The following is a 122978-nucleotide window of genomic DNA, read 5'->3' as shown; positions in this document are numbered from 1 at the left end:
AGGTATAGATTTACCTTTTTTTAATTTTTGAGTGTTTACCTATGTCATGTAAACAAATTTATGATAAAATAAATTTGTATAAAATAATTTTATTTATTTAATTTAAAATTTATTTCCGTAATCCTGGATAATATAATATATACATATACATATGTAATTGGAAGCGAATGTGAAATTAAACACAGTTTTGGTTTTCAATGCTTAATAATTTCCGATGCTGCATCCGATGGCATCAAAACCACGACAAAAGAAAAATGATGTCAAGATTGTTCCTTTTTTAAGCTTAAAACACGTTTATTTTATTTTAATGATCTTTTTAATTGTTCATTATTTGTAGGTAGACAAAAATTGCAATGCAACAACAATGACGGCACAAGCTTCAGGGGAAAGCGCAATGCAAAACAGTAATGCAGGTAATCAAAATATATTTTCAAAACAGCATCAGCAGGAACTGGTGCTCGCTGTAAATAGTTCAGTTGCCATACCAAATTTTCCGAGTGCATTGGTCAAGTCCTCGTCGGTAGTAATTGCCAATCACGAATCAGCTGACGGCGATACCGGGACGACAATGCAAACAAACATGCAGCTTAAGTCAACGCATGCCACAAATAATATGAGACGAACCGCAATTCAGGCTCAAGAACAAGTTCAGGGAACAACATCAATTCACAACAATTCAGCGCCCGTATACGTGAGTCTTTTGTTTCGTTGAACCTGTTTTAGTTTAAAATCCAACCAAAATTCAACTTGCAGTATGCGACAGAAGAGAAACATGTTGTCTCGCATCCATTGCCACTGTTAGCAAAACTCCTTACCGATGACTCAGCACACAAAGGACGCAATAATGATCTTGTGATCAATTCAACCGAAACTGATTTCGAACGAAACAAAATAGTCATATTAATTTAGACGGTACTAATAGTCGCTCTCTAGGTAGAGACAATAGTCAACAACAGTCAGCGAACAAAAAATAATGATAGTATGATAAAAACACTGTCGAAGATGCTTATAGCAGTCCACAACAACACCAAAAATCAGCTGAATCAGTATCCGATAGCAAACGGTTATTTAGCACTACTAATGCTGCCGATCAAAAGTCAACATATGGACGATTGCGTGTTTTAAATGTACCACCGCCAATGCAAACTCAAGTCGTTGAGAGTGCAGAGAATTTGCAATTTGATGCAATTTGCGCCAATGAAATGTTAATTCCCAGATCAGCAGCGATCTCAGGAACTTCAACTACGACTATACCACCAGCTAATCGGCGATCAGTAACTTCGACCAATTTGCGACCATCATCGTCCGGAACTGGAACTGTCTCGATATCAAGCCATCGTTTGAGCAACACTGTTATTAGTTCTATTCCTGTAGAAGCAGTGCTACAGCTGGGGATCATTCTGTGACACAATTCGCCTTAATTGATGATGAGAACGTATCGGCGCTTCAACAGGTAACAAGGGGTGGCGGTGCACTTACGCTTGCTTCGCAATGGAAGAGTCAGTTTGACGATTCGGAGGATACAACAGATAACGAATGGAAGCAAGAACCACAGGTAAATCAATAAAGCATGATAGGCGGGTTCTTAATTACGAGTATGTCCGATCGAATGATCTCAAGTGAATGTTTAAAATGTCCAGAGTATATAATTATTTATCCTTGCATTTCAATGTACAAAGGTTTTATATATAGAGTACATATATTATATATATATATGTATATAAAATATTACAAAATTAAACCGCACTCTTTTGCTTTTTTCAAAATGGGTAGCGGGTATCTCACAGTCGAGCACACTCAACTGTAGCTTTCTTTCTTGTTAAAATTATTTAATGTTTTTTCACTGTAAATAGTGTCGCCCGCGACAAATTCCGCCATATATATCTAAAGATTATATGTAAATATTCCAACCTCTTGCCACCTCACAGTCACAACCAAATGTGGATAAATCGACTAAAGCGGATGCGTCCTTGGTATTATTACACGGATTGTCTAGTGTACCAGTTCCTCGAACTAATAATTCAAAATCAAAACTATTCGGAAATGATCATGTTAAAAGGTAAGTAAAATTACCAAATAGAGCCCTTATTGAAAAGAGGATCGAATTCTACTATGCTCGACTGTGAGGATTCCTGGCTCTCGATTTTCGTAGTTGACAGCGCTCTGTCCATGAGTCCATGAGAATTATCAAGTATCCTCAACTCTTTGCAATGATTGTTCATATTTTGAGAAATAGTGTAGAATTTTAGAATTATAATTTTTCATTAGATTAGATGGTTTGACGAAATTGGTAGCAAGGAGAAAAGTGGACTAGCTAAGGGATATACTGTCTCTAAGAGTGCCCTGATACACTTTTAATATCTGTCACCCCGAAACTTTCCAGCAGTGCTGACACACATGTCTAGTGTAACATCTCTCAGTCTGATTACACGGCCATATTTGTGTTTTAAATTAGTTGAAAGGTTTAAAGCTGTTAACATAAATTGACATGTTTCTTGAAGCTGCGTCCAAGGCGTACGACAACGTGACCTCATAGGAATTAATATTTATTGAAATATAGATATTCTAAAATATTTATTAAATAACTTCTAACATGGACTTAATTTGCGTGACATTCGAATATACGGCTATAGCCATACGAATACACGGCTATATCAGATCATCAGATCAGGCATTAAGACTTATCAAAAATATACATACGGTTGCCTACCATTTGGGTAACGGGCAACAATTACAAATTGGAGGAAATCAATATTATTTAAACAGCTAATTCCAAGAATCTATTAATATTCGTACCCATCATATTAGTTTCTATGAGATAATTGATTACATAAAATATCTCGAAAGTTTTACTCGCGGATAGAGCGCTGTTATATTTTCGAATAATCGCTCATAAAACATTTAAAGTCTGATTGTAATTTCATAAATTAACAATTTGTCAGACATACACTTAATATAGCTGGAATTGAGAACTATGAAATGCTGCAAATATCCCTTCCACACTGGTGGTCTGAACCTGCAATGGGTAATGTATTACGTAATAAGCTACAGCCACCTGCTGTGCAACAAGCTGCGTTTGATAACACTGTAAGCCAACAATTTGGAAAGATATATAGCTTATAATATATTTGAATTCAATATATGTACCAACTAACATTCTTTTATGTAGTATTTGTACTATATCATTTCTTAATAGTAGTTTTAGATATAAAAGAAATAATTTAAAAAGCATGATTGTTTTTCGTTCAAAAATTCTTTTTGTTGGTTATATTTACTTTCTCATGGACATTTTAAGCATTTTACCCTAATCAAGAATTCGTGCCTATTGTATATATCGTATTGACCTCTTTTCTCGGATTGACTTTTCTTTAATTTAAAACCTAATATGATCCGAAACTATTATAAAATCACTAATTCATCACCAGCAAAGTATAATATGTTGAATGTATGCGAATATATTTTAAAACTAATTTGAAACCGAAGGCAAGAATTTTTTTCTATGAGCTATGCCGAAAATAAAAAATTAATCTTTCAAAACAAATAGTAAAATGAAGAAGAAGAGCGAGATACATCAACATCCAACTTTTTTTTAAGATATTTTCGAAAAGAGTGGTCTATACATAAATAGATTTTTCATTAGTTGACATTATTTATTGAACCGAACAGATTTAATAATATGACTTCGTAAGTTGTCTTATCTAAATTTCGATTTATGTTTTTGTCGTCGAAATCTAGGTTTATCGAATGGATATCGCCAGAAACGTTTGTGTACGTGAGTCTAACTCTGAAATTGTACCAATATCAAATAAGAAAAACCATCTGACGTCAGATATGGCGGCTACAATATCATCATTTAAAGATGCAGCAGTTGATTTAGACAGTAATATGTACTCAAAAAAAACAATAGAAGAGCGCTCAATAAGTACACGGCGACATCGTAATAGCCTTCCAAATGTATGTTTTAGTGATGGTTTTGATGAAAAGCCAATAAGTTTCAGAAAAAGTACTCAATCGACTGCAACAGTGCCTTCTTGGGGTGCAAAGACTACAACAAAAACATTTCCCCAGCATCGAACCAACATTAATGATAAAAGCGCCAGCCAACTTCTATACACAATCCTTCATGTTTTCATGAAAGTGGAGCACTTGAATTTGACGATGCTGGTAATCAAGGCGAAGATGAAGGCTGTATCAGTGGACGACTGGAGTTTCGTGTCATTTCTAAAGGTAAGAATCGCATGGAACCTATGACCAATGAATTTTAATAACTCAATATTTTCAAATTGTATTGAAAATGTACTGATTAAAATACATTACTTTTTTCATTGATTCCACATTAAATTTTAGAAACATCGGTTACTATATTTCTAATTTACATTTCATTTTATTTATTGCATTAGAAACCCCACATCTGGATGAGTCTGTTTATTATAAAGCATTAGCAGCCCTTAAAACTCCTAATACAACAATAACAGATGGCATCGTTGCTGCCAAAGAAACAGCTGCGCCTGGTGATATTCGAACTTCAGGCCTAAGTGATAAAGAGGCCATTAACTGTGATGACAATGATAGAATGGAAACTAATGTAAGTGGCTCTAGTCATTTAACAACAAATTTAAAAACAAAGACCTTGGTGCGAAAGTCAAGATTAAAAGCAGTACGAATGATGGAAGTCAGCACATTGCCTCTACTGACTACCAAAGTCTAGTGGTAAGAGATATCACCTCAAATGCAGCCTTTACAATGGGTTGCGAACTTGTATTGTCAACGCCAAGTAAGATACCTATATTATCTGCTAATTTGCGACAATCCAAATGTGCATCTTGGACAGGTGTAATCAGTACAGCAACACAGCCATCTGGTGTTGGGGCAATTGGTCAACAGGAGCTTCTTCAGAACGAATCATTTAATTCACCGAATTGTAATTTTGAGCCCACTGACTCTAATCGTGTTCACAATTACTCACAAATTTCTCCAACTACTACGGATTTAACACCTGGTATGTTTTATGTATAATGTTGTATAATATTGTGCCAACCTTAAACCGACAGGATAACCTTTTAACTTCCAAATTGGATTCTGTCATATTCTCAGCAATATCGCATGATTAAGTTTGTCGCATAATTAATTTTCAGATCGCCCGTGAGAAATAAACGATACTTGGTAGCAATGAAAAACCTTTTTATTTTATATTCATATATTAAACCACTCAATAAAATTATCAGGTGTTTCCTCTTAAAGGAGAAATGTCTTTTGTTGGAGTAATAATTTAGTTCATAACACAATGAGAGCTACAGTCCAGTCTGCGCAACCATGATAAACCCCTACACACTTTCAATAAAAGTAAAATATTGCGGTTTTTAAATATACCAAATTAATGTACCCCAAAAATAGTGAAATATGCTAAAGGTTATATTTGGTATATCGATATATATATTCAAAATATATTATAGAATAGAAAATATAGCAGATTGCCAACCAAAGCAGGCACCAAAAGTACGAACACCTATATCTCAGAGACTACAAGCGATATTTTCTAGATTTCTCTTCAAATCTAATTGGTATTGCTGCACACAGATCAATGTTGTTAAAGATTGTTTAGATAACATTTAAAAATAAAACATATACTCCTACTTCTGCCTGTTAAAATAACCTTCTACCCTATGGATAGGGGTATACAAAAAGTGCTATTGAGAAGCGATATCAACAATCGTATATTAACTAGTTCAAGCTGACAGTTATTTGCACAAAGTGACACAGTTTTATTGACTCTACATATTTATGCTGATTCAAACTATATATACGCATATGTACTATATCAATTTCGAAAAACTTATAAAACCATTTTTTATTGATATTTATTTCAAAATCAACAAATAAATTTTTATATTGTTTCTGGTATCATTTTATAATTAATATAATATATATAGGACTACGTCGCCGTCGAGAGTCTACCGAAGGAAAGTATATAACTGATCCAGCCCAGTTAAATCTGCGCTTTCAACGTCCTCGATGTCGGGCTTCTAGCAGGTAAACATTTATTTGAATTTTTATGACATGATTACACTTACTGTTTAAAATTTGTAGCAATCGATGTGTACTTAACAGTTTTGAAGATCAATTAACCGACAAAAGTGAAGATAAAGATGGCAAAGAATTTAAAGTACCGTTTTGTTGCAATTCAGCAGCAGTGTCAGGTACATTAGAGACCAGCAACGCTGCATGGACTCAAAATACAATCGAGACCTCAATGAGAAATATTTCGCCACCACCAGGCGATCCAAAAATTGAAAACAGTGCGCGATTACGTCGCTACCGACATAATATAGAATAATTGCAATAATAATTATAATATTTATTATATTTTGTAATTATAATAGATCAAATAGGATAAGAAGTGAAACGGATCTAAGGCACCAAAACTAAATCTTTATAAAAAAATATTTAAAATTTCAACCACTTCATTATAATCGAAGTGATGCTGACGTCTTAATAATAAATAATTGGTTACTATGCTTAGATTAATTTATACAATTATATAATTGAAGACAAGGCTCATTAATATTCATTCTGCTGCGATTCTTACTAGATGAATATAGAAAGCTCTGCATACATTCATAAATATGTACCCTGGAACATAATATTTCAAAAATATACAAATATGTTATATATATATTTGTAGTCTTATTAAATTTTTTCTATCCAATATTATACGTGAAAATTTACAACACATTCAAACTTAGACGATTGAATTAAACATTGTGCATTAATCGCTACGAAACATTTGATATTTGAGTTAGTATGGAATTTTTTTCACTGGAACTTAATGTAAATATTAAAAATATGAATTTTAAAATCAAATTAGCATGAATTAACCGTAATAAATAATTAGATTAATTTACCCACACTTTCTGCCCAAAAGCAGTTTCATTTTTATTCTGGGACTATAAATAAATTTTCCTTTATAGATGTATTCAGATGATTACTCAATTTTATATCAAGCCTATTACATAAACAAGTAAGAAAGCTACTTTCGAGTGTGCTCGACTGTGGGATACCCGCTACCCATTTTGAATAAAAGCGAAATATTGCATTACTCTCAAAATATACATAAATAAAATACCGCAAAAATACTCAAAATATACCAGATTGTCAGCCAAAGCAACTAAGACCCCTAGTTAGTAACTTCAACAAGTTTTATCTATAATATACCAAAACTCATAAGGGCGGAAGCGTGCGTGGCAAAGATTGAAAACAAACTTGATCTGCATGCTTACATAACAAGTGATGTCAAAAAATTATAGCTGTATCTCTTATAGTCTCTGAGGTCCAGTGTTTCATACGGACAGACGGACATGGCTAGATCGTCTCGGCTGTTGATGCTGAATAAGAATACATGTACTTTATAGGATAGGAGATTCCTCCTTATGACTGTTTCATACATTTCCTGCCGGTACAAAGTTATATGTTAATACTCTTTTACCTTATGGGTAGCGGATATAAGAATATTATAAAATTATTAAAAAACAAGTAAGAAAGCTACAGTCTAGTGTATTCGATTGTGAGATACCCGCTACCCATTTTGAATAAAATAAATATATTTCGCGGTATTTTTCTCAAAATAAACTGCAAAATTACTACCGAATGATATATTTGCTATATATATTTGGTATATTTATATACTACCTCATTCAAAATATACCATAGACTGCAAAGTATACCAGATTGTCAGCCAAAGCAACTAAGACCCCTAGTAAGTAAGCGTTTTGCCCATACAAAAGTATTTATTTAATAACTTTGACAATTTTATCTGATCGCAACTCTAGCTTTAATATTACCAAGTGGGCGTGGCAAAAATTTCAAACAAACTTGATCTGCGTGCAAACATAGGTTAAGTTAGATGGGACCGGCTGCCCCTGTACGGGGCAAAGCATAGACCAGTGGAGGTCCGTAGCTGTACCGGTAGCGTATCTACGTCTCAGAACTCGCGCAGTATGGATGCATTTTTGGTAAAGCCAGCAGCATCCTAGGAGGTAGCCATGAAACGTCCCGAAGATCGTTGTGGCACTCGCCGTGCCAGGTATTTCAGTCGGAGTCGGTTGGTTAAGTTTTTGTTAGTAGAGGCACACATCAGCCTTGCAGTTTTGCATTTGTTGGCATTGCGCCAGCTCGCGTCCCACTGAAGTCTAGAGCGCACCTCAATTTCCCTGCCTAGAGTTCGCAAGGATATCGTAACATTGCACAAGTTACCGACATCGAGCCCCACTCCCTCTTTGGCGAAAGTGTCTGCGATCTCGTTGCCATCAATGCCCTGGTGGCTTGAGATCAATAGATACGCACGACCGCAGATGCGTTCAGCGACTCTATTGCTCTTCTGCTGTCCAGGACAACTTTGGACTTGACCACATCAGAGTACATTGATCTTATTGCAGCCTGGCTGTCAACAAAGATGTTAGTTGAGTTGTGATAATGCTGTAAACCCCGAGCCAATTCCGCAGCCTTGCCAATGCACAATGGTCCCAGTGCGGCATAAAATCGAAAAATTATGAAACTATTTTTTGAATATGAACAAAATTTTGATTAAAAGACATCCCAAATAAATATAAATAGACATTGTTTTAAGCTTTATTGCAACCCTGTTAACTTAGCGCGGTCATTTAACCAACTGATTCATTGTAACCCTGAAACTTGCAAATTGGCGGAAACTTTTAATTGTGTTACAATTGGCTTAAATTGAGTGAAAATACCAGATTAAATATGGAAAACAAAGGTCAAGGTATGAAAAATCAATAATAAAACTCTTTCGTGTTATCATTATATTTGTGTCTGTGTTGTCAAATGTTTTGTAAGTGTCTATTTAGCAGGAATGTGTAACAAAAGTAGTTGTGTTTTGTGGAGTGTTACTTTTTCAGCGCATATCGGCGTAAGCAAGTAACCAGGTGAAGTTACTTATAAATATATAGGAATTCAAATTTAATTGGTCTTCTTTGCTCGCTTTTGCCCCTTTTTGAAATAACAATGCATGTTGCAGGTGCTTATGAGTTCTCTCATGCAGCGCAACTCAAAGTAGTTCTTTAATAACTTCGACAATTTTTATCTGATCGCAAAATTTTCAGGGTCATAACTACTATAGTAATTATTGTATATCCCAAAATTCGAAACTCTAGATTTAAAATTTCGCTTATTATTCGCTTTTGTTGATTTGCGGGGGCGGAAGTGGGCGTGTCAAAAATTTGAAACAAACTTGATTTGCGTGCAAACATAACAAATGCTGCCGAAAAAATTATAGCTCTATCTCTTATAGTATATTTATATTATATTTATTATATTTATTTGGGATGTCTAGTAATCAAAATTTTGTTCATATTCAAAAATAGTTTCATAATTTTGTCGATTTTATGCCGCACTGGAACCATTGTGCACTGGGTAAAGGTTCATCAACTTTCAGCACGGACCAATCCCTCGTCGGAATGGCCGGGTTCTGCTTTTAAGCAGCTGAAGCGCCCGCTCGCCCTGCACAACTATGGGGAAAAGGACTTTCGCCTTCGGCATGGACGGAATATTATTCCTGTCCACCACGTCCAGCTTGGCCCCTCCCACAGTCCGTCCAGTTTGGGTACGGTCGCTTGCAGCCACTGCAATGTTGGGTCGTCCTTGCATGTCAGGATCTTGACACCATTCATCCAGCCAGTGCCTTCGAATGTAGGCATTGGACTGTCTGAGACGTTCTCCATCCTGACAAACAGTGCGTCGACCAGCTTACTATGGGTCAACCGCCACCGCTCTGCAGACATTTTCCCGTTAGGGACCCTCTGTCTATGAGAGCAACGGCGAGATGCCGCCTGGCAGTTTCAGCAACCGTTGCTCTCTGTCTCGTTCTGTTCGAGTCCGTATTAGTGGAGCCAGGTGCTCGCAGCCTCTTGCTCACTGGGGCCCCTTGCTTGGGACTCTCAGCGGACCGTTGGCGCTTGCTTGCCATGGACTCCACCTTCTTGTTGGCCGAAAGAAGAGCCTTATTTTTGACCTTCTCCTTCAGCCCCCGTGCCCCGCTGCGCAACCTTGGAGGTGCTGGCGATAGGCCGAGGTGACTGAAGAGGAAGACGTTCCCCTCCACCGTAGAGATTAACGCAGCGCTCTTTTGGTCCGTGTCGGTTAAGACCAGAGCACCCGCGCGCACCAACCTCGAGTTTTTGGTGGCAGTGTTGTTGCAACTGATTCGGCCTGCTCCCGCCGCATCAGAGGTGTGACCGCTGGCGACACGCCTGCCGGTGGTAGCAGTCACGTCTTTCACCGACATTTGAGCTGACATCCCAGCTCGAGTTGATTTATTTATATGCTCCATTACTGAGACATAATTAAGCTAATTTTATTCATGGGAGCCCACATAGCGTTTTCAGTCTGACCGCCAGACACCTCGTACTATGGATTCTGCTACTTATTTCCAGACAGATGCCCGAAAGATAGGGAACAGAGTTCTCAGCTAGGATCTGCAGTACCTGAAAAATCGACGTATAGTAGAGATCTGCTACCCGTTGACAATGAGGTAATACAGATCCTACCCAGCCAGCACCCTCGGGGAGGGTTCAGCAGAGGATTTTTGCCAGCAAACATAACAAATGCTGTCGAAAAATTATAGCTCTATCTCTTAAAGTCTCTGAGATCCAGTGTTTCATACGGACAGACGGACATGTGTAGATCGTCTCGGCTGTTGACGCTGATCAAGAATATATATACTTTATAGGGTCGGAGATGCCTCGTTCTACCTGTTAAATACATTTCCTGCCGGCACTAAGTTACAATACCCTTCTACCCTATGGGTACCGGTATAAAAATCAAGTAAGAAAACTACGGTCAAAATCTGACTGTAAGACTATTACTATTATTATTATGTTATAATTTCCTAAGTCCGCAAAAGTTGTGTAGAAATTAACGGTCCATTCAGCGACAGATCCGGTTAATCTGATTAGACCCTCAGTCTAATCATCTAACCACAACTACAATGATAAATTCACAAAGCCCGCGAGGTGGCAGTCACCTTGGCATATACATAACATACATTGTACATTATTGATGCCCAACCTGGTGCAAGTTTCGTACGTATTATGAAGTGTATGAATTATAATATGACTCTTACCCCAAATAAATAAAATGAAATAAAAAAGCAGTTAAAACATCCTTTTAATAAATTTTTATAGCAATTCGTTCAAATGATACTAATTATATCATTCGCTCGCTCTCGCATTCGCAGTCGGACGTGTTTTTTCTTCCCTCTTAAATTTGTGATTTTTCATTAAATTTCATATTTATTTACAATTAATATAACATTAATTTTACTCTCTCACTTGTGTTTAACTACAGATCGTTAAATCGCTGTGTGCTTTCGTGTATTTAGTAAATTATTATCATTCTTCTGAAAATATAACAACAAATTGTGTGGTCAAACTTTGCTTTGCTTTGTTAGCAAAACAATTCTGTTTTCGTTGCCGCTTCACTTTGTTTTGTATTTTTGTTTACTTTCACGCTCTTCTTTTTCACTTGCTATTCTTTGCGCTCAACGCTGTTACAATAGTTAACTCTGTTGTTGGCTATCGTCTATCTTGCGTCTCGCTCGACCCGCGCTTTACTCTCAGTGCTTGTGCTTTGTGCTCTCAACGCTCTTTAGAATAGTAACTCTCCCTCTCTTGGTGTTGTAGTTGCCTACCTATCTTGCGTCTCGCTCGACCTGTGCATACTCTCTGTGTTTTGTGCTCTTCGTAAGTACAGATCATATTAGTTTGCAAATAATTTATCTATTTTGATTTATTTCTTTTTGTTTTTAATTGGTTTAATAATATTTGTTTTAGCAACATGTTGGTCTGCTATAACAAGAAATGCCGGGTGCCAGTTGGTGCCAAAATGGGTTTTGTTTGTTGCTGGTTATGCGACAACGTTGCACATGAAAAATGTGCTGGCTTTAACGGCCGTATTGTTGATTTGATTTCGGCCAAGTCTGGATTGAGATGGACTTGTGAACATTGTAGGGACTCTGAACGCGATATTGCTGGGTTTATACGGCAGACGCGAACTGGGTTTAAAGATATATTGGCGGGCTTTAAAAACTCTCCGATAGCTTTTCTGCTTTGGATTCTGGGTTTAAGAGTATGAAGCTCTTGACCGAGTCTCCGAAGCGTAAAAGGCCAATACGCGTCTGTCGATTACCCCAATCGAGCTTTCTGTCCCAGTTGATGTTCCAAGCTTATCTATACCACCTGCTGGGGAATTAATGTCGTTTAGTTCTCCGTCCCCTCAACCTTCGGTAGCTTTGGATGTTCCAGATCATGACATTACGTCATTAAGATTGGAGTCTCCTGCTCCGGCTTCGATTTTGTTGTCGACTGAGATGGAGACGGTTGAAGAAATTCAACCATCACCATCCTCTGTTGAGATCGTTAGTGCTGTAACGATAGAAGAATCGCCTCCAGCTCCTACCTCAGTTGTCCGCAACACATCACTAGCAATGCGCTCAATGCGTAAGAATGCACTCAAGCTCCAGTGCTCTCAGCTTCTCTCTCCCACAACTCACCACCGCTGAGCCGCGCTCAGAATAGATCGACGAAATGCCGTCGGCATTTTTCTCTAGGGTCAGTACAAAACCACGAATCTATCTCTACGGTTATAAAACACCCCCACCTTATGCGTTCAATAAACCGAAAGTTCAAATATATTATTAGAAAGAAAACCGCGAGTGTTTTTATTTCGGGAAGGAAAAACTCTTGGAACTTTTCAGCGCCCCCACGAACACTAACGGATGGCTTAACGGACCTCGTTTTTGATTTGTACTGTTGAAGCGACAGTTTTCGCTTTTCTAATGAGCATCGAAGCTTTAGAACTCACTGTCGTCAACTCTAATTATTTTTATTGAGTAATTGATAGCGGTCTACTGCAATTGGTGTTTTCGTTGCCCCAATAATGTCGAAGACATTTCTAAGCTAAGAAAGCTGCTGTCCTAACAGTCTTCCAGTCCAAGTCTGCTCAAGACGAGCAATAGAGTGTGAACCGAGCAGTGGGATTTTGCGCAGCTTGGAATTGTGATTAGCAGATCTTATCAAGGTTGGAGGCTATAAAAAATAATTTGGGCAACTGACTTCATTGTGACTGTCAAGTCTTGATGAACTGTTGCCATCAGGAGCCCTGTATCTGGCAAAAGATGCTTTGCTTCACAGAGAACCTCTCATCCACTATTATGCGGACGCTATACATCTGGGTTGTCCGCCCCATCCTCACGTGTGGTGTGGTGGCTGGCTACAAATAAAAAACTTACACACAGATGCCAATTAAAGTTCTCGAAGTGGTTGTTGGTACGCTCCTCTGGATATATACGCATTTACCATCGGTAAGAAAGATGGTCAATGGATGTGGAGTTAATAGGCTATGGTAACAGTACCAAAGGCAAGGAAGGCAGCATGACCCCTGATTATATTATCCCACTTAGCTGCACTGAACACAATAACACTATTTTTCTGGAACCGATCTATTGTCGAAATGGACGTGGCATCCGCAATGGCTTCATCATTTTCAACAATGCCCCACGTCCCAGCTCATGTAAATATGCAATTCAAATAAGGTTCACTTAACCTTCGGCATATAGCCCAGCTAATGCTTGGCATATGAACTGCATCAAGGGTGGAGTCACGGAAATACTGAAGCACCTCCTTAGAGAATGTCCGGTGACATAATAATGCGATTTAAGTCAAATATGCGCCGTTTTGTTCGATGACGAGTTCCCAACGAGAAGCCAACTTGATAATGTCCCTATTATAGAAGCTCGCTTTCCTATTGGCAAAAACTCGGAGAGCCAATTTTCACAGGACTCTCTTGTGGCCAACTACCGACTACCAAGTTCGTTCGCCATGGACAGAAATAGGTGGTAATCACTTGGTGCGAGATCTAGACTATACGGTGGATGCAAAAGAACCGCCCATCCGAGCTCCCGGAGTTTTTGGCGCGTCTCCAAAGATGTGTGTGGCCTGGCGTTGTCCTGATCGAAGACAATTTGGCCTCTGTTGATCAAAGATGGACTCTTCTGCATGAATTCTGCATTCAAGCGGTCCAGTACAGGCCCGAATTGAGCGTTTGGCCATAGGGGAGCAGCTCATAGTGGATGATTCCCTGCTAATCCCACCAAACACACAGATGAACCTTCCTGGTCGTCAATTCAGGCTTGGCCACCGTCTGGGCAGCTTCACCGCTTTTCGACCACAACCGTTTGCGCTTCACGTTGTCGTAAGTGATCCACTTTTCATCGCCAGTCACCATCCGCTTCAAAATCGGGTCGATTTTGTTGCGATTCAGAAGCGATTCGCATGCATCCATACGGTCAAAAATGTTTTATCGCAATTTTCGATGACAGGCCTTCTGGACCGTGGCGCATCTTCGACCACCTCCGCACCAGAAAGAAAACGTTGAAACCATCGTTGTGCGGTGGAAATGGAAACTGTATCGGGTCCATAAACTGCACAAATTTTATTAGCAGCATGAGTTGCATTTTTGCCTTTATCGTTGTAGTACTGTAAAATATGCCGTATTTTCTCTTTATTTTGCTCCATCTTTGTGACGCTATAACTCACGAACGACTCAAAACAAACAATAATAAATCAAACACGTGTTAGCGCGTGGAAAGAGCTTTCAAAAAGGTATAGTTGAACCGATGCGACAAATAGAACTAGAACTACGCGCCTGCAAAGACACCTATCGGAAATACCGCAAGACTTTTTTGCCAACCTTATATTTATTTTGTTGAAAATGTCACAATAATAGGAATTCAAAATAACAGTGAATTGAATAGAGCAGCGCAAAAGAAGCGAGACCTTATCCACGTTCTTCTTTTTTTGCATTCGTTTATTGCATGTGATGCTCTCGTTTGATTTCCCTCGATCACTTTTTGACAGCAAGTGTAATGTACCCTTCCCACTACACTCCTCTAAATCTGACTTCAAATATGTACGCAAATTCTTAAGGTATTATTGTTATATAGTGGTGCGTCTCATCAGTTGGCACTTTTTTTTAACCCCATGCTTACTGAGCAAAAGACGGAGAAGCCAGCGCGTACGCCACACTGAATGACTCTTATACCAGCACCAAGCAAATACGTCATTAATGATTAAATGTTATACTACCCTTCGAAAGTGTTATTGATACTGGGTATCAGAGATGGCATAGACAGATGTCTCGACTTATTTAGTTATTTCCGACTGTCAATTTCGGCACTAATTGAACCGCGCCCTGTGCGTGCTTTTGGAATAGAAGGTTATTCCAGAAGATCTTTCAACTCGTTCCGACATTAATGCGTCAAGTACAGACAGCATTGCACCAGCACAGACTTTGGAAAGGATTCTGTACCAGATAGGCGCAATACTATAAAAAGAGAAAAGAAGAAAGAGCCGGAGCACACCAACGACGTGAAGCAGCGGATGCCAGCTGACGCGTCCTACGCTGAACAAAGAGGAGGAGAAAGTCTGAGTGAGTCGAGCTATAGTGTCACCAGGCCCGGCCTGTCCGCCGACAAATTTTCCGTGCACTCTCGTCCAACAAATTCTTAATAAAAATAGTATTAAAAACTGTAGAAATAAATATTATATATTTACATATGTATTTGAAATACGACATCACGTTACATTGAATTGAAAAGAATTGTATTTGAGTGTAAAACAAATAATGTAGAAAAGAGAACATAATTTGAAAACTCACATAAAAGTATAATTAAAACAAAAACTTAACTTTAAAGACTAGTGTGAAATTTAATTTAAGTAGAAATAAAGTCTATAAATGAAAATGATATTAAATTGACAAATTTAAATTAAAAAACAAATTAATTAAAACAATTTAAAATTCCAAAGTAAATTAAATCAAAATAAATTAAAGTAGATTCACACGACATTTATGTAAAAACTACAGAGTAGGGACGACAAAACATCTTCATTCATACATACATACATACCTACCAATTTATATATATACACATTGTCTATTATAACCCATATGATTAAGCGATATAAGTAAAGGTATGCAAATGCATACAGGGTGCGCCATTTTTCAGCCTATTTTGACAAGCCAGCCAGATTCTGAAACTTCAGCCTATGCCATTTTAGATATGAATCGACTTAAAGCAAAAATCAGGCTGAAATTGTAGCGCTGTACATCGAAAGTAATCGTTCAATTGCAGAGCAAGTTCCCGGACGCGTTGTGTCAAAAAGGGTGATTTGGAGTGGCCTCCTCGTTCGCCGGATTTGACGGCACCGGACTATTTTCTGTGGAGCTACTTGAAGAGTAAGGTGTATGTCAGCAAACCGAAGACTATTGAACAACTAAAAGTTAATATCAAAGCGGAAATTGCTGCTATTACGCCGGAAATATTGTCAAATACCATGCGAAATGCCCAAAAAGGCCGATTTTTGTGTTTCTAATGAAGGCGGTCATTTGATCGATATTGTATTCTGAGTGAATTGTCATAAAATGGCATTCTATACCTTAAATGAATCTTGTTTATTTTCCAAAATGGGCTGACAAATAGCGGAGTTATTAAACATTTAAATAGGTCCTGTCTAGATGGCGCACCCTGTACAAACGTGCGTATATAAAATTATGAATAAATATATATGTGCTAATCTCCAGAAAGTGTAACGCATTAAATAAAAGTTGTTTACGCCGTTGTGGCTATATGGTTGTTTCGCCTCGTCCCACGTCGTTTGTCACGAGCGGGCATCTATCAAAGCGCCCAACGTAGGCCACACCCACGACACTAACTCAAGCAGAGAAAGAGCAACCGATCATCAACACCTCATCCAGCAGAAGGTAAGTCAAGCCCACTTAAATTGTACATCCTTGCTGTGAAAGACTTCTAATTCATAGGCGTTGGTACACCTCGAACGATAAGTCATTTGACAAACAAGATGTTCCTTCACTTGACTCCGGATGATGGCCAATCTATCCTCGCCCAGTCATTCCCGGTGATCGTTTTCTAAATACGCTCTTATACCATCTATTACGGTTCGGTTTACGCGTTCAGCGGCATTGTTCTGGGGTGAATATACCAGCGTGCGCATGTGGGTGATTCCAAATGCTTTGATCATCGTCTCAAACGATTTGGAAAAAATTGTCGCCCGTTGTCGGAGTGTAACACAGCTTCCAACTCACCTGGGTTGTTCCATCGTCAAACATCTCTCCAGCGTATATTTTTAGTATTTTTGTAGTATTTTCGGTATATTTTGAAAATAATACCGCAATATTTTGCTTTTATTCAAAATGGGTATTTGGAATCTCACAGTCGAGCACACTCCACTGTAGTTTTCTAACTTGTTTGTGTTGGCTGGTGACCTCGCTGATCAGCTGCTTATAGTCGGTTGACTCGAGCTCTGTCGTCTCGATCCCAAGAAGATCCTCCGACGTCACACCCAACTCCTGTACGCGTGTCCGCAACGACATTCTCAGTCTCCTTTTTAATCTGGATGGTGAACGGAAAACCCTGGAGTTTCATTGACCATCTGGCCAGTTTGGTCTAAAAGAATGCTGTGGTAAATGACTTCTTTATTTAGTCCACAGCGTTGACGGCTTCCTCACTTAACTGAAACTTCCCATTATTTTACCTCGGAGCATTTGTCAGTGGTACCGAGATACCAAGAAGCTACGCAGTTCCTTGACCGTGCTTGGAGCAGGCATGTTATTGATGGCCTCCACTCTGCTCGAATCTATCCCTAAAGTGCCGCCACCTATGATGAAACCTAAATAATTCAAGTTCCGTAAACAGAATTTGGATTTGGTTTCCTCCAGCTCAATCTGTCAGAAGGCAAACTTCAAATCGACGCTTGAGATGAAGTGCGTCTCATCGATCCACGAGAGAATCCCTTGGATGCATGGAATAGGATACGCATCTTTCACCGTTACGCTATTCAGCTTCCGAGCATCTACGCAAAATCGATTTTACCGGGCTTCATGATGACCGTCGTTCTCCATGAACCGTGGCTCTCTTTATGAAGGTTCGGTTCCCTCAATTGGCTGTATCCCATGTTGTAACAAGTGAGTCTTGCCCAATCCATGAATTTCAAATTGGAGAAACTTACTTTTCATGGCCTCCAACTGATTCATCTCTTCCAAGTCCCACATTTCCGGATCAGATACGACAACATCCTCGCTCCAGTTATGGCACTGACAGATTGACTCGTCCAAGGATCGGGCGACTGGCTCCTGCAGATGTTGTGACCATGGACGTGTACGGGGGCACATTCGAATTCATCTTGCATCCTCGTCCCAGCAGACTAACGGACGCGTCAGAGTCCAGAAGGCTTTTCAGAGCATGTCCACCGATGATAATATCTGCAAAGAGTCGAGGATCGGTGGTCTCCACACTTCGAACTGCTTCATCGACTTCTCTCCTCATTAGCCACCGCCGACGAAAACGAGCGCGTGCATTTATAACGCGTTTCGTGGCCAGCGTCATCTCTCCAATCTGCCGCTCACCAAAAATTCTATTTCGGACACGACAACGTGTCGGGCTTGCCGCACCGAAAGCAAAATAAGCTCCTCGTCCCGGTCATACAGTCCCGGAAATCGTGACCAGGTTGCCTGCAATTCCAGCAGGCCCGTTTAACTGTCTCGCGGGTCTTCGCAACCGTTTCCTCCACTTCCTTTGGTTGGACTCTTTTCGCGCAGAGATTGGTTTTCAACCTCGTTAACTACTAGTTTGACTCCGTGTGGATACCGGATTTGTTGTCTCTGTGATGAGCGCCCTCGACGACTCATCTATCGCCCCACTTCGATACATTCTTTGGGTAACTCGTTCACCGTGAGTATTTCCATGGCATATATGTATCTTGGATGGGATGGCTTTCATTCGTACAGAGTAAAGTTTCTGATTGCGGTCAACTTGGTGGCCGCCAGTGCGATCTCTGTCTACGAATGTGTGCAGCAAGTCATCCGGACGGTAAATGGTTGAGCGCAGGGTTTGGAACCCGCCTCGGAAAAAAAGCCCAAGGAAAACCAAAGCGAAAGCCTCGGATAGGATCCCCTATGTTGACGACCACCGCAAAATGAAAAGGACTACGATTTAAGGATATGCACCTGGAATGTCCGAACCCTTAATTGGAAAGGTGCCTCTATCCAACTGGCGGATGCCCTCGAAAAATTAAAGGCTGACATTACCGCAATCCAGGAAATAAGATGGACAGGACAAGGTTGCTCCAAGCGAGCAAACTGCGATATTTACTACAGCTGCCATGTGGAGAGGCGCGAATTTGGATGCGGATTTGTAATAACCGGAGAATTCGCCACCACGTCTCCAATTTCACCCCAGTGAGTGAACGGCTGGCTACAATCCGCGTCAAATCTAGATTTTTCAATCTTCGCATAATTTGCGCACGCCCCGACGGAGGAGAAGGACGATACTGCTAAGGATGCATTCTACGCGAGACTCGAGGACACATACGAACCACCTCGAACAACGGTTTCAGGTTGATTGACTTCGCCGCGGCGCGAAACATGGTAGTGAGTAGCACCATCCACAAGGCCACATGGCTGTCCCTGATCCAAAAACACGCAACCATATTGATCATGTTGTGATAGACGGAAGGCATGCCTCAAGCATGATGGATGTGCGTACGTTTCGTGTAGTCAACATAGACTCGGACCACTATCTTGTCGCAGCCAAGATACGCATGCGGCTATGCCGAGCGAAAAACGTACGCCCCATCACGCAACGAAAGCTTGACGTCACTAGGCTGCGATCACAACGGACAGCAACAGCCTACTCCACTCACCTCTCGGAACTGCTCCACCAACCTACCCTGTTGACGCCGGCGGACTCTGGGCGCACATATCCCACTCCATGCGAGCTGCCGCTGAAACAGCCATTGGGTTCAAGCGCCCACCCACACGGAACCAATGGTATGACGAGGAGTGTCGCGTCGCAGCTGCGGCAAAAACGCTGCCTACAGAAGAACGCTGCAGTCTGGCGCAACGCGAGCTACGTGTGAACGTTACAGGGAGAAAAGGAAGGAAGAGAGGCGACTTTTTAGACGGAAAAACGGGAGCAAGAAAAGCGAGAGTGCGAGGAACTCGAGGTGTTGCAGGACAGAAATGATGCTCGAAAATTTTACCAATAAGTCAACCGTCTGACACAAGGTTTCAAGACCGGAGCATCTATTTGTCGAGATAAAAATGGGAATCTGGTTACAGATACGCAGTGCACGCTGAGGTTATGGAGGGCGCATTTCTCCAAGCTGCTAGCAGGCGATGACGGCACCAATCCCGCCATTGGAGGAAGCAGCCCGATACCACCAATCGACGACAATGTGGATATACCACTACCTAGCCATGACGAGGTCCGAGTTGCTATTATGCGACTCAAAACAACAAAACAGCCGGTGCTGATGGACTGCCTGCAGAGTTGTTTAAGACCGGCGACGAAGAGCTGATAAGGTGCATACAGCTCTTCTGCAAAATATGGCTAAAAGAAAGCATGTCCAACGATTGGAATCTCAGCGTCCTTTGTCCTGTGCTGAAGAAAGGCGACCCGACGATATGCACCAACTACCGGGGAATTAGCCTGATTGCCATTCTCATATAAGGTCCTATCGAGCGTAATATGTGAACGACTGAAGCCGTATACCAACACACTGATCGGACCTTATCAGTGCGGCTTCAGACCTGGTAAATCCACCATAGACCAGATCTTCACATTGCGCCAAATCCTGGAGAAAACCCACGAAAATGGAATTGACACACACCATCTCTTTGTCGATTACAAAGCTGCATTCGATAGCCCGACAAGAGAACGCCTATATGCCACCATGTCTGAGTTCGGTATTCCTGCAAAGCTGATACGTCTTTGCAGGATAACATTGAGCAGCACCATCAGCTCTGTCAAGGTAGGAACGAACCTCTCCGAACCTTTCAATACCGTTCGAGGTTTCAGACAAGGCGACCCCTGTCGTGCAACCTCTTCAACTGCCCGTTGAGTGTCCCGCGCCATTATATTTTTAAATGTTGCCTTCGCTACAAAATCGCCTAGCAAGATCTTCAGAACGACATCGCTCGCGATTCGACTCCTCGATCAAAAATTCCACATGCTAATCTCCCGTGAAAAATCTTGACGCTCCTTTTACTCTCCTTCCTACGTGAAGAGCAGTTCAAAAACCTCTATTATCGCCTTGCGATACTCCAGATTTCAATGACTTCCCACTACCAAAATATGCAATACTGCTGGCACAAACGATAAACAAAAACGTAACAGTTTTCCAAACTCTAGTACAGATAGTATTTTTGTTATGTTCATACAATTATTTGTAAGGGTCCAGCGATTCTGTGTGTTGCTCGTTTTCGCTATTTTTTATGCACATGTCTTCGATATTTATATCCTGTTTGGGCTAGGCTGCATCATTGAAAATTTCCGTTTCGTAGAATCTTCCGTCGCATCATCCACACGCGGTTATGTTACCATCGATAACACTCATTTATGTAATTCAATTTGTAGTCACACTTTTGAATAATTGAAGATGCGACTCATACTCTATTTTGCCTCGCTCATTTGCTTTAATTATGCCATTCTAAGATGAATTTGGCTACACCAAAGTCCCGTCATTCGAAGAGCTTATTAGGGGTGCATAAAAACCAAATCAGGCGGCAGCGCGCCGCATAAGTCTCGTACTCAGTTCAGTCACAGATCGCATGCGGAACGATGAGCACGGTCGTATTTCGTCGCCCTGTGCTGTCGCTTGCATGAATGCATGTATGAAACTACATTTTCGCCAATATTGGTATGCATGTAAAGTTTTTCTGCTACGCGACCTGAAAACCTGCCCAAGGTCTACGTTGGGTCTGGCAAATATATTGTGGTGTGCGAGTTTGAATATACGATGTATGACACAGCCAGAAGAAGGCTTCTCCGACCGTGTAGAGCATACTTGATCAGGGTCAAAAGCCGTCAAATCAAGTTTGTCTTATATTTTGCCACGCCCACTTCTGCCCCTGCAAATCGAATAAAACGTGTAATTTTAGTACAAACAATAATATCTATCGCCATTATGATTTCTTAAAGTTTGGTTGCGATCAGATTAAAAATATCGAAAATATTTTTATAGCCGCTACGCATAAGGGTAGAAGGGAATTATAACTTTGTGCCGGCAGGAAATTTATGTAACAGGTAGAAGGATGCATCTCTGACCCTATAAAGGATACACATTCTTGATCAGCATCAACAGCCGATACGATCTAGCCATGTCCGTCTGTCCGTATAAAAATAAAAGAGATAGAGTAATAATATTAACGCAGATTAACTCTGTTTCAAATTATTGCCAAGCCCACTTCCGCCCACAAATCAACAAAAATCAAATAATAAGCGTAATTTTAAAGCTAGAGTTTTGATGTATAACATACAATAATAACTATGGTAATTATGATTCCTAAAAATTTGGTTGCGATAAAAAAAATTGTCGATGTTATTAAAGATATACTTTTGTATGGGCAAAAACGCTTACTTGCTAGGGGTCTTAGTTGCTTTGGCCGACAATCTGGTATATTGTGCCGTCTATGGTATATTTTGAATGTGGTACTATATCGATATATCAAATATACCGTTTAATGTATTTTTAGTATTTATGTCATGTTTCGGTATATTTTGAAAATAGAACCGCAATATTTTGCTTTTATTCAAAATGGGTTACCGGTATCTCACAGTCGAGCACAATCGGCTGTAGCTTTCTTACTTGTTTAAAGATGCTTTCGATGTCGGTCTTCCACGAGGAAGGAATTATCGGCCTTTTAGCTCAATAGTCTCATGATCGCTGTGCGACAAAACGTGACGAGGTGTGTCCCTAGGACCGATATATTCGTTGATTGCCAACATGCTGCTTAGCTGATGGATGTTTTTATTTCACTTTCTTTGAATAATCTATTCTAGTTCTTTCAAAGTCTGACGCATCTGGGCTACCCGCTACTAATGTCAATATAGTACCTAGTAGGCATTGCAGTAGGCGTAATTTGTCATACAAAGGTTTTTCTTTAATAACTTCTACAATTTATCCGATCACAACAAAATTCTCAGGAATCTTACATACTAGAGTTATTATTGTCTATACCAAACCAAGAACCAAGAAATACATAGCTTTTGGTGCTGTGCAAACAGGGCATTACCCTTTCGAACGCGTCATATTCTGTTTCACTAAAGCTAAACGAGGTTTTTCTTGACATGACAAAGTTGTTTTTTTCGAACGCTGAAAGAAACTAAATAGAACAAGTAAGAAAGTTACAGTCGAGTGTGCTCGACTGTGAGATACCCGCTACCCATTTTAATAAAGGCAAAATATTGCGGTATCATTTTCAAAATATACCGAAAATACTAAAAAATACTAAAATATACCAAATGGTATGTTTGGTATATCGATACAGCACACCATTCAAAATATACCATAGACGACACAATGTACCAGATTGTCACCCAAAGCAACTCAGGAATCATAACTACTACAGTAATTATTGTATATACCAAAATTCGTAGCTCTAGCTTTAAAATTACACTTGTTATTCGATTTTTTGATTTGCGGGGGCGGAAGTGGGCGTGGCAAAATTTGAAACAAACTTGATCTGCGTGCAAACATAACAAATGCTGTCGAAAAAATTATAGCTCTATCTCTTATAGTCTCTGAGATCTAGGTGTTCATACGGACGGACGGACAGACACACAGACACACAGACGGACAGACGGACATGGCTATATCGTCTCGGCTGTTGACGCTGATCAAGAATATATATACTTTATAGGGTCGGAGATGCCTCCTTCTACCTGTTACATACATTTCCTGCCGGCACAAAGTTATAATACCCTTCTACCCTATGGGTAGCGGGTATAAAAATTATACTGTTAGAACCATGTATGTATGCTATTAACTGTAAATTGGGAGTCAACTTGTACTACTCATTTTAGATCCTTTACAAGCGGAACCAGCCCCTAAAAATAAGGCGACTCAACTTCAGCGGCTACAGCTGCCGAAGTCAGCTCTTGACAAGATTGAAAGCTTTATTCCTCTGATGATTATGATGCCTATTGCCTTCTGAAGCTGTACTCACCTTCATGGCTTTAGCATAGAAGTTCGCGAAAAACTTCTCTCAAAGCTTGCCTCGGCTTCTATGGCAAAGGCCAACGCACTTGGCAAGCCTTTGACCCTCGCTGGGAAAAACTATTGCTTTGACCTTTAGAGTTCTGAAATAAAAGCATGAAGGGCATCATTTCTGACCTCATTATTGAGCAAAGCGGCCTCGTTCATAACAATTTTTAGTTGTGTCCAGTATCAGTCTCTTTTCTACCTCATCATAGTATTGCATTAGGCTGAGGTCGCCTTGACTAACCATCTCAAAGCTCTGTTGTAAGACAGAGCTATCATGGCATCAAAATTTAATAACGTGTTATGAGATACTAGTAGCGCTCCTGCTGTTCCTCTGATCTTGTTTCGTGTGATTGTCACTGCTTCAAAATATTCTTGCTAACCAAAGCATAAAAGTATGAGGTTACAGCTGATGAACTTGTAGTTCGGTACTGACTCTACCTATTTGTTGTGTTAACGCTAAAGTCTTAGACTACGTACATATATACATATAACAGTGTTACATATAAAAGTGTTAAAGCTGAAAAAAGTGTCTTTACTCATCAACGTAACCACCAAAACATTGATCCTTTGAGCCGGATTTCTTGAACGTATACGGATTTTCACGCCCCAGCTACACTTCATTGGCAGAGGATTATGCACTTTGTTATCTACTGTACATGAGAAAAGATCAGCAATTGTTCCCGCCATTTTTCTCCTATGTGCATACAATTCAACTGATCCATTTCAATTAACACATACACTAGTAGCCGCTAACAAATTCCAAGTCCGCCAAAGGAAACAACTGCAAAAATACAATTTTCGTCAAATTAATATCTTACTTATTTATTGGCATATATATATTTTCACTTGCAGTTCCAGTTCCATTTTCCATGTTGTCTCCCTTCTCATACACTGTTGCCCTATCATTCTCTACCAAATTATTTCATCCTAAATAATGTTCGTGGTGTGCTGTGCTGGGTTGATCCTATTGCGAAACGTACTTTTCTGCAACATACATATCTACGCATATTGGTTCCGATTTATTTATATGTATATATGTAATACCACTAACACATACAATCGAAAATTAAAGTAAATTGTTCAAAATTTCACTTTAAACACACAAAATCCAACACTTACTCCTACACTAATGTACACTGGACATTAAACATACAAAAAACCGCACATTTACTCGTTCCATTCCATTCCATACAATAAAGATTCACGCTGCACAAAACTTTGGTTGGTGTTTTATTTAGCAGTTGTTAGCGTTGCTTCCTACTGCTGCTAATGTGTTTTCTTTCTTTAGGGTCCTTATTACTATTCTGTGAAATGGTCAAACTTTTCGCTACTTTGCCTATTGCGACTCTCTGGCGCAAGAAGATTCTGTCGTGATTGGGAAAACGTAGTATGTCCGAAAGCCAAAAGGTGCTGATCAAGAACCCAACTTCTCCTCGGCACGGCGGTCGTCAGCGTATGTCACTTAGGTGCTACATACTCCGTCTGTTTCAAATGATGCTTTGTCTTTATCTATAATTAATAATATTTCTAACATGCTTTCTGATCGTGATTACTTTATAGCCATTGGCGATTTCAATATTGCTGGTATCTCAAGGCATTCCGCCAAGAATTCTTATGGACTGTCCCCCTCCATATCGCATGTTTTTATTAATACACAGTCTTTTCGGAGTATCATTGTCTCAGATTAATGATATTCCAAATTATTTAAACAGGTCTCTAGACCTTATTTTTGTTTTAGACCCAGATTCATGTTCTCTATCCTCTTCTGATGATCCTTACCATCTCACTTTAGAAATTTTGCTGGAGCTCCCATATATTGCGTAAGAGTGTAGTGTACTTTGTGGTGAACGTTTTTGTGGTTTTCGAAAACCGATTTTGAGAAACTTGCCCTGCTAATATCTCAAACTGACTGGTTGCAACTTTCTTTGTCTAGGAACATAGATAAAGCGGTTGAATTTTTGTTTACTACTTTGAACTCGATATTTAATGATTGTGTTCAATCAAGAATTCCACTTTAGAAAAACTTTACAAAAATTCAAGGAAACTGGCTCCTTCCTTGATTTTCTCCGCTATTCTGTCTGCAGCTTTGCGCACTCATAACAATAAATGTTAGAATAATTATTTGAGTAGGTGCAGAATTAGATTTCAGCGTGATCCAAAATGATTTTATGACTTCGATAAATCGAAGCGTCATCGCCAGCATTAATGTCTTTAAAGAATATGAAACTATCTAATGGTCCTGGTATTGCCGATTTTTTGCTGACTTTTTCCAAAACACATATTCTGTTCCAAGTTTTCAAAATTCCTTCCTTATCCTTATCAGGTAAATTCATCTAATTGTAGTTTTGGGTCTTTAATTACTGAAACTATTGGCTATAAAACCTGTTTTTCCCAAGTTGTTAAGCCGCTTCATAAATTGTTTAAATTATCCGTTAACTCACGCTTAATTGCCTGCGATTCCGAAAGCATTTGGAAAAATTATAACTTCTCAACTGCAACATCTGTGAAAATCTATAATTTCACCTGTTCAACATGGGTTTATAAAATCTAGGTCCACATCTTATTGGAGTTCTCTTCTACTGTAATTAAATTAATTAAATGAATCAAATGCAAACGGATGTCATTTACACCGATTTTAGTAAGGCTTTTGACTTGGTAAATCATCACCTCTTACTGGATAAACTTAATCCTTTAGGAATTATAGCCTAATTGGGTGGATCGCCGCATACCTCTCCAACAAAATACAGAATGTTTATTATAACGGCTTTGTATCTAAATGAGTCCAAGTTACTTCTGGTGTGCCCCAGGTTAGTCATTTGGGTCCTCTATCGTTCACTTTGTTCATAAATGATCTTCCTTCTCTTATAGAGCATTCCCTTGTATTTATGTACGCTGATGACGTAAAGCTTGTCTGATATTTAATGATAGTCTTGCGAGTCCACTGTTGCAATGTGACCTTAATATAGAATCTTGGTGCAGAGTAAATATGTTACATCTCAATTTCAATAACTGTAAGCTTATGACCTTCTTTAGGGGTTCTCTCCAGCTAAATAACTATGTCTATATTTGATACTCGTGTAGAGCGAATAGATTCTGTAAATGATTTAAGGGTTCTGCTTGATGCAAAACCAAAATTTTATAAACACATTCTGTCTGTTGTAAATAGGGCCCTGGGTGTACTGGGACTCACGCTGGTCGAAAGAATTCAACATCCCTACATCACTAAAACTTTGTACGTCTCACTGGCTCATCCTATCCCTGATCTTCGTAGTTTAAATTGGAATCCAAATATAATACAGATTACCATCTTACCGAAGTAGACTTTTACTACTTAACCTTCCTTCTCTTACTGACCGTAGAGCCATGCAAGGTGCTCTTTTTAAGCAGAGACTAATTAATGGCGAAATAGACTTTTGGAGCTGTTAAGTCAAATTAGTTTTGCGGTTCCGGTCAGTATCACTAGGAATTTTTCTCCTCTTCTCATTCCACATAGAAATAATAACTTTGCTTGCCATAATCACTTCCATAACCTGCGTGTGAATTATAATAATCTCTATAACGTAGTTTGCTCCATTCCTCTGCTTAAAACTTTTTATTAAAATATTTATCGAGTATTTTATTGTTTTTCATCTTCTTATACATATGTATGTATATACTAGTATATTTTGCTTCCCTATTACTATAGTATTACTAGTATATTTCATTAGCTGTCCAACGTCTTTTTAATATTTATTCGCGGTTTTCGATTAATGCATACTGTTCAAAAATCTATTTTGTTTTGTCCGTGCGTAGACAAGCTCGTGCTTGGTATCGCTGGTTAGTACGTCAACGTCCATATATGCGCTAATCAGGATCCGAAGCAACGTTCATCTCTGAGCGATTACTCCAATAGACTGGGTGAGTTCTCACCGACCCCATCTTATAGAGTGTGCTAAGATCCGTTTCCACAATCTCAACGAGTCTCCATACCCTAAAAGGAGAGACTGAAACAGTTTCTTTCCGCTTTTTGGGAGGTAGAGAATACTTCAAATAAGCTGTTGAATGAATCGGACCACGTTTGTCATGAGAACTTTACCGGAACGATCATCTGAATCGAGTGTGCAGATATCGTGTGTCTCTGCCGTTCCGACATCCGATTGCACCGGACCGTCCTGACCCTGATTGACGTCAAAATAATGTACCCTGGGTACGTCAGGGTACCCCAATGTACCCTGAACTGCATCCTGTACAGTCCCAATAATTTCCATATTTTATTGATCCATATCATATTGTTCTTGCATGTTGCCGCCCCATTCAGCAGCGCAGTACGACCGCCCCAACGGAACCAACTCTTTTCTATGCACGCCCTGCGGAGAAGCGTCTGCTGGCAATACTTATTAATAAGAACTGCTTGCGGCCGTGTCTGATAAAGTAATTATTGCTTCAACAGTCTTCGAAATACAGACGAACGCAAGCGATTTCATCTCAACCCGAGCTTTCGTATATCTACATTATGTCAATCGGCACAAATGTGTCTTACGGCTGCAAAGCACTTCTGCAAAGCTGAGGGTCATATTTGGTGCTTTGTGTTGTACGTCATTACAAAAGGCATTAAATAATATGTTGAAGACACGTTGACGATATGGTGTCCCAAGCAGCGAGAAAAACAATTCAATCTGAATTATCGCAGATACTGTTAGAAGTAGGTTTCGAGCTAGCGAAAACACTACAAACCAATAACAATCTAAGAGATTGCCGCAACCAAGAATCTATGTGTTATTCAGTTGCCAAGTTAAAACATGTTTCAATTTCGGTTCGACGAATGCATGAGATTAAATTGTGAAACGAAGCACTCAAGAGCGCTCATAAGCATTCTTAGAGAAGGACTTGGGTTAGTCAACGTTCGGCTGCTTACGCAAATTATGGAAAATTTGCCAGCGAATCGACATCTGTCATTTTCGATTTGTAGCGCACATTTTGTGGCCCTTAATCGTAATTGTATTGTACTTTTTTTCAAAAGCGGTGCGAATACCGCCGAGGGCTCTTTACTTAGGAGGACTATGGAAGGCCTGCAAAACAGGGGCGGAAGTGGGCGTGGGATTTAATACCCATAGGGTCCTTCTATCCTAATCAATGTAAACACACTTTATCCACCAATCATCAAAAATTGCAACAGAATGATTTAGAAAAAAGTAGTGCCACTTTCATAGCTTTCAATGCATTTTTATTATAAATTTTTCTGTGGTCATCTTCATTTCGATTTAAAATATCCCGAAATATCGCGCGACTGAAAAAATATACCGAAATATGGTGTCCAATATATTCAGATAAATCACGAATGTGAAAAACCGGGTTTTTTCTGCTAACTACAAAATTACGTTTGCTGATAGATTTTCTTTTATTTGCGGGGCGAAAGTGTGCGTGCCAAAAATCTAAACAAACGTTGATCTGCGTGGACAAATTACAAGAGCTGTCGACCCTCATCTCCTTACGATGATTATGATGGAGGCAATATAATAAATTAAAAGACGAATGATATTATTTTACAGCGTGCTGAAAATGAACATAGCTAGGTCTAAAGCTAATTCTAAGAAATAGATCTGAAAGCTGATCTAGTTATTGAGAGAGCCAACACAACATAATTTGCGATAACAAAGATCCTTACAACATGGCTAAATGTCAATTTATCGCAGCTGATCCAGTGGTAAGGCCACTGAGACATCGAAATACATTAAATTATGTGTTAACTTATATATGCATTTCATTTAGGCTCTTCTACAAAATGTCATTGAAGCAATCAAATAAATTGAAGAAGTTATTTAAGAAATAGTTATAACAACAAAGTATTGCTGCAGTCGGGTTTTACCTGTTTTGGTTGACAATCTGGCACTTTTTGTACTCAATGGTATGATTTAAATGTAACAGTGTATTTAACAAATATAGGCTTCAGAATGTTTTAGCATTCTTATGTATATTCTATATCTTCAGAATAATACCCTACTACCATACTCTTCTATAGGTATAGTTTTCTTACTTTAATCGATAACCGCGTAGTCAAAATAAATAATAAATTTAATTTGTGGAGCTATAGTTTATTCGCATTATCTGTGCAGTGGGGAATCCAGCGGGAGACTGCAACAATAAAAGCTGATTTGAAGAAATTGTCTAGATTTCATTTATTAGCAACCAATCATATATATAGGTGTCGGTTAATTTTGGTATATTATTATTGATTTTTCATTGTATTAAGATCCATCTAGTCTACCCTGCGTCTGTACTATCGAATAATTTTTGGTTTTACTGCCGTCACATAGTTAGTTCATGTTGAACACGGTTCTAATTTGTCCATGGGTTAAAATCATTATTTGACACTATGTGCTCGAGGTGTTTTACGACCCCGTGCGTAGGACATGGAAGGCTCAAAGAATGTTCGAATCTGTGGAAGTACTGTTTTTCCCACAGCTTCAGTCATTTTTATATGCCGTCATTTATAACAAGAAAGAAAGCTACAGTCGAGTGTCCCTGGAGGTACTCCATCGACTTCAGTGAATATTTCTTCGACGATTTCCTTACGCCCATCTCTGCGTGCAATGACTGAATCACAAAGATATACTACATCGCCTATTCGCATCGGGTAGATGCTCCTGCTCTTGACGCACAAGCTTAGATACATATTCAAGGACCCATCTTCTCCAGAATTGATCCCTCATCTTGAGGGCTTCCTCGCGATGCATTTGTAGAGCTTTTGCCCATCAGCAAATCGTTTGGTGTCACTGGCGCCTCCTGATTCACCGCTTGTAGCAAATGCCTAAGCGGACGAGAGTTGATGATTTTCTCCGATGTTCTCAAAAGGCTCTGCAGCACGTGCTCTTTAGGTGCCATATCCCTTAACGTATGTCGCAGAGTTCTCTTGAACTCTTGAACTTGAAAATCCACTCAATCCCACGGCACAGTGGATCCGCTAGTATGAAAGAACGTCCAAAAATACTAATAATGGACATAGCGTGCTACAATTTTTAACAAATACAGTAGAATCCGCTTATATCGACTTTCAAGGGACCGTCGTTATATCCGAGCACCCACTAACCAAAAGTGGAAAAATAAAATTTTGTTTATTTTGTGGTTGCCATAGGTTTTAAAATACAACTAATTAATGTTTTAATCAATTTAATTTGTATGGGGACCCACCAAGTCATTGAATTTTCGTCACAAAACCGGACGAACGCTATAAGCGGCGTTGTTATAACCGGATTCTACAATACTGTATATAGAAATTTGTCTAAACATATTATATAACAACAAAAATTGGACATATCGAACGGCTATATCCTATAGCTCCCATAGGAACAATCGATACAATATTCAAAAATCATATTTGTTTATTGTAATTTATTAAAATTTTATTATTTATATACATAAAAAGTTAAGAAAGAATGGAAAATATTTTCACATTTATACATATTATCAAACAAATTTTTCTGCGTTGGTTCCATTACCTGCGCACCCCATACAAAAAATAAAGAGACGTGGAAACACACACTTTTGCCAAGTACCTCCAAAATCAAATATGATTCAAAAGGGCAAAATAAACAAAATTTTAAATATGAATTTACAAATTAATACTTTTGCCAAACCATAAACAACGAAAGACGAAGACAAAGCAACAGCACAATAGGCAAAGACTCAGCTTTAACTGCTTTGACCTTTTTACTTGTAAACACACATCTGCAAATTTCTGCAGCTAATTTTAAAACATTTCACATCTTAAATGTAAGACAAACACAATAACATACAAACCAAGATTTTCTTGGAACACAACTAAAAGTTTAACTAAACATAAAATAGACTTTCACAAAATACACAAAAAGGGATATTCGATCAAATTATTTTTACGAAAAAACTTTGACAGGAAAGTTAACTATTAATATCTCGATTTAAGGTAAATAGCTTCAATGCATGTTAAATAATTCAATTCGGAGCACTCCAGGTATCGTGTGATCTCTTTAAACTAGAGAAATAACGTCCTGAGCGCAGCTGCGTTGCCAAAATTAACGATTGCGAAGCTATTTTTAGAAAGTACCGTTAAATTTCAAGTAAAATCCGGTATGCCAAAGAAAAGTTTAGACATTTAAGAGATAATTTCTTTACATTTTGTTTAAATAATACGCCAACACATTTTTGATTTTTGGTCTCTGACGGATCCTCTGTGCACGGGAAGCCAATTCATCATGAATATTTTCTGCAACAAATACAGTCGAACTTCTCGGCTTGTGGGTTGGCCCCAATAAAATTCTGTCCATTGTCACTCCTTAGTCTCTTAACTTATCCAGGACGACACATAAAATTGCGCATTGCAATTATGCTGGCATCCGTCGACAGGCCGTATTCCATCTCCAGATGAATCGCTTTTATTGTCAGACATGTAAAAAATTCACTGGACACCTCCTCATTATCGTTGCTCATATCACTCAGTGCTTCTGCTTGTGGCCAACATCCAATATGATCTCTTGATGTTTAATTGCGCCAGCAGCATTATCAGCCGTTGGTACCCAGCGCCATTGAGGGATGTCTGTCGACTCCAAAATTTTTACCATACGGTTACCGACAAATTGCTTGCTTGTATCGACGGTTTGCACTGCTTATCCAATGCAGTAGTCTGACTTATGGCGGTACTGTGCTCCTGCTTGGCAGTGTTCATCAGTCTCGTGCCAAGAACAGCTACTTGCAACTCCAGACAGGGTATGAACATAGTGCGCATCGGAGCATATTTTATTTTTGTACATCGTCTTTTCTTACGACTCTCCTGTATGCCACAGCAGCAAAGCGAGATTGGCTCGCATCCACAAATATGCGCAATTGCGTGTCCAACATATTTCCTGGTTCAAAGGAGCATCGTGAATTGCTCCACGATATCTTGACGCCACTTCTCAAGGCGAAGCTGATTCCATCTGGTAGAAATGCATCCCAGTGAATCCCCTTCACCAATCTCTCGCAGCAGCAATTTCGCGGTAATCATAAAAATGCAAGCCAAGGGATCGAACGTTGACATAAACATGCTTCTCCTCAGCTTCACACAATTGTACGCCAAACGTCATCACAGTCATTTCAAACACATCCGTATCTCGTTGGTCATCTCCATCACGCCATACAAATCGTTGTGCACATCTATCCTGTGCTCAAATAACGTTTTGGTGAAACATCTGCTTGATATCGCCGCAGACTCCGACAGCTCCGTCTCTGAAGTTTCATTTTCCTTTCAATATTAACCAGTCTCTTTAGCATCATATCGTAGTTCCGTGACATTTGTGGCGAGTTTTCTACTTTCTATTGGTCAACCTAAAGTGCATCCAGTGCAATCGAAAGCTTCGGCGCTGAACCATCGAATGTCATAATTGGAAGACGCTAATTTGGATCAACTTCATGCATATCTCTTCAAATCGTAACGCTGGCGTTATTCTCCGCCAGGTTTCTCCTTAATTCGTCATCGAGTTAGATGAATCTTCGTCGAAGAGAGCATACGTGTTCACCCCTCGATTGCCAAATCCGAATATAGTCGGGGTTCAACGCAGCTCAAATTCCGCTCCGTGGACTCTTAGACTGCTCTTGGCGGGGTCCTGATTGACCTCGCTTATCGCTGCTCATTCTCACTTCTGTTTTCGTCCACTGGTGGTGGCGTTCTCCTAGAGGAATACCACGTCTAGTGCAGCAATCTTTGGTGTCGTTCTTGACATCCATCCACCTGTTACTTGTTGTCCGGAAACTTCTGATCATGTGGCAGGTTGCTCTAATGGATTTCTCCATTAGGTAGCGATTAAAGAGATGATGCCAGGTTACTCACGATCTAGGCACGATCTTTTCCAAGTGTTGTTCGTGAATAGCCTGCAGATCTAGCACTCTTTGCAACTGCCTTCTTATGAGCTGTTCAGGTCTTTTATACCTGAACCGTAGCTGCTGTATCACTGCGTTGCTCGGGTGGTAGCAATGACTTGACAGTGACACGCGTATCACCTTTCAGGGCCTTTAGCAGACGCAGATTGTTCTCCAGGTTTGTGCAACCAAACACACACAGCGGCCTAGCTGTGGTTTCCGTATACGCGCAAACAAATATCAGTCAATCTTCTGGTTTGCCTCCAAACACTTGATACTGCAGATCCAAGAACCATAGTCGACGGTGTCGGTAAAGAGATCTCTCTTGGGCTGTAGTATGGTGTGTAATGAGGCCTCGAATTACTGGCGGCCATGAAGCCAGATGGCACTGATGACGCGCATAAATTAGGCGGCAACAATTCACTCATAAGCACTGGGCGGTTTTCTCTCATGAGCACCGTTTGGCGGCAGATTTGCACTCAAGTGTCGACGCTGACCCGCCATTGTCGATTGGCATCGTAGCTGTTGATCGCGTCTCACTTACACTTAACTGTACGTTTCTACTCAATAATGGATCACTTAACAGCACTTGAGTCTGTTCTTCTGCAATCTTCTTTATAAAACTCGTAACCAGAGTCTCAATGATAGTGCTTCGGTAGCGCTATCTTGGCTTTGCGAACGCACAAGGACGACCAATTGCGACTTGTGCACTCATGTCTGCAGCGGCTACGACACATCAATGCAAATAACCGATTTGCGTGGATGTGGTATGCGAATAACAGAAAATATTTATCGCCAACAGAATTAGAAGATGTGTGACTAGCATGTGACCGTCACAATGATCATTAATTCTTTTAACTGTCGAATACAAAATACGAAAAACTACTAATCGAAATTCAACTTATTAAAATCGCAACAACCAGAGTAGGAGTTTTTGACCCAAAATTGTACAGTTCTGTCTCTTAAAGTCTCTGATATCTAAGTGTTCATACTGACAAACGTGACAAAATGTGGCAATGTCTCGGCTGTTGACGCTGATGAAAAATAAACAAAACCTCTCTAAGCTAGTTCGCTTGTGGTGACTTAGCAATTTGTCGATCAACTCTCTTTTAAACATTGGGTTTTATACTCGCTACTTATGGGGTGGAAGGGACTTTGTGTCGGCAGGAAATGTATGTAACAGGCAGCAGGCATCTCCGACCCTATAATGTAGATATATTCTTGATCAGTATCAACAGCCGAGTTGATATAGCCATGTCTGTCCGTATAAAAATAAAACCTATAGTATTTCTGTACAATTGTAGAAGTTATTAATGAAATACTTTTGTATGCGCAAAAACGCCAACTTACTAGGGGTCTTAGTTGCTTTGGTTGACATTGTGTTATTTTATATTTTGCACTCTATGGTATATTATGAACGTAACACTGTATTAATACATGTACCTAAAATGGCCTTTGATATAAATTTTTTTAAGTATTTTTGTGATATGCTAATTCAAACATTATAAAAATCACGCATGCACTTCAGAGATAAGCCCTAACATATATTTTTAGAGTATAAGTTTATAATAAAGATTAAGTTAATATTTGATTAATTTGTAGCCAAACAAATTTAACACCAATGAATAAAAACAAAAATACTAAACAAAGGCCACGTGCGGTACGTCAACATAAACTAAGTAATCAGCACTTTCGGACCGGCGATCACCTCTTTGCATATAACAAACCTTATTTCAACCATCTGACACCCTAACGCAGCGACAACGGCTGCAGCGAAAACTTTAGCATAATTTTCCTAAATTTTTAATCATAATTGATTAAGTTCGTTTTAATTCAGTAAATGCACAGATCTTTTTTTATATAGAAAAACTTCCTTGTTTTTATTAAGAGACACTCATTTTTTTATTTCAATCTGTAGCATTAGGAATGTTTGGATTATATAAACCAAATTTGTCACACAAAGAATAGTAGGCACAATAAAATATTGCATCCGTTTTTGCCCAGTTCGACAGGTATACACTTGAGCCATTTGAAAATGTTGTACGTCAGAGTTCGACAAAAATGGTTATATGTTATTTAAAAAAATTCCATTAATATTTAACACAGAAATCACAAAGATTGGGGATCTCCGCAGATAATTGCTTTCGAATTGGGGAGTGTGCATATATAATTTCCTGTAGTACACTCTGAAAAAATATATTGTTCAAGCTAGAAAAATTAAATGTTAATAATTTAGATAATTACCCTCATTTTATTGACTTCAGCTCGTAACATAATTATTTTGGATTCCCTGTTTCGATTATAGCTCTTAAGTTGTAAATTTACATTCTCATATTATTTAATTGTAAATCATTTGAATCTTCAAAAGTTTCCTTAAGTTGTGTGGTGTATTCTTCACGAACATTTTTGGATCGTAGACACATAGAGGTTTTACGTATCTATATTTCAAGAAACAAACTAAAATTACATTAAAATCATATCCTTAACATATAGTTTATATTTTAAATTACCTGACTTTTTAAACCATGATCAATATGAATTCTGGATGTTTTTTATCAAATCACACGATTTGCTCATATTGAGTGGTCCCAAAATTCCACTTTTACAAAAATTCCTTAGCTTTATCGATGGTTCTTGTAACATTGATATTCATATCGCTCATTTGACCGTTTTTTTTATTACAATGTTGACTTATGTCAATTTTAGATGTATATGATCGATTCGAGAACCAATCATATAATTGTGGAATTGAAATATTTTCTATTTCATTATGTTTTCCAATTGAATATGCACGCCGATATTCAAAAGAAGAAATAAAATTGATTTCTGGATGCGAAAAGATCTGACATATTTCCAATTTGTAATTGCCTCTTTCATGTCATTTTGCTGAAATATTTGGGACCCTTTTGAATCTAAACGACTCTTAGAGGGATATACTGATTGTGAATATTCAATATTTTCCATGATATTTAAATACAATTTTTAAATGAAAAATATTATATAAAATATAATTTTTTCCGAAATGAGTACCTGTAAGTAAAAGAAACTCATTAATCGATTTTTAAACCCTTTCATGTAGATTTATCGAAACCCTAATGCATAAGTTAAGGCTACACATTACCAAAGCCCACTGTCGGTGAATACTATTCACTGAATAGTTTGAGCCAAGGCAGCATATGACACTGCGGAACAACGATCAAAACTACGCCCACTCATTATTAAAATCCATAGACCATGCAGCGTCAGTCCCAACGCAACCAATGCCAGCAGCAACTTCAATAGCATTACACAAGATTCCGATTTTTTAAATTAGTCTTAATATAAACAAATAAAGCTTTTATTTGTTTTAAACTTCATTTTGTTGACTGGCGCCCAAGCAGGGAACCGTTCAAACGAGACGGAAAAAAATCCTTTAAGTAGCCAAGTTGTTAAAGTATAAGGGCCTTAAGTAATATGTAATACCTTCGCCTCAAAAAACGCCATCCGACTGATAAGTACACACACACGGTGAGGTCAGGGGAGGTAGAGGCAGATCAGACCGTTGCCACCCTGCACCTTAACCTGATGGACGAGACGGAGGAGGTGGGGGAGGAACTGTCCATGCAAAAGTCCCCGCGTGTTCGCAACCCTCTAATGAGTATGCTGCAACTCAAATTCCATAAGTCGAAATCGGCTTTGTCGGAGCTCCTCCTCTTTCTAAAGGAACGGTCCGCCTTCGCGGCTTTGGTTCAGAAACCGTGGATAGCGTAGGGTAACACAGTCGATGTTTTAAAGTCGCTAATTACAACTTATACATCCCTACAATGGTAAGTAGATCGAGAACTACCATCCTGGTAAGGAAGAGGTTACATGTCCATCTACTAAGTAATTTTAGAGCTGTGAAGGATACATGCCGCTAGCATGCTGCTACATGGCCCAGGACGGACCCGCTCCACCGGAAGAGCTGCTTCTCCAAGAAGCAAATAATAATAGGCAAGGACCTCAAAGCCCTAGAGGTGGAAAAACATCGAGTGAAATATCGTTGGTATCGATCACGATCTATACTTGGTAGATCACTATCGATGTTTATAAATACAACTCGCCACTTGACCACGAAAAGAGAATAAATTGTGAGTGATAGGCTTGTTTTATGATATTTAGTTTTAAATTATTAATTCTTTGCTAAAATTTGGGTTTTACAGTTGGTAATCGGAGGTGGTGAACGGAGGTCGACAAGAATATGGAAGATCACCATAAAAGTAAGACATAATGATTTCAACAGCCTACGCTATTGCTCGTGTATTAATTAAAGGAAGTAACGAAGAAATTTTTTGTATTACAGCATCATGCTGTGAGTCGGAGTGAGCTTTCAGTAGAGCTGGACAAATAAATTCCGACCGCAAGGCTGAACTCCAATGTAGTGAATAAGTTGCTCATTATATTGCTATTGTATTCTTTAAAGTTTTTTTTTATAAAAACAGCGATAGTCCTGATATTAATGAAACTATAAGTTGAGGCTAGCCAACAGAAGTGAGGAATCTACGCACCTATGTAGGGGAGTGGAGAGTCCTGAATAGGACTGCCCATAAGTACAGGCTAATATCTACGTGTTGCCAATCATGTAGACTCTCCAGACCAACGAGAAGATCGAAGCCACCCTGGAGGAATCTAAATCGCTCATCGCTTCGTGGTGAGCCTTCTAGCATTTTTCAAATTGCTAAGAAGGCGGACAACGTCTATGTGTGGGACGAATATTAGTTTCTCCTCAACACCTACAAGAAGATGATTCGCTCATCTAAAAGGTCAACATTAAAGACACCTTCAGACTTAGGAAGTTGCTGTCCAAACACGCTTCTAGTTCCAGTCTGCTCAAGACGGGCGATGGAGTGTCGACGGAGAGCAGTGGTGAAACTCTTGGCGTACTAAAAATTTTGAAAAGCTACTTGATATGCACTTCACTGGTTGTGAATAGCCTATTACAAAATTCACTAGACGAGCTCCCAAGTTAATTGCAATGCCGATGACATAAGCATTCTGATAACTGGGAAATGCCCTACTACCCTCAGTTCCATAATGGAACTTACTTTGCGGGAAGTTAAGGCATGGGCTGCAGCAGCCGGGCTCAGCATTAACGCGGACAAAGGGATTTTTGGCTTGGCCGAGCCAAGCAGTAAAGTACCTAGGTGTGGTCCTGGACAGCAAACTGACATGGAAGCTCAACGTGTTAGAAAGGGTGAAGGCCACCGGAGCCTTGTATATGGCGAAAAAGATGCGTAGGTGCACTTGGGGCCTCTCTATGCGTTGGACAACCTGGATCTATTAGGCTATGGCCACAGCGCCATTGGTAGGGAGGCTAGTACAGACTTGGACTATACTCTCCCCTTACCTGTACTGACCACATTAACAAGATATTTTTTTTTTGCGCTCGCTTTCGCAGTCGTAGTCGGAAGTGTTTTTTTCTTCCCTCTTAAACTTTGTGATTTTTCATTGAATTTCATATTTATTTACAATTAATATAACATTAATTTTACTCTCTCACTTGTGTTTAACTACAGATCGTTAAATCGCTGTGTGCTTTCTTGTATTTATTATATTATTATAATTTTTCTGAAAATATAACAACAAATTGTGTGGTCAAACTTTGCTTTGCTTTGTTAGCAAAACAATTCTGTTTTCGTTGCCGCTGCACTTTGTTTTGTATTTTTGTTTACTTTCGCGCTCTTCTTTTTCACTTGCTATTCTTTTGCGCTCAACGCTGTTACAATAGTTAACTCTCCCTCTCTTGGTGTTGTTGTTGGCTATCGTCTATCTTGCGTCTCGATCGACCCGCGCTTTACTCTCAGTGCTTGTGCTTTGTGCATACTCTCTGTGTTTTCTGCTCTTCGTAAATACAGATCATATTAGTTTGCAATTAATTTACCTATTTTGATTTATTTATTTTTTTTTTAATTTTTAATTGTTTTAATAATCTTTGTTTTAGCAATATGTTAGTCTGCTATATCAAAAAAAACTCTCCGATAGCTTTTCTGCCTTGGATTCTGGGTTTAAGAGTATGAAGCTCTGCAACAATAAAACTGATTTGAAGAAATTGTCTAGATTTCATTTATTAGCAACCAATCATATATATAGGTGTCGGTTAATTTTGGTATATTATTATTGATTTTTCATTGTATTAAGATCCATCTAGTCTACCCTGCGTCTGTACTATCGAATAATTTTTGGTTTTCACTGCCGTCACATAGTTAGTTCATGTTGAACACGGTTCTAATTTGTCCATGGGTTAAAATCATTATTTGACACTATGTGCTCGAGGTGTTTTACGACCCCGTGCGTAGGACATGGAAGGCTCAAAGAATGTTCGAATCTGTGGAAGTACTGTTTTTCCCACAGCTTCAGTCGTTTTTATATGCCGTCATTTATAACAAGAAAGAAAGCTACAGTCGAGTGTCCCTGGAGGTACTCCATCGACTTCAGTGAATATTTCTTCGACGATTTCCTTACGCCCATCTCTGCGTGCAATGACTGAATCACAAAGATATACTACATCGCCTATTCGCATCGGGTAGATGCTCCTGCTCTTGACGCACAAGCTTAGATACATATTCAAGGACCCATCTTCTCCAGAATTGATCCCTCATCTTGAGGGCTTCCTCGCGATGCATTTGTAGAGCTTTTGCCCATCAGCAAATCGTTTGGTGTCACTGGCGCCTCCTGATTCACCGCTTGTAGCAAATGCCTAAGCGGACGAGAGTTGATGATTTTCTCCGATGTTCTCAAAAGGCTCTGCAGCACGTGCTCTTTAGGTGCCATATCCCTTAACGTATGTCGCAGAGTTCTCTTGAACTCTTGAACTTGAAAATCCACTCAATCCCACGGCACAGTGGATCCGCTAGTATGAAAGAACGTCCAAAAATACTAATAATGGACATAGCGTGCTACAATTTTTAACAAATACAGTAGAATCCGCTTATATCGACTTTCAAGGGACCGTCGTTATATCCGGAGCACCCACTAACCAAAAGTGGAAAAATAAAATTTTGTTTATTTTGTGGTTGCCATAGGTTTTTAAAATACAACTAATTAATGTTTTAATCAATTTAATTTGTATGGGGACCCACCAAGTCATTGAATTTTCGTCACAAAACCGGACGAACGCTATAAGCGGCGTTGTTATAACCGGATTCTACAATACTGTATATAGAAATTTGTCTAAACATATTATATAACAACAAAAATTGGACATATCGAACGGCTATATCCTATAGCTCCCATAGGAACAATCGATACAATATTCAAAAATCATATTTGTTTATTGTAATTTATTAAAATTTTATTATTTATATACATAAAAAGTTAAGAAAGAATGGAAAATATTTTCACATTTATACATATTATCAAACAAATTTTTCTGCGTTGGTTCCATTACCTGCGCACCCCATACAAAAATAAAGAGACGTGGAAACACACACTTTTGCCAAGTACCTCCAAAATCAAATATGATTCAAAAGGGCAAAATAAACAAAATTTTAAATATGAATTTACAAATTAATACTTTTGCCAAACCATAAACAACGAAAGACGAAGACAAAGCAACAGCACAATAGGCAAAGACTCAACTTTAACTGCTTTGACCTTTTACTTGTAAACACACATCTGCAAATTTCTGCAGCTAATTTTAAAACATTTCACATCTTAAATGTAAGACAAACACAATAACATACAAACCAAGATTTTCTTGGAACACAACTAAAAGTTTAACTAAACATAAAATAGACTTTCACAAAATACACAAAAAGGGATATTCGATCAAATTATTTTTACGAAAAAACTTTGACAGGAAAGTTAACTATTAATATCTCGATTTAAGGTAAATAGCTTCAATGCATGTTAAATAATTCAATTCGGAGCACTCCAGCTATCGTGTGATCTCTTTAAACTAGAGAAATAACGTCCTGAGCGCAGCTGCGTTGCCAAAATTAACGATTGCGAAGCTATTTTTAGAAAGTACCGTTAGATTTCAAGTAAAATCCGGTATGCCAAAGAAAAGTTTAGACATTTAAGAGATAATTTCTTTACATTTTGTTTAAATAATACGCCAACACATTTTTTGATTTTTGGTCTCTGACGGATCCTCTGTGCACGGGAAGCCAATTCATCATGAATATTTTCTGCAACAAATACAGTCGAACTTCTCGGCTTGTGGGTTGGCCCCAATAAAATTCTGTCCATTGTCACTCCTTAGTCTCTTAACTTATCCAGGACGACACATAAAATTGCGCATTGCAATTATGCTGGCATCCGTCGACAGGCCGTATTCCATCTCCAGATGAATCGCTTTTATTGTCAGACATGTAAAAAATTCACTGGACACCTCCTCATTATCGTTGCTCATATCACTCAGTGCTTCTGCTTGTGGCCAACATCCAATATGATCTCTTGATGTTTAATTGCGCCAGCAGCATTATCAGCCATTGGTACCCAGCGCCATTGAGGGATGTCTGTCGACTCCAAAATTTTTACCATACGGTTACCGACAAATTGCTTGCTTGTATCGACGGTTTGCACTGCTTATCCAATGCAGTAGTCTGACTTATGGCGGTACTGTGCTCCTGCTTGGCAGTGTTCATCAGTCTCGTGCCAAGAACAGCTACTTGCAACTCCAGACAGGGTATGAACATAGTGCGCATCGGAGCATATTTTATTTTTGTACATCGTCTTTTCTTACGACTCTCCTGTATGCCACAGCAGCAAAGCGAGATTGGCTCGCATCCACAAATATGCGCAATTGCGTGTCCAACATATTTCCTGGTTCAAAGGAGCATCGTGAATTGCTCCACGATATCTTGACGCCACTTCTCAAGGCGAAGCTGATTCCATCTGGTAGAAATGCATCCCAGTGAATCCCCTTCACCAATCTCTCGCAGCAGCAATTTCGCGGTAATCATAAAAATGCAAGCCAAGGGATCGAACGTTGACATAAACATGCTTCTCCTCAGTTTCACACAATTGTACGCCAAACGTCGTCACAGTCATTTCAAACACATCCGTATCTCGTTGGTCATCTCCATCACGCCATACAAATCGTTGTGCACATCTATCCTGTGCTCAAATAACGTTTTGGTGAAACATCTGCTTGATATCGCCGCAGACTCCGACAGCTCCGTCTCTGAAGTTTCATTTTCCTTTCAATATTAACCAGTCTCTTTAGCATCATATCGTAGTTCCGTGACAAATGTCACGAGGCGAGTTTTCTACTTTCTATTGGTCAACCTAAAGTGCATCCAGTGCAATCGAAAGCTTCGGCGCTGAACCATCGAATGTCATAATTGGAAGACGCTAATTTGGATCAACTTCATGCATATCTCTTCAAATCGTAACGCTGGCGTTATTCTCCGCCAGGTTTCTCCTTAATTCGTCATCGAGTTAGATGAATCTTCGTCGAAGAGAGCATACGTGTTCACCCCTCGATTGCCAAATCCGAATATAGTCGGGGTTCAACGCAGCTCAAATTCCGCTCCGTGGACTCTTAGACTGCTCTTGGCGGGGTCCTGATTGTCCTCGCTTATCGCTGCTCATTCTCACTTCTGTTTTCGTCCACTGGTGGTGGCGTTCTCCTAGAGGAATACCACGTCTAGTGCAGCAATCTTTGGTGTCGTTCTTGACATCCATCCACCTGTTACTTGTTGTCCGGAAACTTCTGATCATGTGGCAGGTTGCTCTAATGGATTTCTCCATTAGGTAGCGATTAAAGAGATGATGCCAGGTTACTCACGATCTAGGCACGATCTTTTCCAAGTGTTGTTCGTGAATAGCCTGCAGATCTAGCACTCTTTGCAACTGCCTTCTTATGAGCTGTTCAGGTCTTTTATACCTGAACCGTAGCTGCTGTATCACTGCGTTGCTCGGGTGGTAGCAATGACTTGACAGTGACACGCGTATCACCTTTCAGGGCCTTTAGCAGACGCAGATTGTTCTCCAGGTTTGTGCAACCAAACACACACAGCGGCCTAGCTGTGGTTTCCGTATACGCGCAAACAAATATCAGTCAATCTTCTGGTTTGCCTCCAAACACTTGATACTGCAGATCCAAGAACCATAGTCGACGGTGTCGGTAAAGAGATCTCTCTTGGGCTGTAGTATGGTGTGTAATGAGGCCTCGAATTACTGGCGGCCATGAAGCCAGATGGCACTGATGACGCGCATAAATTAGGCGGCAACAATTCACTCATAAGCACTGGGCGGTTTTCTCTCATGAGCACCGTTTGGCGGCAGATTTGCACTCAAGTGTCGACGCTGACCCGCCATTGTCGATTGGCATCGTAGCTGTTGATCGCGTCTCACTTACACTTAACTGTACGTTTCTACTCAATAATGGATCACTTAACAGCACTTGAGTCTGTTCTTCTGCAATCTTCTTTATAAAACTCGTAACCAGAGTCTCAATGATAGTGCTTCGGTAGCGCTATCTTGGTTTTGCGAACGCACAAGGACGACCAATTGCGACTTGTGCACTCATGCCTGCAGCGGCTACGACACATCAATGCAAATAACCGATTTGCGTGGATGTGGTATGCGAATAACAGAAAATATTTATCGCCAACAGAATTAGAAGATGTGTGACTAGCATGTGACCGTCACAATGATCATTAATTCTTTTAACTGTCGAATACAAAATACGAAAAACTACTAATCGAAATTCAACTTATTAAAATCGCAACAACCAGAGTAGGAGTTTTGACCCAAAAATTGTACAGTTCTGTCTCTTAAAGTCTCTGATATCTAAGTGTTCATACTGACAAACGTGACAAAATGTGGCAATGTCTCGGCTGTTGACGCTGATGAAAAATAAACAAAACCTCTCTAAGCTAGTTCGCTTGTGGTGACTTAGCAATTTGTCGATCAACTCTCTTTTAAACATTGGGTTTTTATACTCGCTACTTATAGGGTGGAAGGGACTTTGTGTCGGCAGGAAATGTATGTAACAGGCAGCAGGCATCTCCGACCCTATAATGTAGATATATTCTTGATCAGTATCAACAGCCGAGTTGATATAGCCATGTCTGTCCGTATAAAAATAAAACCTATAGTATTTCTGTACAATTGTAGAAGTTATTAATGAAATACTTTTGTATGCGCAAAAACGCCAACTTACTAGGGGTCTTAGTTGCTTTGGTTGACATTGTGTTATTTTATATTTTGCACTCTATGGTATATTATGAACGTAACACTGTATTAATACATGTACCTAAAATGGCCTTTGATATAAATTTTTTTAAGTATTTTTGTGATATGCTAATTCAAACATTATAAAAATTACGCATGCACTTCAGAGATAAGCCCTAACATATGTTTTAGAGTATAAGTTTATAATAAAGATTAAGTTAATATTTGATTAATTTGTCGCCAAACAAATTTAACACCAATGAATAAAAACAAAAATACTAAACAAAGGCCACGTGCGGTACGTCAACATAAACTAAGTAATCAGCACTTTCGGACCGGCGATCACCTCTTTGCATATAACAAACCTTATTTCAACCATCTGACACCCTAACGCAGCGACAACGGCTGCAGCGAAAACTTTAGCATAATTTTCCTAAATTTTTAATCATAATTGATTAAGTTCGTTTTAATTCAGTAAATGCACAGATCTTTTTTTTATATAGAAAAACTTCTTTGTTTTATTAAGAGACACTCATTTTTTATTTCAATCTGTAGCATTAGGAATGTTTGGATTATATAAACCAAATTTGTCACACAAAGAATAGTAGGCACAATAAAATATTGCATCCGTTTTTGCCCAGTTCGACAGGTATACACTTGAGCCATTTGAAAATGTTGTACGTCAGAGTTCGACAAAAATGGTTATATGTTATTTAAAAAAATTCCATTAATATTTAACACAGAAATCACAAAGATTGGGGATCTCCGCAGATAATTGCTTTCGAATTGGGGAGTGTGCATATATAATTTCCTGTAGTACACTCTGAAAAAAATATATTGTTCAAGCTAGAAAAAATTAAATGTTAATAATTTAGATAATTACCCTCATTTTATTGACTTCAGCTCGTAACATAATTATTTTGGATTCCCCTGTTTCGATTATAGCTCTTAAGTTGTAAATTTGCATTCTCATATTATTTAATTGTAAATCATTTGAATCTTCAAAAGTTTCCTTAAGTTGTGTGGTGTATTCTTCACGAACATTTTTGGATCGTAGACACTTAGAGGTTTTACGTATCTATATTTCAAGAAACAAACTAAAATTACATTAAAATCATATCCTTAACATATAGTTTATATTTTAAATTACCTGACTTTTTAAACCATGATCAATATGAATTCTGGATGTTTTTTTTATCAAATCACACGATTTGCTCATATTGAGTGGTCCCAAAATTCCACTTTTTACAAAAAATTCCTTAGCTTTATCGATGGTTCTTGTAACATTGATATTCATATCGCTCATTTGACCGTTTTTTTTATTACAATGTTGACTTATGTCAATTTTAGATGTATATGATCGATTCGAGAACCAATCATATAATTGTGGAATTGAAATATTTTCTATTTCATTATGTTTTCCAATTGAATATGCACGCCGATATTCAAAAGAAGAAATAAAATTGATTTCTGGATGCGAAAAGATCTGACATATTTCCAATTTGTAATTGCCTCTTTCATGTCATTTTGCTGAAATATTTGGGACCCTTTTGAATCTAAACGACTCTTAGAGGGATATACTGATTGTGAATATTCAATATTTTCCATGATATTTAAATACAATTTTTTAAATGAAAAATATTATATAAAATATAATTTTTTTCCGAAATGAGTACCTGTAAGTAAAAGAAACTCATTAATCGATTTTTAAACCCTTTCATGTAGATTTATCGAAACCCTAATGCATAAGTTAAGGCTACACATTACCAAAGCCCACTGTCGGTGAATACTATTCACTGAATAGTTTGAGCCAAGGCAGCATATGACACTGCGGAACAACGATCAAAACTACGCCCACTCATTATTAAAATCCATAGACCATGCAGCGTCAGTCCCAACGCAACCAATGCCAGCAGCAACTTCAATAGCATTACACAAGATTCCGATTTTTAAATTAGTCTTAATATAAACAAATAAAGCTTTTATTTGTTTTAAACTTCATTTTGTTGACTGGCGCCCAAGCAGGGAACCGTTCAAACGAGACGGAAAAAATCCTTTAAGTAGCCAAGTTGTTAAAGTATAAGGGCCTTAAGTAATATGTAATACCTTCGCCTCAAAAACGCCATCCGACTGATAAGTACACACACACGGTGAGGTCAGGGAGGTAGAGGCAGATCAGACCGTTGCCACCCTGCACCTTAACCTGATGGACGAGACGGAGGAGGTGGGGAGGAACTGTCCATGCAAAAGTCCCCGCGTGTTCGCAACCCTCTAATGAGTATGCTGCAACTCAAATTCCATAAGTCGAAATCGGCTTTGTCGGAGCTCCTCCTCTTTCTAAAGGAACGGTCCGCCTTCGCGGCTTTGGTTCAGAAACCGTGGATAGCGTAGGGTAACACAGTCGATGTTTTAAAGTCGCTAATTACAACTTATACATCCCTACAATGGTAAGTAGATCGAGAACTACCATCCTGGTAAGGAAGAGGTTACATGTCCATCTACTAAGTAATTTTAGAGCTGTGAAGGATACATGCCGCTAGCATGCTGCTACATGGCCCAGGACGGACCCGCTCCACCGGAAGAGCTGCTTCTCCAAGAAGCAAATAATAATAGGCAAGGACCTCAAAGCCCTAGAGGTGGAAAAACATCGAGTGAAATATCGTTGGTATCGATCACGATCTATACTTGGTAGATCACTATCGATGTTTATAAATACAACTCGCCACTTGACCACGAAAAGAGAATAAATTGTGAGTGATAGGCTTGTTTTATGATATTTAGTTTTAAATTATTAATTCTTTGCTAAAATTTGGGTTTTACAGTTGGTAATCGGAGGTGGTGAACGGAGGTCGACAAGAATATGGAAGATCACCATAAAAGTAAGACATAATGATTTCAACAGCCTACGCTATTGCTCGTGTATTAATTAAAGGAAGTAACGAAGAAATTTTTTGTATTACAGCATCATGCTGTGAGTCGGAGTGAGCTTTCAGTAGAGCTGGACAAATAACTGAACTCCAATGTAGTGAATAAGTTGCTCATTATATTGCTATTGTATTCTTTAAAGTTTTTTTATAAAAACAGCGATAGTCCTGATATTAATGAAACTATAAGTTGAGGCTAGCCAACAGAAGTGAGGAATCTACGCACCTATGTAGGGAGTGGAGAGTCCTGAATAGGACTGCCCATAAGTACAGGCTAATATCTACGTGTTGCCAATCATGTAGACTCTCCAGACCAACGAGAAGATCGAAGCCACCCTGGAGGAATCTAAATCGCTCATCGCTTCGTGGTGAGCCTTCTAGCATTTTTCAAATTGCTAAGAAGGCGGACAACGTCTATGTGTGGGACGAATATTAGTTTCTCCTCAACACCTACAAGAAGATGATTCGCTCATCTAAAAGGTCAACATTAAAGACACCTTCAGACTTAGGAAGTTGCTGTCCAAACACGCTTCTAGTTCCAGTCTGCTCAAGACGGGCGATGGAGTGTCGACGGAGAGCAGTGGTGAAACTCTTGGCGTACTAAAAATTGTGAAAAGCTACTTGATATGCACTTCACTGGTTGTGAATAGCCTATTACAAAATTCACTAGACGAGCTCCCAAGTTAATTGCAATGCCGATGACATAAGCATTCTGATAACTGGGAAATCCCTACTACCCTCAGATCCGTAATGGAACTTACTTTGCGGGAAGTTAAGGCATGGGCTGCAGCAGCCGGGCTCAGCATTAACGCGGACAAAGGGATTTTTGGCTTGGCCGAGCCAAGCAGTAAAGTACCTAGGTGTGGTCCTGGACAGCAAACTGACATGGAAGCTCAACGTGTTAGAAAGGGTGAAGGCCACCGGAGCCTTGTATATGGCGAAAAGATGCGTAGGTGCACTTGGGGCCTCTCTCTATGCGTTGGACAACCTGGATCTATTAGGCTATGGCCACAGCGCCATTGGTAAGGAGGCTAGTACAGACTTGGACTATACTCTCCCCTTACCTGTACTGACCACATTAACAAGATATTTTTTTTTTTTGCGCTCGCTTTCGCAGTCGTAGTCGGAAGTGTTTTTTTTCTTCCCTCTTAAACTTTGTGATTTTTCATTGAATTTCATATTTATTTACAATTAATATAACATTAATTTTACTCTCTCACTTGTGTTTAACTACAGATCGTTAAATCGCTGTGTGCTTTCTTGTATTTATTATATTATTATAATTTTTCTGAAAATATAACAACAAATTGTGTGGTCAAACTTTGCTTTGCTTTGTTAGCAAAACAATTCTGTTTTCGTTGCCGCTGCACTTTGTTTTTGTATTTTTGTTTACTTTCGCGCTCTTCTTTTTCACTTGCTATTCTTTTGCGCTCAACGCTGTTACAATAGTTAACTCTCCCTCTCTTGGTGTTGTTGTTGGCTATCGTCTATCTTGCGTCTCGCTCGACCCGCGCTTTACTCTCAGTGCTTGTGCTTTGTGCATACTCTCTGTGTTTTCTGCTCTTCGTAAATACAGATCATATTAGTTTGCAATTAATTTACCTATTTTGATTTATTTATTTTTTTTTTTTTAATTTTTTAATTGTTTTAATAATCTTTGTTTTAGCAATATGTTAGTCTGCTATATCAAAAAAAACTCTCCGATAGCTTTTCTGGATTCTGGGTTTAAGAGTATGAAGCTCTTGACCGAGTCCCCGAAGCGTAAAAATGTGTACCATGTACATAAAATGTGTGTAAAATGTGTACCACCTGCTGGGGAATTAATGTCATTTAGTTTTCCATCCCTCAACCTTCGGTAGCTCTGGATGTTCCACAACATGATTACGTCATTAAGATTGGAGTCTCCTTCTCCGGCTTCGATTTTGTTGTCGACTGAGATGGAGACGGTTGAAGCAATTCACCCATCACCATCCTCTGTTGAGATCGTTAGTGCTGTAACGATAGAAGAATCGAATCCAGCTCCTACCTCAGTTGTCCGCAACACTTTAGTTGCAGTGCCACCTCTTAAGCAGATTTTCGTTTCAAGGCTTTCCCTGATACGACATCTGATCGGGCTTATATTAAGTCTAAATCTCAAGCCAGGGTTAAAGTGAATAAATTTAATTTCTCCTACGAACGGGGGTAAAATAAGTGTTCCCGCTGAACAATTTAGCATGATGTGCAGTAAAGAGTTTTGGCCGGAAAACCTATAAGTTAAAGAATATGTTGCTAAAAGAAAAATCGGTCTCCGGTTGCTCTTCCTAGTAGTGGCAAAAATTCTATTTCAAAGCCTTCTTCTAGTCTGTCAGTTCAAAAACTAACATCCTCTTTACTTCTTGGCTATCAGAATGTAAGAGGTATTTGTAGTAAACTTACTAACTTATATTTAAATAGTGTATCTTTCCCTTTCAATGTCATTGCCTTTACTGAAACATGGTTAAAAATTACATCCTTTATACGGAAATCTTTTCTAGTAGATTTTCCGTATACAGACGTGACCGCAAGGTACGTCGCGGTGGTGGGGTTTTAATTGCAGTAGATGCTCAATTAAATTCAGAATTGATTGATCACACTTCTGATATTGAGCTAGTGGCTGTTAGATTAACCTTTGGTAGTTTAAACATTTTTATTTCTTGCTCATATATCCCCTGCTTCAGATGATGCTTTATATTTAGCTCATTTTTCTACTATTAATAATATTTCTAATATGCTTTCTGATCGTGATCACTTTATAGTCCGTGGTGATTTTAATATTGCTGGGGTGTCATGGCATTCCGCCAAGAATCTAAATGGACTTTCCCATTCTTTATTCCATGTTTTTATTGATAGTCTCTTCGTGGTATCATTGTCTCAGATTAATGGTATTCCAAATTGCTTAAACAGGTCTATAGACCTTATTTTTGTTTTAGACCCAGATTCATGTTCTCTATCGAGAATATCTCCTATATCTTCTCCTGAAGACCCTTACCATCCCACTTTGGAAATTATGTTGGAGCTCCCATTTATTGCATCAGAGACGAGTGTACGTTGTGGTGAGCTTTCTCGTTGTTTTCGGAAAACCGATTTTGAGAAACTTGCTCTGCTTATATCTCAAACTGACTGGTCCCAACTTTCTTTGTCTACGAACTTGAATTTTTTTTATTCTACTTTAAACTCGCTATTTGATGCTTGTGTTCCATCAAGTATTTCACATTTGTCTGATAAACCCTTATGGTTTACTAAAAACTATCAAATTTAAAAATCGTAAGTCGAGACTTTACAAAAATTCAAGGGAACTTCTCTTCTTTTTTTCTCCGCTATTCTGTTGCTCAAGCTGGTTTTCGCAGCTAACAATAACAATGATTGTTAAAATAATTATTTGGGCAAGTGCAGAATAAGATTTCAGCGTGATCCAAAGCGATTTTACGACTTCGTTAACTCGAAGCGTAGATCTGCGTCATCACCAGCATTTGTGTCTTTGGAAAATATGACAGTATCTAATGGTCATGATGTTGCCGATTTATTTGCGGACTTTTCCCAAACGACATATTCTGTCCCAAGTTCTCAAAATTCCTTTTCTTATCCTTATCACTTAAATTCATCTAATTGTATTTTTGGTCCTTTAATTACTGAAAGCTCTATTTTAACGGAACTATTGGCTATATATATATATATATATTTCGGCAGGTCCGGATGGAGTACCTACTTGTGTGCTAAGGTATTGTGCTGGTAGTATCTGTAAACCGCTTTTAAATTGTTTGAATTATCCGCTAACTCATGTTCTTTTCCTAAAATCTGGAAAAAATCATACATTATACCTATCCTAAAAAAAGGGAGCAAATCTAAAGTTCAAAATTATCGCGGTATATCTAAATTGTCAGCAATTCCGAGAGCATTTGAAAAAATTATAACTTCTCAATTGCAACATCTGTGTAAATCCATAATTTCACCTTACCAACATGGGTTTGTTAAGCCTAGATCCACTTCTACTAACTTATTGGAGTTCTCTTCTATTGTAATTAAAGGATTCGAGAATAAAATGCAAACGGATGTCATATACACCGATTTTAGTAAGGCTTTTGACTCTGTTAATCATCACCTCTTACTGTGTAAGCTTAATGTTTTAGGGTTTCCTCATAGCCTAATTGTTTATTATAATGGTTTTGTATCTAAATGTGTCCAAGTCACTTCTGGTGTGCCCCAGGGCAGTCATTTGGGTCCTCTATTGTTCATAAATGATCTTCCTTCTGTTATTAAGCATTCCCGTGTACTTATGTATGCCGATGACGTTAAGCTTTGCCTGACATTTAATGATAGTCTTGCGAGCTCACTGTTACAATGTGACCATAATCGTCTAAAATCTTGGTGCAGAGTAAATATGTGACATCTCAACTGCAATAAGTGTAAGTTTATGACCTTTTGTAGGGGTTCTTCCTATCCTATCCTTGAGTACGGATTTCTTGTCTGGAATCCCCAGTATAGGGTTTATCAAGATAGGATTGAATCGGTGCAGAAACAATTCTTATTATTTGCTCTTCGTAGTTTAAATTGGAATCCTAATATTAGATTACCAGTAGACTTTTATTACTAAACCTTCCTTCTCTTTCTGACCGTAGAACTATGCAAGGTGCTGTTTTCATACAGAGACTAATTAATGGTGAAATAGACTCTTTGGAGCTGTTAAGTCAAATTAGTTTTGCAGTTCCTGTCAGGATCACTAGGAATTTTCTTCCTCTTCTCATTTCATCCCTTCCGTATTCTATGTGTGAACTATAATAATCTCAATAACGTAGTTTGCTTTAGTAAATCTATTCCTTTGCTTAAAACCTTATTATTAGCTTATTTATCGAGTAGTTAATTGTTAATTATCTTATTATACATATATTCTAACATATTTTTAATATTTATTCGCGGTTTTCGTGTAATGCATGCTGTTCACAAATTTATTTTGTTTTGTCCGCGCGTCAACAAGCCCGTGCTTGGTATCGCTGGACCACTTGATGGTACTGCCGTTAGTACGTCAACGTCCAAATAATAAAGTGGAACCGGGCTGCTGGCGGGAAGGGTTATGGATTCCCGAAGCCCTCAACCTCTTCATCGACAGGTCAAAGATGGACGAAAGAGTCGATGCGGCCGAATACTGCCCCTACCTGGTTTCAAAACACTCTTACAAACTCCTGATCATTGCAGCATCTTCCAGGCGAAAGTCTTTGCCATTGGTAAGGCTGCAGAAGTGGCTCGGAGTTTACGTCACAATCACAATTCGATAAATATCTTTATTGACAGTCAGGCTGCAATAAGATCAATGCACTCGTATGTGGTCAAGTCCAAAGTTGTCCTGGACAGCAGAAGAGCAATAGAGTCGCTGAACGCATCTGCGGTCGTGCGTATCTATTGGATCCCAAGCCACCAGGGCATCGATGGCAACGAGATCGCAGACACTATCGCCAAAGAGGGAGTGGGGCTCGATGTCGGTAACATGTGCAATGTTCCGATATCCTGCGAACTCTAGGCAGGAAATTAAGTGGGAGGCGAGCTGACGCAATGCCAACTCGTGCAAAACTGCAAGGCTGATGTGTGCCTCTACTAACAAAAACTTAACCAACCGACTCCGACTGAAATACCTTAATTCGCCGTGCCACAACGATCTTCGGGACGTTTCACGGCTACCTCCTAGGATGCTGCTGGCTTTTGCCAAAATGTATCCATACTGCGCGAGTTCTGAGACGTAGATACGCTACCGGTACAGCTACGGACCTCCACTGGTCTATGCTTTGCCCCGAACAGGGGCAGCCGGTCCCATCTAACTTAACCTATGTTTGCATGCAGATCAAGTTTGTTTGAAATTTTTGCCACGCCCACTTGGCCCCGCAAATCAAAAAAATTTAATAACAAGCGTAATATTAAAGCTAGAGTTGCGATCAGATAAAAATTGTCAAAGTTATTAAATAAATACTTTCGTATGGGCAAAACGCATACTTACTAGGGGTCTTAGTTGCTTTGGCTGACAATCTGGTATACTTTGCCGTCTATGGTATATTTTGAATGAGGTAATATATAAAAATATACAAAATATATATACCAAATATACCATTCGGAATTATGCGCGTCATCATCATCGTTTGAGCAACGCGAGGCTAATGGAGGAATTAGTCGCAATGCAGCCACCAGAAAGAAGAATCAAGTGGTCAAAGCATGCCAGCACTCTGCAATGTTACCCATCGGTCACGCATTTCAGTAAATGGGTCACTGAATTTGCAAATGTTGTGTGCACAATAATTGACGCCGAGATAAAGGACACGAAACGTGTGGTGCTTTTTAAGCGCTGGAGCAACGTTAGAACCAACAGTGCGTAATATATGTACGACGGACAACATGAAGTTGCAAATTGTAAAGACTTCAAGAAGGTATCTTCTTCGACTCGATAGCGACTATGTTTCTCACGCTTGAAAGGCTACATTACCATGAATTACAGTGCAGACAACAAATGTCATGTAGACATCACGGATGACAACACTTGAAATTCCTTTAGGAGAACGCCGCCACTAGTGAACCGCAACTACTGAGCTCAAGCAGGAACACGGCTCGAAAGACACCGCCGATGGCTGTCCAAGAATCCATAGAGCGAAATCTGAGATACTTCGACCCAAAGCGTCAACGTCTGCTGCCAGTCACGTTTTACGGAGTTACTAATGGTCATGCATCTTTATGATCGTTGAGAAACTAAGGAGAGAGCTAAACCTAACTGGGGAGTGACGGCAGTTGAATATACATAAGTTGGTTTGGTAGTAGATTTGCCAGAGAACCAACCATTTTAGTCAATCTGCAAATCAGCGGAGTGGCAAATCGCCAACGCTACGATTTACGGAACGTAGATGCAGTGCGAAACCAAGTTACTGACAAACTATCTGAAGACAATAAATGCGCTGGAACACCAACACACGAATCCTCGTGCGGTCAAAGCTATCACCACTACGTAGACGATTATGTAGATAGCTTTCCAACCAAGACGGAAGCTAGCGATGTAACGATACGTGTATCAGCTGGCAATTCGAAGAAAATATGAAGACAAATTTCTACTGCGAGAGTTTTGACGAAGAGAGATTTACTAGGATGAATTTCTACAGGATGGAATCAGCGACGCTTTCGAGAAGTCACGTCAAGAAATCGCAATCGTGGACCAATTTCGATGGCCACATTATTACTTTGGACCGGGAGAGGTGTTGGACAACTTATTATATTTCTGAATGCAAGTCAATCTGCCTTTGCTGCCGTGGCAAGGACTGGGTACAACGATTCGGACGACATGCCGTGGTCAGAGGATTCCTCTTGAACAACATAAACTCACTGCGTTTACTCAATGCGAATCGTTCCCGAACCATATGCAAGCTGCGTACAACAAGATGTCGGCGCCCTTGCCCGAGGATCGCCTGGTAGCCTTTTAAATATACCGGATTATACTATTTTGGACCGCTTCACTGAGGTCCAGATGTTGTTCGAATACAATTCTACTTCGATGCTCAGACGATGCTCACCTATTCTTGTCAACCAAATACAAATTTTATGTAATGCCATTGATATTAATATACTATTAATTAAAAATAATAAAAGTATCAGTTTTCAATTTTGTCAGAAGGTATAAATGAAAATTTTGGAAATGGTACTATTCATACTTTCGCCAATTTTACCGCTAAAAAATTAAACTAATAGCCTATTTCCACTGCACCAAAAAACCTCGGTTTTTTCCGTTCAGGTCGAATGTTGCGTTCGCCCCATGTAAAACCCATAAGAAAAAAATCGGTTCGAAACGTAAAAAGCTGAGTGGCAGTGGAAATATTATTACATAAAAATATCTTAAACCCTTACCAACCGTTATTTAATAAACAAAAAATATAAAAACGTGGTGCTTTTCTTAATTTTGTAACTATATTTTTTCCGCCTGAAACAGTAACAAAAGCTGAGGTCTAGGTCTAAGTTTTATGTTAAAAGTAAAAACAAGGTAAATAAATAAATATAACAAAACAAATAATATTTAAAATTATAAACAAATAATAAACAAAAAGTAATGTTGCTGATAGAGCTGGCTAGTACATACATATGTATGTATGTATGTACATATAAACATACCTAAACAATGTGCGTATGTATATAAACGTGTACATACATACATATACCCATTGTAAATGTACATACATACATACATATATGTAACTTTTGTTTTTGTATTTACGATGGTTTCAGTTTCAAAGTGTGGTTTAATAATAAAAAAAAAATAATTTTATCATACTTAAACTATTGTAATGTTTATTGTGTCACCTTGTTACACTTGCACAACTTCTTAGCGATGATGTGCGTTCGTACACGTAGTATATACATACATACATATGTATCAATGTTCATGATTTTTCAAACAGAGTTGCGAGGGTGTAATGTTAATACTTATGTTTCCATATTTCCACAACACCAAAAAACCCGATTTTTCCATTCAGTTCAAATGTTACATTTGCACCATATAAAAACCAGTAGTAAAATAATTCTCGGCTTGACTACGTCCATTAGCTTTGTAAAAATATCAATAATAAACGTAGAAATATCGAACACACTTTCTGGGTATACGCGTCATTTGATCGAGATGGAACCACAACGGAGCTCACCATAGCAAAAATTGAATACAGATATGCGTGCGAAGCTATGTATTATAGAACTGATTTATCAAAACCATTCTTTTAATTTTGATCGCTTTTTATAGATAAGTGGGTGACATGTGCATTAGAGCGAGACAACTAAAAAATTACCGTTGCCTATTTTTTTCCATTCGGAGCTGTGGAAATGTCAAAACTTGATCAAATGTGAATGAATGATCAAACTGTGGCTGTGGAAATGTACTCAAGATACATAGCTTCGCAGCTTTAGCGTCACATATCGATACAAAAACATCGGATAAAAAACTGTTTATATTCGTCCTTTTATGTTATATTTAATCTTAAATTAAAAAAGTTTAAATGCAAAACAAAAGAAAACAAAATTATCTTTCTATTAAATCCATGTTCGTCCAATTGCATGCAGTACTTATGCACTTAAATCGTGAATGAAAAATTGGGGTAGCAACATTTTTGCCAATAAGCTCCAGCAAAATGAGCACAAAAATCAATGTTGCCGATTAATGCCATAACTTTTTGACATAGTGCGCATTATGCGTTCATACATCCAACTATAAGGAAGATATGAAGCAATTTTGATTGAAATCCTTGGAGTTTTCGAGAAAATTTACCCGCAAAAACAAGTTCATTTCGCAGGTGCGTCTGGAACCAGCGTGAAACCAGTCAGGCCAGAGCCGACTCAAATTGGAAAACTTTAGTGTTAAGTAACACCCTTTGGACTTTAGCGGGATTTTAAATACTTGCAGAAAATAACTAAATGAAAGAACTATAACTATATTTACTCTATTTACATATATATTGATTTATTATAATTAATAAATATACGCAATTTTACATTCATCTTTGAATCGTAATTTTGCAGTTTATTTCACCACTGCTAGCGGCAAAACAATATGTTAACACAATCATTGAATTATTTTTCATATTTGCAAAACTTGTCGGCCATGTCGCACTATTTCGTTCTATTCGAATCAAATTGACAAATATCATATAATATCTTGCTTTTTGTTTTATTCAAATCGTTAGAGCAGTTTTCGAGAAAATTCAATTTATGTGATTGTTGCGAAAATTACAAATCAAAACCAAAAAATTAACGAATTTATATATGTATGTATTTTATCGCAAAACAAAACAAGTTCCTAAAATCAATCTTAGCTCTAAAAAGTGCTTATCCAAAGCTTTGAGAATGACCTTCAATTTTTTTTTTAATATTATTTTAGTTTATGTTTTTTGTGACTGTAAAGCTGGTCGTACGCGACATTTACCAGAGAATATACAAAATAGGAAATTATCATAGCTTCCGAGAAAATTAAAAATACATCTACATACATTTTTCGATTACACGCTCTCGTAGACTATGTCAGGAAGGCGCGCATTGTTATAATATCAATTGGACAAATATTTTGTTTTTTTATTCAAATCGGTTTAGCCGTTTTCGAGAAAATTCAATGTTTGTAATTATTGCAAAAATTACAAATCATTTGAATATGACATGGCAACGCTTAATATTTGCGAAGCTAATGGAAAGTAATAGCCTATTTGCACTGCACCCAAAACCTCGGTTTTCTTCGGTTTTCCGTTCAGGCCGAATGTTATATTCGTCCCATGTAAAACCCATAAGAAACAAAGTCGGTTTTTCTACGTTCGCGAGCTACTTAGAAATAACGAACGCACTTTTTGGTAATTACGCGATATTTTGATCGATATGACAACGAAAAAGCGGTCACCACTAAGGAAACAGCTGACATTTAAGTGCGCCAAGGTATGAAATTAGAAAAAAAAATTTTTTGCTTTTTAAAGCAAATCTTTTATATTTTAGATGAGTCAAAAACTCGCAAGCCGTCAATATCGTGGAGTGGTATCCAGGAGGCTTTGTTTTTCGAGTTATGGGAGGAGATATGTAGTGTATTTTTTAGCCAATCCACGAAGGCGCTCCACAAGGATGCCAAACTCCTTCTTATTAATTTGAAAATTATCTTTAAAAAGATTAGCTGTTTCCAGGAATATCGCGCTCCCAAAAACACCCATACCGTTGCTAAAAGTAAATGTATTTATGTAAATATTACATTGCTGCCAGCAATTCTACTTACATAAGCCCAAACTGATGGCGATTCTTTACTATTGGCAATGGCCTATACTTCCTCCATTTCTTTAAAATCCTCATCAAAATCTTGCAATTTAACAAAATTTTCCATTTTACATTTGAACAGCTGACATTTCAGAGCGACCACATTGAGAAATTTACCGTTGCCTATACTTTTCGGTTCGTGCCAATGGAAACACCAAAACGGGACTTTGACAAACGTAGATAAACTGAGTACAGTGGAAATAGGCTATAAGTTAATCTGGCATCACTGGCATGCTGTAACAACATATTGCAATATAATCGATGTATTGAGGTTTTGCTCATCCCCAGAAGTAGTTAGTTCACAGAAACAATTCAATTGCAATTCCTGCAGTTATGGCGGAGATATATTCGTCTGATATTTTACGCATTGTAATAGCAGAAATAGCCCAAACTATTGGGTACAGCAATACTCAAAATGCTTCTTTGGAGTTATTAGAAGATATATTATTACGGTTTGTGAAAGAACTGTCTCGTGATCTACACAGTCAAGTTGAACATGGTAAGTACACATAGCCAGATTGATATACTTATACATACATACATACATAACATTTTTGTAGTGATGTACATGTATTATTAATTCGCGTGTGCATATTTAATTCTCGTTCCCATAAAGCAAATCGTATTGAACCAAGTATTAAGGACGTTCAGCTGTGCTTTGGCAATCTTGCAATCGATATTCACGAATTACTCGATTATGTGGGAAATGTTGAGCCAGTACCATTCGTTAGAGAAGTCCCCGAATATCCAGTAAAGAGAAACTCAAATATGAATTTTCTTAAACCTGGTAGCGCAGAGACTCTGACACGACCAGTTCACATATTTGAATATCTTCCTGCCGTGCTGCCCTCTTCGGGACGAATTTCAGTATCCTCTTCTGCATGCCATAATCCGTCTGAAATCGATCATTTATCCCTCAATTATCAGCAAAAATGTGCAGATAATTTGTTATCAGCGGAAGGAGAGCAAGGCGCTCCGAACATGCATAATTGGTGCAGGCAAATGGAATCATCGATATCATTAAAGCAACCAACCGTAGATAACACTGATAGCATTGATGGTCATGCAGTGCGGACAATCAACAGCGTTGTAATGACAACTGGAGGTTTTATTTCACCGGCCATAGAAGGAAAGATGCCAGAAGCCTTTATTCCTCCTATTATTGGTAAGACTAAAATTTTAACTGTTTCCTTTTTTACATAATATAATATTTTTGCAGAAAAATTAAAAGGCTTAGACGCTCCGCCTATTTTGTCGCCCCTAGTTATTCTAGATACAAAAACCTATTACATTAGAAAATCAGCTTAACGAAAAGAATCAAGCAGCAAAAGACAATGCTATTGTGGAACGCAAACCCCTAACTGAAGACATATTTCTTTTACATGAAATTTCGACAGTTAAAAACTGAAAGCAAAAATCTGGATGAAGAAGCTATTGGTTCAATACAAGGCAATCAATCCAAACCCACAAAGAGCCAAAAGAAACATTTATTTGGTGCGGAATTAAATAATAGTAAAGCACAAGAAAAAGCACATCGTAAAGCATTAAAAATATATCAAAGATTATCGAAATCTCAGGTTGAAGATGAGGCTGGACTTAAAAATCCGTGAAGCATTTAAATCGCGCAGGATTTTATCGACATTATCATCAGATACCAGGACAACGGCAGCGGACCGAACTTATGTAGAAAAAATCTTAAAGAAGCAAACAAAGCGACATAAACAACTAAAAGCCAGAAACAACAGCAAAATATACAATTTATGTCTAAGCAGCTCTCATTAGCAAATACTGATGAATTTTCCAATGCCAGACTCAATCATACAGTGGTGATGGCAGCTTCTATGCCTTCTCAATCCATACCAATGCTATCCATTGAATCATCAACGGTTGGGAATATGTTTGGCAGGTCGACTGTGGAACCATTAAGCGCCGATATATTGTCATCAGATGTTGGTCAAAGTAAACAGATGCACTCACCAAATAATTTACTCTCCGATGATGTCAAACTTGGCAACGAACCAGACCGCAATAAATTAAATATTTTTAAAAATTATCAAAGTCTAAGCCAACGAAGTCTCTCTCACCAAGTGCATTAAACACAATGGGATCGCATTTATTAAGTGATACAGGCAATGGCTCACCAACCATAAATTTGCCGTCTGGTACAACTATAACCCCAGAACCGGCTTTGAATTTCACCGAAAATTATGTGACATCAAATTTAACATCAACAACAACACTGAAGGAGCAAACAATTACAACTCAATCAGTGTTGACATCTAGTCTAACTGAACTTACTATACCTAAAAACGTGGACGTAAGCCAGGTGTAAAAATATTTCTGCACGGTCAAAAATTCCCAATGAGCATGTTTTAGGCAAAAAATCAGGTCTAACAAATTGAATGCTACTACCACAGTATCATATCCACCAGCGAATTCATCCATAAACACAGCTCATCTATCAATACAAACGGAAACGACAAATTCGATTCCATCACAACACGCTGAACAATTATCAAATATATTGCCACACAATTTAGATAAGGTAATTGGCGAAGAAGATCGGGAACAATCAATTACCTTTTTACCTATTGGCAATGAGACTGCTAAAAATATGAAATTAAAAAATTTAAAGAAAAGCAAGAGAAAAAAAGCGAAAGACCAAATATAATCATCTAGTATGTAGTGAAAATTCAATTCAAAATAATGGTGAACTTGAAGGAAATAAGAAGTTTCCTTTTATGGATGTTGATATAAAAACACACAAACACTTTCGATTACAAAGGAGTCTGCTGAATTTAATCAAATTCCATCATCAAAGTCACCTACAAATGCGAATGCAATTAAACATTTCTCATCGAATTTGTTGTCACCAGCAAGTAGTGTTCATGGCTATATGACCGGTATAGGCACGTTGCCTATTCTATCTTTTCCACCTCGGCCGGGCCTTATACCTTCCGGAATCTTTTCACCCACAAGTCTCGCAAATTTTAACAAAAATAACAAAATATCGCATTCATTCATGACCTTACCGGACACAATAAGCAGGTCATCATCAGCAATTGGATACGGATCGTCATTACATGAAACGACGACAGGTAAATAATACTGTGAACGAATTTTTGGGTAGAAGAATATTATAACAATGTGCCCGCAGGAAATGTATGTAACAGGTAGAAGGAGGCATCTCCCTATGAACTCCTAGATCTCAGAGGCTATAAGAGATAGAGCTAAAATTTTTCTCGACAGCATTTGTTATGTTTGCATGTAGATCAAGTTTGTTTCAAATTATGGCCACGCCCACTTCCGCCCCGAGAATAAAAATCGAATAACACGCGTAATTTTAAAGCTAGAGTCGCAAATTTTGGTATATACAATAAGAACTATAGTAGTTGTGATTCCTAAATTTGGTTACGATCAGATAAAAATTGTCGAAGTTATTAAAGAAATACTTTTATGTGGGCAAAAACGCCTACTTACCTAGGGGTCTTAGTAGCTTTGGCTGACAAAAAGAAATTAAATCGATTAACATATTTTAACGAATTTTACATCACCTTAAAGTCAGAAGTGTCAAACAATTATCCACTTTTGCTCGCCAATGTACATGCAAACTGGTGAAGATATCTTTTCTTCTGGCTGTAAGTCGTGTTTCTTTTGGCAAAAGTTCTAAATCGTATGTTTAGGGCTCTAAATTGCGAACCCTTTTTTAAAGCAAGATTTCACATCTTGCAGAGAATGCCAACCACCCTTACTTACACTCTTACCAATATTAGTTTGTGGCTTTGGGGTTAGAGAGTGCAATGCAAATCAAACGGTCCTCCGGTTGAAACAAACTGGTAGGCAAATTATTAGTATAAGTATTTCATAAAAGAGTTAAAATGCATATAAACTTTAACAAATCATTATTTAAAAATTGTATGCATTTACATACATTAAAAAATAACTATATTTATTACATTTATAGAAAAAAATCAACCGAAATATCCATGCTTCCGCTGAGTGATTCGCATACGGAGCGCAGCTATTGCAATGTGGCTCCTTTGGTGCCAGAATCAATGAAAATGACAGTTTTATCTACTGATGGACATAAACTCAAATCGGCGATTGCTTCAATAGAGGGGAAGGTATGGAAATCAAATCTGGAAAAACATCCAGGGTTTATCAAAAGTGCGCATTTTAATCAAGGCCTTGGAATTCGATCAAAGGGCCAGCATGATAAGCTATTGATTAACAAATTGGAGAAATCGAAAACAACAAAAGTTGCCACAGGAAAACTTGGAGATCCTATAGAAGTTTCCGATGATTCAAATGATAATGATGAATCCAATATCCAACAAAAAGCGGACAAAATCAATAGTGATGGATTTTTACACAGTTCAAAAAATTTGATATCTCACATCCACACTCAGTAATCTCAAACCCATCTTCTATTGCCGCCGACTTTAAACAATTTAAAAAATTGGGCACAATTAAAGTAAATCCACTTGAATGTTCGAGTCCATTGTCTGTCATACCGCCATCCTCATCATCAGCTTTCAATATTAACTTTATGGGCAATGACAAGTTTAGCTTGCCGGCGGTGCAGATCTGATACCATTATCATGTGTCGATAGCGGCTTGGCATACTCCTCAAGAACTGTACCAGTTACTAGTCTAACGGCAGGTGCTACATCTGAGTCGTCCATACAAACTCATGGTCTGTCTTCTGAACATAGCTTTGTATGTAATATGGTTAATTCGATTAATTATGATGATATAACGATAACTCCAACAAACAATTTAAACAACAGTTTAAGTGATTTGAAGCTCCACAAACTGCACAAGAAACCAAAGAAAACGAAGGAGGGTAAGAGCAAAAAAAAAGAAAGACAAAAAGGAGAAAACTAAGAGTAAAGATAAAGGTGATGACAAGAGTATGTCAATGGTTGAGAAACCTAAAAGTGTGGATAAGAAACAAAAAAAGGACAAAAAAAGATAAATTGGTAAGTTCATTGCAAATTTTATTACATCAAACTAGAAAATTAGATACTATTTTTTATGTACTTGTTATTCACTGGATTTTCTCTTTGCTTAAGGCTAACAAATAGTCGAACCTTATAATTGACAATATCGCTTTGCATATTGTTTCATCTTTGACGGAGTTTTGACTAGATACTCTGAATGAAATCGATATTTCCCTTAACTGACAGTCATACGAGCATAAGTAGTTTAGTACAGAATTATAGTATATAGCAGGATCTTATAGTCAAGACTGAGAGAAGACCGTCCGTTGATTAGCCAATAGAGCTTTTAGTTTTAGTTTAGTTTACTTTTCGTGCCTTTGATGTGCTTGCGCCATGTGAGTTGAGGTGTACTCCAAGATAAGCTACTTCGTTTTCTTGTGCATGAGCGGTATAAGCGGAGAGTGTATGTAATACGAGAGGGTGAAAGTCTTGCTTGCTCAGGCTTGCTTGAATTTTGTTCGTTTATTTTTATTCTTCACTTGGACAAACATTTTTCTACTTTGGTAGTTAGAGAATGATATTTGTAAATTTGTTACTCAAGCTGGAAGATGTGCAGAAGCAAAATCAATGTAAAATGAATGCTTAATGCGATTTCTTTTCAGGATTCTAGTCTAAATCAAGTCACGGGTTTGGAAATTGCTACCCATAGGGTAGAAGGGTATTATAACTTTGTGCCGGCAGGAAATGTATGTAACAGATGGAACCGTAAAAAGTATATATATTCTTGATCAGTGTCAACAGCCGAGACGATCTAGCCATGTCCTTCCGTCCGTATGAAACACCGGATAGAGATAGAGCTATAATTTTCGACAGCATTTGTTATGTTTGCACGCAGATCAAGTTTGTTTCAAACGTTTGCCACGCTCACTTCCGCCCCGCAAATCAAAAAATCGAATAACAAGCGTAATTTTAAAGTTAGAGTTGCGAATTTTGGTATATACAATAATTACTATATTAGTTATGATTCCTGCAAATTTGGTTGTGATCAGATAAAAATTGTGAGTTATTAAAGAAATACTTTTGTATGGGCAAAAACGCCTACTTACTAGGGGTCTGATTTCTAGGGGTAAATTTCTTACTTGTTTTTCTTCCATTCTGGTAGCCTAATATTGTCCCGTCTGTCTTAATATTGAGTTTTGTTTCGCTTTATTAAGGGAATTATGTGAAAGTTGTCTTTTCAAATAAGATCTATATCCGTGCTCCGGTATTCACTTTTTTTTCGTTTTGGGACCAAAATCGAGATTTTCATTTTAGTGCTATTTTCACAAGTTTTTGCTATCAAACGTTTCATTTCTTACTTCTGAAACAGCTGACTTGTGTTTTGATCAGAAGTAAAAAGCGAAATAATGTCTTTCGTATGTCCAAATTTTCTGCGTGAATAAAACTCAAATAAGGATAATTTAATCACGCATGTATAATTTATGCTTTCCCTTGAAAGAAATATATATATTTTTGTCCAGTTCCCATGGTCGAACTATTTTTTGCTGCATACGCGCTGGTAAGACTTTTGGTTTTGTATGCTGGCTCAGTAAATACGTGTACTAGGGTCGATGGTATGCGTGAACGGTTGGTGATAATGTAGCAGCTACAGCTCCCAATGGTGTGTGTCGAGCTCGACATTTGGCCGAAGAGTATTGCGTTTTTGTGTTATGTTACTACAGACCCTAGGAACAGTGTTGACAAAAACTGATTTTGACTGGAAAAACGTTACAAAAACTGAAAAAAAAAAAAAAAAAAAAAAGCTATAAAAAGAGCGCACGAAGTCGGTTTTATTGAAACATATGTATAGAATTTGATCAGCAGTTGCTCTGATATTCACAATATTTTGGGAATTTCATTACTACTGTCCTCATTTTTATTTTCATATGTTCATCCTGTTCCTATCATTTTTATGAATTTATTAGGAAGCTTATATGTATAGCATTTGTCAAGTCTGCGCAAGCCATAACTGTAAATGCCTGATTTAGAATAAAATGTATTTTCATTTTAAGTAGAAAACAAAGAGTAGACAAACGAATAACAACGTCGTCTTTAAAGTGTTTAACGACTAGGTTTCCTAAATGGTTCAAAAGCCAACAATGTATGCTCGGCCACAAAAGGCATTGCTCTGCTTCTTGCTCCATCGTCTTGACCGGCAAAGTTACAAAATCTATTTTTTGTTTGCATAAAGCTGCCACTAGCACTTTTATGCTTTCTGGTGAAATCATGGGCGCGCAAATCAGAGTGCTTTGCAGTGATTGTACATTTGCTTTAACTGTCGTCCGTGGCGTCATTTTCGTTTAAAGTCTTTTGACATTTTTAAAACAATTAAAACGCACTGAACTTAAGATCAATTCACTTTTGCCTTTAGTGACGCTACGATAAGAATTAGCGTGTTCTTTGAGGTAGCTTTACAACACTATACAATCGATTTGTCACTAAAAGTGATGGCAAGCATCGACAGAACAGCTTCAGCATATATTGTTCCATAAATTTGGGCATATAGAAAAATAATGTAACACAAGTAAGAAAGTCCAGTGTGCTCGTCTGTGAGATACCCGCTACCCATTTTGAATAAAAGCAAAATATTCCGCTTTAAAATTACGCTTGTTATTCGATTTTTTTGATTTGCGGGTCTGCGTGCAAACATAACAAATACTGTCAAAAAATTATAGCTCTATCTCTCGTAGTCTCTGAGATCTAGGTGTTCATACGGACAGACGGACAGACACACAGACGGACATGGCTAGATCGTCTCGGCTGTTGACGCTGATCAAGAATATATATACTTTATAGGGTCGGAGATGCCTCCTTTTACCTGTTACATACATTTCCTGTCGGCACAAAGTTATAATACCCTTCTACCCTATGGGTAGCGAGTATAAAAGCTAGAATTCTCGCTGCCCGCAGTTTGCAATTTTTTTAAACAAATTGCATTTGAAAAGCCAGATTTGACGTGAAAAAGCGACTCTGGCAACACTAGGCTAGGAAGCAATCATAGAAATTTTATAGCAAAAGGCTCCATTATTGGCAGGATATAAATCCTAGTCCGGATGTGCTCTGAAAATTTTGTGTTGATTTGATAAAACATAGAAGAATAATAATAAGCAAAGAATAATCAACATTGTTGCAAGCAATATATCGCGCTATTCCCTACAGAGAACAAATCGGTGAGGAGAAACTGAATTCTCTGAAAAAATGCAAATTGCACCAATTATGCGGATGAGTGCATAACGAGACACTACCGCAAAAGTTTGCTAAACTTATTCAAAATGCGTTCCAAAATTGAACATTTCTCCCCAAAATCCAGCTTTTATGTTTTGACATTACATGTTAGTATAGCCACGCACAGTTTGAACAATTAATATCCTTTCGCATACAGTACAATCCGGAAAATTTAATATTCGTGATTTTTTGTTCTTAAAAACACAAATAAATGAATCACAAAGTTCACTAAAAAATATGCAAACCTAGCATTCATTCCTCATTCCACAAAAATTAATGTTTGAATTTTAAGTTCAAATGTTCGGCGTCTAGTTGTCCATAAAAAAATGCTTTAAATTTTATTATTTGTTTTGCCTCACACATTCGCGAAAAAATGACAGGTAAAGCGATAGCACAAACCGTGCAGCCAATATTAAGCGTGTGCATCGAAGTTGTAAGCCCTGCAGACATACTTTAATAAACTATACACAAGTATTAAAAGTAGCATATATGTTATGTTGATAAATTGTGTTTTTGTAATTTTTATTTGAATTGCATTGTTTGTGTGCTTTTAACAAAACTTGTGCGTGAACCCTAATTGTTCTTGTAAAACCTAAAAAAAAATCAATTTTCAGATGTAGTAAAAATTGTTTTTGCCAATGACGCCCTTCATCGAAAATGAAAATTTTTTAGTCGTTATTCTAAGTTATGAATATAAGCTGCTACAATTTGCTACACTTAATGTAATCAAGCATTTAATATCTCCATCTCGCCCTAAATTTCTATGTTTTTGTGTATAGTGTGTGAAGTTATAAATGTTACTCATAACGCACTTTCCCAATCGTCGTCAGCCAAATGTTATGTTTGCGATGCCAAACCAACCGAAGTGAATGCCATAAAAATCTGCTTAGAAAGAACAGTTTATAAAGATTGTTATGATTTTTGGGTTATCTCCGCTGCATGCTTATATTCGCTTTTTTGAATACTTCATATGTATGTATGGCTTACAGACTTCCAATAAAACAATGGCAAATAAGATCAGATGAAGCTAAAAATTGTAATTCAGAAACAATTTTGACAAAAATGGGGCTCACCGTTCACAAACCAAAAGTTGGAGGAAGCGGATCATCCAATGATGGACACAGCCCGGGAACAGCCTGGGAATTTAACAAAAACAGTACACTTGATTAGATATATGTGACACAATATTAAGAGCACTGTCATCAGGCTATCGAAATAATCCCGAAGAGTTTAGACATTCGCATTAGATACGTACCCCTATATATCTGGACAAAATATATTTAAAAGCAAAAATTTATTTTAGACAAATCAGTTTACGATTTGCTTGAGTAATGGCTCTTTGTTTGAATTAACAATTTTTTTATAAGTTAATTATAAATTGTATATTACTTTAAACTATCGTTATCGTCGTTTAAATTAATAATTCCTTTATTCTTTTGTTATTTAATGTGATGTATTATTATATTTTGAATATTTATTTTTACTTTTATCTTTTTGTATTGCATTATTAATTACAAAAATAATGTTGCATAACCTGCTTTAATTTGATATTTTAAATTGGCGCGAAAATAAAGCTTATATACTTGCCAATATTATAAATATAGCATTGGTATGGAATTAATTAGCTGCAAAAAACATTTCAAGCTGATATCTCTATTGAAAGTATTTTTGCCGCCTTCTCCATACAAGATTAGCTTTGACTTGACAAATCACACTTGCTTGCGCAAGCAACGTAGTATATATCGATATTACAAACATAGTGTAAGTCCATTGAAGCTAGTACGAAATGCTCATGGTTTTGGATTCAATTTTTCAATTAAACACTCGTGAACATGGCTTGGGTGTATAAGAAAAACAACATATACGACACTTCAAAAATTAAATAATTATTTAAAATGGTGTCAATCAGCGGGACTCCGGTTTTCACATTTATACCTGCTACCCATAGGGCAGAAGGGTATTATAATGCATGTAACAGGAGGCGTTTCCGACCCTATAAAGTATATATATTCTTGAACAGCGTCAACAGCCGAGACGATCTTGCCATGTCCGTCTGTCCGTATGAATACCTAGATCTCAGAGACTATAAGAAATAGAACTATAATTTTTTCGACAGCATTTGTAATGGTTTCCCGCAAATCGACAAAAATCGATTAACAAGCGTAATTTTAAAGCTAGATCTTAGGTGTATACAATAATAAGTATAAGTATGCGATCAGATAAAAATTGTCGAAGTTATTAAAGAAATATTTTTGTATGGGCAAAAATTAAAAAATTAAGCAACTGGAGAAGCAGCTAACGAACATTTCGGCTTTGGTCGCAAAACAAAAACGAAATGAAAATGAAATGAGTGTAATCACAGCCCTCGCGTTCCCTAGAGATGTGGCATTCTTCACTGGAAAAATAAAGTATTTAATTTTATTACATTGCTGGGAATGTGCCCATTCTCAGTCGGAAGAGCCGTGATTCCTTTCCTGCAAACAACAATTTTAGACATTACAATGTTATTTTTACGAAAATGTTTTCCAAATAAGCAGCTGAAGAAAGCAGTTCATCAAAGACTTTATAGTTTTGATTTTTTATGTATGCATAAAACTGTGTGCGATTGCGAATAGCTTCTATGATGAAGTGATATATAAATATAAAACAATTAAGAAACCTAAAGTCAAGTGTGCTCGGCTGCGAGATATCCGCTACCTATAGTAAGTAAAAGCAAAACTCTGCGGCATTAATTTTAAATATACCACAAAAATACTAAAATACACATACGGCAATATTCGGTATATTCATATAGCACTAACTTCAAAATATACCAAAGAATGCAAAATATCCCAGCTTGTCAGCCATTTAAGACCCGTAGTACGTCGGCGTTTTTGTCTATACAAAAATATTTCTTAATATATGTACTTCTAAAATTATATTTATTATTGAATGTACAATAAATTGAGACTATCGATTTGCGGGCGAAAGTAAAGAAGGAGAAATTTGAAACTAGTATTATGATCTGCGTGTAGACATAACAAGTGCTGTCGAAAAATGATGATCTCTATCTCCTAAAGTATCTAGGTGTTTATACGGACAAACAGACATCGATATATCGTCTTGGCTACTAAGGATGATCAAAAATATACAGTGACGAGCAAATGTGGACACATACTTTAAATTTTTAAAATAATCAATAATTCAAAATATAATAAACCTATTTCAGAATTTGTTCCTTTTATATATAAAAACAGTAAGTAGCAAATAATAAAGATTATTGGAAAAAAGAAATTAACATTTTCTGCGAATTTTTCAACACTTTGAAGTCAGAAGTGAGAAATTTGTATCTACATGTGTTCGGTACTGTATATTTTTATAGGGTCGGAAATGGCATATATTTCCTGGAGGTACAAATTATAATATCCTTCTGCCCTGTGGACAGCGGGTATAAATACAAATACAGCTTAAATTTAGCCATTATATTTCATTTTGGAAAACAATCATTATTATTAATTTGGTATAACCTAAATTTAGCATTAGCTTTGGCTTTTGATTTTTTTTAAATAATGGATATATTTTAAATTGAAAAATAATTCATTTTTCTTAAATTCGTTAGCAGGTGCAAACGGATGTTCTTATGCAAATATCGAAGGATAATCTAGACTGCAGTAACAAAGAAACTCCGTTAAATTCTGGTCTTTTCTCGGATCCGTTGAAGTCGCCGATTCAGGACAATTCCCCAAACAACTATCCAAGAAGTAGCGACAATAACACATCATTTGCCCTTACCCAAGTTAGATTTGTCACCCAACCAGGTGCCAAAGCTTACACTTAAGCTAGGTGGAAAATCAAATCCAACTTCTCCCAATCAATTTGATGACGGTCAGCACGATTCACAAATATCAATGATACCGACACATCCAATTGCTTTGGCTCTAATTCCAACGAAGACTACAAAAAAGGAGCATTCGCCAGAATTGGCACGGTTTTCGCCACTTGTCACTGGACCGCCGAAACCCAAGCAATGTATGAACTTCAATAAGTAACCCAATAATAATCTATATCTTAATGAATTGCCCTTAGACCGCATAATTTTATTGCACGTTTATGCACATTAGACTTGTAATTTTTGTCTCTTTATTTAATCCATGGATATCCTAAAATATCTGTTAGTGCTTTTGAATTCGAAGCCGTCTTACCTTTCACAATTGATTAATATAGAAAAAGTAATAAAACACAATTTGGCGTATTTTTGATTGACATTTTAAAGAACAAAAAAAATTGTTTTGTAATATTTTGTGTAAATTAATGTTATACGTATTTCGTCGAACGCGTGAAATTACATTAATTGTCTAAAGGTCATGGACACTTTTGGCTTAATCCATTTTATTCAATCCAATTTTAGGTGAAACACAAGCTGTAGTTTCGACTACGGCGCCTGCGCCTGTGTCTGTTTTTCTTTCATCGGATGTTATGCTGGAAAATACAAATATGATATCAAATGATCCGGCTCAAAGCAACTGGTTGATAACAGCAGCAGATACGACTGCTTCTCCAAACTGTTCGGCAACACTATCAGCAAGTTCTGTCTTATTGCCTCAGCAATTGCTGCAAGCAGTACCAAAAACGACATCATTCCCCTTTAGTCAGAAAGCAGTTTCGTCATCTATAAAGAATATCGAAGAAGAACCATCTGCATCTGTGTCTTCGCAAAGTGTTGAATCCAATAGACCTTCCTCTTATGTTGACGCAGAAGGCTATCGCATTTGGATTTGCCCAGCATGTGGCAAAAGTCGACGACGGGTCCGCAATGATTGGTTGTGATGGATGTGATGCTTGGTATCATTGGTAAGTGCTTCCAAGTTTACATTATAGAATTTCATAGTATACTGAATAGATTAATAAAAACCATATATTTAAACTCCTCAATATCAATCTATATATACATTAAATTATCATTGAATACGAATTAGAAAATTGTATAATAATTTATTTTAAACTTATATATAGGATTTGTGTAGGCATATTTGTGGCACCGAACGATAATGAGGATTGGTTTTGTCGCGTCTGCATCACTAAAAAAGGGCCAAGGATCGGAAAAGAAGAAAAGGCGTAACAAAAAAATAAAATCTAGATTAATTGAATATAATTCTTATGTTATGGTACTTTTATTACAAAAACATAATAAATAATAATCTTATACAATGTAAAGCGAGCTGAAAGCGTAACTTACAGCTGAGCTTATAAGCGATCTGACCATCTCGCAGAAACAAACGCACACTACTTGTAAAATATGAAGTGGCGCACACTAATGAGCTTAACTCATTTGTATAAAAGTAAAGTAAGTTGTGCGTTTGTTTTTGCAAGTTGCTTAGCTCGATTATAATTATTATTATTACTTTATTCGATTGAAGGTTAAACACCCAAGTATTACGACAGTGGTGTCATAAGCAAACAGTTCAGAATTATTTCAATAAATATCATTCATTTGTGTTCTGATACATAATAATTTGTTAATTTTTTTAATTTATATACATTGGAAACAATCATATTCATATTGTCAATAATTGATAAAAATATTTTATTGTGTACCTGTACATTAAACAATTTGAAAAATAATGATACATTAATTAATACTAAGGATATTATGCTACTCAAAACGGAATTCTGTCAGACCAATAAAATGTTCTAAACTAAAGCTGAAATTTTATATACGACTTAAAAACATTTAAAAATATAAATCTACTAGGTCGATGTAATCTGAACACTATTAAATGTTGAAGTTAAAAGTTATATAAGAAATGCTTTTGTATATATGACAAAACGCCTAGTGCTGCTTAGTTGCTTTTGGTGACAATCTGGTATGTTAAGTACTCTATGGTATTTGTCTAAAAATGTTGTGTGCTTTTGGTAATAGAATAGATTTTGACTGAATAATGTTTAATTTTATTGGAGCAACTCACAATTTCACCACAGTAAATGAAAATTACACACTGGTTAACTTTTTAAATTTGTTGATGGAATTATAAATTCTTGCTATCTTTATAAGGTTTCGCTAAATGCATGCTTTAGCATGCACTCAAACCAATTTTCCACTCCGATTAAGGCACCTCCAAGACAAGGTTGAACGGTTCAACAGCATCTTCTGGCGACAAAAATCGTTGACCACGCATTTTTCTTGTTCGTTTTTCGAATATCATCAAGGACTTAAGGCAAACAAATTGTGATGTACCACTCAGACTTGACCGTCCTACATCTTCAAAGAGATAGATCCATGATTCGTCACCTGTGACTATCTTATAAATTTCTTTTGAAGCACCGCGAATGTATTTTTTTTTAATTTCTTTGAGTCAGTCCACCTAACCTTTTTTTTGGACAATTGTCAAATTGTGCGGGATCCAACGAGAACAAACCTTTTTACGACCAGGTGTTAATGCAACATCGAATGTATTCTGGACGAAATGTCCAAGGATCTATCTCACGATATGTCACATGACGATCTTGCATTATCAGTTCACGCACGGGATCAATGGTTTCTGGCACAACGACTGTTTTGGATGACCTTCGTCTTCGAGCGAGCATCGGCCACGATAGAATTCATAAACTCAGTTTTTCGTCGAAAGTTGAGAAGAAATCGACCTCAATAAGAAAATATTTAGTCTATTAATATAATTTTGGCAGTAATCTTTAAAATTGGCAATTGAAATCACTACATAATTTCTAGTCAACCATTTTACAATTTTGGAACAACCATTTCGACAAAGATTTAAGAACATCATATTAATTACTCTACTCTTTATTGCTTAAATTTTTAAATATGTTCATGCCTGAAGCTTTAACTATTTATAGCGTCTTCAATCATGGACTTTCTGGATATTTCAATAAAAATTATTATTCAACGCCATTTGAATTTTATAATTTGTCAGTGCAGAGACATATAAAGATTGTCGAACGCAAATTTAATCTGTAAGATCAGTTTTAACAAACGTTGTAATAACTAGTCGTCGAGTGGACGAACTCTTTTAAATTTTTCAATGTATTTGTGTATTTTTTATTTATTAAAAAACACGATTACTTAACTTGGCCGATCACTTACCAGCACGTATTCGTAAATTTTAAAATAAGAGTTTGAGTTTTGCTGTGAAACTTGGGACCATGTGAAAATAGTTTATTGATTTACATTATTTCTGGCATAAAATAATATGTATGTATGTATGTATTAGAGAAATAATAGCATCTTCCGCACCACCATGGATTTAACTAGAATAATTACCATAAAATGTTTGTCCCTATGCTTTGATTAAAGTAGTATTTTAAAATGCGAAATCTTTTACCTCTAATTTATTTATAATAAAAATGAAAAATAATAGAAACCGCTACTTGATTTATGTCAACGTGATGTTTTAGCTATTTCGAATATGTATATTAAAAATTGTAATAACATCTAATATTTACAAATTTCAAAAGTAACATCTGTTGGTTAATTGTTTAAATAATCTAATTTACAGAAAATGTTTCATTAAGTGCTTCAAGGAAAATATCTATAATAATCAAATTGTATTAGCATAAATTCATATTCTATGTTGAAAGCCACTCACGGACTTTTATATATATTCAGTATAAAGGTCGTTTTCTTAATCCCATATTGGAGTAAGGTTTAATTAATTAATATGCCGATGGTTATTTATATATTAAAACGACTTAGCTTAATAAAAATAACATTCGATTGACATTCATAACTTTTTAATTTCGTGACCATATATTAAAAAATATTTTGGAGGGTATTCAAACAATTTTTTATTATATTTCACAATGTGTTAGAATATTTATATAGGTAGTTCAAATTTACAAATATTAAGTTGTGAAATGAATTGGAAAATGTACAATTTCAGGTTATCTAGCATTTAAATCAGAGGTGTCCCTGCCAAATTGTTGCCAATCGTTGTCATATACACAACACTGCTCACTGTAGTAAGCACTACAAAAAGAAAATACAAATCTAACAAAAAAATATAATTATGGTATTGTTTATGTGTATTGCTTATTATTCTGTCGTAATCAAAGCTTGGGCACCCGTAACTTAAACTACAATGAACATGTGCTGATTTCTGTCTCGTAAATCATTATACTAAACAAATTTTGAATAAATTAAAATTGATTTGAAAACGACGTGATAGCATTCCGATTTTAATTAATTTATAGGAGAGGTTTGTAAACAAGTCAGAATATCTTGCTATAGACGAACTTAGTTAGTTCGGTTTGGCCACGGACACTACAATTTGGCGAGATTCTTTGAAGAGGATTTTTCATGTCGCTATGGGTCTCCGATGATTATTGCGCTGATTCCTCCAAATTCAAATCGGTTGAAGTGCTTAATTGCGCTGTTTTAAAAGATGCATCTACATTACTAGGAGTCTCCTTTGCAACAGAATTTTGTTGGTTACCATTGCCAGTTATACTATTAGATGGCGTTTCATCAATTACATTAGCCGTACTACTACTTAACGCCATTCGCTGCATTTGTCGGATGACGGTGGCAGCATAATATGCTTGCTAAATAATTAAAAACAATGTCGACTGTAAGATAAGTACATATAATAATAGATTTGCTGTGGGTATTTGTATTTTTAGTATCCCTATTCACTAAAATGTTTGTATAATTAGCAATATTAGAGTTCAAATTTTAGATTATGGTTTAGAAATATTACAGCTAGCTAAAACATCGAAGCCAACATCGATACATCGATGTTGGCCTGAAAATGTTAACATCGATAGTGCGATAGTGACATCGATACATTGACTTTTGTGACATTTTGTGGCTCACACGCTCCAGAAGAGAGTGATCCTTTGGAATTTTGGAAAGTAAGCATATAAGCAAATTGAATACCATAACTTTTCCAAATTTGTATATTTTCAGTAGTCTACAGCATACGATTTTAAGTTTTTAGTACGTTTACAATTTTCACAACACATTGTGATTAGAGGTGGAGAACTATCGATAGTCTGTGGCATCGATATTGATATTGATATTGATAGTTTCCATAAACTATCGACTATATAGCAAGGAAAATCTATCGTCGATAGTGCAGTAAAAGAAAATAATTTAATTAGTTTTTAAAATAATCGATATTTGTTTAATGTATGAGATAATGAAATTGGTTTTCCAATCTTTATCTAAAAATAATAAATAATTATTATTCAAATAATATGAATTTTTATTTTTTAGGTTTACCTTAACTGCTATTTATATATTTATTTCAACAAATAATTTTGTACGCCTATTTGGAAAGATTCGTCCTGCTTTGCTGAAGACCCTCTCCGACTCTACGGAGGAAGCGGGTATACAAAGAAATTTGAAAAATATCGACCACTATCGAGAGTGCTCGCCGCTATCGAGAGCGTGTCGACAGTGGCCAACCATCGATAGTCCCGATAGTGCCATTGATAGTTCTCCACTTTTAGTAAGGAACATATTTATTTGATGTTTTCTTATTCCTTCTTCTGTTGGATTATTATTTGTCGAAACTCATGGAAAAACTTTTAATTAAAAATTATACCGTTTTTTTATTAATTTTGAGTCGGAAAATACAAATACCCCTAGCTCTGGATAACATACCTTCCAACGCGACTTAGCAAAGTTTTTCTTAAGTTGTTCCGAAACGGTGCCGTGAATGTTTTTGCTGCTGGCTTCATTACCCGAGATCCTTAAATTTTAGAAAAACTCTAGTTATTAAGAAATTAAATACAATTTTATTTCCCAAAATTTAAAGATATTAAAAAATTTAACTTCATACTGAAAAAATTTTTTTTTAATTAAAAATTAAATTTTTCAATAAAATTTAAATTTAACAATTATAAGACATGTTTATTGGTTGTTGGATCGTAAGACTTCATTTTAGACCAAGTCACTATAACGTTCAACATAATTATGCCTGAGATTAGGTATTAGGTATTACTCACCAAGGATGGCATAATGCTTGTTTGCATGTATATCGCTTTTCAACTGTAACACACATTAAGTTTTTGATGAAATGTTTCGCTGATTCACTAATTTCATCCCAGTAAGGCGAATCAAATTCAAATTCACCTAAAACAATAAATTTTCATTATATTTATTTTTAAATAGATTTTCAATTCTATAAAATTGAATAAAGGGATTATATAATGGGAATCATAAAAAATAAGAGCACTTCACTTTTATTACAATAAGTGCATAACTGAGTTACGTATGTATTTAATATTAGGTTAATATCGAATAACTTAAAATTATTAAGAAAAACCATTATTGCATATCGACATTTTGCGACACTTTTTTTTAACTTAAGATGAAATGACTATTGAACGATATTAAAATAATCGTCGATAATTTTCGATTGTGCAGTAAAAGAAAATAATTTAATTAGTTTTTAAACAATCCATATTTATTTAAAATATGAGAGTATGAAGTTGATTTTCCAATCTTTATCTGAAAACAATAAATAATTATTATTCAAATAATATGCATTTTTATTTTTAGGTTTACCTTACTTCTATTTATATATTTATTTCAACCAATAATTTTGTACGCCTATTTGAAAAGATTTGTCCTGCTTTGCTGAAAACCCTTTCCGACTCTACGGAGGAAGCGGGTATACAAAGATATTTGAAAAAATATCGACCACTATCGAGAGTGCGCGCCGCTATCGAGAGCTTATCGATAGTGGCCAACCATCGATAGTCCCGATAGTGCCATAGATAGTTCTCCACCTCTAATTCAGTATGTTCAGTATTTTATTCACAATCTTTCTCCATAAGCTGAACTAATATTCCTTAATTTAAAATAAACAAGTAAGAAAGTTATAGTCGAGTGTGCTCGAATGTGAGATACCCGCTACCCATTTGGAATAAAATCAAAATATTGCGAAATAATTTTCAAAATATACCAAAAATGCTATAAAAATAGAACCACATTCCAAATAGATTCTTAGCTAAAGCAACTAAGACCCTTAGCATGTAGGCGTTTTTGCCCATACAAAAGTATTTCTTTAATAACTTCCACAACCAAATTTTCCGGAATCATAAACACTATTGTTATTAATGTATACACCAAAATTCGCAGCTCTAGCTTTAAAATTACGCTTGTTATTCGATTTTTATACTTTATAACTTTGTGCCGGTCGGTATGAACACCTATGTAGATCTCAGAGACTATAAGAGATAGAGCTATAATTTCAACAGTATTTGTTATCAGATCAAGTTTGTTTCAAATTTTGGCCACGCCCACTTCCGCTTCCGCAAATCAATAATAACAAGAGTAATATTAAAGCTAGACGTGCGAATTTTGGTATACATATACAATAATAACAATGGTATTTGTGATTCCTGAAAATTTGGTTGCGATCAGATAAAAATTGTTTAAGTTACTAAAGAAATAGTTTTGTATGGGCAAAACCGCCTTCTATGTAAGTGTTGTATATATGCGTATACGTATATACATGTTCGCCTCTATATTTGTATCTGCATGCATAGAGGCACTGGGATCAGTGATGCCAATATTTTTCGAAAAAACGGACAGATTGAGAAAAAACAGGAAAAATAGGATGAAAATATTATTAAAAGGATAGAAAAAGAGGCAAAGAGTTTGTTTATAGTAATTTAATTTTTATTATTAAGATAATAGTTTTAAGGCAGCTTCGATTATTTTTCCTTCGTCATTATTGCTGTCCTCATAAGTAACCATAGAGCCAATTATTTGAAGATACTTTTGAGGCACAGAGTGTCTGTCAGACACTACATTTTTAATAAGGTTAGTGCACTTGGTTCTGTGCAATTTAACCTTCTTGGCGTCAAAATGTGTTTTACTAATTCACTTAGGTGGCTACATAGCTATCGCAGCTTCTTGGCGACAAGTTTCTGAAGATTTGACCGGCTCGAAACAAATTTTACTTTGTTTCAATAAACTTGATGTATTTTTCGTATGATTTTTGTCGTCATGTGCACTCTTAATAGGTCAATTTTACAGTTAATACTGCATTTGCAGTATTTTAAATAAGCCTTGTTAATGTCTGAATGTCGGCTAATCCAATCTTTAAAATCCGGCTGCAGTAGCCAACAGTCCCGAAACTTTTGCTTTTACATTTTTTGACATTTTAATTTAATAATATAAATTTTGAAATTGTGTGTTCAGTATCGAAACAGAGAGTGCAAGTAAACCGTAAATAGAGTTTTTCGATTAATTTTTACCAAACTGTCGATATAAGTATGGCAGACGTGAAAAGTTGCCACCTGTTTCATATTTTACAGCAGATAATAAAATTAAATTGGAGTGCGAAAGCAACTATTTTAGAAAAATAAAGAATTAATATTAGATTTAAAAAGGACAGATTTCCGGATGAAAAATCTAAAAATAGGACAGATTTCAGGTATGCGGATGATTTTCAATTTTTCCGGATGAAGCGTTAAAAACAGGACAGATCTGTCCGGAAAAGGACAAATTGGCATCACTGACTGGGATAGCTCTATTGGTAGCAGTGTTGCCAGAGTCGCTTTTTTCTTGAAAAATTGCAAATAGCGGGCAGCAGGAATTATGGCTTTTTACTTAAATGCTTTTTTAGATTTTTTTCTGTTTGCCCAAAATTATGGGACAATATTTGCTGTAGCTGTTCTGTCGATGCTTGCCAACATTTTTAGTGACAAATCGATTGTACAGTGCTGTTAAGAACGCTTCAATTCTCATCGTAGCGTCACTAAAGGCGAAAGTGAATTGATCTTAAGATCAGTGTGTTTTGATTGTATTAAAAAGTCAAAAGACTTTAAGCAAAAATATCGGACGACACGGAAGACAATTACTGCAAATATACTATCACCGCAAAACTTTCTGATTTGCTCGCCCATGTTTTGACCAAAAGCAAAAGTTAAATACAGTAGATTCCGGTTATAGCGACTTTCAAGGTACCGACCATTTTACGTCGTTATACCCGGAAGACGCACTAACAGAAAGGAGCTAAACTAATTTTTGTTTTGTTTTTTTTTACGGTTGCCATGTTCGTAATACTTGTAGGTTTTAAGATAAAACAAATTAATTTTTAAACAAAACAAAAATTTATAAATTTAATTTAATAGCATGGTTTTTCCACAATAAATCGTATACCTGCATGTTCCTTAGCATAAGCTAAGGCGTCAGCTAAAACTAACAGAGAGTAGTGGGAATATAAGAACCTTCCTGTCGCTCCTACGCACACAAGCAAGAGTGCCAATCACTGATAAATGCATACATTTCTAACAGCGTCGTTTGATACTTAAATTTGTTGGCATTATTTCGCTGTATTTTTTTCGTCGCAATATCCGGTTGAATTGTAAAAATTTCGTCGGTATAAGCGGTTTGTCGCTAAAAGCGTAGACGTACTAAGCGGAGACCCTTTCATATAAGGTTGTATGGGGACCAACCAAGCCATCGACTTTTCGTCGCAATAACTGGACGGACATTATAAGCGGAGTCATAATAACCGGATTCTACTGTACTTTGAAGACGACAGCGCTATTCGTTTTCTACTCGTTGTTTTCTACTTAAAATGGAAATACATTTTATTCTAAATCATGCATTTACAGTTATGGCTTGCGCAGACTTGACAAATGCTGCTATAGATATAGTATAACCTTCCTAATAAATTCCTAAAAATGATAGGAACTGGATGTAACAATAAAAATGAGGAGAATGAGGATAGTTTTAATGAAATTTTCTAAATATTGTCAATATTAGAGCAGCTGCTGTACAAATTCTATACATATGTTTCAATATAAACGATTTCGTGCTGTCACCCTGTGACTATCAGAATCGTTATTTTTGTTTTGATTACTAATTATTTTGTTCAGGTTTTAAATTCTATCATAAAGTTCAAATATATATATAATATAATTGCAATCTGACATTTTTGCCTTGCGCAAGGGTTAATATTTAGAGAAAAGATCGTCCGCATTAGTGCTGCAAAAACATCGGCACACTATCGATACTATCGATGTTTTTATTTTTAAAGAAAACATCGATGTTTTTGCGCTATCGATGTTTTGTTTGAATGGATTACCATCACAAAATTTACTAAAAGCGCGCGAAGCAGGTTTGGGTAACATTATAAATTACAGATTATTTTAAAAGCTTGGCTTAAATTGGTGTTGGCGGTCGTACGATGGCTAGTTCTGTAAATAGAAAGCGTAAGTACATGTTTCTAATCTGTTTGAAGGTGATTAATTCATGGCTTGTGTGTTTTCAGGCAAGGCAACTATCACAAAAGGCAACGACAATGCGGCAAGCAATTGCGAAATAAATGATTCAGATGAGGAGAATAGTAGCTGTATTCTGAGCAGCAATGCAGTTATTTTTGATTTGCTTACTATTCATTGAATTAAATTTATTATTTGTTTTGGTTTAGAAAAAAAAAACTCGCTTTTATTTAAGATTTTAAACTTGTATATCAAATAATTACAAAAAAATTGTTCTAAACATCGATACTATCGATGTTTTTTTTTTAAACATCGGAAACCTCGATGGTGCCAAACCTCGATGTTTTTGCAGCACTAGTCCGCATACAACCTTTCCCTTCAACAAGCACGAGCGCACTGAGGGATAACGGCTCGAAGCCGAACGAAAAGGCACACGACGAGACTACCTTGTATAATTGTATCATGACCTCTTGCGTCGAAAAACGAACACGCACTGACGAAAGCTTTTGTTCGAGCCCGCTCGGGGTACAAACTTTTTTTTTCCCCACCCGATCGATGCTCGAGTTCAAATCCGGATCAAGAATACAGGCATATTTCTTTTTAAAATTTGAGATTATTACCGCAATATTTTGCTTTTATTCAAAATGGGTAGCGGGTATCTCGCAGTCGAGCACACTCGTCTGTAGCTTTCTTGCTTGTTTTAATTTGGGGGCGGAAGTGGGCGTAGAAAAATTTGAAACAAACTTGATCTGCATGCAAACATAACAAATGCATTCGAAAAATAATTATAGCTCTATCTCTTATAGATTCTGAGATCTAGGTGTTCATATGGACAGACGGACATACAGATAGACGGACAGACGCACATGACTAGATCGTCTCGGCTATTGTTGCTGATCAAGAATATATATACTTTATAGGGTCAGAGATGCCTCCTTCTACATGTTACATATATTTCCTGCACAAAGTTATAGTACCCTTGTACCCTTGCTTAGCTGGTATACAATACATTCAATGTTTTCGTTGCGTGTTGATAAAAAAGCAAGTACTTACAGTGCTACCTCTTCACAAATATTTTTAATTATCCCTACAAATTTTGGGAGACATTCTTATTCTTTAAGCCCTTACTTGAATATTCCTCCCCTACCACAAACTAACGTAAAACTATATTATCGATTTATGTGTAAAACCAGGTATATATAAATATATATATATATATATATATATACATATATATATGTACATATATGTAATTATTATTATTTTTACGTTTACACATTTAAAAAGAGAAAATTGGTCAATCGTACCTTTAAGAATCTGTGCAAATAAATTGGCATCATTTTCATCGTAAAATGGGGGTAGCCACAGAGCAGTATATAAGATATCACCCTATACTCCAGACATCAACAGCCTTCCCATATGGCTTTTGGGCTAGAACTTCAGGTGCAACATATCCAGGAGTTCCACAAGCTGTTGCCATAATACCGGAATCTTCCATTTTCGATAATCCGAAATCGCTTATCATTATTTTACTATCATCTTGTGGACTGTAGTATAATAGATTTTCGGGCTGAAAAATAAATTCAAAAATTACTGAAACCAAAATTTTTGGGAAACTTACCTTTAGATCCCTATGTACAACGCCCTGTTCATGCATATAGTCGACAGCCTCTAAGATTTGCCTTATTAAATGTGATGCGTCTTTTTCTGTGTACGAGCCCTTCTCTACAATCCGGTCGAATAATTCTCCACCAGTTACTCTAGAAATAAATAATGTAAAAATCCTTTTATTCATTAAAAATTTAATAATAAAAATTACTTAAACTTACAATTCCATAACCAGATACACTTTTGCCTTATCTTCATAAGTTTCTAGTAGCTGCACAATATTAGGATGTGTAAGTCTGCAAAATTAAATATAAAAAAGAATAATGGATTCATATGGTAATATCTAAGATCTAACAATAATAATTTAATTTAATAAGGGTCAGCTCATTTAAATTCGTTACAATATTTATACTAATGTAACTTATTTTCATCGAGTCGGATATGTAGCAATGTTCGAGCCATACTTAAGATACTGACTATTTTGAAATCAATAAAATTATATCTCCAAAGCGGTATTGGGGATCGGGGTCATTTCTTAACTCACCGCTCTCCATTCGAACTGTTGCCATCGAAATGATTTGCACTGAACCTAGAAAAAGCCAATTTAAACGAAGATATTCAAATCAAACAAAAATGATAGAAAAAAACAAACATACATAATCCCAGAATAAGAAAAATATAACATATATCTTCGGAACACCGAAGTTTAGGTAACTAATCAGAGTCTGATCATCATCAATTTTTTACATTGCGCAAATTCGTCTGTGAAAGAGCCAATTTTACATTTACGTACATTATCGGAGTATCGATACCCTTTATTTATTTTACCGCCCCAAACATTTTTGACGGACGTTTTTGTGAAGTGAACTAACAAACATAAATTTGAATAATTTAAAAATACTAAAAAGAATGCAAGAAGAGAAAATAGCATACATATATAAAAGATATGAACGCACAGGGGTGTTAGTTCACGTTTCTTTTAATAATTGTATTTTTTTAATAGGTGAATGTGTCAGTGGAAAGTGAAAGGTTGCTAAAAACGGTCGATATAATATGTGGGGAATATACATATATGTATATATTGCTCATCGCGTTCAGCGTTGACCCACGATTAATCGATTAAGCCCTGGTGGCAGAAAAACTAAATCGCTTTATTTCTGCGGAATACTTTATTACGAACATTTTTTATTTGGAGATCAGCAAAAATGATGTGATTCAGTGTGTTTAGGCGCTTTAGTTATCCTCACTCTCGATTGTGAGTACTGGTTTAGTAGTGTACAAAAAATATAATAAATTCGATAATTATTTTCAGTTCAAATGTTATTTGCGGAACAACAAGCATTTATAGTGCACATATGTATAGATTTACTGTTCAACTACACTTAAAAAAGTCGTTGCCAAGTTTTGGAGATAAAAATAAGTTTTTAGAAGAGTATAAAAAAATATTTCAACAAAAATTTCGACATTTGTTTTACATAAATTGGACACATTGGGCACATATGGTACACAAAAACCATATCATAACATTTTTTGCCACACCAAAATAAAAATTTTTTAACATTAAAGCAATTTCCGAGAATATTGACTGAATTTGTTTGTGACTTTGCTTTTCTTTCTCTTCTCGTGCGAGGGATTTCACGATTATAAAAATATAGATTAACTAAAACTAAATTGCGTAAAACGAAAACGCAGAGCTAGGCAAATTTGTTGGCCTAGGCACAGTTCTTCAGGTTTACTTCCTATATCAGGACATTAATTTGATATTTTATTTTAGCTTATAGGATTAACCTAGATGCAACAATCAAACATGCGTACATCTAAAGTAATCGGTAAAATAATGTATTAAAAAAATAAAGTATAATAAAAGATATAAGTAAAAACTAAATAAAATTCTTTACTCTTATGCCTAACTCAAATTATGTTAATGTTTTCATTAATTATTTAACACATTTCCAATATATATATATATGTACTTATAGTTAGCCAAATATTTTGCTTAATGAGAAGCACCAGATTACCAAAATTACTAGCATATGAAACAGGAATTACAAGTGTAAGGTAAATAAAACCAGATCATTTTTGTACCCGCTACCCATAGGGTCGAAGGGTATTATAACTTTGTGCCGGCAGGAAATGTATGTAACAGGTAGAAGGAGGCATCTCCGACCCTATAAAGTATATATATTCTTGATCAGCGTCAACAGCCGAGACGACCTAGCCATGTCCGTCTGTGTGTCTGTCCGTATGAACACCTATGTAGATCTCAGAGACTATAAGAGATAGAGCTATAATTTTTTCGACAGCATTTGTTATGTAGCATGCAGATCAAGTTTATTTCAAATTTTTGCCACGCCCACTTCCGCCCCGGCAAATCAAATTCGAATAACAGGCGAAACTTTAGAGCTATAGCTGTGAATTTTCGTATGTACAATAATAGCTATAGTAATTGTGATTCTTGGTTGCGATCAGATAAAAATTGTGGAAGTTATTAAAGAATTACTTTTACATGGGCAAAATCGCCTACTTACGAGGTTTTAGTTGCATTGACTGACAATCTGGTTTTAGTTGCATTGACCATCTGGTATATTATACCGTCTATGGTATATTTTGAATGTATCGATATAACAAATATGTCATTAGGTATATTTTTAGCATCTTGGTATATTTTGAAAAAATACCACAATATTTTGCTTTTATTCAAAATGGGTAGCGGGTATCTCACAGTCGAGCACACTCGACTGTAACTTTCTTACTTGTTAAAACTGAATCGGACATTAAGTGTAGCTAATATAATATATATATATATATATATATATATACTGTATTTTTATTTTTTTCATATTTCATTTTTGTATTTTATATTTATATTTATATATGTATATTATTTCATATATACATTCAAAAAGAACAACATACCTTCGAAGTACTCGTATCTCATTTTCCAACGATTCTTCTTTACCCTTTAGAGCTTTTTTATCAATTATCTTCACGGCAAAATGATCACCAGGTGTCTCTTTACTTTCAGCCAAGCGCACCTCAGAAAAAGCTCCCCTGGGAATTATTAATTTATGTTTATAATATATATTCCTAAAGTTACTTACGTTCCTAATAGACCGTGGAGGTTATATTTCTCTTCAATCGAAATCTGCTTGTTTAACTCTTTTGTGTCTTTTGACTTGGCCTTCTTGCCCGAGTCCTTTTGCCAAACAGTGGCATAGCTGTGAAATGGCCAGATGCAATTTTCAGTAGGCAAATGTTGCTATGTACGTTTTTATATTTCTGTGGAAAGAAAAATGCATAGTTTTAAGCAGAAATAGGATAGTAAAAAAAATTGGCGAACTAACCTCTAACAAGCACAATTAATGAATGTGTCGAAACAATTCGGTTTATATTTAAATTTGCGCAGTCATATTGGATTTGTTTTAAGTAACCTATTTTAATTTTTGAAAATGAGTATATATGCACATATGTACATATATATATATATATATATAGAATGAACACAATATTTCTTGTAAGCAAACAAAAAATTTTTCCAGAAAGCCGCAAATTGAGTACTCTAGAATATGTCGAATAGCATTGAACGTGTTGCTTACATTAGTGCTACAAACATTACTAATTATTTTCCGCATTGATATACATAGATGGGATGAAGCTTTTAACCACGCCACGATCGAAGCATTAATGCAGGCAATAAATCTCAATAAATTGGATTTTGTTTTATTTATTTTGATATTTTATATGATCAGAGTGTAACCTGCTACATATGTACATTTTAGCAAATCTATAATACTCTTCTGTACACAGTGTAATCAGCTCAAGAAACCAGACGTTAAACAATTAAGGAAACTACACTCTACTTATACCAAAAATGTTCTAATCTTTTGAACAAAGTGACCTTTAGCTATGTATATATATACATATGTATATTTCAGAATATTATTTTGATGTATTATATTAAAAACTCTAGATTAAATATAAGCATACCAAAATACTTTTCATTAATATTCGATTAAAATAAAACGATTCAGAAAGGTACAGTCGAGAGTGTTTGACTGTGAAATACCCGCTACATATTTTGAATAAAAACAAAATATTGCGGTATTAATTTTAAAATTTACTAAATTAACATAATATACCTCGAAAAGACTAAAACTATACGTGTGGCTATTTTAACTATATTCAAAATACACCATAGAGTCCAAAATATACCAGATTGTCACCCAAAGCAACTAAGACCCGTAGTAAGTACGCGTGTTCCCTATACAAAAGTTGTTATACCCGCTACCCATAGGATAGAAGGGTACTACAAGTTTGATCCGCCAGGAAATGTAACATATGTAAAAGCCAGGAGGCATCTCCGACCCTATAAATTATATACATATGTACATTCTTGATCAGCGTTAACAGCCATGTTTGTCTGTCCGTATGAACCCTAGATCTTGATGTGAGTGCAAAAATAACAAGTGCAATCGAATAAAATTATATCGCTATCTCGTATAATCGGTCTTAGATATCTAGGTGTTCATACAGACGGACAGGGGTATATCATCAGCTATTGAAGATGATAAGAAATATATATTTTTATCGCTGTTGCCTCCTTCTGCCTACCAAACGGGTATAAAAATCCTTTCGACCACGACAACAAAAAATAAGAATGCTACAGTCGAGTTTTCAAATATACAGAAATCAACATTATATGTACTGATATACTACTACATTCAAAATAAACCAGATATTGTAAAACTTGCTAATCTTAACTTTGAATTTAGGCTTGCTTGGGTATATCGTCTCGGGCCTTGACGCTGATCGATAATATATACATACACATACATATGTATACATAGAATCGGAAGAGGTTCCTTCTTATTGTTAGAATTTTATTTTTCGAAGTTAATCCGTAGATTTTTACATTATTATATTATATTATTGTTGTATTGTGATCTAAGCAAATATACCGTCTTCTATTACAGCTTTATGCCAAAAAGCAAAATATAATATTCTGAAATTATACGATATTGGCATTATGCGTTTGCTAAACAGTTTTAGATTTTTTGACCAACTTATTTGAGTTTCCATTCATCGTGACTTTTTCTTAAATATTATATTATCGTATGCCGAACTATATTACATTTGAATAATTAATACACATATGCACATATATATATATGATTTGCTTACTTACGTATACAGTACTCATATACATATGTATGTACATACATACAATTACATATTAGGTCGTACTTGTTATCTATAAACTTAACATAATGGGTTTAAACTTTAAAGCCACATTGTGTACATGGGTGTTATTTAAATGATTTTGAATGGTCATATTACGCAAACTTGTAAATAATTGAAAACCATAAATTTGTATTAGCCAGCGTAAATAAAGTACATACATCTAAGCTTATTTTAAAAATATTTGTCACTTACGTAGTGAGCGCGACCTAATGTATTTTTCCCCAATTTTAAAAACGTATACATTGACAACACAGTATAATCTAAAATAGAAAGAATGTTTTGACAAGCAATTTCCGTATTCAAGTTATGAAAGATCCAAGCGATTCACTATTGCATTACAATATAAATTCTATTGATTTTCCAAGCCCGGGTCCACTTTATGCAGTATTTTGCCACTTACCGCGATTTGGTCACATTTAGAGTCGCGAGTTTCAAGTTGGGTGCTAATAAACTGAACGAAATATGTATGTACGTCGGTAAATTATTGTATGATTTCACAGTTACAATTAATTTGGTTGATAAGTGTACAAAACCTATTATTGTAAATGCTTTTTATTCATTAAATAATTTCGATTTTCCAAAGTGAATGTTGGAAAAAGTTCCAAATCAACCCAGTCAAAAAATATTTAGAAAGAAAAGTGTGGCAACGCTAACAGTTAACTTTAGAAGTGTATATATACACATACCTGTCTACTAAAGAAAAATGCAAAAATCAAACGAACATTAAAGAAATTTATTTGCTTGTGTGATAAATTATCTGCACACAAAAATTAAAATTCTAGATTAGTGTTTTTTTAACTTATAGAAATATACGGCGTTAGTTTAATGCTAACAACTGAGCCGTGGAGAATGCACATACATTTGTGTGTATATACAGTATTGTAGGTCCGTGATTGTGTGGTGGAGTACATTTGTGGAAAATGAAATACATATGTAAATACATTAACTAATTAATAACATCATAATTTAATCATTTTGTAATATGAAGTATGGTACAAAAAGACAAGTAAACTGGCCCAATGAAATTACTTTCAAAATGCTTTCGCTTATTTATTCGATATATTTATATGTATGTATGTACATATGTATGCATGTTATGTGTATGCGCGTGTGAGTGTTGGAGTACAACATATGGACATCTGTTTGAACATATATGTATATCCTATGCGTATATATGTATACATACATATATCATAAATAAATAATATATACACATTTATCACATACATATATCATAAACATTATACATTCATAAATATGTGCAAAAGGGCTGGGACTTTAACAGTATATTATTACAAAAAAATCTAAACAAGGTTTTAAAACTCAAATAAAGTGGGCAAAGCACATGGCCAAGAAATAGTTCGTTGATCAGCAGAGGAGTTCCACTCAAATTTTAAATTGACATTAAAGAAATTGTATTACGATTTTCAAATAAAGAAAAAGTGTTTCACCATAGGGCGCGGGAAGTCATACAAATTATGTATGTATGTATGTATAAGCAACAGGAAGCTGCATTTACACAATAAAAAAGCTCGTAAGCAAACAAAAAATTGTTATATTAATATTTTTTATTGTTAGTACGCAAATGTGTACTCACTCTAAGGAAACCATTAAAGTATTTATTTTTTCATATTAAGAAAATAAAATTAGAAAAAATAGGATAGTCATTGATATGAACTATCTTAGCAAAATATATCACGATCTACATATTTCAATAAATATTTTTAACGTAAAAGTATATACAGTGCTTTTAATAAAAACGTGATGCAATTGAAGCATTTGCAACGATTCGAGGACCGCAGCATTAAAAAGGATAGTTATGATACTTCTTCCAAAACACAAAATGGCTTCCACACAAATCCATACTGATGTAATACGACATAAGTTGCCAATTTTCCATTTAATTTGTTCAATAGTGATTGCAATTACGAACAACTTTAATAATACCAAAGCAGATCAAGGTAAGTTAACACTTGGACAAAAAGTGACATTTATATTTTATCCATAATTATTCACGTTATTCTCGTTTTCGGAAAACTCGTTGAGAAAATGTATTATCGAGCAGTTCATTCCAGAAATCATTAATTGTTTTGTTTTAAAGTAATTAACTTAAGACTAAGCAAAACAGCAAAATTATCAAATATTAAAATTAAATTGTTTAAAGTAGTTTTTGGTTTAATAAAAAAAGGGTTGACAGAAATAAAAAAAGGGGAAAAATCAAATTAAAAAAAAAAACAACGTTTCCAGTTGGACACTTTTGCACCATTTGGGGAAAAAGAGAACTCATGTACATATAATAAATCTAAATCCAATCTGATCTACGGGCAAACAAAAAGTGGTGTTCGGCACACGAACATGGCTATTGATGCTGATTAAAATTTTTATACTTCTCCCTTATACATTTTTCTAGTGAAAAATATAATATACCTTTATATATATTTTAATATGTGTTTAGGACAATCACTATTATATTCTTAATTCATTTTAAACATTTTTTAGTTATTTTGTTGGATACAACGAGAGAAGCCACATTGGAATGGACGAGATACCCGTATGGGCCTCAAGCGCAAACTCCAGGAGTAAGTCTATTTTATGCGAGAAAATGCATACAGGCGGCATGCTCCGGTATTCACTTTTCGTTTTGAAAACGAAAAATTGGTACTCCCGTTTTCACTTTCACAAGATTCTTGCGAATTGCAAAACGAGCAAATTTGTCTGAAATTAAAAGTAAATGTCTTTCTACATTAAATCGGATCTTATTTGCAAAAGGAATAAAAATAGTTGACTTATTGGTTTATTATCGTTCTTTTAAGACCGCCAGAAGATCAATTAGGCTTGTAATTATTTTTAAAACGACTAATTTTGACCCCTCTCCTAAGCTGCCGTACTTTTAGTGGAATGAAAAACCAAGTTAAAAATACTTGTATAATGAAACGGATGGCATTAAATTTGTTGAAGTTGGGTAAAATATGTTTTTGAAAATTAATTTATTTCATTTAAGTGCTAAAATTGAATAAAAAAAATTGTTGAAATCACTGGAATGAAATTGATTAAATAGGTGGCGTCCCCTTTTTGTGGCAAGCATCTGATTGCCGTTTCTTTAATTGCAGAAAGAACATGTATATATATATATATATATATATATATGTATATTCATAAATCTATGCAGGATAAAATTATCCTTATGTGAGTTCTATCCACGCAGGAAATTAGACATGCGAAAGTCATTTTTCGCGTTGCTTAGTTCTGAATACTAAAAGTGAATACCGGAGCATGCATAATAATTAATTTTTAAGTTGTTGAAAAATAAAAATATCAGCAACATAAAAATTTGATTTGAATTGTTCTTTAATCTTAAAATACTTGACATATCTTTCAAAATGAAAGTTAATGTTAATTTGTTATTGAATATGAAATTGTTTCTTTCATTTTGTTAAATTTAATTGGGCTTTAGTTTTCTGATTTTTTCATTTAGGTACAACAGAAAAGGCTTCTTTTTGCTTTTCTCTTTTTTATTTATACAGGGCCGAGCAGATGTGAATACATGTTTGTCTTTTCTGATAGACGTAGACACTACTATATGAGCACTTACAAAATTTTTCTAAAATAGTAAAGATATCACAAATTTTTATGTCAACCGTTATTTTAATGTAAAACAAGTTTAATTGAAGTAAAAGTGTTGCATTTTTGCATGTAGTCAAATACTAAGCAAACACCTCACAATAATTGTACGACTGAACGGACAATAGGGATTTTACCAACTTTATCGTCAATATATACTTGATTATATAATAGTAAGCAAAAGTGATGGCAAATTTTTTTGGAAGAACACTTTTGTTTAAATCAATAAAAAATAAATTTAGAAAACAATTTAGCAACTACAAAATATGTATTAATATCGCATGATGTTACGTTAACCGAATAATTGTTTGTGCTTGGTATTGAATTAATTCAAATTCTTTTGCAGTGGGTGGAAGAGTCGTTTACAGACTTCGTCAAAGGCATTAATTGGCGTAGCTATGTGGTATGCGATGTTGCCTACCACAATGTTAATAATTGGCTATGGTCGCCATTTATTGACCGTGGACCCGCGAATCGTCTTTACATCGAAATTCAATTTACAATTCGAGATTGTTCACTCTTTCCAGGTAAATAAAATATTATATATAATCAACATCGTTGATTTTTACTTATAAATATATTGGTTGTAGTTTCAAAGTGATCAGTTTTACAAAACAAAATATATTGTAGTGTGCACCAATACTCTCGAAGTGGGTATTTCAAAGCGCATAAGTATCTTTAGCAAATTACTTAACAAAAGCAAAATATATTGCCAAAAGTATTGCGAGCAATATAGCAATTAAATCCATCAGCATATAATTAAAGTTCTTTGTATTTAGTCGTGACTGATCATTATTCTCTAACTATTAATCAAACTACAGCATAACCTTTCTTCAGAATAAATTAAACTAAAATTAAACTCTTTTTAATAATTTAATCTGCAATTTTATTTTGCTTGTGCACTTTAATGATTATAAACGATTTCGACGATATATATTTTAAATACATATATTTTATTAATAATTTATCATATTATTTTAAAGGAAATGCTTTGTCGTGCAAGGAAACGTTTAGTTTGTTATTTTACGAATTTGATGCAGCTACCCGAGAGCCGCCTCCGTGGCAAACGGACAGTTACAAATTAATTGCTCGTATTGCAGCTGGTGAAGGCCGATTTAATCAAAACTCTGATGTAGATATTAATACGGAAGTGAAAAGTATAGCTGTAAACAAAAAAGGCGTTTATTTTGCATTTCGTGATCAGGGAGCTTGCATCAGTGTACTTGCTGTTAAAGTATATTATATCACCTGTCCGGCGGTTACCGAAAATTTCGCTCACTTTAATGAGACTCCTACGGGTCGTGAAATTACCATAATTGAGAAACAAAACGGAACATGCGTTGAAAACTCTGAGCCTTATGAAACCCCGACATACCTTTGTAAGGGTGACGGCAAGTGGACAATTCTAACTGGCGGATGTCGTTGTAAGGTGGGCTTTGAGCCTAATGAAATCAACAACACTTGCACTGGTAAGTTATTTTATTTTTTATATGGTATCATAAACTAACTCAGGACAGGGCGTTTTTAATCTAACTTTGTTTTGCTTAAAACTTTGAGAAAACCGAAAAATTGATTTTTCAATTTAAATTTTAATTAACAATGTGTACATTTTCAAAACTGGGACAGTCACACAGGCGTGTATTATTCCATCCCAACAATTATGGGACACCAATTAATAAAATGCAAAAATGTATTTTGTTTTATTAATGCGGGTATTATTTGAAATTTTTTTTTTTGTTAGCGAGCAAAGCAAGCAATGGATTTGGATCGTCGCATATTTATTAATTAATATCTGTAACTAATATATTTGCAGAATGCCCAGCTGGTATGTTTAGATCGGCTGAAGTGCGTAAGTGTGTGCCTTGCCCCCCAAATTCCAATAGCTCCAAAGCGGGCTCACCGTTGTGCAAATGCAAATCCGGATACTATAGACATCCAATTGATGGAGGTTACATGCCCTGCTATAAACCACCCGGCCCTCCCACGAATTTAACGCTGTTATTTATTGATCAAACTAGCGCTATCATTTCATGGAGTGCACCCGCAAAAGATTTAGATTTTATGACAAACGGAATGGATAAATTTCGAAGTGAAATTTTATACAAAATACGTTGCACAATGTGCAGCTCGAATGTAATGTTCAATCCGTCAACGGATACGTTTAATGAAACAAAAGTAACGCTTACGAATTTGGATCCAGTTACTACATATACGGTGCAAATTCATGCAGCAAATGGAATTTCGCATATAGTTGAAAGCGCTATCTTTGGCAATGAAACATTTTTAATAGTGAAAGTCAATTTAACAATGCTTCTTCAGCATTTGCAAGTATTAATATTCATCAATTTGATCTAAACGAAATCAAAACCAATTATTCTGAAATTATGTTTACTACGGAGTCTGTAATGTTTTCAACCGTATTTAATTTACGTGTCGTCGCTATTACAAATAATGATGTCGATCTTGTTTGGGAAAAACCCGTTCAGAGTGACACACCAATTGAGTTGTATGAAGTTCGCTGGTTTCCAAAATCCGATATGGATTTGATCAATAAAACTGCATTGAACACAAAGGACACCAAAGTCCATATAGATGGATTAATCGATAATACCGAATATGGATTTCAAGTGCGCTGTAAAACAAATAATGGTTTTGGTTCATACAGCAATATGGTGTATGCTCAAACGCATCTTTCAGTTGAATCAGGTATTTTTTTTAGATATTGAAGTTTTTAAGTATTTTCTTTTCATTTGCGATTATTTAATTTAGTTTACGAGGACACTATGCAAATACGATTTATTGCTGGTGCAATTGTCACGGGTGTTTTCTTCTTGGTGGTTATTATTGTGGCGACGGTTTATTTTATGCGATCCAAACATCAAGATGAACTTGACAAAAGTCCACAAATCATCTGCCATTGCCAATAGACTACACTAGTAATGAAGGTAAATATGTTTTAAAATTTATCTATATATTCAGTTTTCAGTTAAATTTATCTATATATTCAACAAGAATTGTGAAAGTGACTAAGAACTTAACGAATAATGTCTCGAGTTATTTGCTATACATTTTCAAACTAAATTTCCATAAAATTGCAACTTACATATTATTATTACTTTATCCCAGCTAATCATATTTTTAAACTACAATCACATAAATCTGTTTGTATCCCAATCCCTTTATTACTAAATCAACATCCGATATTTAAGGACTCGTTGTGACATATAGTAAGTTTTTCGATTGTATGTTTTATCGAAAGTTAAAAATTAATTGTATATACTATATAAGAGATGTTTTGTACATTTAAATGCATTAATTATTTAAGCGCAAATATTTTGAAAAATTTGCAATGAAAGGGAGTAAGACTATCAGATTGTAAAATCTAACAATCAAATAATGTCAAAACAATTGCCTGCTGAATTATCGACATATGCTGTTATCTTTTTAAAAGTTCAAATTAATTTTAATAGTCCAAATTAAGATTCAAAGTACTTTATTTTTATCTTTATTTTTAGTACATGCTATGGATACAACTCCAATTGTTAAGACTCTACATTCGAATGGTATATAATTTATTTTCTGGTGGTGGAGGGGTTTTAATGCATGTTTCACAATAAATTACAATTTAAATATACTTTGCTTTCATTTTCAATGTCATTTTGGAATAAATTAATTAATAGATATACATAAGGAAATCATTTCCAATTTTAATGATTCTATTTGTATTCAATTTGCAGTGACGACTCCTTTGTTTGGCAATAGTCGCAGCTATGTGGATCCCCATACTTACGAAGATCCAAATCAAGCAATTCGGGAATTTGCACGTGAAATCGATGCAAACTACATTACAATTGAAGCAATTATTGGTACATTTAAACATATATATAAAATTGTATTAAATTATCGGATTTTTAATTTATATAAATATCTGATGAATATTTTAGGTGGCGGCGAATTTGGAGATGTGTGTCGGGGACGTCTTAAAATTCCTCCCAACTTTGTACAGGACATTGATGTTGCAATTAAGACTTTAAAACCAGGTACATTTTATACACTTTGATAACATAACTATTACTATCTATCTCTGTTTTTTCTGTCTAAGGCTCATCGGAAAAAGCACGTTGTGACTTTTGACAGAGGCTTCAATTATGGGGCAGTTTGATCATCCAAACGTAATATACCTTCAAGGTGTTGTCACACGCTCCAATCCCGTTATGATTATCACAGAATATATGGAAAATGGCAGCTTGGATACTTTCCTTCGTGTAAATGATGGCAAATTTCAAACTTTACAATTGATAGTGATGCTGCGTGGTATCTCAAGTGGCATGTCGTATCTGAGTGATATGAATTATGTGCATCGGGACTTAGCAGCACGCAACGTTCTAGTCGATGCCCAACTCATTTGCAAAATTGCCGATTTCGGATTGTCTCGTGAAATTGAAAATGCCAGTGATGCTTATACAACTCGAGTGAGTATTATAAGTAAAGAAAAGAAAGATTTTTGTCACAAAAAATTTGTAGAAACATTGGAAGTAAGAAAGATACAGCTGTGAGAAACCCATTTGAATACTAGCAAAACAGCGCGGCTTTATTCTTAAAATGTACCATAATAATATACCTCAAAAATACTACAAATGAAACTTGCAGATTGCACTGTAGATTGTAGCTTCGAATTATAAATATGACAGTTTGTGAAACAACAGTTTTAGATACTCTTTGCAAATATAATTCTCCAAAATACTTTTGTTTTTTGTATCTCCAAAAATACTTTTTGTTTTAAAAATTAAAAATAATGTTGAACTCCTTAAATAGAAAGGTTAATATAAAGGCATGCTCCAGTATTCACTTTTAGTTTTCGTTTTGGAACCAAAACCGAGATTTTCGTTTTTAGTTGCTCCGGTTTTCACAAGTTTTTAGTCATTGTTTTGCTATTGAAACGTTTCATTTTTTACTGCTGAAACAGCTGATTTGTGTTTTGGTCAGAAGTAAATAACGTCGAAGAAATGCCTTTCGTATGTCCAATTTCCTGCGTGGAACTCACAAAGGGATAATTTTATTCTGCATAGTTGATTTATGCTTCCCTGAAAGAAATATATTTGCCTTTTGCCTTTTTGTAAATAAAGATTTGAAACTTTCTTTAAAAATAATGAGTTGAACGGCACAAAAAAGAGGATGAAAAACGGGTGACTTCAACAACTATTTTTATACAATTTTAGCACTTAAATAATTAAATTAAATAAATTAATTTTTAAAAACATATTTTAGCCAACTTCAACAAATGTAATGCCATCCGTTTCACCAAAAGTATGGCAGCTTAGGCGATAACTCATGGTGTCGGATTTATCGGTCGCTCACCAAAACGAAAATTGTTGCCGACGGCAAAATTTTATTTCCAAATTTTACAAGCCTAATTGATCTTCTGGAAGTCTTTAAATAACGACAATAAACCAACGAGTCAACTATATTTTTTCCTTTTGCAAATAGGATCCGATTTAATGTAGGAAAAGGCATTTACTTTTCATTTCGGCAAGACAAATTTGCTTGTTTTGCAATTTGAAAAAATCTTGTTCAAAACGAGAACGAAAAGTGAATACCGGAGCTTGCCTGATAAAAAGTTTATTCATTAAAGGCGTACTTATAATTTAATATTTATTTTTCTAACATGTGAAATAGTTATAAATCATGAAAATCGCATAAAAATGATAAAAATTATCTAATATCTCATTATAAATATTCTAGGGTGGAAAAATTCCTGTTCGATGGACTGCACCGGAAGCTATTGCGTTTCGTAAATTTACATCTGCATCAGATGTTTGGTCATATGGAGTCGTTTTATGGGAAGTGATGTCTTATGGTGAACGCCCTTATTGGAATTGGTCAAACCAGGTATGTTATTTAATCTTCAGCATCGATAGTAAGTGAAAATTAAAATTTGAATTGTTTAAAGGATGTTATTAAAAGCATTGAGAAGGGTTATCGCTTGCCTGCCCCTATGGATTGTCCAGAAGCTCTATACCAGCTAATGTTGGATTGCTGGCAAAAACAGAGAACACATAGACCAACATTTGCAAGCATTGTATCAACCTTAGATAATTTAGCAAGACAACCGCAGTCTCTGCTAACCACAAGAAGTTCACCAGAGAATGATTCAACACAACATATTCTGGATACACAACGTGGTCATAACATTTTTATTAGCACCGATTTATGGCTAGAGAATATCAAAATGTCTAGATATTGTCAACACTTCAAAGAGGCTAATTTAGTGAGTGCTCAACAGGTAAGTAAAGTTTGAGCAAAAGATAGCCCAATCCGTTTTTGATTATTCATACATTTTTGTATTAACAGATCTCAAGATTAACAGCTCAACAGTTATCCGATATGGGTATAACTTTAGTTGGACATCAAAAGAAGATTTTACATCAAGCTCGTCAGCTTGACACAATAATATAATAGCCGATTAGGTTTAAGATGTACAGACATGAAAACCCATATAATCAATACGTACCATTAAGTTGTTTTACACACAAGAATAAGATAAATACCCTTTGAATTAAGTAACATTTGTAGTCTATTAACTGTAAGTATTTCTGATATATACAATATATAATACTTAACCACAATATAAATTAAGAATATTTAGGCTTTTCTTATTTTATAAAAAATGTTAGTTTCGTAATTGATTTATTTTAAATTCAGTGCATAAGTTCAACGCATTCAAATCGTATTGTTCAACACATAATGTAAAGCTTTTAAATTTTACTGTATGAAATTGAGATAAGGTTTAAATTAGACGAACGAATGACGATATTTAAAATACATTTGTCGCTTTGGCAATAGTACAACAGTATTAATTATGACTAACGGCAATTAACATTTCTCTTAAAATTAATATATATATATATATCTATATATATAGATATATATATATATATTAATGAATAGATTTAACTATACGATACAATAAATTAGAGATTGGTATATTCGGAGTATACCTATCGCTATTTGAAGAATTCAATTAGAGATTTTTACCCATGTCACCCTACACATTTCATTTATTTAGGTGTTACAACTTTAAGTGCATCGATACAAATGAAAATGAAAATATGTAAATCTTAATAGAAGCAAGATCGCAATATATCTTCGAAGTACAAATTTGAATCGGGCAATTCATGAACTTTACACATTCTTATAGTAATTTCGAAACATTTATAATGCACTGATGAAGTGGACATACAGTACTGTAGATGAGGCTGAAAAATTATTTAATATCATTTATACTCATTAATAAGAGCATACATGTATATACATACATACATATCTATTGCTTCATTAAACATGCATCCATTCTTTCGGAGAAAGGTTCATTATAATAAGTACGAATAATCATTAATATTTATTAAAATATATCAGTCCAAAAGGTAAATATTTACCTTCATAAATAAAACAGAATTATGAACCTTCATATATAGCATTTACTTATAGTTTAAAGCAAATCCATTGCATTTATTGTAGGTTAATTGTATCATGAAATTTAATAAGTATTATTTATACATCGCAAATATTTTATTTCTACTATCATTGCTTTATTGTCATTCATTATCAAATGGAGTTGAACATAAAAACAGATATGCAATAAATTAAACCCTAAATAAAATTATTTTAGTTCTACCTTCCATTTGTTAACATATAAATGCAATTGGCTGTAACCTATATATATTGAATACCATGTCCTGACATTCCGAGCTTCAAGTCATTGAATACTTAAACTCTGACGGTCAAATTAATGATAACAGGAACCGGTGCAAGAACCTTTCGCGTTTGGGCAAGATAGAGGACATTCAGAAACCAAGAGAGCAAACTATAGTCGATTGTGCTCGACTCTGAGATATCGTCACCCATTTTAAATAGACGCAACAGAAGCTGTTTTGTGTAAAAGCCGGGTTGATCGTTTATGTGTGGTGCGAAACTGTGGTATACGAAATACTATATCAATATACCTAAAAAAAAACCTTTAGTATATTTTCAATATTTTTGTGAAATATTAATTTGGTCTATTTTAAAATTACTATGACAATATTTTGCTTTTACTCAAAATGGGTAGTGGGTAGCTTACTGACTCGTTTCTTTTAATGTGAAGCGTCTGTCTATTACGAATCGCAAAATTGGAATAGTTTAAACGCAGTTGTGAACGATAAATCGTTTAATACAAATTTATTAAACACTTTTTTCTGCATTTTAATAAAAAATTTGATTTACTTTTAAGGAGTTGGTTAAATTTTTGATTTTGTTTGTACAATGACCGCCTATCCTGACGGGACGGGGTGCTGCATCTACCATGCGTGAACTTACCCGGTCTTTTATCATTTATATGAAGATAAACACAAAAATTAAAAATGGATGCTCCAATCGAAACTCCGTTAATTGTTAAATTCAAATTAGAGCATAAAGAGACTAACAGGCATGCTCCGGTATTCACTTTTCGTTTTCGTTTTGAGACCAAAACCGAGATATTCGTTTTAAAGTGCTGCGATTTTCACAAGTTGTTGGCCGTTCTTTTACTATCAGAACGTTTAATTTTTTACTGCTGAAACAGCTGACTTGTGTTTTTGTCAGAAGTAAACAACACGAAAAATGCCTTTCGTATGTCAAATTTCCTGCGTGGATAGAACTCATAATTTTATCCTGCATAGATGATTTAAGCTTCCTCTGAATGAAAAATATTTGCCTTTTACCACCTTTTAATCGATTTCATTCCGGTGATTTCAACTACAGATTTCAAGGGGCCGATTTATCGGTCGCTTTTCAAAACGAAAATTGTTGTAGCTGAAGCCAAAATTTTATTTATAAATTTGAGGTGGGGTCAAAAATTAGTCGTTTTAAAAATAATTACAAGCCTAATTGATCTCCTGGCGGTCTTAAAATAACGACAATAAACCAATGAGTTAAATATTTTTTTCCAAATAAGTTCCGATTTAGAAAAAGAAACTTACTTTTCATTTCGGCAAGAAAAATTTTCTCGTTTTGCAATTCGAAAGAATCTTGTGAAAGTGAAAACGGGAGTACCAATTTTTTCGCTTTCGTTTTCAAAACGAAAAGTGAATACCGGAGCATGCCTGTAATTTTGAAGCTAGCGCTTATAAGCTGTGAGTTTCAACAGTGACGTCGCTGCGCTACTGCTCAATCTAACAAAGTTTCTTTGGTTTCGGGTTTAACCAACACATCATCAACGGAAGTCTATGCGTGTGCCAGGAGTCCCAGTGCTCTTATTAAGCCCCTTTATGCATTTCACGAGTGCACGATTCACATAAGGTTATTATCCCAAATAGAGATTCGTGATCATCAAAGGATGACTGGGCAATAACAACAAGCCAAGGTACATTAACGACCAGTACAACATTTGGAAAACCTTCACGACCATTAAGTTAGTCGGTCATAGGAACAACTCGATAAATCTCGGCAATTAAGTTAGCCAATATAAACCCACAACAAATCAATTAAATTAGCGGGTGAGATTGAAAGAACTGCATCGGTGGAGCACAAATTCTGTAGGATCTGTTCACAGAATACTCTCAAGGAGGTATGGATCACTAGTAGCAGCTGAAAAAAGGAAAAATCCCGTCCCATCAGGAAAGGCAGCCACATCATTGTTAATTTAAGTTAGATGTAATAAAATTTTACGGACACGAAACGAAAATCGAGAACAATTAAAGAAAATTAAATAAACCAAAAGCAATTGATAAAGCACATAAGACTCAAAGAAGTCCATATACAATATGTTTTATCGCAAATGAAATCAGTAAATGAGTACGTAAATCTGTGTAAAACGATAAATTAAACAAAAAGATCACAACGGTGATACAAGTTAATCCAACTATGCGATTTCTAAGGGACCCTCCAAAGTAGAAGGAAAAAACAATCCACTGGTTATAAACTAATGCTTTAATCGATCAACAAAAATTGTGTTTATTTCGTTCTTCTCGCTTATGACTAATCGTAATAACTTATTTCGAACCCTCATACTAAGTCCCGAAGAAGAAAACAAGCCAGTGAAGCACAAAGGCAGCGAACAATCGAGAGACAATACAATAAAAAGTTTGATGTAGATTAGTTTAAGATAATGAAGTTGACAAATGAAGTTATTATAATTAGGGCGAAGCAAGAGCGCAATAAAGCTTTGATTTTGCTCTCTGAGCAAATTCGCCTCGCTTCTTCGCCACTTTAGTTAAGTTAGTCTTAATGTAACTTAACATAGAAACTGAAATGCAGTTGAAATCAAGAACTCATCAGCGCGTCATCACTCTCTCCGTTTTCGTTTCTTTTCGTATTGTCGCAACAACAATTAGGTCCAGTCTTTGTTCGCGAATAAAGCGGAAATATTAATAATTGCCAAAACTCTTGTGATTTTTCATGGCGCCCCCGGGTTGACTCTAATTGTTGTTGGACTCGAGTGATTAATCAATAGAAAACAGAAAACAAAACAAAAACAAAACAAATTCGCGCCGGTCGCTATTAAAATATAATAAATATAAACAACAAATTGACTTGTGCCAGTGCCAGTGTGTTTGTGTCATCGGTGGATCGCTGCATCATCGCTGGAGGAAACCCAACACTAAGCAGAACACACAGAGGAAAGTGGCTGGGATCATTAAAGATCGCCAATTCCAGGTACTGTGCAAAAATGCAAAGCAAACAACAGAATTGGTTGCCAAGTTGCAAAATTCTAGTGACGCTTTCAATTTTTGGCACATACATACGTAATAGTAGAGCATTTGAATTTAAATTTTATATTTTAAATTAAATAGTGAACCGCTTAGGCTGAACATTTGTTTTTTGTTTTCTAAGTGAAAGTGACTAGGGAAATTTTATTTCCATTGCATCGAACTTCTGATCTTAGTTCGTTGCAATTTTCGCTTTCGTCGCCCCTTTGTCACCAGATTTGAAGCCGCTGTAAGTTGTGTGCTGTTGTATGTATGTGTGCTGTTGTATGTATGTATGTATATGTACATATATACCCGCAAGCCAACACTGCACCGGTGCATTTCGGCTCCATGTTGTTGTTGCTTGCATTTTCGTTTCGCGCGCTTAGAAACAGCGCACATACACGCACACATACGTTAGCAAACCAGCATCTGCACAGTGCATTGCGCTCTGTAGTCTGTGTTGTTGCTTGCACTTTTCGTTGTCGCGCGTTTTGCAGCGCTCAGAACTCGCTCCCCTACATTCGTTAGTTGAGTATATCAGTGCGATATCTCGTTTGCTTCCTCGAATTGTGTACTCCTATAATTGTCCGAGATAGCTTAGAGGTTTCTAGGACAATTAAAAAAACAATAATAAAAAAAAAAAAAAAAATAATTAAAACTAAAATTAAAAAAAAAAATTTTTTTGGTAGTGTAAATATTGTAAATACTAGATTTAAATATAGCATAAGGTAACATTAAGAATTAATCGATTAAATATCTCTCGATAGTTAGAAGCCCGATCGATATGTGTATCGATCGGGCACGAGACGAAAGTGCGATCACTATGTAGAGAACGTTAGGCAGAGAAAGAACAAGTTGTGAAATAAACCGAAATTAAAATATAAAAACCTGACAATTACATATCAGGTGTGGGGTAAAGGCCCGAAAAACGAGAAACTCCGTGTGATGCGATATAAAGATTATTGAGAAACTCAAGACCTGAGCTAGTTGCGATTTTGAAAAGAAAACACGTGCGTTTCGAGGAAGACGCTACCATTTATTAATTGCGGGCGGCTGCGAGAGTTGTTATGGCAAATATGGAGGAAGGAAAAGTGGAGGAGCTGCCATCTGGAGGAGCGGGAGCTGAGCAACGGCTCGCCTGTAGGAGCGGCTTTCTCAAGTCCGGATGACCACGTTGGCGTCGGTGGTGGTGAAATTGCCCCTATTGGGCATGAGAGTGAGAGAGACAGCGACAGTGTTCCGAGAAACGGCGTCTGGCGAGGTTCTGGAAGTTTCGAACATTGCGGTCGTGAACATGCAGCATCGTGATCAAGTGGCGGCGAACGTAGAGGCAGAAATTCAACATTTACAACAAGTCGAGATGCTGTATGCTGCGCGTCAACGTGTCGCTGATTTGGAAAATGCGTTGAACCAGAATAGACCAGCTCGAGGAGAAGACATCGACATGAGTGACTTGAATGCCCTAATCCAACCTTTTTGGGGATACTGGATACCCTGTGACGCGCTGGATCGACGATTTTGTAAAAATAATGGATACATACTGCGTGTCGGAGAAAAAACGTTTCATTTTCGCCAAACGTTTGTTGACAGGATCGGCCAGATCATTCATGATTGAGACGGCTGCTCTCTTGGCCGGTACTGCGAGCGGAGTTGATAGCTGTGTTCGATCTCAGGGCCACCGTGTTCGACGTCTTCAAGCAATTAGAAGCCAGAAAGAAGTCGAAGGATGAGAGCGCCCTACAATATTTTTCGTCATATGCGGCATTGCGCGACAAGTCGAGGTGGCAACGGAGGATATAATTCGATTCGTCGTTGAAGGCTTAGGAGACAATTCGGGAGCTGCGTCTGCAATGGCTTATTGCGAATCGTTGGATAAGCTGCGCACAAAAATTACGATTTATGACAAAATAGGGAGGAGCAGCCTAAGATGATGAAGCCTCAAGTTCGTGCCAATTATATGCAGGATTCTGAAGCTATTCGCTGCTATAATTGTCGAGAAATAGGCCATTTGGCGAGATTGCCGACAACCTAAGAGACCGGATGGAGCCTGTTTCAAGTGTTACAGTGTGGATCACAAGTACCAGCAGTGCCCCAGGCGAAAGACGACGACTATGGTAGCAGCAGTGCAGAACGATGAGGGATCTGGCTCGGAGGAATTGGCAGCGGTCCAAGCTTTGGAAATATGAGGATTGCTAGGTAAAAAGGGAAAATATATACGTATTGTAAGTTTGCTTGATACCGGTAGCCCCGTAAGCTTTATTCATAAGTCTTTGATTACGAATAAAGTTGTTTTAAGTTTGAAAAGATCGAAGTATTATAGACTAGGAGGACATCCCATATCAGTTTGGGCACATGGAAGTGCTTTGTTAAATTTTGTTCAAAAACCTATTCAATATCTTTAAATATAACCGATGATAATATTATGCCATTACCTGTATTATTAGAGCGAGATTCACTTAAGATCATTGAAGTTCAATTAGTTCATAAGAAAAACATTAATGCTGAGTCATCAATACTAATCAGTCAAACGGTGCTTATCTTTTCACCGTAAATGCAAATGCTACACATAAAATACGTAATAGTAATCATAAGTTGGATAATAATCATTCTAATCATAACATAGGCTTAAGTAACATATATTCTGGAGAATCTTTGAATGTTGACGATACCGGGGACAAATTCTTGGCGTGTATAGAACCATTTAGAGAGGACTCTTTTGAGATAGGGACGGAGTTTGGACTTGAAATAGCGGGAAGGTGTCAAAAAGTATTCAAAGTCATTATTCTAACAACCAATACGATTATAATGTTAAACCTAGATGTCGTATGTCCATTAGATTAACCGATACCACTCCCTTTTATTGTTCCCCTAGGCGTTTGTCTTACTTTGAGAGAGAGAAAGTTGCAGAAATTGTCGATGATTTGCTAAAGAAAAACGTTATACATCCTAGTGCTTCACCCTATGCGTCACCTTTAGTTCTTGTGAAGAAAAAGTCTGGTGAAACTCGAATGTGCGTTGACTACCGTGGCTTAAACAAACGTATCGTCAAAGATAATTTCCCTTTGCCTCTTATTGAAGACTGCCTTGAGTATTTGGAAGGAAATGTTGTTTTTCTATGATTGATTTCAAAACGGATTTCATCAAATAGAGGTCGAAGAAAAATCCGTACCGTATAAAGCGTTTGTTACCCCTCAAGGACAATATGAGTACCTGAGGATGCTTTTGGTTTGAAGAATGGTCCTGCAGTGTTTCAACGATTTATCTCGGAAACATTTTCAGACTTTATTCGAGAAAAAAGAGTAGTTATTTATATGGACGATATAGTTATTGCCACTAAGACTGCAGATGAACACTTTTGGATCGAATTAGCGAAAATAATTTGGAAATAAATAAGAAGTGTGTATTTCTTAAGAAAGAATGCGAGTTCCTAGGGTACAATGTTAGTAAATATGGGATTAAGCCGAGCGAAACACATTTGGTAGCCTAGAGAAATTTCCCTGTGCCACAGAATATCCATACCCTTCACTCATGTTTAGGTTTCTTTTCGTATTTTAGACGTTTTATCCTGTCGTTAGCTAGACCCTTGACTGAGTTATTAAAGAAAGGTGGTCCTTTTCCACTCAATGATGAGCAATTGAGGGCGTTTGAAAATTTGAAAAGTGCTTTAGCTAACCCACCCGTTTTAGCGATTTTCAATCCTGGGAGAGAAACTGAGCTTCATACTGATGCCAGTTCACATGGTTTTGGAGCTATACTATTGCAGCGGCAGGATGATGGAAAAATGCATCCTGTTTCGTTTTATTCCGGTAAAACTACAGCGGCAGAGTCGAGATACCATAGTTTTGAGTTGGAAACGCTTGCGATAATTAATGCGTTACGCCGTTTTAGAGTATACCTAGAGCATAGGCCGTTTAGAATAATTACGGATTGCAATTCGCTAGTGCAAACTCTTAGTAGGAAAGCTATTAATCCTAGGATAGCTAGGTGGTCCCTTGAGTTGGAAAATTATGATTATTCAATTATGCACAGACCCGGTGTTAATATGGCCCATGTGGATGCTTTAAGCAGACAGCAACAACTTCTGTTAAGACCCTAAAAATAGTGAGTTTAGTGGCGACGATGACTTGTTAGAAAACTTTTAGGAAGAACGCATAGAGAACCGTAGAGAGAACCATAGAGAAAACTTAGTTGAGAACCGTAGAGACAACCTTGTGGGAATCAGTAGTGACAACCTTATAGAAAGCCTTTTAGAAATCCGTAGAGACACACCAGGGGATAGTGCGTTGTTAGATAGCTTTTGTGAAGATCCTTTAGAGAGACTACGAGAGAACCTTAGTGAAGATTCTTTAGATAACGGTGGAGTTAATTGCGAGGATGTGAATAGGGATTACATGGACGGTGGTAAAAGGGCCTGGGGAGATGATAAAGTTGATAAATATGAGTTTCGTGCGGACGCGTTTTTGAAATCAATACCTTTAGTTGGAGTAGTGGGGCAACACTTGAGGATGTAGACTTGATTTTACAAACGGAACAAATGAGGGATAAGGAAATAGTTCGATTGAGACAGAAACTAGAGAATGGAACCTTGCGTAGCTTTGAGTTGAGAGATGGACTAGTATGCAGAAAGAATGGAAATAATTCTTATTGTTTGTATGTACCCGTTTGCATGGAAGAGCAGATTATTAGGAAATCGCACGAAAAATTAGGACACCTAGCAGCGGACAAGTGCGTTAAGGATTTGAGACGGACTTATTGCTTCCCAGATATGAGAACTAAGGTGGAGCGTTTTATAGGAAATTGCCTTTCGTGCATTTTGCATTCAGTGCCGAGATCTATTCATGATATAACCTTGCACAGTATCCCGAAGCCATGTGTCCCATTTCATACACTCCATATAGACCATTTAGGCCCCCTACCGAGTTTAATTTCAAAGAGGAAGCACCTTTTAGTTGTTATTGACGCCTTTACTAAGTTTGTGAAACTCTTTCCTGTAAATACAACTAGCACTATAGAAGCTAGAGATGCGTTAAGTAAATATTTTGACTTTTATAGCCGATCTCAAAGGATTATATCTGATCGCGGTACTTGTTTTACGTCGTTTGAGTTCACCACCTTTTGTCAAGAACGTGATATAGAACATATAAAGGTGGCCACTGAGCGCCACAGGCTAACGGCCAAGTAGAGCGGGTGAATCGGGTTTTGACACCAATGCTAGGAAAATTAGCAGAACCTTTGAGCCAGTCCGACTGGTATAAATTACTCAATAAAGCTGATTTTGCAATTAATAATGCAGTACACAGTAGCACCCAAGTAGCTCCTAATATTCTATTGTTTGGAGTAATACAAAAGGGACCTATAGTTGATGAGCTTTCTGAATATTTAGATAATAAATTCAATGATGAACCTAGAGATATTGTGAAACTCCGTAAGCAGGCATCTGTCAACATTCACAATCCCCAGAAAAGAAATGAACAGTTTTATGGCAAGAGACATAGAGCTCCTAGAGAATATAACGTCGGTGACTATGTAGCCATTCGGAATGTAGATACTACAGCAGGAGTTATTTGCAGGAGAATTTGATCGATAGGTGTATCGATCGGGTACGAGACGAAAGTGCGATCACTATGTAGAGAACGTTAGGCAGAGAAAGAACAAGTTGTGAAATAAACCTAAATTAAAAAATATAAAAACCTGACAATTACAGTAGCAACAAAATTCATTCTGTATTTTTATTTTTATATTTTTTCGACTCCTTTCATAATTTAAACAAAAATGAATTCGAAAGAAATACTTGAAAACTCTAGGAAGAAACTTGCGTGAAGAGCATTAGCAGAATTCATGATGACACTATCGGTCGAGATTTGACAAAGCTAGAGTGCAGGCTTGAGATGTTGTCATCGCATATTGAAAATGCTCTCAAATATCAAATCAGAATTGAGACATTTGACGAATATGACGAATATCGGTGCGAGTTAGAAGAGATTTGCTTTTCTGCAAAGGCAAGGCTGGCTGAAGGCGATGGTGAAATCGTTGACCGATACTTCATCCGCCAACATATTGATTCAGCCGATTGCCGTTCCTCGCACCCGTCTGCCTAAACTGTCATTGCCAAAGTTCAGCGGAAAGTGTTCCGAATTTAAAAATTTCATAAGTTTGTTTGAGACTCTTGTTGACAATGACCATTCAATTCCGCGCATTGAGAAATTCAATCATCTCATTTCTTGTCTTTCTGGTGAGGCTCTTGGAACGGTGAGAGCGTTTCAAGTCACCGAGGACAACTATGAGAAAGCAATGGCAAGTTTGAAAAGAGTATATGACAATGATTGTCTGATATTTAATGAAAATATCACTGCTCTTTTCAATTTGCCAAAGATTTCGCAGCCCTCCGCTTCAGCGTTGCGAAACTTGATTGACACTGTCTCTGCGATATACGGATCTTTGTTGTCGATAGGTGATGATAAGAAGATTGCAAATGCAATCCTTATTCACCTGGTCATGCGCAAAGTTGATGCAATGACAAAGAAGAAGTGGGATGAGCAGCTAGATTACACGAAAATTCCATTATGGAGTGAGTGTGAAACTGTGCTTAATCGTCGATATCAGCACTTGTCAGCTGATAATTCGACAAAGTCCGATAGTCAAGCCGTTTCCACTAAACAGCTTAATAAAAGCTCGTTTTCGTGTACGACGCTCAAAGATAAGATTGATCAAAAGACCCAAATATGCGTATATTGCAATTCCGAAGAGCACTCTATCGTAAGTTCGATGTTTGCTGCCTTGGCAGTTAAACTGAGATTTGACTATGCTAAAACAACTGCATTATGCATAAATTGTCTTCGGAAGGGTCACACTGTCGCCAAATGTAAGGCAAAAAGTGTCGTGTGTGCAGCCGTTCACATCATACGTTGCTGCACATATATTCTGCGACTACGAAATAGTAGAGCGTTACCACCCCCGAGTCACTCCGCTGTTGTTGTTGCGATTGCATGCGACCGTGTCGGATAAAGTGATCCTGGCCACAGCAGTCATCAAAATAAAGACGAATTAAGGCGATTTCGTCTTAGCCCGAGCTTTGCTGGACTCTGTGTCACAAATTAATTTTGTGACTGAGGAACTAGCTCAGCGACTGCATTTGCGTAGAGAAGACTCGTGCATCAGCTTGCATGGCATTGGTGAATCCAATTCTCAAGTTAAAAAGATACACACTGTGGTGAAGTCGCGAGTTGGCTGCAATGAGTACGCGATCGATTTATGGATCCTCAAATCGATCTCAGGTTATCAGCCAAATCACACTGTAAATGTCAGTGGCTGGAAGATACCTGATAATATTCAGCTAGCGGATCCCTATTTCTTCAAACCGCAGAAAATTGATCTTATCGCGCTGAAACATCCTTTGACCTATTGTCCGCTGGCCAAATCAAGCAAGGTCCAGAGTGTCCAATCCTCCAAAAGACAAGCCTTGGGTGGATTGTCTCGGGCGGTACACTCCTGGTGAAAAATCTCACCAGAAGATGACGGTCAATCTGAGCTAATCTGAACAACAAAGTTATGAAGATCATTTCACAAATAATGTGAAAAGATTGCCGTCTGGTCGTTTCGAAGTAAGATTACCGTTCAAGTCAGATTCGCACCAGCTTGGGTGCTCATTTGAAGTTGCTAAACGGCGGTTTTGTCGCTTGAAAAACGCTAAACTCGATATCCCGAGTTAAAGCAAATGTACTTGGAATTTATGGAAGAATATGTAGAGATGGGCCACATGTCCGAAGTGAGTCACATCTCTCCAAGTACACCACACTATGTTATTCCGCACCAATGTGTATTACGGCCCAAAGCACTTAGACAAAGCTGAGGGTCGTATTTGATGCTTCGTGTTGCACATCGACACATAAGGCGTTGAAAGACATTCTTATGGTCGGGCCGACCATTCAAGAAGAGCTGTTTTCGACTGCTTCGTTTTCGATTGCATAAATATGCATCATCATAAAGATGTACCGCCAAGTGCACGAGGCAGATCGAAACTATCAGCTCATAGTGTGGAGAAAAGATCTATCAGACTCGTTGAGATTATTCAGATTAAATACTGTATCATATGGCACTGCGCCAGTGCCATTCTTGGCCATACGGTGTTTGATCCAGCTGAACGAGATTGCGAAATCCTATCAGGTTATCAGGCAAGATTTCTACGTTGACGATATGTTGACTGGTGCCGCATGCGTCGAGGACTTGAAGACAATTAAGTCTGAAGTGTCGCAGATAATGCTAGGAGCAGGTTTTAAACTTGCGAAGTGGTTCTCGAATGCTCCTTAGTTCTCCGCATCAGACAGTACACCAAAGCCGATAACGATCTCGAGACTGACGCAACCAAAACTCTAGGTGTGATTTGGTTGCCAAATGAAGACGTGTTCCAATTCCGGATCGACGATTCATTCATGGGTTTTAAAGCGACAACACGGAACATTCTCTCGGTGACATCGCGGTTATTCGATCCGCTTGGCCTATTGAGTCCCTTAATTATAAAAGCAAAGATACTGCTTCAAGAGCTCTGGCTTCAAAAGTTGGAGTGGGACGAATCCATACCATTGAGTTTGGATACATCGTGGCAACAATTGAAGTCAAATTTGACACAATTGCAAAACATAAAAGTGCCACGATATTTGTTCACAGAGCCTACGTCACCGATAGAGATTCATGGTTTCGCCGACGCCTCAATAAGACCGTAGGAGGCGTGTATTTACATTCGTACGCATAATGCAGAAGGTTGTAAAGTCTCATTACTAACCTCAAAATCGCTCCCCTCAAGACTAAGACTCTTCGTAGACTTGAGTTGTGTGCATCTCACCTTCTTGCAGAACTCTGCCACCGCATCCGAAGGCTAATCCGATCACCAATTGAACAGACGGTTCTTTGGTCAGATTCGGAAGTCACTCTTCATTGGATCCGGTCACATCCTTCCACTCTCGCGTCATTCGTGTCGAATCGAGTGGCTGAGATTCAAGAGTGGTCAGAGAGCGTGGAATGGCGTCATGTTCCTACTAAGCAGAATCCCGCAGACATTGTAACGAGAGGTTGCGATGTGACTGAATTATGCGCGTCAATGTAGTTTAGTAGTCCGTCATTCTTGAAGGAACCACACATGGCCAGTTAACCACCATTTCGTCTCTGAAGGAACGCGCAATTTGGAAGTGCGCAAAACTGCTGTTGGACTGACAGCTAGTGGCAGGTAGTGGTAAAGTCAGATCTAGTGGACTCGATCGAAAGTTTTTCGTCGCACATGTTCGCTTATGTGTTCCGCTTCATTCGAAGATGCAAAGACAAAACAGTTCAATTTGAACTGGTTCCAACGGCATCAGAACTGAAAGAAGCATTCAGTAAAATAGTAGAAGTAATGCAGGATTTCGAATTCAGAGACGATATAGAAAGGGTTCGTAATAGTACACGTGTGAGCTCGAGTCTACAACGACTCAATCCTTTCATATAGTACATGAGTATGAAGGATCTTGGTGTTCATTTTCGTTGTTGCGAGTCGGGGGCGACTGGTAAATGCTCCTATTTCGTATGATGCTAAGTTTCCACTCCTCTTGTCGAAGCGCTCACAATTTGCTCGCAGCTATGTGAGGTACCTTCACTTGACCAACTGTCACGCTGGCCCAAGAGCGCTCGTGAGCATTCTCAGAGAACGACTTTGGTTAGTCAATGCTCAAGAGCTTTGTCGTCAGACAGTATGATCATGCATCTGTTGCTTTAAATGCAAACCTCGGCGGCTTACGCAAATAATGGGAAATTTGCCTGCTGATCGACTCCGAGCGCTCCGCCCATTTTCAATTTGTGGCGTAGATTTTGTGGCCCGGTTGAGACAACCTATAGGATTCCCGGAAAGCCGCCGTACAAGTCGTACATGGCTTTGTTCGTCTGTTTTGCGTCAGAAGCGGTTCACTTAGAAATTGTATCCGATCTGTCAACTAATGCATTTCTAATGGCTTTCCAAAGGTTTGTTGGTCGAAGAGGATGCCCGAGCCGAGTACATTGCGACAACGCGACGAACTTCGTCGGAGCAAGTCGCCATCTGGAGGAGCTAAGGAGGCGAGTCGAGGCCGAGGAGAACGCAGTTCGCGACTTCGCATCAAGAAGCGGATGCGAATTTGCGTTCATACCGCCGAGGGCTCCTCACTTCGGAGGACTATGGGAGGCAGGTGTGAAGTCTGCAAAGAACCTACTCCTACGGACGGTGGGCAACGCCCTGCTCATGGCCGAGTAGCTCCAGACGGTGGTCGTGGCGGTCGAGGCGATGGTCAACTCCCGCCCGCTAGGAGCCGTAAGCCAGGACCCGAACGACGGCGAGGCACTGACTAGTGTTGGGTTGCTCATGAGTAAGTGAACAAAAAGAGTTGATCACTAAACTGAGCGAGCGAATATGTTCCTTTTGTTCTTTATTGTTCACTTGCTCATTTTTGCTCACTTGCTCATTTTTGTTCACTTGTTCACTTGCTCAATTCAATTATCCATGATGGATCTTATTTAACTATTTTTAAATGCCCAATGAAGGGGAGCAAAAGTGTTGCCACAAATTAAAATGTAGAAATATTGGTATGTTTGAAAATTAAATATGTAACATAATCTATTTTTGAAAAGTCGTTGAGATGCAGTGCTCATTGGTAATGCACTGAACAACCAGTGAGCAACTGAACATCTGAGCAATGAGCAACTGAGCAATGAACAGTGAGCAAGTGAGCAATATGAGTGAGTTGACTCTTTTGAAAAAAGAACAAGTGAATATGTTCACCTAAAAGAGCAGTATTTACACAACACTAGCACTAATCCCAGGGAACCTACTGGTGGGCGGCCCACTGATGGCACCGGCAGCATCGCGGACACCGGACCAGGAGGGTCTGAGTTGCTTAAAGCGATGGCGAGCTGTCTAGTCGCTCAAGCGAGCAATCTGGCAGCGATGGTCCCGGGAGTATGTGCTGGGCCTGCAGGCACGGACCATGTGGTACCAGTTGCAGCCAAATCTAAAAATTGGAGAGCTCGTCGTCGTCGGTGTTGGCGCAATTGATATAGATTAGTTTAAGATAATAAAGTTGTCAAATGAAGTTATTATAATTAGGGCGAATCGAGAGCGCAATAAAGCTTTCGTTTTGCTCTCTGAGCGAATTCGCCTCGCTTCGCCACTTTAGTTAAGTTAGGCTGTAATGTAACTTAGCATAGAATCATAAAAGTAGTTGGAATCAAGAACTCATCAGCGCGTCATCACTCTCTCCGTTTTCGTTTTTTCGTATTGTCGCAACAACAATTAGGTCCAGTCTTTGTTCGCGAATAAAGCGGAAATATTAATAATTGCAAAAACTCTTGTGATTTTTCACAATCATTAGCTAATGGCCCCGAATCCGCTGTCGCGTTCAGAAAAAGATTCCAGCATCTACGCAAAATTTGTCAACTACATGAACAGCCCACTATTTGAAGCTTGAAAATAACCTCCTGGGCCTATGTCAAATGGACAGAAACGACAGAAAAACTTTAACATATAAACAAACAACGAGGATTTGCAGAACCCTCCGCAGAAACTGACGCTCTCACAAGTGGACCAGTATGCAACAAACTCGACGACGACACTTACGAATTTTATGATAACTCTGCTCTTAATTTTGTAGAATAACTATTTCATCTCTCCTATATTTCACGTGAAGACTAAGTAACGGGCAAATAATTAAAATTCTTATTGACACTGTATCCAACAGAAACTACATCAAATCTACATTTTTAAAAACTCCCTTTCCAAATAAAAAATTTTTTTATGCTGTCTCATAGGGAAGAAAAAATTTTCGAAGCAGTAAATAGTCCCAAAACCTGTCAGAAACACAGAAAACAAAGCTTAGCCAACTCTAAAAAAATTTTCAAACGTCTTTGCCAATCCAAACCAGAAACTGACCTATACTACTAACCCACAAGGGACAATAAGATCATCATCGGATACCCCTGTACATTCAAAGTGAGTATCCAATAACACTGAAAGACGAAGTGAATAAACAGATTAAAGAACTTGTTTGTAGGGGCGTCGAGTAGATAAGTAAGAACACTTTCACTTTGCTAATTTTGATTTGTAACTTGCACAATCACGTCTTTATTAAAACTTGTGGAAATACCACTTGTAGTATATGAAAAAGGCACTAAAAGTGGGCCGGGTGACCAACATGAGGAGAAACTAGATCAGAGTGATCAGTATACTAACTTTGTCACTATCGATATCAATCGATCGCGTCCACACTGTCAGCTGTATTGAGTGGTCACACCTGCCATCATCTGGCATCAACATCCTCCCCGCGGTCGGAGGGTGCGGCGTCAGAGTTGGGAATCAACCTGCAGCAGCACCTTTCGGCGGAAGTCGAATGTCCGCGAGCGGATGATCGCCGTGCAGACGCCCTCCGTACCAACGCGGGTGACGGATAGCCGATAGGCCGTTGCCAATGATGCGCTGATACGGCTGGTTGCAGTGCACGGTTCGATCAGTGCTCGCATCTCGAACGTTTTACATCCGGTGTCGATCAGGATGTTGGCCGTCGGAAGGATGCTCACAGCCTTATTCTGCAACAAGGATGTGAGCGACGTCGGAAAAGCCCCTTCGGGCGTAGGTGAGGCCGGTCGATGGGGAGACGGTGAGCGGGAAAGTGACCGTGCTGGAGTTAAGGACCGAGTCCGGTCGGTCGTCGCCTTGTCGTTGACGACTGGGGCGAGCGCTGCGTGCCGCCTTAAAGTGCAGGAGCGTGTGGTGGTCCTTGTGACACACCCTGCAGCGTCCGCGCTGCGGCAGGATTGCCCGGAGTGTTGGTGGGCCAGACAATTAGAGCAGTACTTGTTAATAAGTACTGCTCTCAACCGTTTTTCCGCGGTCAGCCTGACGAAGCGCTGACATTTCCGGAGGGGTGCATTCAGTTTTGCTGTCCATCGGGAGTAAAATTAGTTTGGCGACGGGTCTTCGGAGAGTACCCCGCGCCGTAAGCACATCTACAAATCGGACCTTGGTAGCGGTGCCTGGACACGTCGTCAGCACCCGTCCTAGGCGCCACTCGTTCGATGGAAGGCTGTCTTCCTTGATGACAACCATGTCACTGATCCGAAGGTTCCGTGTAGGGATTGTCATTTCGTCCGTTTGTGTAGCTCCTTCAGGTACTCATCCTTCCAAGGGAAACAAAATTGTTGGTGAAGAGCCTTCAGTCGCTGCCATCGATTGAGGATGGAGGTGGCCGGTTGGTTAATTTGTGGTTCCAACACCGAAATAAGTGGGCCACCTATGAGGAAATGGCCAGGAGTTAACGCTAGTAAGTCCGAAGGGTCTTCGGACATAGGAGAGATCGGCCTCGAAGTCAAGCAGGCTCCAATCTTAGCCAGAAGAGTGGACAACTCTTCGAACGTATACTTCGTGGTGGAGATCGCATTGTAAAAGAATGCCTTAAAACTCTTTACGCCGGCTTCCCATAATCCACCCATATGTGGGGCGCCCGGCTTTTGTGAGCATATTGTGCGATGATGCACTCTCTCGTCGCTTCCAAGAAGTCGGTGGAGATCACCTTGTCAGCTCCAACGAAGGTTTTCCCGTTGTCCGAGTGCATTTGGTGTGGACACCCGCGCCGTGCGATGAAACGGGAGAATGCGGCCAGGAATTTCTCCGTCGTGAGATCCGATGTTGCCGCCAAGTGGGCAAGTCCCCATCATTTGGGTCTGCAATCTCTTCTTATAGTTCACGCAAACCTTGCAAGAGTTGATGGTGGATTTGGCGAGGACCTTCAGTTTTGGAATCCAGAATCTGGAGCGGATCAGCCGCATGACGACTTGGTTACCCCCATATAAGGATATACTATGGGTGAATGAGTACGCGAGTATGATTGGATGACTTTCATCATAACGCAGCGAATTGGACGCCCTCAGACGCCCACAGGCCCGTAGAATCCCTTGCCATCGAGAAAAGGGTTCAAGTTTCGGATTAAACTTGAAGAAGGAACCTGCTGCTTGGACTGCAGACAGTGGTATTCCTGCGAAAAAGTTTGTCGTTGAGCCATGATGATTAGCCGCTCTTGGATCCGTGACAGCTCATCCGAATGGACCACGGTAGAGCTTGGAATTGCCAACTTCCGACATCTATCGATGAATCTGAGAACATAGACAGACGTGCGCAGTGCTTTGCCAAACTCAGAGAACTTACTCAGAAAATCAGGAGTAGGAGGTAATTTAGCGATGTTACACTTAAGCCGCTGTTCCAGCAGAGTCTCCGGAATGGGACTTTGGAGATGTTGGCCATTGATCCGACGGGAGATGAAGCCACTCTGGTCCATGCCACCACAAAGGATTATGAATCAATTCTTGTGGCAGGACACCTCGGCTTGCAAGATCTGCCGGGTTGTGTTCGGATCGCAAAGGCGACCAGTTCTTGGCGTCGCTGGCTTAGACTATTTTGGCCACACGATTGGCCACAAAGGTTGTCCATCTGCAGGGTGGCTTGTTCAACCAGGCGAGAACAATTGTTGAATCAGTCCACAAGAAAGTCTGGACATAGATCGCCACTCCATACGCCCTTTCTGAAGCATCACAGAATCCGTGGTACTGGAGCTGCACTTGTCCGGATCCTCGGATCTTTCCATTGGAGTAAAAGATCCGCGTAAATGTTCGTCCCGTTCGAGCGTTTTCAGCCAGATCTCCTGCATGAAGATCTTGGCCCGCATAACGAAAGGGGCCAGCCACCCGGCTGGGTCGAAAAGTTTAGCAATTTGCGAAAGTACTTTACCCTTCGTGTAGGAGTCCTGATTGGCATCTTCTGGTGGCATGAAGAAGAACTCGTCATCGTGAGCTTGCCACCTGATGCCTAGAGTTTTCGTCGTACTGGAGTCCTCGAGTTCGAGGAACTCTTTTCGAAGTAGATGGTCTTTTGGGATGACCTTCAGCACGCTGTTATTGTTCGACGTCCACTTCTTCAGCGGGAAGCCAGCGCTGTCTAGGGCTGCACACACTTCCGCAATGGTCCGGATGGCCTCTTCCTTCGTGTGTGTCCCCGCCAGGACGTCGTCCACGTACACGCTGCTGGAAATGACTCGGCTTGCGAGAGGATACTCCAAGCGTATGTCTTCAGCAAGTTGCTGGAGGACTCGTAGAGCCAGGAAAGGCGCGCAGTCGACACCGAATGTCACTGTGTTTAACTCGAAGTCACTTATCTCACCGTTCGACGTACGAAACAAAATTCGTTGGAATGGTGTGTGCTTCGAGTCCATGAGGATTTGGCGATACAACTTCGTTATGTCCGCATTGAACACATATCGATCCGTTTGGAGAATGGGCCCTGAATGAAGGATATCATTCAGACTCTTGCAAATTGAGGATGGACAAGAAGCGTTAAAACGACCCGCACCTTCGTTGTGGTGCTATCTGGTTTGAATACGGCATGATGAGGCAGATAGAAGTTAGGAGTCGTGACAATCGCCTGTGGCGATATGGGTGTCATATGACCCAAGTCCACGTACTCCTGGAGAACGGCATTGTACTGCTCCTTTAGAGAATCGTTTCTTGACAAACGATTCTCGTTCTTGAGGAATTGAGCCATCGCTATGGCTCTGGAATGACCCAGTTCAATGCCATCGGGCTTCCGGAATGGAAGAGTCACCCGATATCTGCCACATTTGCTACGAGAAGTAGTCTTAACGAAGTTTTATTCGCAAACGAAGTCTGACTCCTTTATCAGCTTCGCTGGAATATCCTCCACCTCCCAAAATTTGGAAATTAGGTTGTCGAGCTGAGCGTTATTGGCAAAGAAATTTTGCACATTTGTTGCCGTTGGATTCGGAGTGGACTGTAATTTGGAAGATGGAGAGGCACCACTGTGGGCACTTTCGCCCCGATGGAGAAAAGTGTTGTGCCGCCCTTTGCATGTGAAGCAATTGTGCGCACTCGTACGCTCTCGGAGTTGGTGACCTCTCGCGAAACAGTTTAAACAGAGACTTTTCCGTTTGATGTAGGTCATCCGCTCATTGACCGACATCTGCAAAAACGCGGACACACCCAGACAGGGTGATTCTCCTTTGAGCACAAGTTACACGATTTGCCTTTTGGAGTGACTCGGGCCTCAAAGGAGTTGACTCTCTTGGAACTCTGCGGACGGGATGGTCCAGCAGTAGCGTTCTGTGAGTTGGCAGTCTGTTTCACGTCCTCAATCACTTCGAGCGTACGATAGCGCTCATTGAGGAAAGTGCTCATATCCTGCCATGCGGGAATTTTCGCCTTGTCCACCAAAGATTGCTCCCACAACGAGAGTGTGAGCTTGGGGAGTTTGGACGAGCAGAGGAATGCGAGGATGCAGTCGGTGAAAGGACTAGAGACTGAAATGTCTGAGTGGTCAAGAGCGGTCAAGCACCGCTGAATTGTACCATGCAGCTCCTTAATCGCTGCTCCAGACTCTTGCGAAACCGTGGACAGGTTGAAGAGAATTTTTAACTGGCTCGTTATTAACAAGCGCTTGTTTTCGAATCGCTCGCAGAGAGCACTCCAAGCCGACGCGAAACCATCGTTCGTCAGCGGAAATTTGGCTACGATCTCATTGGCCTCATCTTCGGTTTTGAATTGAGATGGAATAGTTTCTCAACCGGAGTCAACCTCGGATTGTTGACGTAGATGGCCGTGAAAAGATCACGGAAGGTCGGCCACCGCAAGTAATCCCCACGGAATACTTCAGAGTCGACTGGAGGGAGCCGGCAGCCACTGGAGTACACAGGAGGAGCGGATGCTTCACTCCTGGTGGACCCGGAAACTTGGGTAATTTGCCCCTTAACACGGGCGAGACACTGCTCATACACTGCATAGCAGTGGTCATATTTCGCCTCCATGGCCTATATGTCTTCATTATACCCGTCTCGATGCAGTGCATCAGCGCATGTGGAATAGGCGGCCTCGAAACTGTCCCAGAGGGCTTGCAGCCGGTCACGACGGATCTCGTACGTGTGTCGTCTTCGGCTGCAGGCCCTCTGACCCGACTCTCGAAGTGCACCAGTCTGTCAGAGATGCTGACGAAGTTGCTGAGAGCCATCGCACGGGTTTCGCTAAGTTTAGCGTGGACGGAACGGGTATTTGCCTGACTACGTGGAGCAGTTGAAGATTTAGGCAACGACGGAGTCTTTGCAGAAGCAGATGGCGACGGACGATCGACATTGACTCGGAGTTGAGCGGCATGGGTGGCGGATTTGGACCTCGAAGGAGCGGGCGAAGCGGACGACAGGCGACGAGCTGTGGTCGGAAGCTTTAACGAAAGTTTTGAGTTCTTTTCACTCTTTTGGCTTTTGAACATACTATGCTTCGGCAGTCTTTTCTCGACAAAAACTCACGATAAAGCGGACAACCGAAAGCACGCACAAAAATGGAGAGGAACTTCGGCTATCACAGGATAGTGAACAAGGCGGACACAGGAAAAACAGACAAAAAACGCTGTCGAAAAAAATAAAACAGCAGCGTGAATCTTTATTAAACTCGTTGTGATTGCTGCTGTTCATATACATATATGGAATGTTTGGATATTCATATATATGTATGTGTAATGGATATAGAATGTAGTACCAGTATATGTGTGTAAGTGTCGTGTTTGAAAGGATACGTGTATGTATGTGTGTCGTATGTGTATGTATATATATATATAATTAGATGTTCGCGGTGCACGAACAGTAAAAAAATAAAACACAAGGATTTATTTTTGTTTACTTAATAGACTACTTTATTTTTATTTGCAAGCTCGCGGGCTACGCGTCTTGAGTGAGGAAAGTGTCTTTAAAAACTGAACTCACAATATGCTGAGCTCTAACATGAAAGTTCTTATTACGACTTAGGACTAACATACGTGTGATGTTTTGTGTTTGTGTTAGTGCAGTAATGCTGAGTCCTCAAGTTGCAAATGGAAAATTTTAGTGGACTTTGGATTTTTGGAAGTGGCACGATCGCCAATGTAATAGGATCTTTTTGTTTGTGACAGTCGGTGCCGTCGCGACAAGTGTTTATGTTTATGATATGATTTGTGGGAAAGAATTTGGAAGATAGGGGAATAATTATGAGTGTTTGTCACGTACGAGAAATTATTCTGGAGATGGATATATTACTATATATATATATGGAGTGTAGCGGATCTACGCGCGTTTGTTTTTAACAGAGTGCAACTTTCTTGTTATTTAGAGTAAAACAAATACAACAGCGGCCAAAACGGAAAATATAAGCGAGCTCTTTTAAACTGTATAGATACTTACACATACATATACATATAAGGATATATATATAATATATATACTGTGCAACGCATGCACAAAGTAGAAAAGATAACGGAAAAAATGCCGGTAGAACGCTTATGTACTATACATATGCTGTGTCACATATATGTAAGATTGTTATAAGATTGTTAATAGTTTTATTTAATATAAGTACGCGGTGGGAGTTTTGTAATATTTAATACACGTTTCAGATTAAATGTTTCGAATTCTATCAATTTAAATATCTGACGACCGTTCTGCTTGCGATTTTCTTCTTTCGCGTTCTTCCTCGACTGTCCTCTCCTCTTCGTAGCCTTTAATACCACCTTGGTGCTGCGGTCTGGTAACACGTCTACATACTACTTTACACTCGGCCATCCTGATCCTCATCATCCGTCTCGGATGATAACAGCTCTTCGTTCTCTGCCACAAACTTCCACAGCTTCATGTTGTCGCAGCTTGTCGCTGTGATGTTTGGTCCTTCGACGTTAGTTGCTGCTTTCTTTACATCATATCGCCCGTTGCGCTTCACATTTACGATCTTGTATGGACCCAGGAATTCGCTCGCCAATTTACGCCCTGCTACGAATTGTGTTCTTTTGATGGCAACGAGGTCACCAAGCTTGTAGATACTTTCTGAACGACGCTTCTTATCGTAGTTGGCCTTGTAGCTTGCTTGAGCTTTTTCAATGTTGCGTTTGGCTTCGGCACGCAAATATTGAGGTTCTTCCTTACATTGTTCGACTAACTCTCGATTCAGCAGCTTCAGTAATTTATCGTCGCCCTTATTACGAATCTTAGTACCAAACATTATCTCAAATGGGGATGCGTGTGTAGACGAATTCACGTGCGAATTTATAGCCCTTTGCACACTGGATACGTGTTTAAACCATTTGGATGGCTCTTCTGCAGAAACTTTTGCGATAATCGAAAAATGGTCCGATTGACCCTCTCGATTTGACCATTGCCTCTAGCCACTCCTGTCGTCGACCAAACGTGCTCCACCATATTAGCACTTGCAAACTCCGCAAATCCATTTGACGTGAAAGCGACACCTCTGTCGCTAACGATGCGCATTGGGAAACCGAAAATGCTTGCTCATTCGGTGATGTTCTTTACCACTTCTTCGTATCCTGTTAACTTAACTGGGAAAAGCCAGACGAACTTGGAGAATGCATCGACTACTGCCAGTATATACTTGTAAGCTTTTGAAGTCACATCCATGGGGCCTAGATGGTCGATATGCAAAGCATGAAGAGGTACATCTCCCTTGTCAATACAGTGCAAAAACCCTCTTGCTTGCCTAACTTCTTGCTATGGATGATACAACGGATACAATTAGAAATGTATTTTGACACCTTACCCTCCAAGTGTAGTATAAAATACTGCTGCTTAATGCTATGCATTGTCTTCTGTACAGCAAAATGGCCATCTTCGTGGGCGTTGGCTATCACCTCACGCTCCATCATCTTTGGGACCACCAGAAGCTCGTTTCCAGCGACTTGTTTAAAGAGTAGACCTCCTTTCATCTTGTAGTCTTCGTACGGTCCTGCTTGAAGGCTTTGAACAACTGCCTTAACATGTTCATCCTCTTGCTGAGCCTTCACCAAGCGAGCATTAAGTTCCGTTGACACCATAAGGACATTCTGTGGGTAGCGACTTAGATGATCTACGTGTTTCAGTAAAGCCTTGTATGTAAAGCACCCATTGCTGCACATCTCTTGGAACATCTTCTTTGGTCGTTGCTTGTTTAAAAGCTGCACAGTCGGTTACTAGCTTGAATCGAATTCCTAGCAGATAAAGACGGAATTTCTTTAAATATGCGGCTTTAATTTCCAAACAGTAGCTATGCTTCTTAGATTCAGCTTCGGACGCCTTTTTGCTCCAGAAGTTGACAGGATGAAGCTTTCCATCAAACCACTGCATCAGCATTGCTCCGAACCCTTCTTTGGATGCGTCAGTATGTAACTCAGTAGCAGCCTCTCTGGCGTATATGTGCAAGATCGGTTCACAAGTTAACAGCATTTTTAACGATTTTATTGACTCCATCTGTGCAGGACCAATCTTAAACTCGGCGTCTTTCTTCAATGCGACTTCAGCGTATCGGGGAATAAACTTTCTTGAAAAAGCTTTTCCAGCCATTCGCTTACTTGGTTCTTAACTGCTTCTGCTTCACCTGCGGATGAACGACTTGGCGACTGACGAAATGGTTTTATAACTCCATCTGGCGTAATGCTCAACTCGATTGGGCACTGCTTTCGTGCGCCAACTCTTTAAAACTGTTGTCGATTAATTCCATTACCTTTTC

At 37.5% G+C, this 122978-nt stretch overlaps 6 protein-coding genes and 1 pseudogene across 9 annotated transcripts in view; 5 read left to right on the top strand and 2 right to left on the bottom strand.

Annotated features, from left to right (window-relative positions):
- Positions 1-6916, top strand: part of LOC133846924 (tau-tubulin kinase homolog Asator) — a 9103-nt gene extending 2187 nt beyond the window's left edge. Inside the window, 12 exon segments of the mRNA XM_062281637.1 lie at positions 338-691; positions 754-903; positions 981-1362; positions 1365-1555; positions 1929-2059; positions 2943-3087; positions 3736-4191; positions 4194-4227; positions 4401-4702; positions 4705-4999; positions 5931-6030; positions 6088-6916. Coding sequence (XP_062137621.1) covers positions 338-691; positions 754-903; positions 981-1362; positions 1365-1555; positions 1929-2059; positions 2943-3087; positions 3736-4191; positions 4194-4227; positions 4401-4702; positions 4705-4999; positions 5931-6030; positions 6088-6334 — 2787 coding nt within the window. The 3' untranslated portion in view covers positions 6335-6916.
- A 38712-nt stretch (positions 6917-45628) lies between these two features.
- LOC133846951 (uncharacterized) lies at positions 45629-56743 on the bottom strand. Of its 4 annotated transcripts, none has more exons than XM_062281662.1 (4): positions 56646-56743; positions 46270-46795; positions 46003-46197; positions 45629-45942 (listed from the first exon to the last, which is right to left on the bottom strand). In XM_062281662.1, exons 2-4 carry the CDS (start codon positions 46423-46425, stop codon positions 45847-45849), a joined length of 447 nt encoding a protein of 148 aa, XP_062137646.1. In that variant the 5' UTR covers positions 46426-46795; positions 56646-56743; the 3' UTR covers positions 45629-45846. The 4 variants fall into 4 exon arrangements, with proteins under 4 accessions (XP_062137646.1, XP_062137648.1, XP_062137644.1 ...); XM_062281664.1 differs by having other exon boundaries at positions 46270-46685; XM_062281660.1 differs by lacking the exon at positions 56646-56743 and adding an exon at positions 56378-56462.
- A 2397-nt stretch (positions 56744-59140) lies between these two features.
- On the top strand, positions 59141-60366 carry LOC133846985 (transcription initiation factor TFIID subunit 3-like). The gene is made up of 3 exons (XM_062281690.1): positions 59141-59348; positions 59466-60014; positions 60069-60366. The coding sequence occupies exons 1-3, from the start codon at positions 59183-59185 to the stop codon at positions 60155-60157; spliced, it is 804 nt and encodes a 267-aa protein (XP_062137674.1). The 5' UTR covers positions 59141-59182; the 3' UTR covers positions 60158-60366.
- LOC133846984 (uncharacterized) lies at positions 60232-61642 on the top strand (annotated as a pseudogene).
- A 1154-nt stretch (positions 61643-62796) lies between these two features.
- LOC133846986 (transcription initiation factor TFIID subunit 3-like) lies at positions 62797-75152 on the top strand. Its single transcript, XM_062281691.1, is given in 6 exon segments — positions 62797-63831; positions 70655-71064; positions 71444-71826; positions 71828-71886; positions 72049-72123; positions 72125-75152. Coding segments are annotated over 5 exon segments (744 nt in total). The 5' UTR covers positions 62797-63831; positions 70655-70943; the 3' UTR covers positions 72231-75152.
- A 147-nt stretch (positions 75153-75299) lies between these two features.
- LOC133846987 (calcium/calmodulin-dependent protein kinase type 1) lies at positions 75300-86073 on the bottom strand. Its single transcript, XM_062281692.1, is given in 12 exon segments — positions 75300-75591; positions 76655-76742; positions 76999-77125; positions 82542-82595; positions 82598-82621; positions 82624-82804; positions 82856-82994; positions 83064-83138; positions 83387-83431; positions 85759-85893; positions 85944-86043; positions 86046-86073. Coding segments are annotated over 12 exon segments (1203 nt in total). The 5' UTR covers positions 86059-86073; the 3' UTR covers positions 75300-75369.
- A 2544-nt stretch (positions 86074-88617) lies between these two features.
- Positions 88618-98557, top strand: LOC133846975 (ephrin type-B receptor 1-B). Its single transcript, XM_062281679.1, is given in 17 exon segments — positions 88618-89016; positions 89820-90044; positions 90583-90662; positions 92051-92231; positions 92688-93173; positions 93518-93988; positions 93991-94410; positions 94474-94596; positions 94599-94649; positions 95220-95267; positions 95442-95570; positions 95649-95744; positions 95807-95833; positions 95836-96176; positions 97447-97593; positions 97655-97987; positions 98056-98557. Coding segments are annotated over 16 exon segments (3180 nt in total). The 5' UTR covers positions 88618-89016; positions 89820-89902; the 3' UTR covers positions 98161-98557.
- Positions 98558-122978: the final 24421 nt, after the last annotated feature.

The sequence above is a fragment of the Drosophila sulfurigaster genome, chromosome 4 (genome assembly GCF_023558435.1).
Source record: "Drosophila sulfurigaster albostrigata strain 15112-1811.04 chromosome 4, ASM2355843v2, whole genome shotgun sequence".
Taxonomy (NCBI): Eukaryota; Metazoa; Arthropoda; class Insecta; order Diptera; family Drosophilidae; genus Drosophila; species Drosophila sulfurigaster.
Note: the sequence above shows the minus strand (reverse complement) of the source record. Positions and strands in the feature narration are given on the sequence as shown.

Bases quoted from the DNA above. Each gene is read 5' to 3' on its own strand.
- LOC133846951 (XM_062281662.1), bottom strand. From the start codon at position 46,425: ATGAGCGATATGAATATCAATGTTACAAGAACCATCGATAAAGCTAAG. The intron at 46,198-46,269 runs GTAATTTAAAAT...CTTGAAATATAG, and splicing joins ATCATGGTTTAAAAAGTCAG to ATACGTAAAACCTCTAAGTG. The intron at 45,943-46,002 runs GTAATTATCTAA...TATTTTTTTCAG, and splicing joins CTGAAGTCAATAAAATGAGG to AGTGTACTACAGGAAATTAT.
- LOC133846985 (XM_062281690.1), top strand. From the start codon at position 59,183: ATGGCGGAGATATATTCGTCTGATATTTTACGCATTGTAATAGCAGAA. The intron at 59,349-59,465 runs GTAAGTACACAT...GTTCCCATAAAG, and splicing joins ACACAGTCAAGTTGAACATG to CAAATCGTATTGAACCAAGT. The intron at 60,015-60,068 runs GTAAGACTAAAA...ATATTTTTGCAG, and splicing joins CTTTATTCCTCCTATTATTG to AAAAATTAAAAGGCTTAGAC.